General features: G+C 45.6%; 6 protein-coding genes across 6 annotated transcripts in view; 2 read left to right on the top strand and 4 right to left on the bottom strand.

Moving 5' to 3' along the window:
- The window catches only part of CZH14orf93 (chromosome Z C14orf93 homolog), a 16,008-nt gene extending 10,659 nt beyond the window's left edge, over positions 1 to 5,349 (bottom strand). The window contains exon 1 of the mRNA XM_026683052.2: positions 5,243 to 5,349. The gene's annotated coding sequence lies outside the window, so the exon portion shown is untranslated. The remainder of the gene's footprint in view (positions 1 to 5,242) is intronic.
- A 3,297-nt stretch (positions 5,350 to 8,646) lies between these two features.
- Positions 8,647 to 19,272, bottom strand: PSMB5 (proteasome 20S subunit beta 5). The gene is made up of 3 exons (XM_026683053.2): positions 19,053 to 19,272; positions 16,222 to 16,528; positions 8,647 to 9,121 (listed from the first exon to the last, which is right to left on the bottom strand). The coding sequence occupies exons 1-3, from the start codon at positions 19,242 to 19,244 to the stop codon at positions 8,823 to 8,825; spliced, it is 798 nt and encodes a 265-aa protein (XP_026538838.1). The 5' UTR covers positions 19,245 to 19,272; the 3' UTR covers positions 8,647 to 8,822.
- A 5,730-nt stretch (positions 19,273 to 25,002) lies between these two features.
- Positions 25,003 to 25,806, top strand: PSMB11 (proteasome subunit beta 11). Its single transcript, XM_026683094.2, has one exon. It carries the CDS (start codon positions 25,003 to 25,005, stop codon positions 25,804 to 25,806), a length of 804 nt encoding a protein of 267 aa, XP_026538879.2.
- Positions 25,807 to 41,615: 15,809 nt separating this feature from the next.
- CDH24 (cadherin 24) lies at positions 41,616 to 77,193 on the bottom strand. Its single transcript, XM_026683051.2, is given in 13 exon segments — positions 41,616 to 42,104; positions 42,106 to 42,131; positions 44,953 to 45,201; positions 46,016 to 46,130; positions 46,223 to 46,344; positions 48,347 to 48,483; positions 48,628 to 48,881; positions 49,682 to 49,872; positions 53,448 to 53,615; positions 55,508 to 55,627; positions 61,402 to 61,696; positions 64,163 to 64,478; positions 76,991 to 77,193. Coding segments are annotated over 12 exon segments (2,385 nt in total). The 5' UTR covers positions 64,382 to 64,478; positions 76,991 to 77,193.
- Positions 77,194 to 88,176: 10,983 nt separating this feature from the next.
- On the bottom strand, positions 88,177 to 139,769 carry ACIN1 (apoptotic chromatin condensation inducer 1). Its single transcript, XM_087947198.1, is given in 20 exon segments — positions 88,177 to 88,849; positions 90,742 to 90,842; positions 91,866 to 91,939; positions 91,941 to 92,182; positions 92,709 to 92,816; positions 93,608 to 93,715; positions 93,812 to 93,858; positions 93,861 to 93,956; positions 94,727 to 94,889; positions 96,587 to 96,742; positions 96,827 to 96,969; positions 99,058 to 99,103; positions 106,061 to 106,202; positions 110,157 to 110,260; positions 110,397 to 110,615; positions 114,592 to 115,797; positions 118,351 to 118,439; positions 126,093 to 126,204; positions 128,229 to 128,294; positions 139,632 to 139,769. Coding segments are annotated over 20 exon segments (3,660 nt in total). The 3' UTR covers positions 88,177 to 88,549.
- Positions 139,770 to 139,993: 224 nt separating this feature from the next.
- CZH14orf119 (chromosome Z C14orf119 homolog) lies at positions 139,994 to 143,030 on the top strand. Its single transcript, XM_026693289.2, has 2 exons — positions 139,994 to 140,305; positions 142,532 to 143,030. The coding sequence occupies exons 1-2, from the start codon at positions 140,184 to 140,186 to the stop codon at positions 142,878 to 142,880; spliced, it is 471 nt and encodes a 156-aa protein (XP_026549074.1). The 5' UTR covers positions 139,994 to 140,183; the 3' UTR covers positions 142,881 to 143,030.
- The last annotated feature ends 500 nt before the right edge of the window (positions 143,031 to 143,530 follow it).

Here is a 143,530-nt window from a genome sequence, read left to right as displayed (position 1 = left end):
TGTTGTTGTAGGGAAAAATTGGAGAAAGATCCATCCGATATGTTTCACTGCCTTGAGCTACTTGTAAAAATAATAAAATACTAAAAATCAGCCTATAATAAACATTAACAAAGTGGCTGAAGCCACTTCCAGCTTAACACTCGGTTCAGAGGCGCTTCAAAGCCGAAAACACTCCAGAATCCTTCAGATCTCTTGCTTTGCCGTTTCATCTGAATTGTAGTGTCTTCTTGGCTCTTACTCCACAGCATCGGAAATTCTATTAACTCACTGCTGACCTCTTGTAAATTTTATTCATGGCCTCCTGAGTGTCTTGTCAATGGACTCTCGCAATTAACTCAGCGCCGAGAGAGGGAGACAGCGGGGGAACTGCCGTACGATGGGATTTTCAAAAACAAGTATTTTCACCAGTGGCGGGATTCAAATATTTTTACCACCAGTTCTGTGGACGTAGCTTGGTGGGCGCACTTCGCACACATGCAGAGGGTTTGCTACTGGCCTGCTCCTGCAATCCTGCCCTCTCCCTCTGTGTTAAACAGTTGATGGACGGCAATTCACTGTGCTGCCCGAAACAGCTGAGCTTGAAAACCGGGAAATAAAGGTCAGAATAGAGGCGGGGCAGGTGGGCGGGCCCAGCAGCTGATCGTTGGAGCGAACCGGTTCGCTCATAGATGATCCTCAGAGCTACTGGTTCGACCGAACTGGGCCGAACTGGTAGAATACCACCCGATTTTCACAGTTAACAGGATATTTGGCAGCTTCCGGGATTGTCCGAAACTTATCAGAAAACCCGGATAAAGTTTTGATTAAATCTCTGCCATATTGGCACATTTCAGGTAATCGTCAACTAACAACCACCCATTTAGTGACCATTTGCAGTTACTATAGCACTGGGAAAAAAAGGGACTTACGACCATTTCACATTTAATGACTGCTGGTCATGTGATCAAAATTCAAGCGCTTGGCAACCAGCTCGTATTTATGACAGTTGCAGCATCCCAGGGCCACACGATCCCCTTTTGCGACGTTCTGACCAGCAGTCAACGGGGAAAGCCAGATTCACTTAATAACTATGTTCCTCACTTAACAACGGTGGCAAGAAAGGTTGTAAAATGGGGCAAAAGTCATTTAACAATGCTCTTGTTCAGCAATAGAAATGTAGAGGTTCCATAGTGGTCATAAGTCAAGGACTACCTGGATTCTGAATAAATCTGGCTGTCCCAGCTCGATATTAGCATAATTATGGGCATTGTAGTTCAAATATAATACAGGTTGTCCTCAACATACCACCACAATGGAGCCCAAAATGTTATGTTGCAAAGTGAGAAATTTGTTAAGTGAGTTCTGCCCCATTTTATAACCTTTCTTGTCACAGTTGTTAAGGGTATCATTGCAGTTCTTTGGTAATTGGTAATCCGGTTGTTAAGTGAATCTGGTTTCTCCATTGACTTTGCTTCTCGGGTCACAAAAGGAGATCACGTGACCCTGGGACACTGCAACAACCGTCATACACGTGAGTCAGTTGTCAAGCCTCCGAATGTAAATCATGTGACCATGGGGAATGCTGCAACGGTCATCAGCATGAAAAATGTCCCTGTCATTTTTTTCCATTTTTCAACAGTCACTAAGCGAAGTGTTATAATCCGAGGGCTACCTGTACCGTTGGGACATCCTAGAGACTAGTCTTTGATTTACGACCACAACTGAGGCCAAAATTTTGTGACATTTCACACCAGTTGCTAAGGGTGAAAAACAGGCGTAAGTCATGTTTTTTCAGTGCCAGTGGTCGCTAAATGAATGGTTGTAAATTGAGGACTGCCTTTAATGTACCTTCAGGATCACTTTGATCCTTATCTCTTTCTTTCTCCCCTTTCTCTCTCCCCTCGCTCTCTCCTTTCTCTTTACTCCCGTCTTTCTCTCTTTTCCTCTCCTTTCTTTCTCTCTCCCCTTCTCCCTTCCTTTCTCCCTTTTTCTCTTTTCACATTTTTTGTCTTTTTCTTTCCTCTCTTTTTCTCCCCCCTCTCTTTTTCTTTCTCACTTCCCCCTCAGGAAAGATGGCTCTAAAAAAACCACTGAACAGCTTCCGGATGCACAAGAGGTCATGAGAATGCTAGGTCCATCGTGTGTGTGGGGGGAGGAGGGGGGATTAGGGTTCAAATACACAGACTCCAAATCAGATTAGCAGATCTTGGAGGTCATCTAGTCTAACGCACCCACCCACCCACCCACCCCTGCCCAAGCAGACTTTCTGACAAGAGGGCAGACTCTTCTTGAAACCTTCCCGTGATGAAAATCTTCCAAAAAAAAAACAACAACCGCCCCAAAATGTCCGGTTGCCTCCTGAAAAAAAGCACTTTGGGGACAACCGTGATTTTGGATGACTGAGAATCTCTCCAGACTTCCAGCGATGAAGCTTCCCACAGCTTCTAAAGGCAATCTGTGCCGTCCGTTTAGCGTTCGCACTGTCAGGAAAAAAAAAAAATCCGGGTCGACCTGTTCACACAACGCGCGCTCGACCCGTGTCCCGACTTCGAAGGCTGGCAAATGGAACACCACGGCTCAGAACGTTCCATCCCGCGTGCACAGCACAGCGAGAAGCGCGCGCGTGCCAGCCGGCCAGCCGCCGTGTACACAAAGCAAAGGGCTCCTTGCTTCTCCGCCCCTTTTGCTTTCCCATTGGCCGGCGCGGAGGAACCGGACGCGTCTGATTGGCTCCGAGCCCTGGCGCCTTGCTCCCGGAGACGAGAAAGGGGAGTGGGAGGTGGGGAGGAAAAAGGGGGCCGCTTTCGGGAGGTTCTCGCTGGATGCTTTTTATTTTTCAAAGCCGCTTCTGCAATCCAGGGCTCCGACTTCTCTCTGCTGCTTTGAGCCGCCCAGACAGAAGGTTCCAAGCAAAGCGATGAGTTTAAGGCTCAGATGCCTTTCCAAGTCTCCCCCCCACCCGCCTTTTTCCTGCTTGAGAAGGGGGTTGGACTAGAAGACCTCCAAGATCCCTTCCAGTTTTATTCTATTCTGTTCTGTTCTGTTCTTCTATTTTAATCTATTCTATTATTTCTATTCTATTTTATATTATCTTCTGTTATTCTATTCTATTATTTCTATTCTGTTCTATTTTATTCGATTTTATTCGATTATTTCTATTCTATTTTATTCTGTATTCTATACTGTTCTGTATTCTATTCTATATTCTATTCTGTATTCTATTCCAAAGTATCAGAAATAAATCAGACCAGCGTCCTTGCAACATTTCCCCAAATGGCCAAAAAAAAAAAAAAAAAAAAGCTATCATGATCCTTGGTTGTATAAACCGAAGCATAGAATAAAAATAACGAGAAGTATTAGTATCGCTTAGTCAGGCTGCACCTTACAATCCAGTTTTCGTCACTGCATTACAAGAAAGATAATTGAGACTTTTGGAAAAAGTGCAGAGAAGAGCAATTAAGAGGATTAAATGCCTGGAGACAAAAACATACAACAAACGGTTGCAGGAATTGGGTTGGGCTAGTCTAGAGAAAAGATGACCTCCAAGTTCCCTTCTGTTCATTTTCTTTTGTTTTTGCAATCTACCTCAGTGGGTCTTTCCAATCTCTGAAGAGTCCCCGAGGGATACCTATACGTCAAGCAAAGCTTTCAAGCACCTGCAAACTCAATTCACTTATTTTTGGTTTCTGGCTCCAGGCCTCCAATCAGCCCGGTTCCCTCTCACCCCCTTTTTTTCAAACAGAAATCCTGCTGCACAAAATCATACAGACCCTCCTGTCAATCCCGGTGCATCACTCAGGCGCAGCTTCCTATGGCTAAACATTGCCATTCCCCTACAGGTTACCTCCACTTAAAAACATCTTTATTTATTCTTTTTAACGGCAGTGGAAACCAAACCCAGACCAGCTCCGTTAACCAGGCTTCTGGATTTTCGAGTGGCTAGAATAAGCAGCCTGAGAAAGAAACCCTGGTTTGAAGCTTGGTGGCTTTGGGGCTGATGAGTTGGGGATGAAAATGAGAATTATAATCTCTATAGATAAAAGCGAAATACCACTCACGCATCATCACAAAATCTCCAGAACCGTAAAGCCTACAAACGTGACATTTGGCATGTATGTTCCTCTTGGCTTCTAGGTGTTCACTAAGAAAGGATTTTTCAAAATGACCATCAGAGCATTTAGAATATTTCCTATATTATTTATATTATTAACACGCTCTGATGCTAAGGAGTTCCACTCGACTTCCCCACCTGAAAAGAAATCTCTTCCAAATGCAAAACACAAGCAGTAGAGAGGAGTTTCAGTTTCACAAGCACCAAGCAGCTTTAGTACAGAACAGTTGAGCTAAGCCACGCCCAGGCTCCTTGATGTCTCCTTCTTGCTCACACAGCAAATACTCTTTCAGTTTCCAAACATCCCTCAACTCTCACACACTAACAGGATGCTAGCCTGATGAATACCGATGGATGCTGGTTGGCAGAGGCACAATTTCCCACCTTATTTTCCTCCCCAAAAATTAAGTCCAGCCACATAGTTTCGTAGCAAAGCATGAGTATCCAGCTAGTACTGAATAAGCCCCCCACATCGTCTCCCACCAACCCAAGCGAGCCGAAATAAAAACCATAAGGGAGACTTCATGATGTATCGCCTTGAAAATTCCTCATTGTTTTTCTGGGCCTTATTGCCATAATCGCCTTTTCCTCCTGTTTTTCTAGTCTTTGTCCCAAGGCCTGCCCCCTCCCTCCCAACGATCCCATCCCTTCCATTCGGAAGAATCCTTGCACACCCACAAATCTTTGCACACTCAGGAGGAAAGGTTGTGTCGATCCTGATCTCCTGCAAACCCCCCATTTTTAAGAAACCCAACGATGCAATTCAAGTGCCCTCTATCCTGTTGAATGCTTATTTTTCTACCTGTTGCCAGCTTATCGCTTCCAAATCCCCCCTTTGGTTACCTTCCTGTTTTCTCTGTACACGTCAACCTGTCTAGCCATTTTGCAAACATTGTACCATATTTATGGGTGTACACACACCCATGCACACACACGCAAACACACACACATGTACACCTTCCCTGCCAAACTGTTCTCCTGCACTCATTCCGCTTCCTGGTTGTTTGTCTTATAGGCAAGGCCAAAAAAGAAGGGCAGATTGGGGCCCATTCTCCCTCCCACCATCGCCCCCCCCGCCCCCTCCTCCCAGTTTCCCTTAATCCCATCCCCTTTTCCCGTGTGCATGCACACACATCCCTGGCCAAAGGATACGGGAAGGTTGCACAGCTCTTTGTATTCGCCTGCGTGTCCATGTGTGTGCAAAAAAAAGGGGGGGGGAGTTGTGCATCCTGCTGCCAACCGCCACACCAGTTCTCCCCCCCATGCTCTCCCCCCCCCTTCTGCCCTGATTGGCCAGTCTCCTGCACGCACGCACACACAGTTACACACCAGAGCTGCACACGCATTCCTAAGTAGGGCCCCAGCAGGGAACATCTAGCAGAAGTGGGCACTGCCAATTTTTATTTTTCCCTTCTCCTTAGCACAAACATTTCACCTTTACAGATTTACAGATGAACAGAGTTGGAAGGGACCTTGTAGGTCATCTAGTCCAACCTCCCCGTCCAAGCGGGAGACCCTACACAATTTCTGACAAATGGCAGTCCAGTCTCTCTTTGAAAGTCTCAAGCGATGAAGCTCCCATAACTTCCGAATTTCATGCTGGGTGCTTTTTTGATCGCTTCTCTGGCTGGCTCTAACCAGCAGTACTGCAAGTTAATCCTCGATTTCACAACCACAAATCAAGGCCGAAATAGATGTTGCAGAGTGAGACCGTTGTTAAGTGAGTTTTGCCCCATTTTTACAACCTTTTACAAATCCCTGTCATCGTTAAGTCAGTACAGTTGTTCGGTGAACCTGCTTCCTCATGGACTTTGTCGGAAGGTCGCGAAAGGGGAATCCCGTGCCCCGGGAGACACTGCAACCGTCGTAACTATTAGCCGGTTGCCAAATGTCTGACCACATGACCGTGGGAGATGCTTCAATGGCCATAAGTGAAAAAAACAGTCATAAGTCACTTTTTCAGTGCCATTTGTAACTTCAGTCACTAAATGAACAGCTGTAAGCCGAGGACTGTACAGATAGTCCTCGACTTACAACAGTTTGTTTAACAACCGTTCAAAGGTAAAAACGGGACTGGAAAAAGTGACTTCTTTTTCACACTGACTTTTCAGTATCCCGACCATGTGATCAAAATTCAGCTGTTTGGCAACTGCTTCATACTTACGACCGTTGCAGTGTCCCCAAGGTCACGCTATCCCCCTTTTGTGACCTTCCGACCAGCGAAGCCCATGGGGACGCCCGATTCACTGAACAACCGGCTTCCTAACTTATCGACGGCAGTGATTCCCGTAACGACGGTGGCAGGAAAGGTTGTAAGACGGAGGCAAAACTCACCTGATGACAGAAATCTGCCCCCTCCACCTTCATGGCCGTATGTTGAGGACTACCCGTATTTGACAAGGAGCTCTGAACCCAGGGCAAACACCTCACCCCTCATTTCGCGGGTGTCAGCAACCCGCAGCTCTGAAGCCGCATGTGGCTCTTTGGGCCAACTGCTGTGGCTCCCTTTTGGGTGATCCCGCTACTGGCTGGCCCCGCCCCTCACCCTCCCCTCCCTGTCATTCCTAGCCTGGCCTGAGAAGGTACAACATTAAAAAACAGAAATGAGAGGAAGGGGAGGGAGGGAGATACACATTTCCCACAGAAAACACCGGGAGCCACAAAACCTGGCTAGATGTAGCGGGGTGTGTCATGTGACTGGGTGGGAGTGACATGGAGTTGGCCACGCCCACCCAGGTTTTGAGGCTCCCGGTGTTTTGTTTTCTGTAGGAGGGGTCCAAATTGAGTGTTTAAGGTTGCAGATCCTTCTAGCGAGTCTCTCTGCAACGGTGCAAAACTTTTTCACGCTCAACCTATCCTTTGGTGGGGGGGGGGGGTTTGGGCAAACGGTTTCATTCCTTCCTCTTGGTGAGCCGGAACGCCACACTGAAGAAAGACGACGCTTCAAAAGAAGTGGAAAAGACACAACACCTTTTCCGCAAGTGAGGGCCTGCCTCCTCGTCCATTTTATTTCCCGAAGCCGGCAATGACCTTTTCCCTTCCCATTACGGTCTAAGCGTTGAACACACATTATGTCAAGTTGAGAAGGAAGCGTAAAGGAGAGAGGGGAAAGGGTTGGATTGGTACTGCCCGCCATTGGAGAAAGTTGAGAGAAAAGAGAGAGAAAAGATTATTGAAGGTGTGAGCCTGTCCAAAAAAAAAAAAAGATGTTGAGACTTTGGAAAAAGTTCAGAGAGGAGCAACTAAGAGGCCTGGAGACTAAACCATAGGAAGAACAGTTGAAGGATTTGGATATGGCTGGTCTAAATAAAAGGACTTAGGGGAGACATGATAGCAGTATTCCAGTATTTGAGGGGCTGCCCCAAAGAAGGGGGGGTCAAATTATTCTCCAAGGCGCCAGAAGGCAGGACAAGAAGCAATGGGTGGAAACTAATCAAGGAGGGAAGCAACTTAGAACTAAAGAGAAATTTTCTGGCAGTGAGAACAATTAACCTGTGGAACTCCTTGCCCCCAGAAGTTGTGGCTGCTCCAACAGAGAGATTTTATAGAAGAGACTGGACAATCGTTTGTCTGAGATGATATAGGTTCTCCTGCTTGAGCTGGGGGCTGGACTAGAAGACCTCCAAGGTCCCTTCTAACTCTATTCCTATCCTATCCTATTCTATTCTCTCTATTCTATTTTCTCTCTATTCTATTTTCTATTCTATTTATTTTCTATTCTAATCTATCGTAATCTATTGTCACCTGTCAAAAATAGCAGGGAAATTTAACCCACTGGAGTTAAAAAAAATTGAGCTGGGTTTATTCTGCAAGAACACATCCACGCACGATGACCCTTGGGATGCTGTTTGGCTTGAAAATAAAAAGAAAATGCTGCAGAGATTAGTCCTCAACTTACATTCATTTAATGATTGTTACGGAATGATAAAAAGGGACGCAGGGCTGGTTTTCACGGGACCATCGTGGACACGTGATCAGAATTCGGATTCTCAGTGAGTGACTCATATTTATGACAGCAGCAGTGTCCCGGAGCCACGCAATCCCCTTTTGCGAACTTGGGACCACCTAATCGTGTTGCTACCTGAAGAAATGCAAGGATTCACTAATAACTGCGGCAAGAAAGATTGTAAAACGGAGCAAAATTCATTTAAGAGATGCTTCGCTTAGGAACAAAAGTGATTGGGGCTGTATTATAGTTGTAAGTCAACTCTATTTGTCTAACACAGGTGTGGATATGCACACACTCAGTGGGACTGCAATAGGCAAGATTCAACTTGCTTTCCCTTTCTTCCAATCATCATCATTTAATGTCCCCTTAATCCTTTGCAGGATGGAGAATGGGCAACTGAATGGAGCTAGCAGAGCGTTTACTGGCCAGATGCCCTTCCAGTTGCCAATGAGAAGTTTTGTTCAGCAGATATATTCTGTGTCCAGAGAGAGAAATATCTGCCTCTACCTAGGATCAAACTCACAACCTCTTGATTGTGAGGTGAGAGCTCCACCTCTAGGCCACTCCACCACTCACTTTCCCTTTCTTTCAATGAGAACACCAAAAAGCTTGGACAAGTAAGTTTAATTCCGAAGAAACTGGACATTTAATTACATAAATCACTGGTCAGACATCTTCAACAACTTGTGGCCTCTGCTAACAGCTGGAGTTAAAATTTCACCTCTTGACGGTTTGAAAAAACACCCCAGCCTGCTTCCCCCCCGCCCCTTTCAGACTATGATTTCAAGCCACGGCTTTTGCGGACGTGTCGAGGAACAATTCTCGCAGATCGGAGACATCGTCGCTGGAGACGTGGATCCAGCCATCCGAGCGGACGTGGTACAGGTTGACCGAGCCACCCGAGTAAGCATCACGGTACGTGGCTTGATAGATCGCCCGGCGAGCCAGATCGTAGGCGTCTTCCACCGAGAGGTTGTGAGAGTAGCCACGATCCATCACCCCATAGGCGTAGACGGAACCGGAGCCCACTGAGAACACGGTTCCTGAGATGCGGTTCCCTTCGCTGTCCACGTAATACAGACCTGAAAGACAAAGCAAAGAAATCAGGGTTAACGGGAGTCCTCCGTAATTTTTCTAAGATGGCTTTAACCACCATGAAGCACGGGGCATTCTTCTTTTTTTAAAAAAAAGGTTTTAAATAGGACATGCTTTTGGTTGAAATTTGCTGAATGTCAACTCATAACTGTCAACTGTTTTAGAGTTGCCATGAACAGTGAGGGGTGGGGGAGGAGAGAGATTGAAGGAGCAGTGCTGCAGTTTAAAACCAAAAGTGTATTCCATTCTTATCTTGCAAAGATTGTAACTAAGCTACCGGAATTTCTAACTGATGACTCTCAGCTATGAACATGTTTCGGTTGGAGAATATGAATGATGATACACTCAGAGGGGTGGAGGGAAAACAGGGTCATAGGTGATAGTGAATTATGTGTCTCAGAAGCCATGCCTACATGTTCGCTCCTAATAAATCCTTTGAAGTTTTTGAAGCTTGGCTCGAGGCTCATGATTTAATTAAGACAATTGCCAGAATCCTGACCTGAGTTTCTCCAAATGTTACCACCTTAAAATACAGAGAGTCTGGATTAATATTCTTTTTCTCATCTTTCCTACTAGCCATCTCCTTTTCTACTTGTGACCTTAACTTTGTTGCTTGGATCTTTACAATTTACATTGTTTTATTTAAACTAAACAAAACTGCTAGTACGGTTTATGTTGATTGCTTATTTAGTATCTCCCATGACTATCACTTAAGTATTGTTTCTTATGATTTATGATGAATGTATTTTTATGATGATTATGATTATGATTTATCACTCATAGCTTTTATGTACAATAAGATTTTATGCACCGAGGACAAATTCCTTCAATCATACTTGGCCAATAAAGAATTCAATTCAATGCAATTATTTTATTCTACCCTACCCTATTATTATTTTATATTTCATATACTATTCTAATTCTGAATTCTATTCTAACACTCCAAATAAGAGGAGGAGGAAGGGAAAGAGGGGGAAGAGGGAGATGGAGGAGGAAGGAGGAGGAGAAGAAAGGGAAGAAGGAGAAGGGGAGGGGGAGAAGGAGAAAGAAAAAGAAAGGAAAAAACAGCAGGAAGAGGAGGAGAAGGGAAAGAAGAGGGGAGGAGAGAAGGAAAAAGAGAGAGGAAAAAGAACAGGAGGTGGAGAAGAATGGGAGGGGAAGGGAAGAGGAGGACAAGGAAAAAGAAAGCAAAAGGAAAAGAAAAAAAAAGATGAGGAGGAGGGAGGGGAAAAGGGAGGGAGGAGAGAACGGGGAAGAAGAGGAGAAGGAATAGGAATTCTTCAATATTGGTGTCTGGTCTTTTATTCTAAACCTTTGCTAAGAAACCATACTATAGTCGTTGAAACAGCAGAGATTCTGCTGTCTACAGCAGCGGTCGCCAACCGGTGGGCCGTGAGAAAATTTTGGTGGGCCGCAGAGAAATCTCACCCCCAGAACACCCCCCAAAGCAATTAATCCAGGCTGAGCAGAAACACAAGGCTGCACCCCCCACATGGCCCGTGAGAACCCTCCCCGCCCACTCACTCCTTACAGGGCAAACTTGTCTGCTAAGTTGCTATTTTTCCTTTTCCGACCATCATCTGTTCTGCTGCGCCGGAGATTTACATTAGCTAGGAAGCAGGAAATGGTTGGATTTCTTGCTTTCTAGCTAAGCACAGCCAAACCTCCCTTAGGACTGAAGGTTTGCTTGCAAGCAAATTCAGTGCAGATTCACAGCAAGCAAATTTGAGAGACTGAGCTAGCCGATGGCAGATAGATAGATCACTGAATGATTCTGTGAGCAACTCAATCTGCCTGCTTTGCCTGATTTTGGATAAAAGTTGCTTTTTTAAATAAAAAAAATCCAATATTTACATGTATGGTGTGTTGTGAGTTAATTTTGTGTTTCCTTGCTAGCAAATTTTATGAGTTTGTTTGCAAGCAAATTTTGTGTGACAGACTGAGCTAGCCAATGGCAGATAGATAGATTTCTGAATGAATCTGTGATTCTGTGAGCAAGTCAATCTGCCTGCCTGCTTTGCCTGATTTTGGGTAAAAGTTGCTCTTTTTTTTATGAAAAAGTCCCTATTTGTATAAATATTTACAAACAAGCCATGCCCAGCCAGTCACACGACCACCAAGCCACACCCACAAATTAGGCCATGCCCACAGACCCAGTTAGTGGTCCCTGGGATCTAAAATTATGAGTTTGGTGGTCCCTGAGGTCCAAAAGGTTGGTGACCCCTGGTCTACAGGGATAACCACAGTGTAACCTACAGATGGGTAAAACAGGAAAGAGAATCATGGGGTTACTCAAACAAAAATCTACAGAGGGTTCAAATTAGAACAGATTTGTAGAGATTTTGGGCGGGGGAGAGACAGACAGACAGACAGAGACAGACTGTACTGTATTTACAGGGAACCAATGACAGGCTTAGAATAGAACACAGCTGGCTGGGGAATTCTGGAAGTTGAAGTCCACCGTCTTAAAATCGCTGAGGTGGAGAAACACTAGTTTGAAACCACAATTCTACCGCACAGAAGGAGGGGGGGGGGAGAAAGACCACGCATATGATTGATATCCCACTCTAAAATTTATTTGCTTCCTGTTCAGGTACTTCGGCAGAATTTATTCTCCCTGTGTTATTTCTGAACCTTAATGCCATCCACGCACATTTTGTGACATTTTTCTCAAGTACCAGCCAGCTGGATCCCCAGAGTTAATGGAAACGGATCTATTTACACAACGCTCCGAGAATTTCTAGAGGGGCTTCAGGGACCAAAAAAACCTTCAGGCAATGGGCAATTTAAATGAGATTTATAGCCTTTCCCCACTCCTTAGGATGAAACTTGAATCAGCAAAAGAGAACAGAACCACAACTCCAACACAACAGCCAAAGGGGTTTCAGATTTCTGGGTTATCTCTTGTCAAGCTTTGGCACAGCCAAAGAGCAGGGGAAAGAGTCATGTACAGCAGCAAATATCGCATACTTTGCAAAAAATAGCGAGTTGCGTGCCTCAAATTTATAGCATAAGATAAAGATGATTCAATAAATAAACTATGAAGTCTCCATTAACAGTGTTGGCATTCTGCTTTGGAAAAAAATAAAATAAAAGGCAAATTGCAAGATAGAATCAGCCTCAAATCACAGTCGTCTCCCTCTCAGTAACCTTGCGAAAATGCCTATTTGCAATGCTAGGAGTTTCCAATGTCCCTGACTACCGGCAAATTCTTGACTTACGACCACAATTGGGCCTAAAACTTGTCTTTCTAAACGAAACAGTTGTAAAGTGAATTTTGTCCCTTTATATTGGAGGCAGTGATCCTTTGAGAGCTTAAGGCAATGAAATTTCCTTTTAATGTATGCCGATCAGTGTACATTCAAAGTGACAATAAAGTTGTTATTCTATTCTATTCTATTCTATTCTATTCTATTCTATTCCATTCTATTTCCAATTCTATCCTAACAATTCTATTCAAATTCTCCTCTAATAATTCTCCTCTCCTCTATTCCATTCCATTCAATTCTAATTCTCTTCTAATTCTATTCCAATAATTCTATTTTTTCTATTCCAATAATTCTATTCTAATTCTATTATATTATTCTATTCCATTCCAATTCTCTTCTCTAATAATTCTATTGAAATTCTATTTTTATTCAAATTCTATTCAAATTCTATTCAAATTCTATTCAAATTCTCCAATTCTCCTCTAACAATTCTCCAATTCTCCCCTCCCCTCCCCTCCCTTCCATTCCCTTCCAATCTATTCTATTCTAACCTCAATTGAGCCCAAAACCTCTGTTGCTAATTGAGACATTTGTTAAGTGAATTTTGTCCCATTTCTTCCCACCGTGAATCACTGCAGTTAAGTTAGTTGAATGGCTCCTTACGTGAATCTGCCTTCCCTGTTGACTTTGCATGTCAGGTGATCACATGACCCCAGGATGCTGCAATTGTCATAAATGTGAACCAGCTGCCAAGCAGCCGAATTTTGACGTGACTGTTGGGGACACTGCAACGGTTGTTTAAGTGTGAAAAATGGTCATGTCACCTTTTTCGGTGCTGTTGTAACTTGGAATGCTCCCCTAAACGAACTGTTGTAAGTTGAGGACAACCTAAGTGACCTACGGCCGTTTTTGACACTTACGACCGTTCATTTGCAGCATCCCCAAGATCACTTGGTCAAAATTCGGAGTTACTTGGCAACTGACTCATCTTTATGACGGTTGCAGGGTCCCTGAAGATCATGTGATCACCACCTGACGGGCAAAAGTGCATGGGGAAGCCAGACTCACTTAAGTACAGTGTGACTAACTTAACAACTGCAGCGATTCCCTTAGCAACCATGGCAAGAAAGGTCATCACACGGGAGGGGGGAATTCGCTTAACGAATGTCTCGCTCAGCAACAGAAATTTTGGACTCCGTTGAGATCGTAAGTAGAGGACTATCTCTAGCCTCCCATCCCGATCTGATCCAAGTTAGCTGACAGAAACCAGCCAAAGTTCTACAGCTATCCAAAATCAGAATAGAGCTGGAAGATGCTATCCTGTCCCCAACTAGTCCTTCTTTAGACTACTAGCCAAATCCAAATCGGGCAATGGTTCTTTCTATGTTTTAGTTTTCAGGCCTTTGATCATCAATGGCGAAGAGGTGGAGAGGGTTGGTGGTTTTAAATTTCTGGGCACTTCTATCTCGGAGGACTTCTCGTGGACTATAAATGCTAACATGCTTGTGAAGAAGGCACAGAAGAGGCTGCACTTCCTGAGAATGCTCAGGAAGATAAATTAGTATCTACTTCTGTCCTACTACCACAGCACCATTGAGAGTGTCCTGACATAAGGCATTTTTTCATGGGATGGGAGCAGCTCTATAGCGGACAAAAAAAGCTCTACAGAGGATCATTAAAACCACCCAGAATATCACTGGGCTCCAGCTACCAGCCCTGGATGACATCTTCGCATCTCGCTGTTTGAGGAAATTGCACAACATTCTCAGAGACTCTTCCCATCCTGCTTACAATCTTTGTGAACAGAAGATACAGAACAATTCTGGCAGAAGATACAGAACAATTAAAACTCGGACCACACAGTTTTTATCCCAGAGCTATAATTGCACTTCATAATGAACATGGACCACCATCAGTGAGCTGTTGGACAGTATTACTTGGTCTGTTGTGTGGATGCCTCTGTGTTTTAGGGGGTGGGAAATTTTGGCGGATGGGGAAGTGTTTGGGGATTGTCATGTGTATGTACATGTTTGGTCTGGTCTCTGGGTGTTATGTGAATTTCCTTGTATGTATACCGAGTATGTACATACAATGACAATAAAGAATTCAATTCAATTCAATCTTAGTTGCTTTTCCAAAGTCTCAACATCTTTTTTGTAACGTTGGTGACAAATCTGGATGCAGTATTCCAGGTGTGGCCTTACTAAGGCTTTATAAAGGGGTACTAATACTTGATGTGATTTTTGATTCTATGCCTCAGTTTGTACAACCCAGAATTGTATTAGCCTTTTTGGCTGCTGCCACACACGGCTGGCTCCTGTTTCAGTGATCGTCCACTTAGACCCCAGGGTCCCTCTCACAGTTCCTGTTTTTGAGCCAGGTTTCACCTAATCTGTACTTGTACCTTTGGGTTTTTTTTCCAGCCCAGTGTAAAACTTTGCTTTTCTCTACATTAAATTTCATTTTGTTGGCTAGGGCCCACTGTTCAAGTCTGTCCACATTTTTTTTATCTCCTGGAGAAGTTGAAGCTGCATAACTTCGCAAAAAAAAGACACTGGCTATCATTTTTCCCAGGGACCCCTGGACAATTTCGTCTGGCCCAGAAAACTCTTGGCTCATCTTCTAGTAAACATTATACAGGGTACAGATAGTCCTCGACTTACGATCACAATTGAGCCCATTTCTGCTGCTAAATGAACTTTGCCGCCTTTTATGACCTTTCTTGCCACCATTGTTAAGTGAAACACTGCAGTTGCTAAGTTTGCCATACGAATCTGACTTCGGTATTGATTTGTGCCTCACGAGGTCGTAAAATGACCCCAAGGGCACTGCAACTGTCATAAATATAGGCCAGCGGACAATCATTTTGCTCATGTGACCATGGGGATGCTGCAAAGGTGATTAAACGGTCATTGGTCCCTTTTTTCGCTGTGGTTTTAATTTTGAACCATCCCCTAACAGAAAGGTTGTAAGTTGAGGACTATTTCTGTTGTGTAACCAAAAGTACAGCATAACAGAGAGAACAGAAAGAAAGTCAAGAAAACAAACGGAACAACCTACACAGAGCCATTTCATCAAAATTCAGGTGCTTTTTTTTTTTTTTTTTAAATGTATTAGCATGTCGCAAAAGAAGACTTGGAAATCTAGTTTTGAGTAACTCAATTGAAAGCAACTTAACCTTTTGGTTTGGAGATGGGCTCCATGCAAAAGAAAGCACAGAAAAATCTCCAATTCCTGGGAAAAAATGGAATTTCAAACCAGTGGATAAGGAAACATAAATGCAAAACAGGCAATTTGATGCAGTCTTTAAAAGTTGCCTTAGAAACCAGATTAATTTCTTAGTCCTGCCTTAGGCATGAAAACCAGCTGGGCCAGTTGTTCTCTCTCACACCGACCCACCTCACAAGGTTGTTGTGGTGGGGAAAACAGGAGGCAGGATTAAACATGTCCACTCCCTTGAACTGTATCTTTCTCAAAAAAGGATACAAATCCAATAATAGAGTGGTGCGGTGGCCTGGAGGTGGAGCTCTTGCCTCACAATCAGGGGACTGTTTGTTCAATCCTAGGTACAGGCAGATATTTCTCTCTCTCTGGGCACAATGAGAATATATCTGCTGAATATAACTCCGCATTGGCGATAGGAAGGGCATCTGGCCAGTAAACACTCAGCTCCATTCGGTTTGCACAGACGCTAACCCGCAAGGGATTATGGGGTCGTTAAAAGATGATACAAATCCAATCATAAATGAAATGCTCAACGCGTTCAGAGAGCATTCAGACCTTCGCCACTTTTGTTATGTTACAACCTGATTGTTGAAATTCAATTGTTTTTTCCCCTGCTTGTCAACCTACAAAACAAACTTGTTTTGTTTCCTCACCTGGTCCTCTTTTGTCCCAGCCACAGATCATGGTGCCCATGGACAGGCCCATGCCTTTGTACTGGTACACCATATTGGCCAAGAGTTTGGAGGCAGCCGCCACCGAGATCCTCTCCTTGTTGCGGAGTTCGTAAATACGACACTGCCGGGCGAGGAGTCGCTCCCAGAAGCTGCAGTCCGCTGCCCCACCAGCCATGGTGCCCAGCAGGTAAGGGTTAATCTCAATGATTTTTTTGACGGTCTGCGAAGCGACGTAGACGCCAGCCGTCGACCGTGAATCCGCCGCCACTATCACACCGTGCTCAAACTAGAGAAAGAAAGCAAGGGACCACCGAAGATTAAAAGTGCATCCAATCTACAGGCAGACTTTGACTTAATGGCCACAATCGAGCCCCAAACTTCCATCGCTAAATGAAACCGTTGAGCGAGCTTTGTCCCATTTTCCACACACACACACCCTTGCCATCGTTAAGTGAATTACCGCAATTGTTAAGTTGGTAAACTTGGTTAGTAACTTGCTGTTGTTAACCTGGGCAGGCAGTTGTTAAGTGAATCTGGCTTCCCCATTGACTTGGCTTGTCAGAACGTCGCAAAAAGGGATCACGTGACCCTCAGGACATTTCGACCGTCATAAATGTGAGTTGGTTGCCAAGCGTCTGAATTTGGATCAAATGACCACGGGGATGTTGCAAGGGTCGTAAGTGTGAAAAACGGTCGTAAGTCATTTCCAGCACTGTCGTAACTTCAAATTGTCACTAAATGAACTGTTGTAAGTCGGGGACAACCTGTAAAATGTATTACAGATAGTCCTCGTCTTATGACCACAATTGAGCCCAAGATTTCTGTGGCTAAGTGTGACATTTTTAACTGAGTTTCACCCCGTTATATGAACTTTCTTGCTACAGTTGTTAAGTGAATCATTGCGGTTGTTAAATTAGTAACCCGGTCGTTATGCAAATCCGGGTTTCCCTATTGAGTTTGCTGGCCAGATCACAAAAGGGGGGAACATGATGCCCTGGGACAGTGCAACCGTCATAAATAGTAGTCAGTTGCCAAGCGTCTGAATGTTTTTAAAAAATGATCTTCTATTAAATACAATTCTTAGTGCTTTATAAACATTATGTCGGTATTTATTTGCTTTCAAGCGTCTAAATTTTGATCATGTAATCATGGGGATGCTACGTTGTAAGTGTGAAAAATGCTTGTAAGTCACTTTTTCTAGTGCTGTTGTAACTTTGAACAGTTACTAAGTGGGTGTTGTAAGTTGTACAGATATATTTTGGGTCATTTGCGAAAAGAAAAACGGAACTCACAGATTCTGGGTGTTAAGAAGCTGTCAAGTCAACAAAGATGGGTCATAATTTTTTATTTCTTAAAGCAGTTTCTCAACCTGGCACCTCTTAAGGTGTAGGAACTTCAATTCCCAGAATCCCCCCAGCCAGCCAGGAATTCTGGGAGTTGAAATCTTGACTGTCAATTACCTAGTGTCAATTACCTGGACTGTCAATCCAAATAGTTGTGAATTGCCAAGGTTGAGAAACACTGGATTATATCTTCATTAACTCCTTTTAATCAGTGATCTCTTCTCCTATTTTTCTGTGAACCGACGACCCTGCAGAAAAATCTGGGTTAAAAAGAGATTATTCTAAATTCAACCCCGTAGCTGAAGAATTTGGAGGGCACAAATGGCACCTTTTCCAATTAGAGGCAGTCCTCAACTTACAATGGTTCAAAGTTAGCGACTGTTCAAAGTTAGAATGCCCCTGAAAAAAAGTGACTTATGACCATTTTCCCACTTATAACTGCAGCATCACAATGGTCACATGATTAGAATTTGCTCGGCAACTGACTCGTATTTATGACAGTTGCAATGTTCCCAGGGTCACGTGATCCCTTTTTGTGACCTGACCAGGAAAGTCAATGGGGAAACCAGATTCATTTAACAACTGGGTTACTAATTTAACAACCACAATGATTCACTTAACAACTGTGGCAAGAAAGTTCCTATCATGGGGCGAAACTCAGTTAAAAACATCACGCTTAGCCACAGAAATCTTGGGCTCAATTGCGGTCGTAAGTCGAGGACTATCTGTAATACATTTTACAGGTTGTTCCTGACTTACAATAGTTCATTTAGTGACCATTTGAAGTTACAACAGTGCTGAAAATGACATGACCATTTTTCACACTTATGACCCTTGCAACATCCCCGTGGTCATTTCAGATGCTTGGCAACTGACTCACTTTTATGATGGTCGCAGTGTAGCAGAAATCTTAGGCTTAATTGTGGTCATAAGTCGAGGGCTACCTGTATTAAAAGGCACTTGCAAAGTGCAATTGTCCACCGCCCTCCAACCCAGGCTTATACAGGCAGTCCTTGATTTACAACAGTTGATTTAGTGACCGACCTTATGACCGTTTTCCGCACTTACGACCTCTGTAGCATTCCCATGATCGCGTGATCAAAATTCAGACGCCTGGCAACTGCTTCGCACTTATGACCGAGGTCATATTGCAACCTTCTGATCAGCAAAGCCAATGGGGGAAGATGGTGTTACTAACTTAACGACTGCAGGGATTCACATAACAACTTTGGCAGGAAAAGTTGTCGAATGGGGCAAAGACTCACTTGACCACTGTCTCGCTTAATAACAGAAATCTTAGGCTCAATTGTGGTCGTAAATCGAGGACTACCTGTAAAACTAGGGCAAGAGGAATGGATTTTCGGTTTTTAAAAAAACACTTTCCCGTTCTCTGGCAGAGCCCCCACCAGCTCCGTAGAGCCTCCAGCTCCTCTCAAGTCTATCTTGATTCCCCCGTCGTCGGCCTACCTTGAAAGCCAGCGTGGTGGTCCCGTGTTCTAGCTCGATTTTAGCGTCGCCCGCCGTCAGCCCGGCGTAAGGGGCAGCCAACGCCAGGTCCCCCGACATCTTCGCCCCGCCGCGAAAGCTCGGCGCCCCCAGACCGAAAAAGCCGGGCCCATTCGTGGTGAGTTGCGGCTCCAACAAACTAGCCAGCGCCATGTTAAATGAGGGCAACTCACCGTGACTCAGGAAAGCACTTACGGCCTCCGGGCTATATAGACGTCGGGCGCCATGTTGAGTGAGGGCAAAAGACCGCGTCACGTCTCAAAAAAACGCGACTGCGCCGGACAAACATTTGGAGAACAATGGAAACGCCATGTTGGATGAGGGCAACATTTAGCTTCAGCTCCGGATTAGCCGCTTTGGATAACAATGGAGGTCGCCATGTTGGATGAGGGCAAAGATGAGCTTGCCCGGCCGGTTGGCAATGTTGTATGAGAAGAAAAGAGGAGGGCGGACACCTTTGGGGCTGACGTGCTGGGAAGAAGAGAAAAACATGGAATTTATTGTTGAAATTCAAATTTATTCTTCGTTAGGGAAGTAAATAACCCACAAGGAATCAGTTTTGACTTTTGCAGGATGCAATCTGTGCCATGCACAGAAGTTCTCTCGAGGAACTCACTGCCTCTTGATGACACGGAATAAAAACAGATTTTAAAACAGCAAACTGATACTGTAATGTTCACACAAGAGGCAGTTCTGTGTAGTGGTTAAGGCATCAGGCTCCAGATATAGGAGACAAATGAGTTCTTGTTGTGCCTTGGGTACCAAGCCAGCTGGGCGACTTTGGGCCGGTCACTTGCTGAGCCCCACAAAGGCAAGCCACTTTAAAACACTTGGTAAGAAAAAGTGCAAAAACATGTCCAGACAGTCTTCAAGAATCAGACATCATTGAATGGAAATAGACAGACAGACAGACAGACATGACAGATTAGATGATAGATAGACAGACAGACAGACATGACAGATTAGATGATAGATAGATAGATAGATAGATAGATAGATAGATAGATAGATAGATAGATAGATAGATAGATAGATAGATAGATAGATAGATGTAGGTAAGTAGGTAGGTAGACTGAACGGATTAGATAGATGAAATAGATATGACAGATTAGATAGATAGACACAGACAGAGAGATAGATAATGACATTAGAGAGAGAGAGAGAGAGACAGACAGAGAGAGAGAGAGAGAGGACAGATTAAATAGATGACGGATTAGATAGACAGATAGATATGACAAATAGATGACAGGGATTAAATATATAAACACATATAACAGATTAGATAGATGATAGAATAGAATAGAATAGAATAGAATAGAATAGAATAGAATAGAATAGAATAGAATAGAATAGAATAGAATAGAATACTTTCTTGGCCAAGTGTGATTGGACACACAAGGAATTTGTCTTGGTGTAAATACTCAGTATACATAAGGAAAAGGTACATTCGTTAAGAATCAAGAATAATAATGTACAACATTTAATGATAGTCTTGGGTACAATCAACAATCAAATCATACTAGGAAACAGTCAATATAAATCGTAAGGATACAAGCAACAAAGTTACAGTCCTACAGTCACAAGTGGGAGGAGTGATGAGAAGATTAACAGTAATAGTAGTGTACATAGATAGATAGATAGATAGATAGATAGATAGATAGATAGATAGATAGATAGATAGATAGATGTGACAGATTGGATAGATGACAGGGATTAGATAGACAGACAGATAAGATATGACAGATAGATGACAGGGATTAAATATATAAACACATATAACAGATTAGATAGATGATAGATAGATAGATAGATAGATAGATAGATAGATAGATAGATAGATAGATAGATAGATGATAGATAGATAGATAGATAGATAGATAGATAGATAGATAGATAGATAGATAGATAGATAGATATGACAGATTGGATAGATGACAGGGATTAGATATATACATAGATGACATTAGATGATAGATAGATGGATGGATGGATGGATGGATGGATAGATAGATAGATATGACAGATTAGATAGGTGACAGGGATAGATAGATAAATGAATATATGCACATATGCACACTGTTCTTCTATTAATGGTTGTTCTTTTACCCTTGGCTGTGATGCTTTGTATTGCTACAGTACATGCTTTTGTACAGTTTATTTTTGTATTTTTATGTATGTATGTGTTTATTAGTTTATTGTTTTACAAAGCGAAGCCACATCAGGCCAGGTTAGTACTTGCATGGATGGACCCCCTCCAAGGACCACCCCCTAGAACACTTACGTTCTTTCCCGCAGAAAAAGGAAATTCAATTCCAATTTTATATCTGTAGAAAGCTTTAGTACTGTATTAATAGTTTTGCTTCCATGCTGATGTCCTGAACATTCTCCATGGGAAGGTGTCTCTTAAGATTTGTGATCTCTACTCTCTTGACTGAAAATAGCTTTTTTTTTTTTTCATTTTGTTCCTGTTTACTCCCCTGTACCTGGCTTTCGTGCTCCTCTTTAATCTTCTTTAAAAATGATGAAGAAACTGATGACATTTGGCCCACCAATCTTTGCATGGGTTCCCCTTTTGAATACTGTGTAGATAGTCTTTGACTTAAAGAATCACAGAATGTTGGAAGGGACCTTAGAGGTCTTCTAGTCCAACCCCCTGCTCAAGCAGGAGACCCTACCTCATTTCAGACAAATGGCTGTCCAATCTTTAAAACCTCCAGTGATGGAGCACCCACAACTTCTGGTGGCAAGCAGTTCCACTGGTTCATTTAGCAACCGAATCATCACTTTAAAAAAATGACCTACGGCCGTTGTTCACCCTCAAAACCATTGCAGCATCCCCACAGTCTCATGATCCAAATTCAGACTCACATTAGCAACTTGTGACGGTTGAAGTGTCCTGAGATCACATGATTTCCTCCCCTTTGCGACCTTCGGACGAGCAAAATCAATGGGTAAACCCAATTCACTTAACAACCAGGTAGCTAACTTCACAGCTGCCATGATTCTCTTAACAACAATGGCAAGAAAGGTCGTAAAATGGGACCAAACTCACTTAACAAATGTCTTTGCTTAGCAACCGAAATGTTGGGCTCTATTGTGATCGTAAGTCGAGGACTAATAATAACCCAATTTTTTTTTCTTCCAAAAGATGGAACTGGCAGAACTAAAATAGCCACTTCAAGTCTCTCTGCTTCTCTTTCTCTTTGACTCTGAGGGAAGTTTTATATCAAAATATATTTTATTATTTATGCTGTTTCCATCTTCCCTTAAAACATTAATGGAATCCCCAACGGACTGAGAATTAGCTTGATAACTTGATAACGGACAGTCAGGTTAATTAAATAAAATTAGAAAAAAAAACAGAGGAAAATCCTTTTATTCAAACTTTCTCAAATGCCCTAATCCACATATCAAAGGATAAGGTCTGTAAACACAAATAGAGTGAGATGAGATTAGATTAACAGATTTGAAAAGGGACCTTGTAGGTCATCTAGTCCAACCCCTGGCCCAAGCACACCCTACACCATTTTTGACCGATGGCAGTCTAGTCTCTTCTTGAAAGCTTCCAGAGATGAAGCTCCCCAGCAGAACTGCATGTTCACAAGAACAACCACCTATAAACATACATGCAAACACCCCTGAAGTGGTCACCCTAAAATCCACCCATAGACACTTCCACACCCCAGCCAAACTCCCCCTATGAAAATCTGTCGCCATAGGAGTGGGCCGTTACCAGTTTGCCCCAGTTCAAGCGAACCGGAACTGAACAGGTAGCTAATTTTACGGCCTGTTTGGTGAACCGGCAAATCCCATCCCTGTCTGGTCTCGCCCGCCCTGCCCCTCCCAGGAGTTACCACACGGCCCAATTTTGGATCCCAGGTAAGTACAGGGCCCACGTGGAGGCTCGGGGAGGGCAAAAAACGGGCTTCCCAGAAGTTGCTGAAGGCCGGAAATGGGCCTGTTTCTGGCCTCAGGAGCCTGGGGAGGCCATTTTGCCCGCCCAGAGGCTTAAGGAAAAGCCTCTGGAGCCTGGGGAGGGTAAAAATGCCCTCTCCCCGCCCTGGTACAGGAGGCCGACTAGACCACGGCCACCATGGCCATGCCCACCCAGCAACCGGCAGAGAACCGGTTGCTAAAATTTTTGAAGCCCACCTCGGCTGTACCCCATTTCTCTGCAGCTGCCCTTAAAGGCAAACTGTTTGCTTTCGGGAATCAAAATTTCTTCTTTCCTCACAGCTGTTTGGATCTCATTTTTTTATGCTTGCTTGCTCGACTCCCGGCTTGAGTTGGAACCCCAAATTATTCTTCTGACAACCGCAATGTCCAACATCTGGAACAAGCGCCACAAATATTCCCCAAGATCCCAGCCAGGATCTCAGTTCTTGGAATGGTTGCCCTGAAGTTAAAACTGAAAGCTGCTCAAGAAGTAAATTAGAATAAATTTGAGAGAATCTCCACTGGATTTTGGAGTGCAAATGAAGTGTGCAAAGTTTCCCAGCTGTCTCCAGCTATTGGGATGCACACCTCCGGCACATCTGTGGCACGTACCCTTTTTTTTTCTGGCTTGCTCACAGCACTCGTGAGACTCTTCGCTTCCCAACCTCTGGAAGGACACACGGAAAGGGTGGGGTGGAGACTATTCAGCATCCTGGCCCCCCCAGAGGATGCAGATAGGAAAGACTGACAGCTGTTAACAAGATAGCATCATTTGGGGGGAGCAGGAGAGGAAGGGACAAACCAGGAATAACCTTGGAGAGAGAACAAATCGTTTTTAGGTTGGGAACACCGGGTCCCAGCTGTGGGGAAAGTCAAACCTGAATTAAAATGTTCTTATTTTCCAATTATTGTCCTGTCCTTGTATTTCAGGGACAGGTAACCAAATGACACTGAAGGCTTCATGCAGCACAGGGATCTTGGGTATCAAAACACAGCTGCCGGATTGCTCAAGAGAGTTCATCCTAAAAATAGCATCTCCAGAAGTCCCAAGAGTAAAAATCAAGTGGTTTCCCGACCCCTCCCAAGAGAGACCCTCTCAGATCAGCAGTGGGTACCAATCAAAGACACCCTTGGGAAAAAGAGAGATTATTTCCTTGTCTTGTGTTTTGCTCAGCCCCTATGCCAAAGGATTAGGGTTAGGTCAAAATGGTCATGTCGGTTTTTTTTAGTGCTGTCGTAATTTTGCACGGTCACTAAATGAACTGTTTGTGGACTGGTGTGGGGGCATAGAGGTGGAGCTGTTGCCTCACAATCAGGAGGCTGTGAGTTCGATCCTAGGTAGTGGCAAATACTTCTCTTTCTGGGCACCATGAGAATATGCTGGGGGGAAAAACTCCACATTGGTGACAGGAAGGGCATCCGGCCAATCAAACACTCTGTTAGCTGCATTCAGTTGCCCAGACTCCACCCCATAAGGGATTATGCAGTCGTTAAATGATGATGATGATGACGACGATGACTGAATGAATGAACTGTTTGTAAGTAGAAGAGTTTCTGTGCTGGGTTATCACTGAGACGATCCTTTGAGACCAATTCTTATGCCTCTCTTCCCACACCCGCACGCTTTTGTAAGACTGCTTGGAATAGAAGTCCACATTCAAATCCAGAGAAAGGCACACCATACCACTCTTTAGGAAAGCTTGAAGCTGGGGGCTGAGATAGGCTGCGGCATCAAATTCCATCCCCTTTCAGTGAAATTATCTAAACCTTTAGAGAGAGAATTCAGCCCCCGACACAGGCCCAGACCTGCTCTCTGACGCGTGCAACCGAATACTGCCTCTTCTCCCAAACCTTGCTCTGTGTCCCAAGAAACACAATCCTTCCCTCCTCCGCCTCATGCTTCCCTCTTCGCCCCCCAGTTGACCTGGGACCCCTCCTCCCCATCCAAGCGAAGGAGCTCATGCTCATCCTTTAAATGCTCTCCTCCCCTCGCTCTCTATTTTCTTCCCAAATGGCTCTCCAGGATGTTGTTGGCACAAGGGACCCTTCGCAGGTGCCTCCCTGGGTCCAGCTGCAACCCAGTGGGCCCGAGGTGCCCCGTCCCTTCCTGCTGTCCCACGGCACCACCACGCTAGCCTTCCGCTGCAGCCACGGGGTGGTGGTGGCAGCGGACACTCGGTCTTCCTGCGGGGCTCTGGTGTCCGATCCGTCTTCCCGCAAAGTCATCACGCTGCACCGACACCTTCTGGCAACCACGTCAGGGACCTCGGCCGACTGTGCTACCTGGTTGCGTCTCCTGCGTTGTGCGCTCCGCATGAGGCACCTTTCGGAAGGCCGGCAGCCCAGTGTGGCCGGGGCGGCCAAGCTGCTTGCTCTCATGCTGAAGGGATGCGCCCAGAAGGATCTCTGTGTGGCCACATTGCTGTGTGGTTGGGATTGCCACGGACCTGGTTTGCATTACGTCTACAGCGACGGGACCCGTTTCTCCGGGGATGTGTTGGCCGTGGGGTCCGGATCCCCTTACGCCTACGGTGTGCTGGATGGCACCTATCAGTACGATCTGCCCCAGGCGGAGGCATTCTGGCTGGCCCGCCAAGCAGTGGCTCACGCTGCCCACCGAGACGCCTATTCCGGCGGCAACGTGGATCTCTACCACGTCCGGCCTGACGGTTGGGTCTGTGTGTCGCGGGAAGATCTGAGTCAGGTTTATCGTGGCTTGGTGTTCCGCACTGAAGAGGATGGAGACGGCAAAGAGGATGCCCGGGAAGAGTCCAACTAACACCCATCTTTTCTGCTTGGGCAGCAGCTTGGGCTGAAAGTTTTCCGAGGTCCCTCGCAACTGTTATTCAGTAACCCCTTAGAAATCCATCGTTCTATATGATTTTGAGCACAGAGAATGCCCTAGATTGATTGTCAGGTGAGGAAGGGAACCAGGGTGCAAAATAAACCAGCTTGAGCGATATCAGAGGAATTATTGAGTCTGTCACCTGCACCTTTAGAATTGTCTGGTTTGGTTCTGCAACCCAACAGGACAGACACAGAGGATAATTAGACTGCAGAAAAAAACCAATTACTACCCACCTGCCTTCAGTCGAGGACCTGTATACTGCATGAGTCAAAAAGAGGGCTATGAAAATATTTACAGACCCCTCACATCCTGGACGTAAACTGCTTCAACTCCTTTCCTCAAAACGACGCTACCAGAACAACTAGACACAAGGACAGTTTTTCCTGAACACCATCACTCTGCTAAACAAATAATTCCCACAGGACTGTCACTACTTAATACAACACTACTTAGTAAGACTGTATTACTATTCTTCTTCTCATCCTTCCTTATCTCTTCCCACTTATGACTATAAACATGTTGTTTGTATCTTTAAAATTTATATTGTTTTATTTGTTCCCTAGTATTGATTGCTTATTAGGAACCTATGACTATCACTAAGTGTTGTATCTTATGATTCTTTATGAATGTATTTTATTTTTCTTATGTACATTGGGAGCACATGGACCAAAGACAAATTCCTTGTGTGTCCAATCACACTTGGCCAATAAAGAATTCTGTTCTGTTCTGTTCTGTTCTGTTCTATTCTCAGCCTGACCTCTTTTGATCCTTTCAAAATCAATCCATTTTAAGGAATCGCAGCAAAATGAAATAATTAACCAACATGGTGGGGAAAAATCGACACAAGCCACCAACTTGAGCCAATTTAAACCAGCATGGCCTCACTTAAGCTAGACAATATCGGGAAGGAACAGCTGGCCACATCGCATCCATTACAGGAAGCTGATGGCCAGTATAAACCAGGATAGGGCAGGCCACACTGTCTTGCCATGAAGGAAACTGGGGGCAAGATCAGTCAGCCAAACTGCGTTACAGGGCAAGCAACTCAGTTACATCCAAATACTGGTTGGGAGAGGATGGGCTCACACGGGGATCTCACTTTATGTGAATCAGGGATTCTCAGATACCCTCCAAGGACATTGAAGATGCTGGAAGCTGCCAATCCAGACCACCGGATGACCAACCAGCAAGGTTGCCAACCTGGCTGCGTTAGCTACTATAGTTAATTTATTTCTAAAGCTTGCACAAACTCCGATCGAGGGCTTGGTGTATTGCATCCGTCCAGGAATTGTGCAAATGTGACAAAACAGAAGTCAGCCTGCCTGGTCTTTGCTTCTTGGAATGGGGGGGGCAAAGGACCCCCAGTGGGAGGGTCTGTTCTCAGGCCTGGTCTCCAGCGCTGCAAAGAAGGGGGGAAGAGTTGGGAGGAGATAACCTGCCCCCCAGGGGAGGGCATGCCTTAAGCTGGGGAAGAGCAGTGGAAAGAAAAGGATGCTGTCCTCCCTCACCCCACCAGACCCCGTGGTTGTGATGGGCTGGGCTTGGAGAGTGTGAGTGTGTGTGTTGGGTGGGGTGGGGGTCCTAACCGTGCCTGCCTGGAGCTGATTGCTATTCTGGGTGTGCGCTGCATTTCAAGGCTGGCGCGGCCACAGTCTACTGCTATCTTAATTGGCATCTCTCTTGCACAGTCAGGCTGGCTTTTTTTGGAAGGGGTGGTGGCTCACCTGCCAACCTGCCTGCCTTTCTCTCCAGGTGTCCCCTCCCTGTGTCCTGTGCACCCCCTCTGCTTATCCCCAGATGGCTTTGCAGCCCCCTCCCTTTTCTCTTTCTTTCTTTCTTTCTTTCTTTCTTTCTTTCTTTCTTTCTTTCTTTCTTTCTTTCTTTCTTTCTTTCTTTCTTTCTTTCTTTCCTTCCTTCCTTCCTTCCTTCCTTCCTTCCTTTCTTCCATCCTTCCTCTTCCCTTTTCTTTCCTTTCTCTCTCTCTCTCTCTTCCTTTCCTTTCTCTCCCTCCCTCCCGCTCTCTTCTCTCTCTTCCTTCCCTTTCCTTTCCCTCTATTCCCCCTCTCTTCCTTTCCTTTCTCTCTCTCTCTCTTTTTCCTTTCTTCTCCCCTCCTTTCCTTCTATCTTCCTTTCCTCTCCTCTGCTTTGTCTATATTCCTTTCCTTTCCTTTTTCCTTTCCTCTCCTCTGCTTTCCTATTTTTTTTCTTCCTTTCCTTTCCTTTCCTTTTCCTTTCCTTTCCTTTCCTTTCCTTTCCTTTCCTTTCCTTTCCTCTCCTCTCCTCTCCTCTCCTCTCCTCTCCTCTCCTCTCCTCTCCTCTCCCCTTTCCTATTTTTCTTCCTTTCCTTTCCTTTCCTTTCCTTTCCTTTCCTTTCCTTTTCCTTTCCTTTCCTTTCCTTTCCTTTCCTTTCCTTTCCTTTCCTCTCTCTCGGTCTACCTGTGCATCTACGCCTCTGCCAGCCACGGGACAGGGGGTGTATGCGCCAGCCACTGGAACAGTCAATCAATGCCATGGAGCTGTGGGGAGTCAGTCCATTAGCGGATGTGGGTGTGTGCAGGGGGGAGGTAATTATCGGCTTTTTGGACGCTTCACCTGCAGGTGGACAGAAGGGGAGGGAGAGGGAGCATAGAGCAAGTGAGTCCAGGCAGTGGGAGGGAGGGAAGCAGGGCAGAGAAAATGCCAGTTGGCTTTTTTAGGCCAGGGATGGGAGACCATGAGGAGAACCCAGGGATGGAGAAAAGCCTGGACAGAAAAGAAGTGAGCTGGTCGGGCTTTCTTTTTATTTTAAGCCAGGCATGGGAAACCACGAGGAGACCCTAGGGACGTAGGAAAGTCAGGACAGGAAGCAGCCAGCTGGCTGGCCAGGGATGGGAGACCACAAAAAGAGGTAGGAAGATCTGGCAAGCTATCCCCGAACAGCCACACACATACACACACACACCAAAAAAGAAAACCTCCAGTCATCTCATCCAGTATCTCTCAACCATGGTCAGTTCAAGACACATTCCCCCCATCTTTAACTGGGCAAGGTTGAGAAACAGCAATCTAGCCTTCTATTGTCCCACCTGAAAAAAGGAATGGGGCACCACGAGGTGATCTGAAGATCGGTACTCCAGATTGGGAAATGGGAAGAGGGAGGGAGGGAGGGAGGGAGGGAGGCTAGAAAAAAGTGGAATAGATAGCACCACCACCAGATGGATTTGCAACTGGCTGACAAACATACTCAACGAGTACTCCTTAATGGGTCTAAGTCTACATGGAGGGAAGTAAGCAATGGGGTGCCACAAGGTTCCGTCTTAGGCCCAGGACTCTTCAATATCTTCATAAACAACTTAGATGAGGGAATAGAAGGAGAACTTACCAAATTTGCAGATGATACTAAGCTGGCAGGAATAGCCAACTCCCTAGAAGATAGGCTCAAGATCCAGGTGGATCTCGACAGATTAGAACCCTGGGCTGTATCTAACAAAATGAAATTCAACGTAGGGAAAAGTCAAGTCTTACACCTAGGCAAGAAAAATAAAAAATACACATATAGACTGGCTTAATAGCAGTGACTGTGAGAGGGATCTTAGTGGACAACCAGCTAAACATGAGCCAGCAGTATGCAGCAGCAGCCAAAAAAGCCAATGCAATCCTAAATTGTATTAATGGAGGGATACAATCCAGATCAAGGGAGGTACTAATACCAATCTATAAAGCCTTAGTAAGGCCACACCTAGAATACCAGATTTGGTCACCAGATATTTAAAAAAGATGTTGAGACAGAGAAGAGCAACCAGAATGATGGAGACTAAAACATACAGTGAACATTTGCAGGAACTGGGCCTGGCTAGTTTAGGGAAGAGAAGGACCAGGGGAGACAGGATAGCCGTCTTCCAATATTTGAGGGGCTGCCCCAGAGAGGAGGAAGGGGTCAAGCTATTTTCCAAGGCACCTGAAGGCCAGACAAGGAATAATGGATGGAAACTGAACAAGGAGAGATTCAATCTGGAAATAAGGAGGAATTTTCTGACAGTGAGAACCATCAACCCATGGAAGTTGGAGCTTCATCACTTGAGACCTTCAAGAAGAGACTGGACTGCCATTTGTCAGAAATGGTATAGGGTCTCCTGCTTTGGAGTGGGGGTTGGACTAGATGACCTACAAGGTCCCTTTCAACTCTGTGAATCTGTAATTTGTTCCAGCTTGCTCTCCAGAGACCAAGTCTATTCCTGGATCCCAGTCCCTTTCTGATCAGTCCCGAGGCTTACCCGGGCTAGAAGCCAGACGAAACAGATACACCTGGGAATGCGACTCCTTGGACGCCCAACAACAAACCAACCCCCCCCCCGCCCCCGCAGAAAGGGAAAGTCTGCATTAATATGCTGGCAGAGGAGCAGCCCAGCCCTCCTCATTGCATCTAAATTAAAACTCCAGACAAAGCCGCAGCCGCCAGCCATGAGAAGCCATCTCAATGCCAGACTTTCCAATTCCCGCAATCCCTGCATCAGCTCCCGCTGGAGCTGCCTGCGGGGATCCACGTACGGACACGTGTGGCACAGGCTGAGGCCGGACTGAAGCGGAGATTTTTCAGTCCGCGGCAGCCAAAGACGCGCGCGTCGAGCAGCCGAACCGGGAGGACGCTCCCCCATGACCGCCGCCGACGCGTGTCGACTGCCCCCCTGCGAAGCGGCGAAAGCCGGCTGGTCGTCTGAACGGGCGAAGGCAGCGAAGCTTCGTCGCTGGAAGCTTTCAAGGAGAGACTGAAATGCCATCTGTCAGAAATGGTGTAGGGTCTCTTGCTTGGGCGGAGGGGTGATTGGACTAGATGACCTACAAGGTCCCTAACGACTCTGTTTATTCTATCCTATCCTATCCTTTTCTATTTTCTATTCTATTCTTATTCTATTCTATTCTTTTTCTATTCTATTTTCTATTCTATTCTATTCTATTTTCTATTCTATTCTATTCTATTTTTATTCTATTATATTCTATTTTCTACTCTATTTTCTATTCTATTCTATTCTTTTTGATTCTATTTTCTATTCTTATTCTATTCTACTCTTATTCCATTTTCTATTTTACTATTCTTTCTATTCTATTCTTATTCTATTCTATCTTCTATTCTTTTTCGATTCTATTTTCTACTCTATTCTATTCTTTTTCGATTCTATCTTCTACTCTAATCAACTCTACTCTATTCTATTCGATTCTTTTTAAATTCTATTTTCTATTCTTATTCTATTCTACTCTTGTTCCATTTTCTATTCTACTATTCTTTCTATTCTATTCTTATTCTATTCTATCTTCTATTCTTTTTCGATTCTATTTTCTACTCTATTCTATTCTACTCTTTTTCAATTCTATTTTCTACTCTACTCTATTCTTTTTTGATTCTATTTTCTACTCTACTCTACTCTACTCTACTCTACTCTACTCTACTCTATTCTTTTTTGATTCTATTTTCTACTCTATTCTACTCTACTCTACTCTATATAATTCATCCTTGGTTCTCAAGAAGGGATGAATGGGTTTCGGTGGAGAAGTTCGGTCTGGTCCCAGGCAGCACCTAAATTCACATTATAAACCCATGTCCATGTGACAAAGTTACGCTTGTGTCTTGGATGTTCTGACAGTACAGGTAATCCTCGCTTTACACCAGTTCATTTAGTGACTGTTCAAAGCTACAAGGCCACTGAAAAAAATGACAGGATCATTTTTCACACTTACGACCATCACAGTATCCCCAGGGTCACGTGATCAGAATTCAGACGCTTGGAAACTGACTCGTATTTATGACGGTCAACAGCATCCCGGGGTAACTTATCAGCTGCAGGGATTCACTCAGAGACAAGAAACATCGTAAAATGGGGCAAAACTCACTGAACAAATGTCTCACTTCGCAACAGAAATGTTGGGCTTACAATTGTGGTCATAAGTCGAGGACCAGCTGTATAGCCCTCGTCAGGTTTTCCTAGCCTGGGTGATTGGTAGTGAAAGGATGGGTCAATCTTTTGTTTTGCAAGCAAATAACATCTTGGCCAGTAACAGAAACTTAAGAACTATATCATCATCATCATCATCATCATCATCATCATCATCATCATCATCATTTAACAACCCCATAATCTCTTGTGGGGTGGAGTTTGGGCAACTGAATGGAGCTAGCAGAGCGTTTTAATGGCCAGATGCCCTTCCTGTCACCAATGCAGAGTTTTTGTTCAGCAGATATATTCTCATGGTGCCCAGAGAGAGAAATATCTGCCTCTATCTAGGATAGAACTCACAGCCTCCTGATTGTGAGGCGAGAGCTCCACCTCTAGGCCAACACACCACTCTAAAGTTAAGAACTATATCTGGGCTGGAAATTTAGGGATGGAAGACCATGAGGAAATCTCGTGGTTTCAGACTCAACAGGAAAATTGGAACCTCAACATGGAAGGAGGAAATGGTGCATCACTTCCATATAGGTGTTACTCCTTGATTTACAACCCCAATTGAGCGCAAGCGAGACAGCTGTTAATTGAATTCTGCCCCCTTTTATGACTTTTTGTGCCGCAGTTGTTAAGTGAATCTCTGTAGTGGTTAAGTTAGGAACATGGTTGTTAAGTGAATCTGGGCTTCCCCACTGACTTTGCTGATCAGAAGGTGGCCAAAAGGGACACTGCAACCGTCGTAAATGTGAGTCATTTGCCAAGTACCTGAATTTTGATCACATGATAATTGGAAGGCTGCAATGGTCATATGCAGGGGTAGGATTCAGCCAGTTTGGACCAGTTCGTGTGAACCGGATGTTAAATTTATGTCTTATTCGGCGAAGCAATAGTTCTGACGACCGGCTGCCCCCGACCTACCCGACCCCTCCCAGGCGTCCACACATGGTCCATTTTGGATCCCAGGTAAGTACAGGGGGTGTGGAAAATGGGCCTCCCACAGGCTCGTGGAAGGTGAAAACGGGCCTATTTCCAGCCTTCAGACGGTTTCTGGAGCCTGGGGAAGGCCATTTTTGCGAAAACGCTTCCCCCCACTATGGCGCAGGAGGCTGACTAGGCCACGCCCACCATGGCCATGCCCACCCAGCAACTGGGCAGAGAACCGGTTGCTAAAATTTTTGAATCCCACCACTGGTCATACGTGTGAAAACGGTCGTATGTCACTTTTTTCCTTGCCGTTGTAATTACGAATTGTCCCTAAATGAAGTCAAGGTTTTACAGGGTTGTAAGAGATTTTATGTTTAATAGGATGGGGGACTTAAGCGGTCTGTCTGAGGGAATTCTGGGAGTTGAAGTCCAGGCACTTCCTACCTGCCAATAAACTCCCCTCTAGATAATCCCATGTCTGCCAGGTTAGCATTGCCAAGAACCCTGTTAGAGAGGAATTAGGGGAACTCTGCTCATGTGTGAATGTGATGTTTTTGGGTTGATTGTTGTACCGAACAACCGCTGTTGAGATGGCACATGGTTGTGCATTTTTTTCCTGGCTAATCAGCAAGGCTGCACATCACTGAACAAGGCTACGCTCAGCTGTTAAGGGACAGTGGGAGAAATATTTATTTTCTTCCCCCGAAGGGCAGGCTTTTTTCTTATTTTGTTTCTCTCTTGCATGCTCTTTTAGATGCCGTCCCTGTGTGCCAGAGAAAGAGAGAAAGAGAAAGAGAGAGGGAAAGAAGGAAGGGGATGGAAGGAGGGAGGGAGGAGTGGAGGGAGGGAGGAAGGAAGGGAGAATTGAGGAAGGGAAGGAGGGAGGAAGAAGGAAGATTGAGGAAGAGGGGAGGGAGGAAAGAAGGGATTGAGGAAGGAGGGGGGATTGAGGAGGGAAGGAGGGAGGAAAGAAGGGAGGGAGGGAAGGAGGGAGGAAGAAGGAAGAGATTGAGGGAGGGAGGAGGAAGGGAGGAAGGAAAGAGGAAAGAAGGGAGGGATTGAGGAAGGAAGGGGAGGAGGGAGGGAAGATTGAGGAAGGAGGGAGGAAGAAGGAAGAGATTGAGGAAGAAGGGGAGGAGGGAGGGAGGGAGGAGGAAGGAAAGATTGAGGAAAGAAGAGGGAGGGAGGAAAGGAGGGAGTATTGCGCGGAAGAGAGGGAGGAAGAAAGGAAGGGATTGAGGAAGGAGGGAGAAGGGGATTGAGGAAGGGAAGGAGGGAGGGAGGAGGAAAGGAAGGAAGGAAGTGAGGAAGGACGGAAGGAACCCTTATCTCCCACTGCCCATTTTACAAGCCGCTGTTTCTCCCAAGGAGAGAGGCGGAGTGGCTTTCTCCAAAGGCCTCAGGATCGATGTGGTATTAGGCCTTGTCACTCCGCCAACCAGCCAACCATGCTTGAGGTTGTGGGGTCGGGACAGCCGAGTTCAAGGAAGGGCTTTGGATTCTGGCTGGCTTGAAAAACAGGTTTGAACAAACCACGTGGCCGGTTACGGTGGCAGGCTGGGGGTGGGGGTTGAGCAAGGAAATTGAACCATGGCTTCGAATCCCCTCAGAAATAATTTCCCTTTGGATAATGTCCAAATCTTCGTATTTTGGAATATACCCATATATATATATATATGTAAGTACCCTTGAAAACTTAAGAAAACAAATATATATATATATATATATATATATATATATATATATATATATATATATATGTATGTATGTATGTATGTATGTATGTATGTATGTATATATATGTATATGTATATGTATATGTATATGTATATGTATATGTATATGTATATGTATATATGTATTCCTTCATATACAATAATTTCCCATCTTCGTATTTCAGACTCAGCATTTCCCGACGGGACACGTTACAATTACAAACTCCATCATCGAGGAAGGATGGGGCTGACCAGCCTGTCGTATCTGGAAATTGGTTTGGAGCAAGGGGGCTCCAGAGAAATCCACCACCACCTCCTTTTCTCTCCCTGCAATATCTCCCCCAAAAAAAAAACACAACAACAGCTTTTTCTGCAAATCCAGGGAGAATTTCATTTCCTTCCCGGCCTCCATTTAACCCAGCAGTCAGTGGAAAGGGGGATGGGAGAGAAACCTTCCACGTCCCCCCTTTTTATTTGCCAAAATCTAATTCTCTTTCCAAAGCTACTCTGGCCTTCTTGATTTGCAGGCTGCCGAGGTACGGCACGACGATGCAGGCTCCGTGTTCAGGCAAGCGTTTTCCCAGGCTTTCTGTTTAATATTTCATGCTGTTTTTTGGTGGGTTTTTTATTGGGGGGGTGGGTGAGTGAAAAAACAATGATCTGTGTCTTTTCGGTGCCAGATTTGAACCTGTATATGTTGCAATAAAACTCTGGAAGAGATAGGTAGGTGGGTAATAGACAGACGACGATAGATAGATGATAGATAGATAGATAGATAGATAGATAGATAGATTAGATAGATAGATAGATAGATAGATAGATGATAGATAGATAGATAGATGATAGATAGATAGATAGATGATAGATAGATAGATGATAGATATAGATAGATAGATAGATAGATAGATAGATAGATAGATAGATGATAGATAGATAGATAGATAGATAGATAGATAGATAGATAGATGATAGATAGATAGATAGATAGATAGATAGATAGATAGATGGATAGATGATAGATAGATGATAGATAGATAGATAGATAGATAGATAGATAGATAGATAGATAGATAGATAGATAGATAGATGGATGATAGGTAGGTAGGTAGGTAGGTAGGTAGATATAGGTAGGTAGGTAGGTAGATGATAGATAGATAGATAGATGATAGGTAGGTAGGTAGGTAGGTAGATGATAGATAGATAGATAGAGTAGGTAGGTAGATCATGATAGAAGTAGGTAGATAGACAGACAGTGTTACAGACAGACATGATAGATAGATGGATGGATGTATGAAATATAGATGATAGAGATAGCTGATAGGTAGGTAAGTAGATCATGATAGAAGTAGGTAGATAGACAGAGTTACAGACAGACATGATAGATGGATGGATGGATGGATGGATGATATATACATGATAGAGGTAGGTAGGTAGGTAGGTAGGTAGATGATGTACAGATAGATGATAAATGGATAGATAGATGATAGAGATAGAGGTGTGTGTGTGTGTGTGTGTGTGTATGTGTGTGTGTATAAATAACCACATTGCCCCTCCAGGAAACTGGCAAAATTGGCGGGGCAATGTGGTTATTTTTAAACGGCAGGAGAAAGAAATTAAGAATTTGGAGATGCGTATGTGTCCCCGCTTCAGGTCAGGGTGAGCGGGTGAGGGAATAAGAAAAATTTCACGGATGTTTTTGGCAGCTATTTTAGGTGCCCTTGTTTGAAATAGTGCGAGGAAGAACGAAGTAGAAAAATAAAAAGGAGACACAGAAGGCTTTAAAAGCTAAAATAATGCAGGGAGTCCTCGACATATGATCTCAGCTCAGCCCTGCTTTTCTGTTGCTAAGCGAGGCATTTGTGAAGCAAGCTGGGCCCCATTTATACCATCTTTCTTCTTTGCCATGGAAATCATGGCGGTTGTTAAGTTAGTCACGCGGTTGTTAAGCGAAACGGGGCTTCCCCATTTGACTTTGCATACCAGAAGGTCGCAAAAGGGGATCGCATGACTCCCAGGGGGAGACCGCGACCGTCGTAAATAGGAGTCAGTGGCCAAGGGTCTGAATTTTGATCACGTGAGGCTGCAACGGTCGTAATTGTGAAAAATTGACATAAACGGCACTTGTTTGAGTGCCGTTGTAACTTCAAGCGGTCACTAAATGAACTGTTGTGAATTGAGGACTATCTGTACATTCGTGAAAGGGGGCAGGGGGTTGGGCTAGAAGACTTCCAAGGTCTCCTTTCAATGGTGTTTTAACTCAGAAAGATTCACTGATAGGGACAAAGAAGATTTGAAAAAAGAAGCAACATTGGATTAGTCTCCTATTATAGATAATCGCATACTTACATCCATCCATTTAGTGACTGTTCAATGTTACAATGGTACTGGGGAAAAATGACTTATAGGACCATTTTTCACACTTAATGACCATTGCAGCAGGCCTACGGTCAGGAAATCAAATTCGGACACCTGGCAACTGACTCATATTTATGACGGTTATGGTATTCCGAGGTCTTGTGATCCCCTTTTGCAGCCTCTGGATGAGTCACAGTCAACGGGGCAGCCAGATTCACTTAACAGTGGTCTTACTCGCTTAGCAATGCAGGGATTCGCTTCCCAATGATGGCAAGAAAGTTACAAAACAGGGCAAAACACACTTAACAACTTAACAAATGGAAATTTTGGGCTGGATTATGGCTGTAAGTCAAGGACTGCCTGTATTTAACAACCTTTGATCCACAAAGGACAAATATATATACCTCAGAAAACATATATATGTGTGTGTGTGTGTATATATATATATATATATATATATATATATATATGTATATATGTATATATGTATATATGTATAGATGTATAGATGTATAGACACACACACACACACACATACATATATATATATATATATATACACACACACACACACACACATACATACATACACATATGTGTGTGTGTGTGTGTGTGTGTGTGTGTGTATATATATGTATATGTTTTCTTAAGTTTTCGCGGGTACTTACATGTATGGCATTCAGCTTTGTTCAGGTATTTTCCCACGTCATAGTAGTAGATGAGATTCTGCCGAAGCGTCGCTACAACTTTAAAAGCACAACTACTATGACGTGGGAAAATACCCAAACAAAGCTGAATGCCATACATATATGTATATATATGGCATTCAGCTTTGTTCGGGTATTTTCCCACGTCATTATAGTTGTGCTTTTAAAGTTGTAGCAACGTTTCGGCAGAATCTCATCTGACGAACACAATACAGAAGCCTGATGATGGCAGAGGAGATTCTGCCGAAACGTTGCTACAACTTTAAAAGCACAACTATAATGACGTGGGAAAATACCCGAACAAAGCTGAATACCATATATACATATGTATGTATATGTATATTTCATTTTTTTAAAGTCATTTTTTTCTAATTCTTATCCAGATGCTTCTTTTTTTGTCATTGGCTATTTTCAGTGAAGAGTTTTTGGGAAACTGGGCCCATTTGTCTCCCTCCCTTCCTCCTTTCTCTGCGTGGCAAAATAGATTGCTGTGATCCAAGAGATCAAAAAGCCAAGTAGGGCTGGGAACGATGGGAGTTAGCTAAGGGTGATTCCTTAGTATAAATAGAACAAAATACAGGTACTTCTCCACTTACAACCATTCAAAAACTTTGAACGCGACTTTTCAAAGTTGGAGTGGCACCGAAAAAAGTGATATGCAACCAGTCCTCACACTTACGACTCTCTTAGCCTCCCCACAGTGATGTACAACGTCTTTAGGATGTTTGCAAACGCCCTGGGATCACGTGATCTACATTTATGATCTACTCAGCGGGTTTCTGGCCAGCGAAGTTAATGGGGAAAGCAAGATTCATTTAGTGACCGTGTGATTCACTCAAACACTGGTTTGATTCGCTTAACAGGCGAGGCAAATAAAACCGTTAAAATCAGGCAGGTTGGAGTTAAATGCCTCGCTTTACGATGGAAATTCTGGTTCCAACTGTGGCAGTTAAGTCGAGGACTTGCCCGTATTGGGGGCTACGGAAGATTTTTTGCTTTAAACCAAATTCGGAAGCTTTGAGTGGAAAAGTTCTTTCCATTTCAACATCTTTAAAAAAAAGTTTTTTTCCCCTCTTGCCTATCCATTTTAATCCATTGCTTCTGCTTGCAATTATAAAGGTCCTTGAGGGACCAGTATATTAGAAACCACTTATGTCCACTTTCTGGGAATTTCTGCAGCCTAATCAAATAAAAATCTTTCCTCCAATTAGTTATGTCAGTGACAGATAGCGGGGATCTCCAGAAAACCCAGCCAACTGGAATTTTGAATATGCAGCTCTGTTTTGGTAATAACCCCTTCTTCTTAAAAGAGAAGAAAAAGATTTTATTCCACGTCTATAAATCAGAAGGAGAGGTTTAAATTTAATGAGCTGATTGTAGTTAGCTGGATTTTTATTGGTGTGATATCTACATAATTGAAAGGAAGCAAGCTGCCGTGTACTTTTGGGTTCCAGGTTTGTAAAGTGGCTTTGAAAAATAAAGATTTGTTTTTTCTCTCTCCTTTCTATATAAAATGCTTGAGTAATTTTTAAAGTTTGTAAACTATTATCAAAAGTGAACTTTAAAGGATGTCTGCTAAGAGGAAGTTTAAAAAAAAGCAAAGTTAAAAAAAGATGTATTAGAAATTGATTTTAGAAAGTTGGTTTTAAAATTTAGGAAAAGCGATGTGTTTTTTTCCTTTTAGGGTTAAACAATTTGAAAGAATGTAGTGTATTTTATTAATATAAATTATGAGAGTGTATAAAGATGAATGAGTAAACAAAAATATGTATTATTTCCCACAGCAAGGAAAAGCAGAGATTGTTAAGTCGATTCCTTTATCTAAAGAAGAGAATATATTTAATTTTGTTTCTCTTTGGAAATCACTTCTGGATTTTTTGCTTGTGATTAGGGGGAGGGGAGGAAATTTTGATTATTTTTGTTGTTGATTAGATAGGTTTGTTGTTATAGAAATGGCTAGTATATACTATTGTATAAGAGTAAAAAAAATAAACCAATCAAAATAGAGCTGGAAGGGACCTTGGAGGTCTTCTAGTCCAGCCCTCTGCTCATCCCTAGTCCATTTCAGACAAGTGACTGTCTAGTCTCTTCTTAAAAACTTCCAGTGATGAAGGGCCCACAACTTCTGGTGGTGAGCTGTTCCATTGGTTAATTGTCCTCCCTGTTAAGAAGTTTCTCCTTAATTCCAGGTTGCTTCTCTCCTTGATTGTGTTGTAATATTATTATGATGTTAAATATAATATTATCTTCTACCGTGCCAAAGACAGTTGGAAGCCATTGCCCCTCCTTTTCCCCTTTCTACCCAACATTTCCTCTTCTTTCCTTTCCCCTTCCCCTACTTTTCCATTCATTACAGGTAGTCCTTGACTTACGACCGCAATTGAGTCCAACGTTTATGCTGCTAAGTGAGACCTTTGTTTTGAACGAGTCCTGCCCCAAGTTACGACTTTTCCCACCACATCGGTGAGGTGAATCCCAGCGGTTCTTTCAATTAGTCACACGGTCGTTAAGTGAATCCGGCTTGTCAGAAGGTCGCCAAAAAAGGAACCACACGACCCCGGGAAACACTGTGACCATCATAAATAGGAGTCGATTGTCCCGCGTCCGAATGTAAATCACGAGGCCACGGGGACACGATGACGAGAGAGATGCGGCTAGAGACTTATGATTTGAATGGGGGTGGATTTGTCGGAGCCCTGACAATGGTCATTATGTGAAGTGTGGTAAGTTGAGGGCTACCTGGACTTTTTATTTTCCTTTCTGTCTTATATTTTGAAAAATTAATTGATAAAATTTGAAAACCGGGAATAAAAATTAAGCTAGTACAAGACCCGGCTTTCTGGCTCGCGCACACAACTCACCCTGGCCTTTGGGTTTTTTTTTTTGCTTTTTTTTTTGCTTTTTTTTTTTTTAGAAAATAAATTTGTTTATTACGAAATTATAACATGAATGTTCCCACCCGACACTGATTTCGCCTGAATTCCCCTAGATTGTAGAACGATAGTCTGGAGATGCAGCATTTTCGCCCCCCCGCCTTTGGTGTCAGAAAGGAGGAGGGCGCCCCCCCCCCAAAATCCACGTTTTTTTTAGTCCTTCCGCGGGGGCCTTCAAACACCACCGATGGAATTGAAGAGACTCGACGGTCACCCCAAGTGTGGGTTTGGCTCTGCTGTCAGGGCTTGGGAGATGCACTTTGAATGATAGAGGTCAATCCATGCTGGCAAGACTGGATAAGTATAGGATCCAGGAAGGAGGAGGGAATCTGGAGCCAAGGGATTTTGGGAGTGGGGAAAGATGAATGCATAGAATATTTTAGATAGGAATTTGGAGGGGGGGAGGAAGGAAACGTAAGAAACACAGCACCAATCATGTCAAAAATTAAAAAGTAGACGGGACGAAAGGTAGTCGAGACAGCCAGGAGAGGGGGCGAAGAGGATACGAGCAATTGAAAAGAGGAAGACAAGACAAGGAAACAAGAATTAAGGGGACGGTGGACAGAGAAAGATGAGAACCCTGAATGATAAAGGAAAGAAAGGAAAAGAAAAGAGAAAAGAGAGAAGGAAAGGGATAGGAAAGGAAGGAAAAGAAAGGGGAAAGGAAAGGAAGATAGAAAAAGGAAAGGAAGGGAAGGGAAGGAAAAGAAAGAAAGGAAAGGAAAGGAAGGAGAGGAAAAGAACGGAGAAGGGAAACGAAAGGGAGATAGAAAAAGGAAAGGAAAAGAAAAGAAAGGAAGGAAAAGAAAGGAGAAAGGAAAAATAAAGAAAGGAAAGGAAGATAGAAAAAGAAAAGGAAGGAAGGGAAGGAAATAAGGAGAAAGGAAAGAAGGGAAGGAAAGGATAGGATAGGAAAAGTAAGGACAGGAAAACAAAAAGAAAAAAAAGGAAAAGGATATACAGACATAAGAAATGGAAAGAAAAGCATTGGTGGTTGACAAACACAGCAAAACAAGAGGAGGTCAACAGGAAGGATTTGGGAATCCATGAGATGATGGAACTTGTCATGGACAAATCCGAAACTGAGAACAAGGAAGCAGGTGGACAGAACAGGGAACGAGCAACTGAAAACAGAGGAAGGGGTTCGAGGTCCATGCTCTTCTATGGAGGCATCAGGCCCACAAGGGCTCAGGTTGGAGGAGGACCCTCTGGTGCCCCGTACAGCTCAGCTAGCGTTCGGAAGAGGGGCCCCCATTCTTCCAGATACTCGTACCCACCGGTGTCGCTGTCCCCAGCACAGGAAGAGCCGGGGGAGCTGAGAGACCCGGCGGAGGAGCCCTGGCCTTCGTAGCCATACACCTGGATGGAGTCGTACGGAGGCATGGAAGGATCAGCATCCACCTCGCTCAAGCGGGCTGTCAGAAAACTGGCCACATCATGGGGTTGCGGTGGCACTCGGGTGGACAGGGATGGTGGGAAGTGTGGACGGGGCAGGACGTCCCGCCGGAGGAGGCGCCGTTGTTGTGAGGGCGCAGGGGCAGCATCCGGGTTCTGCAGGGCGGCCATGTCGAAGGCCTCAGTGTCTTCCTCTCCACCACCTTCATCGTCGTAAGTGATGATGTTCTCACGGACATCTTCCTCTTCAAAGGGCAGCAACGCAGCCTGTTTCTGCCTCCGGGAGGGCGACAAAGAGCAGCACCAGGGCTAGAGGCGAGCGGGAAGTTGATGCATTGGTGAAGTCGGATGGACCAACGGGAGGAGAAGGTGAGATATTAATCACGATAACAACCTATTGCAAATACCCTGTGTTGCTTCTTTCTATATGTAATGGTAGGTGGGAATGGCCTTGGGAGACAGAGAGAAGAGACGCAACTGAGGGAACAATTGGATAAAAGGTAGTTGTGCCTGCAGCTGTATAGTGGGCAGGACAATCGTCTCAGAAGACTCCCTAGTTTCATGGGCTGTCAAGGCGACAGGAAAGAAATGTACTTTCAGACTTATAAGATGATGTTGTGAGGTAAACCAGATAGGAAGTACAACAAACTAGCGAATTCTACTTTATTGTAAGGTTATATTAACAGAGGGCAACAGTGACTCAGTGGTAAGATACTGGACTTGTTGGCTGGAAAGCCAGCAGCCCAGGTTCGAAACCCAACCTCCATGAGACTGGGTGAGTTCCCGTCCTCACCCCACCTCCTGCAACCTAGCAACTCGAAAGCACACAAATGCAAATAGATAAATAGGTACCACTTTGTTGGGAAGGTAACAGTACTCCGCCATGTCATGCTGGCCACATGATGTCTTGAACAGCCCTGACTCAATGGTCTTGAAACGGAGATGTAAAACTGCCCCCTAGTTGGCAACAACTAACGTAGTAAACTCCGCAGGGACTCTTTTATCTACTTTACCTAGAACACTGCAAGTCTGAAGAGACATTTCTCCCACCCTCTTGTCCCTTTTACAGCCCATGAAACTTGGGAGGGGGCCCTCCTGAGATGCTTCCCTGGTCGGCATTCCTTCAGGAAACTCAGCTGCCTCTTATCCTGCCTCTTGTCTAGTTTGCAGCTCTTCCTCCTGTTTCCCAGGGTCATTTGCACATACCATTACACTGTTGTTCTGACCCAGCTCCCCACATACGACAAACCCCCTGAGGTAAACTCAAAAGATTCCTTTATTAGGAATGCCTGCAGCCTCCCACAGGCTAACAAGTCCATCCGGCTGGAAGATGAATAGCTGTCTGCCACACCTACCCATCGCCCCCTGCCTTTTATCCCCAGAGCTAGATTTGGGCCTCGCTAGCAGCGGTAGCTCTTCTTTCCCCAGGAACAGCCCATAGATTTCCACTGCTCTCCTCTCCTCTGCCTTCTGTGCATCCATGCATCAGGCACTGGACCCAGCTTTTCCTCCTTTTCCTCACCAGCCAGTTCCAGACCTGGGGCTGTTGAATCTCCATCTGAGGGCTGACGGATGGCCCAGGCTACGCCTCTCTCTCTCTGTCAACTCCATTCTCTCTTCCCCCTCGGAGCTCCCAGGTTGCCCTGATGCTGACCCTGACTCCCACACCTTCTCCAATTCAGCTAGTGGAGGATCCAGCGGCCAACAGGCTACACCCTCCTGGAGAAACCCTGCACAACTATCCAAACATTCCCCGAGTTTCAGTGACCTTTCTCCACATTGCAATGTTGATCCCTCACCTTATATTGTCGAGTCACTTCAGGTGTCTTATCTTCTACATGAGAAGTTCTCCATAGAGCCTTACTAGGATAAGTAGCCTCAAACTGGCTGAAATTCCCACAATACAGGTAGTCCTTGACTTACAACCTTTCATTTAGTGACCGCTCAAAGTTGCCACTTCACCGAAAAAAAATGACTTCTGACTGGTTTTCATGCGACTGTTGTATCCTCTGCATGGTCACGTGATCAGTATTCAGGCAATAGCAATAGCACTTAGACTTATACACCGCTTCACAGTGCTTTATAGCCCTCTCAGTGGTTTTACAGAATCAGCCTATTGCCCTCAACAATCTGGGTCCTCGTTTTACCGATCCCGGAAGGATGGAAGCCTGAGTCAACCTTGAACTAGTGAGAATCGAACTGCTGAACTGCTGCCTGCCAGCAGTCAGTGGAAGTAGCCTGCAACACTGCATTCTAACCACTGCGCTACCTCAGCTCTTGACAACTGGCATGTATTTATGAGAGTGGCACTGTCCTGGGGTCATGTGATCACTTTTTGTAACCTTCCCACCTGCCTTCCGACAAGCAAAGTCAACAGGGGAAGTCAGATTCACTTAAAAACCACATGATTCAGTTAACAAGTGCTGCGATTTGTTCTGGCCCAGCTCCCCAAACACAACAAACCCTCTGCAGTGAACTCAAAAGATTCCTTGATTAGGAGTGCTAGCAGCCCCGGCAAAAAAACTTCTCTCTCAATGCAGGCTAATAAGTCCATCCAGTTGGAAGATCTGCTACATCTATTCATCTCCATCCCCTGCCTTTGATCCCCAGAGCTAGATTTGGGCCTCGCTAGCAGCGGTGGCTGTTCCTTCCCCAGGACCGGCCCATAGATTTCCACTGCTCTCCTCTCCTCTGCCTTCTGTGCATCCATGCATCAGGCACTGGGCCCAGCTGTTCCTCCTCTTCCACATCAGCCACCTCTAGACCTGGGAGCTGTTGACTCTCCCTCTGAGGGCTGATGGATGGCCTAGTCTCCGCCTCTGTTTTTCTCTCTCCAAGCTCCATTCCCTCTTCCCCCTCGGAGCTCCCAGGTTGCCTTAATGCTGACCCGGACTCCCATGCCTCCTCCTCCTCCTCCCCTGATTTGGCTGTGAGAGGGGCTGGCGGCCAACAGGCCACAACACAACTTGTGGCAAAAAAAAGTTCGCAAAATAGGGCAAACTCACTTAGTCACTGCCTAGCACAACAGTGGAAATTTTGGGCCCCACTGTGGTCGTAAGTAAAGAGCCACCTGTACTGTCCTCCTTTCTCTGCCCACCCATGCCACCAGCATACAAACTCAAAGTCTCACCAAGTAGGGTACCAATGCAGGCGAGGATGGCCAGCAAAGCCCCGGTGCTGAGGCCAGAAGGAGATCCATGGGCCTCAGGACCACAAGTTTGCAAGGCCCCGTCTCGCCGACACCGGCAGATGCTGACTGTCAGAGTTGGGGAGCCCGTGCGAGTGGGGGAACCACCATCTACTAGTTCCAGGGGCACAAGCAGAAATCCACCTTGGGGAGGCAGACGGGTAGCCCGGAGCAACAAGGAGGCCGAATTGTCTGGAGATGAGAAGATTTGAAGGAGAAAAGTGGATGGAGGTCTGTTATATTTTTGAAATTGTTTCCTTGTAGGTAGTAATAACCCAAGACTTACATCAGGATTGTCCAACTCAAAGCCGAGGGGCCAGATCTGGCCTGCAGGGTACTTAGATCTAGCCCGCGTGGCTGCCCTGGAAATAGCGAAAGTCTGGCCCGCGATGCCTCTGCCAGTGAAAATGGAGCTCGGGCCCTCCTGAGCTCCATTTTCACTGGCAGAGGGTTGCAGGAGGCCGTCACAGCCAAAAACAGAGCTCGGGAACCCATTTTCGCTGGCAGGGCGCTTGGGCCACCACAGGCGCTCCTGACATGAGTGACATCGAGCTGGCTATGCCCTCCCCTGGCCACGCCCCCCCCCAAGGTCAAACACAACCCTGATGCAGCACTCAATGAAATTGAGTTTGACATCCCTGCCTTACATTGTAGGTCTAAAACTATCTTAAAGGGGACATATAATGTTGATTAATACAGAGTTTTTTTGTATAGATTTCTGAATGACAAGATCAGTGTTTCTCAACCTTGGAAACTTTAAGAGGTCCGGATTTCGACTCTCAGAATCCCCCAGCCTGCATTGCCAATTCTGGGAGCCGAAGTCCAGGACCTCTTAAAGTCGCTAAAATTGAGAAGGACCGCTATACATTCTGTACACTGCCCGCGACCTATTCTTGAAAATGTCTACTCTTCTTTTATCAACCGTGCAAGTTCATAGTCCATAAGGAACATTCCGAAAGGGAGGCAGATTCTTTTCTACATTTTAGGACAGGCGTGCGTGTCTCACCCTTGTTATCCCGCACAGTGACGTTTGGTTCTTTGATCCCGGGCGGAGAACGGATGATGATCCGGCTCGTGTTACCATCCTCATCTTGGTCGACCGCTCGGATCAACTGCACCAGCTGGAAAAAAAAAAAAAAAAGAGGTGAAAATTCTTCTCAATCAGTGCCTTTCTCTCCCACCCACCCTACCCCATCAATGTCCCTTACTTTACCTGGCCTGGGATGGCGTTATCACAGGCGAAAGGCTCGTAGCTCTGTTCCAGCTGGGGTGAGTTATCGTTGACATCCAGGATTTGAACGGCCACATGAATCTGGGAACCTTGTGTGGGACTGTCTGAGAGTAAGAGCAACATGGAACCACACAATGGGATTTGCAGGGGGATCCAGTCGGAAAATGGGGTAGGCGGGAAGATAACACCAAGAACATCCCAACGAGTAAGTTGACCGATAATGATACACCAACCAAATGGGACAAATGATTCAGCCATGCGAGAAAGCCATACAGGTCATCCGTGGGGAGCCAATGCGATCCATGGTCCCAAATTCGGTAGGGTTGGGTTGGATCCCATTCATAACACCCCCACCCCCGCCCCCCAAAGAGTCCATCGTTGTACCACCGAAAGAACCAGACAGGCAAGAATCACGTCAAGAGGTTGAAAGACGTGGGCAGACGTGTAGAGTTAAGGGGACGGAAGCGAGCAACGGTGCATGATGAAGCACATTTGCGCATGGGTGGGCAAACATAAATGTCCAACGTGACCAACAAGTGAAATAACAGGCCGCCGATATAAAGCCATCCAACCGACACAGGCAATCAATCAATCAATCAATCACAGGGTAACACGCAGAAAGCGCAGCCCCACTCCGCGATGTCGGAGTGCAAAAAATGCACCGTTCCGCATGTTTGGCACGCACGACAAAAACACCATTCCAAGAGAGCAGCAAACAGACACGGGGATGCAGAAAGGAAGAAGGAAAAGAAAGGGAGAAGAAAATTAATAAACAATTGCCATTGCTTTTTTTAATTACAGATAAGTCCTCAATGTACGATCACAATCAGGGCCAAATTTTCCATTGCTAAACAAGGCGGTTTTTCCAAACAAGTCCTGCCTGATTTTACCATCTTTTTTGCCACAACGGTTAAGCAAATCGCTGCCATTATTAAGTAAATCACATGGTCATTAAGCGAATCCAGTTTCCCTCATTGATTTCACTTGTCAGAAGTCAGCAGGGAAGGTCACAAATGGGGATCACTTGACCTCAGGACACTACAACTGTCGTAAATACATGACCAGTTGCCAAACACCTGAATTTTGATCATATGACAGAGGGGAATGCTGCAACAGTCATAAGTCTGAGGACCGGTCGTAAGTCACTTATTTCAGTGCTGTTGCAATTTTGAGCAGTCATTAAACAAATGGTTGCAAGTGTAGAACTACAGGTAATCCTCAACTTATGACCATGTTTGAGCCCAAAATTTGTTTGTTTGTTTGTTAAGTGAGTTTTGCCCCATTTTACGACTTGTCTTGCTACATTTGTTAAGTGAATCGCTGCAGTGGTTAAAATAGTAACACGTTTGTGAAGTGAATCTGGCTTCCCCATTGACTTTCTTTGTCAGAAGGTCGTAGAAAGGGAATCGCATTATCCCGGGACACTGCAACTGTCATAAATAGGAACCAAGCATATAAATTAGACGAACATGGGGATGCTGCGGTGGTCATTAAGTATGAAAAATGCTCCTAAGTCACTTTTTTCAGTGCCATTGTAACTTCGGTCATTGAATGAACTGTTGTATGCTTTATATCAGGGGTGTTAAACTGGATTTCTTGGAGGGCCGGATCAGCCTTGTAGTTCTCCTCCATGGGCTGGGCAGGGAGAGGGTGGCGTGTGGCCCACTCTGCCCCGTTTTCGGCCTGAACAGCCTCCTGCAGCACTTTACCAGCCCAAACTGCACACCTCAGTTTTTGACCCCCGTGGCCTCCTGCAGCATTCTGCCAGCCGGAAACGGGCTGAAAATGAGCCTCCACGGCCCAGGTGGGCCCCCCGCATGGCCCGTTTTAACTGGCAGAGACACTGAGAGTGGTCCTTTGATATTTCCAGGCTGGCACCATGGGCCAGATTTAAACACCCCGTGGGCCAGATCCGGCCCACAGGACTTGAGTTTGACACCCTTGCTTTATATGTTTCATTCCAAACATATAGTTTTCATATCTGTACTGTCCCGATGAATCAAAATACTACAAAATACTACCCCGTGCTTGCAGTGAAAAACTTTCACTACCTTGGAGCCTCCTGGACTCCCACCCACCGTATCAAACGATCCACCCAGCCCTTACCAAGTTCCGTTGCCAGTACGGTCATATTGTGCCAGGCCAAAACTTCTCGGTCGAGTGGCACCGAGGTCAGAATCGCGCCATCCTGCGGGTTGATGCTGAAATAGCGCTCAGGGTCCGTATGCTGCAGGATGGAGTATCTGGAAGATGGAGGGTGGGCACCTGGGGTATCAGGTTGTCACGGCAACGAGGTATAAATGGAGTAACTGAAACTTCACACACACACAAAGACAACAAACACCGGTTTCCCACCCTGCAGCATCGATGTTGTCCCCAGCCATTACCGGATGACACTGCTGGGCGTATCCAGGTCCACTGCCATGACTTTTCCCACCAGGGTCCCAGGTGGGCCGTTCTCATAAACGGCCAGATGGTATTCAGGACGGGAGAAGACCGGAGGTTCATCAGCATCTTCTACCGTCACCCGGACAGTGGCCACGTCCTTGAAGGGGCCCTTCCGGATGTACTGAGGGTCGATCTGCGTGTTGGTGGCCTCGACTCGGAAGGTGTAAGAGTGGCGGGACTCGAAATCCAGAGGCTGCCCCGCCCACCCAAGCCGAGAGGAACGACAACAAGAGAAAAACTCATGATTGGAATTGAGCAAAGGGCAGGCGGTTCGACGAGTGGGTGAAGGATGGGCAAACCACCAAAGAATGGTGGGTGAGGTGTCTAAGATCCTGTGTCATCCGACAAAAGAAAATGAAAGTCAGTTTGGTCTAGTGGTTAAAGCACCAAGTTAGAAAGCCGAAGACGGTGAGTTCTAGTCCTGTTTTAAGCATGAAAGATGGCTGGAGGACTTTGGGTCAATCACCAAGAGACAGTGAGTTCTAGTCCTACCTTGGGCATGAAAGCCAGCTGGGGGATTTTGTCCCACTCACTTTTTCCAGCCCAACCCACCTCACAGGGTTGTGGGGAAAAGAGGTGGAGGAGACTCTGATGGCCATTTTCGCTGCCTTAAGTTATTCATAAAAATACAAGTCCTATAACAACAGTTGAGGAAGGAAGGGACGGAGGGAGGGAGAAGAAAATGGAAGGAAGGAACAGAAAGAGAAAGAAGGAAGGAAGGGTAGGAGAAAGGAAGGAAAGAAAGAAAGGGAGGGAGAAAGAAGGAAGAGAGAAAGAAAGAAAAAGAAGGAAGAAAAAGAAAAAGAAAGACAAAAGAAAGACAAAAAAGAAAAGGAAGGAAGGAAGGAAGGAAGGAAGGAAGGAAGGAAGGAAGGAAGGAAGGAAGGAAGGAAGGAAGGAAAGACAATGGCTCCCACATCAAAGCTCTTACACCAAAGTTCCAGGAAGGAAGAGAGACAGGAGAAGCTCATAATTCTGAGGTGCTTCACCCACCTTTTTCAAAGTAATGATCCCATCCTGTCCCAACATGTCCGTGTGAATGGCAAAGGCCTCGCCTCCATCTCCTCCATCCAGGATGCTGTAGGCAAGCAGGGCGTTCTCCCCTTCATCAGGATCGTGTGCACGCAGTCTCCCCACTGCGGACCCAGGAGGTGCTGTTTCCACCACGGAAAACTGGTAGGAACCTAGAGAGAAATGGGGTTGAAAGACAAGCAAGTTTCTACAGCCTTTGGAACTTGGCCTCCTCCAGGTGCATTGGACTACAAGTCCCATCCTACTCAGGCACAATGTCAGCCATAAACCAGACAGGAAACACAAATGGATGAGCTAATTCTACATTATCGCAAGGCTAATTGACAGAATCTTGCAAGTCTGAAAGTACAAGTCTCGTGCTGTCTGTTTTAGAGTCTGAGGAACTAAGGAAGGTTTGTTTTGAGCGTTTCCCCCCCTCACTTTCCCATTATGCAGCTCTGGGCTTGGTTTGTTCTTATCTGACCATTCCCTAGGTAGCATTTCTTTGCCCCGTTGCCCATAGTCTTCCTCACATTTAGACATGCTCTGGTGACAGAATAGGACAACACACTGGGGAACCATGGGACAATCCAACAATTCAATCTACAGGTAGTCCTTGACTTAACAACAATTGATTTAGTGACCGAAGTTACAGCAGCACTGAAAAAAAGTGACAGGATCATTTTTTACACTTATGCCCATTGCAGCATCCTCAACACAATGCTGATGATCAAACATGATCAAAAATTAGACACTTGTCCACTGACTCGTACTTTCAACAGTCGCAGTGTCCCACAATTATATCTTCAGCTTTTGCGAACTCCTAATCAGCAAAGTCAACAGGAGAAGCCAGATTCGCTTAACAACCATATTACTAATCTAACAGCTGCAGTGATTCACTTAACAACTGTGGCGAGAAAGGTCGTAGGATGGGCCAAAATTCACTTAGGAAACGTCTCACTCAGCAACAAAAATTTGGGGGCTCTGTTGCGGTCATAAGTTGAGAACTACTTGTAATTATTTAAAATAAAAAAAATATTTTAATGTTTGCCATTCACATTTCATGTTGTCCCTTCTTTTACATCCTTTCTTTACTGATTCTCTTTCATCATTTCTTCAATTTTTAGCGTAAGTCTTGTCCTGCAATGAGTTGGCTGTGGCCAGTTGGCCGTGGTGAGTTGGCCATAGCAAGCCTGTGGGCTGGATTCAGCTCACGATGTGGACAGACCCGGCCCACGGGGCCGTCCTGGTCTACCCAGTGGGAAGAGGAAAGATAAGGTCAATGTAGCTTCAGCCCAGTCTACCCAGTGGGATCAGGCCAGCGTGGAGTCGGCCTGGTCTACCCAATGCGAAGAGGAGCAGTTTGGGGAGTGGCATCGAACTGGCCCTGCCCACCAAGCCAGCAATGCCTGCCCGCCCCCTGTGATCAACCACAGACCTGATGCAGCCCTCAATAAAATCAAGTTTGACATCCCTGCCCTAGACCCTTCTGGTGAGAAATGCTTTAATGACTATGATTGGAGCGACTTCAAATCCATATTCTTCCTTTGCTATTATCTGCCCTGCTGCAAGGCTGGACGGTTTCCAGGGCATTGTTTACTGGGCATAATTATTCCAGATGTTGGGTTACTTCCTCTGATCGTTAGTTCCTACCTCTCTGGCCAATCAATTTCACAGTCGTGAAGATGAACCTGTCAGGTAGCTGTTAAAATTGATGGATGGCTTGGCTGGCTGGCCTGCTGCCTGAAAATATTTATAGGTGTCCCCCCGCCACCTCCCCCTTCTGCTTTCCAGATCGTCTGTTGATGGGTTGCAAGCCATAAGGACAACCCCGCGATGTAAATATCTATAAGCGGCAGCGCAGTAACCCCGAGAGACACACGTCTGAGGGACAACAGACACATGGACACCGTGTCCCAGATACGAGAACGAAAAAGCCAAGCGTTGAAAGGCAAGACGAATATCATGCTTGATATGCCTTGACATCCAAGGAAAGGACAAGGCAGAATCTGTTCACTTCCATGCTCAGCGCATCTCTTGAGTTATGCACTCCAGGAGTCCTCGGCCCTTGTACATCAGGAGATACCAGAAGGTCCTTTAATTCAGGTCGTTGAGCTTAAGGACATACCTTCATATTTGGGGTCCAAGCTACCCTATTTCCCTGAAAATACGACCTACCCTGAAAGTAAGCCCTAGCTTGATTTTGACATGTGTGCCCAAAATAAGCCCTACCCCCCAAAATAAGCCCTAATTAAGATCCCACCCACTCCAGAGTGCACGGGTAAAAGTTAAGATAGGGTGGGGATGGTGGGTGGTGGAGCTGACCTACTACTTACCTTTGGACAGTTGTAGCCAGGCCTCGCACACCCCGACACCTGCCTGGGTGGCCCATTTCTTCTGAAGCCGGCAAGGCTGGCAAGACTTTCCTGAAGGCCTCCGGAGCTGATATGAAAGCTCTGGATCGATCCAGAGCTCCATTATGGGATGCAGAGGCCTTCAGGAGAAGCCTTGCTGGCTGCAGAAGAAGAAGCTCCTGAAGGCCTCTGACCGCGAAAAGGAGGCCAGAGGCGACATGCACAAGTAAATAAACCTATTTGTACCTAATTCCTGTATTCTTAATCATGTTTATACTTATACCTACTATCTTGTAAGTGATTGACAAATAAAATAAGATAAAGTAAGTAAATAAGACCTGGTGCCTTTTTGGGTGGCAATAATAATAATAATAATAAGACAGGGTCTTATTTTTGGGTAAACACAGGTATTAAGAACCTTGGATGTTGTTGCTTAAACCAGCATGTTCAACTTTAGCAACTTTAAAATGGGTGGACTTGAATGGCTTGGTGGCTGGGAGAATTCTGGGAGTTGCAGTCCACCCATCTTAAAAGTAACTGAGGTTTGAGAAACATTGGCTTAAACCTTGGGAAATGTTGGCTTAAACCTTGAAACCTTGTGAAACGTTGGTTTAAATCTTGAAGTCCAGAAGATATGGACCGTTAGGGCGATTCATTTAGAGGTGGTGCTATGTGGTCATAGAATCATAGAGCTGGAAGGGACCTTAGAGGTCTTCTAGTCCAACCCTCTGTCCAAAGTCTCTGAAGGATGTGTAGAATAGATATGGGGGTCATATCTTGCACCAGTTACAGATTTTGAGTCATCACGGGGGGTAGAACACCTTGGAAGATGTGAGACATTTCATTACCCAAACGAGGTAACATCATCAGTGCTCTCTCGTCGGCACTGATGATGTTCCTTAGTTGGGTCATGAAATGTCTGCAAAAAAACTATCAAGCTCAGACAGCACCAAGGACCCTTCAGTCATTCTCCCCTCCTCCTCCTCCTCCTCCTCCTCCCTCCACAAACCCTCCTCCCTTCTAGCACTGATGATGTTCCCTAGTTGGGTTATGAAACATCTGCAAGAAAACTACCAAGGCTCAGAGAGCACCAAGGACCCCACAGTTCAACCCTGAGCTGCAAATTTTCTGCTTTATTGGTACAACTGGGAAGTTACTGGAACATGGGTCATAGGTCAGCCTAGGCACAGCTTCCTATGGGTACTCAGGGCCATCAATGGTCATTAAGAACACACTAACAGTGGGCTCCCAAATCACCCCCTACAGACATGGTTGTCTTCTTTTCATGTTTGGGTGGCTGATGTTTCCACATCTCCACGTCTTTGGGTCTACAAATATTGCCATCTCTTTCTCCACCACTCTGCCCTTGTTCTAAGCAGCTCTATCTCACTTACTCTGTGGGAAGCGGGGAGGGTTATCGTTGACATCGCTAAGGGTGACTGTGACAGTCGTGCTTCCCGAAAGTCCGCCAGTATGGCCTCCCATGTCCTTGGCCTGCACCACGACAAGAAATTCCTGTTGAGTTTCCCGGTCCATGTTGGGGGTGGCTGTTCGAATCACACCTAAGATCACGTGGAGAAGGAAGCAAGAAGAGAATCAGAGAAGTACAGAAGGAGAATTGGTTGATAGGTCAGGTAGGAAAGACATTTGGGTTTCAGAGCCCCATCTCATGATGGAGAAATGGAGGAAACCAAAATTGTGGACAACCCAAGACACGGCTGAGCACATCACATGCACATCTCAGTTGTATGGAGGAACATGGGCAGGTGAACCAAAACTTTCACTGGTCTCTAGGCTCAGGTGATGAGTAGGATGGATGGGAGAAATGGACAGAAGGATGGAAAGAATGGATGGATGGATGGATGGAAGGAAGGAAGGAAGGAAGGAAGAAGGAAGGAAGGAAGGAAGGAAGGAAGGAAGGAAGGAAGGATGAATGGATGAATGGATGAATGGATGGGAAGAATGGAGAGATGGGAAGGATGAATGGAGGGATGGGAAGAATGGAGGGAAGGAAGAATGGGAAGAATGGGAAGAATGGATAGATGGAAAGATGGATGAATGGAGGGGTGGAAGGATGGAAGAATGGTGTGTTGGGAAGAATGGATATATAGATAGATGATAGATATAAATACAGAAAGACATGGATGGATGCACGGATGGAGGAAGGAAGAGAGGGAGGGATGGGAAGAATGGATAGATGAAAAGATGGATGAATGGAAGGGTGGAAGGATGGATTGGGAAGGATGGATGGATTGTTAGATAGATAGATAGATAGATAGATAGATGGGAAGAATGGATAGAAAGATAGATGGACAGAAGTGGATAGAATGGTCGGAAACATGGATGGATGGAAGGATGGATCGATAGATGGCTGGGAGTGGATGGATCGATGAATGGAAGGATGAAAAGATGGAAGGACGGATGGATCAGGTGGAAAGCTGATTGAATGAAATTAGCTGCAGATGGATGAATGTTCCAAAAAGGAGCTTCTGTTTTAACTATGTCAACAGTTCCAACAGAGAAGAGAAGAAGGCATCTTCTCCAACCAGTGGCATCTACCCAGCAACCCATAGGAGCTCTACTAAACCCTGATCTCAAAAGATCAGGAGATGTGTACCCAGAGCTAAGAAAGCAAAGAGTGTAAGACCATCGCCTTCAGGGCCAAGTGAGATATCTCTTAAAGGCGTTGCCGGCTCCTTTGACATCTGTAAAGTTCAGAGTATCTGCTGTCCCACCCGGCCATCCGCACCAACTAGTTCCCCTAGACACCTGCTATTCTGACCTAGGCTCCTCCCAAAAAGCACTAAGCAGATTTTTTCTGTCCCGGCAAAACCCCTTTTATTAAACAAAGGTGAATTTCTTGCCTTCACTTTCAGCCAAAGGCCTGGCAAAGGGTCTAATGAGGAGCACACACCTTATCTAGCCTGGGGAGCTACCAAGTAACTATTTCCAAACGCAGTGCTGACAAGGAAGGGCTCAGCACGGAGTCTCTAAGATGCACAGATAGATCTTCACACTGCTGCAACAAACGAATTGTTTCCTGAAAAAGCCCCCTCCCCTTTTGCTCATCTTTTAATACCTGTGGCCTTACTCCCACGTCAACCTTTAGTTCGTAATTGTTCTTTTTTATTGGCAGCTCTGCGTATGCGCAGGCTGGAAACCGGCTCCAGCTGCTCCCCTGCCTCACTGCTCTCCGACTCCGAAGGCAGCTGCTGACTGCCAGCCTGCCCGACCCCACTCTGCCTCCGATGCAGAGCCCTTGTCCAAGCCTTCCCCCGCCTCCAGGACTGACCCATGTTCCTCCCCAACCTCCTCACTGTCTGACTCTGCTGCCAGCTCTGCTAACCGCAGGCGGGCCATAACACCTGCTTTTTCTCCCCCTACGATGGGGGGTGGGTGACATTTGTAGCCCTACATCCTTCCCCAAAGCTATCGCCCCCTCCCCATTGTGTACCCGTCTGGGGGTCGACGGAGAAGAACGGCAAGCCCTCGAGTACCGTATAGACCAGCTTGGCGCTGTTCCCATAGGTCGGATCGTCAGCATCGTGGGCCGTCACCTGGATCACGGACGTACCTGGGGGAACAAAGTGGGTGAAGGAGAAGAAGGGAGCTGGTTGTGTGAAGGGCAGCAGGAAGGAGAGTCCAGGATCATTCAGAGCTAGCTAGCTCATGATCTACATAAGACTCACGCTGAAATAGGTTAGTTTGGGGCTCAATCCAGAAAGCCAAGCAGTGGTCTTAGCAGGTTGTGTGAACTAGACCACGGAGGTATCAGAATATAGCAGAATCACAGAGTTGGAAGGGACCTTGGAGGTCTTCTAGTCCAACCCCTGCCCAAGCAAGAAACCTGATATCATTTCAGACAAATGGTTGTCCAATCTCTTCTTGCAGCACCTAAAACTTCTGGTGGCAAGTTGTTCCACTGATTAACTGTTCTAACTCTCAGGAATTTTCTCCTTAGTTCTAGGTTGCTTGTCTCCTTGATAAGTTTCCATCTGTTGCTTCTTGTCCTGCCTTCAGATGCTTTGGAGAATAGGTGGACCCCCTCTTCTTTGGGGCAGCCCCTCAAATATTGGAAGACTGCCATCAAGTCATCCCTGGTCCTTCTTTTCCTTAAATGAGACCTATCCAATTCCTGCAGCCGTTCTTCATATGTTTTAGCCTCCAGCCTCCAGCCTCCTAATCATCTTTATTGCTCTGCACCCTTTCCAGAATCTCAACATCTTTTTTATATCTTGGCAATCAAAATTGGATGCAACATTCCAAGTGTGGTCTTACACACTTAGAATATAGAATAGAATAATATAGAAAATAATAATAGAATAGAATAATAGAAAAGAACAGAATAATATAGAATAAGAATAAGGAAAGAATAGAATAGAATAGAATAGAATAGAATAGAATAGAACAGAATAGAATAGGGATGAAACCTGAAAGTTATAGTAAAGAAAAATCTTAATTATCCATGTATTAACTGCAGCTAGAATAGTATTTGCTGAAAACTGGAAAAGTGAAAAGATTCCGATAGAAGAATGTGATTAGGAAAATATTAGTATGTGCAGACATGAATAGATTAACACTGGCAATTAAAGGAAAAGAACAATCTGAATATTATATCATATGGGAATTACTTTATCAATGGTTGGAAAAGAAAAATGGAAATTAGAAATTAAATACATGAACAGAATATAGATATAGATATAGATATAGATATAGATATAGATATATATTTTTCTTAAGTTTTCGTGTGGTACTTACATGTATGGTATTCAGCTTTGTTCAGCTATTTTCCCATCGTCCATTATAGTTGTGCTTTTAAGTTAGAGCAACATTTCAGCAGAATCTCATCACTGCCATCATCAGGCTTCTGTATTGTGTTCGCCTGTGAGTCAGACTTTCAGACTTTTGTCTGACTCACAGACGAACACAACACAGAAGCCTGATAATAGCAGATGAGATTCTACTGAAACGTTGCTACAACTTTAAAAGCACAACTATAATGACGTGGACAAGACATTTGTACCCAGATGACACACTGTATAAAGAAAAGATGGAATGTTTGTAAAATAAAATAAAAACAGTTTATATATATAAAAGAAATAGAATAGAATAGAAGCTGGAAGGGACCTTGGAGGTCTTCTAGTCCAACCCCTGCCCAAGCAGGAAACCCCATCCCATTTCAGACAAATGGCTCTCCAATCTCTTCTTAAAAACCTCCAGTGATGGAACACCCACAACTTCTAGTGGCAAGCTGTTCCACTGGTTAATTGTCCTCACTGTTAGGAAGTTTCGCCTTAATTCCAGGTTGCTTCCATGGTGTTCAGTAGTTTCTTGCATTCAGCAGATGCTAGGAGTGCACAATACAGGTTCCTGTGAAAATCCAGCAGCTCCCTCACAAAAGTGCATGGTGGAAAGGAACCTGAGAGGTCACCTAGTCTAAGCCTTTCCCAGCCAGGAATCCACAGCACCTCTTAAGCAAATTCAAGAGCCAACCTTTGCATTTGAATGTCCTTTAGACGTCGAGGGGAAAAAAAAAAAAACCAGCACCAACAAAACGAAAGATTTCACCCACTCAGGAAAAACTGAAAATCCGCTCTTAAATCTGTTAACTCCATTAGGGAATGACCGATTTACTTTCCTTTTTTTATTTTTTTTTTGCAACCTGTGGCCAGCCTGTGCTCTATTATTTCTAGGGAGAGTTGAGTTCTTTAAAAATGTAACACCTGGTCTGCCCAGAGGCTTACAACAGAAAAACAGTTCAAAAAGAGCTCCCATAGCAACATAGATCAAACCCTCCAGAAACAACCAAATGTGCAACAATCTCAGTTTAAAAGAAGCCGAGAACAGTTAGATCTACAAACAGAAGGCTGGGGAGGGAGTTGAGGCCTTCCCCAACTCAATGCAAGTGGTGCCCAGTTTACCAAACAAATGTAAAATAAATTGATTTTAGATCAGCGTTTCTCAAACATTGGACAGTTTAAGATCGGTGGACTTCAACTCCCAGAATTCCCCAGCCAGCATGTATGGACTTCAACTCCCAGAATTCCCCAGCCAGCATGTGTGGACTTCAACTCCCAGATTCCCCAGCCAGCATGTGTGGACTTCAACTCCCAGACTTCCCCAGCCGGCATGTGTGGACTTCAACTCCCAGACTTCCCCAGCCGGCATGTGTGGACTTCAACTCCCAGACTTCCCCAGCCGGCATGTGGTGGACTTCAACTCCCAGAATTCCCCAGCCGGCATGTGAGGCCTTCAACCCCCAGAATTCCCCAGCCGGCATGTGGGACTGAACAGAATACCTTGAAACTGCTGGCTGGGGAATTCTAGGAATTGAAGTCCATACTTGCCAGCTGGGGAATTCTAGGAATTGAAGTCCACACATGCTACCCGGGGAATTCTGGGAGTTGAAGTCTATATTTGCCAGCTAGGGAATTCTGGGAATTGAAGTCCATACATGCTGGCTAAGGAATTCTGGGAACTGAAGTTCACAAATGCTGACTTAGGGAATCCTGGGAGTCAAAATCCACACATTCTATCTAGGGAATTATGGGAGTTAAAAGTCCCCACATGCTACCTGGAGAATTCTGGGAGTTGGAGTTAACATATGCTGGCTGGTGAATTCTGGGAACTGAAGTCCACATATCTTCAGGTTACCAAGTGTGAAAAACAATGGACTAAGCCAACATTTTGAGCTGTTCAAAATCCTTGTGCATTCTTCAATTATAATTCAGGAAGGAAACCCATTCCGGCTCAATAATATCATAATGTTGACAGATAATGTCAACACGCCTCACTTTAAATTGGCTTTTTAAATTAAGTTTCCGTTCACACAATATATTTAAGGGGGTGGCAGAATTAGCCTCTAAGCTGGGTATCAAAGCATACCTTAACCAGAAATAATGCAACTGGCTAGATTGGATCCCACTTTTAGAGCAGAAAAATCAAAATACGAGTAGTCCTCAATTTACAACAATTCATTTAGTGACCATTTGAAAACAACACTGAAAAAAAGTGACTTATGACCGTTTTTTACATTTATAACCATTGCAGAATTCCTGACCATGTGATCAAAATTCGGGTACTTGGCAACTCGTACCGTGTTTCTCATATAATAAGGCCGGGTCTTATTTTTTTTTGAGCCCCCCAAAAATGGCTAGGCCGTCTTTTCGGGGGTGACTTAATTCCCCCCCTTGCATCTTCGGGCGGGTGGCGATGGCTTGGATGTTGACCTTGGCATTGGTGGGGCACTTCGTATCAGGGTCAACGCAGGCAGCACCATATCTGGGTGTGCAACAAAAGTACTTCCTAACGGCAAGCCCCCCCACCATTCCCCCCATTTCGCATGTTTTAATATAGGCCTTAATTTGGGGGGAGGGGCTTAATTTCATTTCATGCCTATAAAATATGCTGGGACTTCCTATTGGGCGAGGCCGTATTGTTGGAGAAACGGTATTTATGACGGTTGCAATGTCTCGGGGGTCCCTTTTTGCAACCTCCTGGCAAGCCAGTTTCACTTAACGACCATGTTCCCAACATAACTACCACGGTGATTTACTTAATAACTGTGGCAAGACAGGTCTTTTCTGGGTTCTAGAATATCTCAAAGACTTCATATGGACGCCCAACATCCAGAACGTCATCAAAAAAAGCACGAAAGAGAATGTTCTTCCTGCGCCAGCTCAGAAAGCTCAGACTGCCCAAAGAGGTGGTGATAACAGTTCAACGGAGGGATGATTGAGTTTGTTATTTGTAGCTCTGTAACCATCTGGTTTGGCACAGCAACCAAACAGGACAGACACAGACTTCGACGGATGATTACCAGCCTGCCTTCCGTTGAGGACCTGTATATTCTGTGGGTCAGAAAGAGGGCTGAAAAAATATCCCCTCTTGGACATAAACTGTGACAACTTTTTCCCTCGAGATGACGCTGTGGGGCATTGCACGCCAAAAACAACTAGACAGAAGAACAGGTTTTTTTCCCCTGTGTCATCACCCTGCTAGACAACTCATTCCCACAACACTGAGTAATACTTAGTAGGGCTGTGTTACTATTGTCGTTCTCTTCTTTCCTATGACCTATTTTCTTCTCTTCTTATGATTATAACTTTGTTGGTTGTAGCTTAGGATTTCTATGAATTGTTTTATTGAGTATCCTAGTATGATTTGTGTTGATTGCTTATTTGGTATTCTATGACTATTAGCAGTTATGATTGTGATAAATGTCTTTTATGATGATTATGATCACTATTTATCACTTGTTGCTTGTACTACACTAAGAGCGTATGCACCAGGGACAAATTCCTTCTGTGTCTGATCACACTTGGCAAATAAAGAATTCTCTTCTCTTCTCTTCTGTATTCTATATTCTATTCTATTCTATTCTGTTCTGTTCTGTTCTGTTCTGTTCTATTCTGTATTCTACTCTATTCTGTATTCCATATTCTATTCTACATTCTATTCTTCTACATTCTGTTTTATTCTATATTCTACTTCACTCTATTCTATTCTGTTCTATTCTATATTCTATTCTATATTCTACTCTATTCTATTTTCTAATATATTCTCTTCTGTTATGTATTGTATATTCTATTCTATATTGTGTATTCTATTCTATTTGATATTCTATTCTATTCTGTTCTATTTTATATTCTACAGATAACAAATAATCAGAGTTGGAAGGGATCTTCTAATTTATCTTCTTTTTTAATTTATATTCCATTCCATTCCATTCCTTCTTATGACTATAACTTTGTTGCCTGTATCTTACAATTTATATTACAGGTAGTTCGTAGCTTACAACAGTTCATATAGTGACCGTTCAAAGTTACAACGGCCTTGGAAACAGGACCATTTTTCAAGCTTATGACCGTTGCAGCATCCTCATGATTATGTGATTTATATGGTTATGAGACTTGACAACTGATTCATATTTATGACAGTTGTAGTGTCCTGGAGTCACGTGATCCCCTTTTGCGACCTTATGACAAGCCAAGTCAATGGTGAAACCAGGTTCACTTAACAAACCATGTTACTCATTTAAGAACTGCAGCAATTCACTTAACAAACATTATAAGAAAAGTCGTAAAAATGGAGCAAACTCACTGAATGCATTTTTCATTTAACCACAGACATTTTGGGCTCAGTTGTGGTAAGCTGAGGTCTATCTTTAATTATTTTATGGAGTATCCTAGTTTGATTGATACTGGTTGCTTATTTAGCACCTATGAGTATTTTAAATTAAAAATTAAATTAAAAATTAGAGCTCCTTTCCTGTGGGAGCTCAAGAGGGTCAGGAATTCCACAGATCATCTGAAGATCTTCTCCTAATTTTCCTCACAACCAACTCACCGACATTGCTCATCTCCGGCACGGTGGCATGATAGGGGCCCTGAAGGAAGACAGGTGGATTGTCATTAATGTCCTGGACTTTGATAATGAACTCAGAGGGGGGCTCCAGAGGCCGGTTGGACGCCCGATCTACCGCTTGGGCCAGTAACGTGTACTGTGCCTTCTCCTCTCGGTCCAACGTCTTGGTGACATGGATGTTGCCTGTCTTCTCGTCGATGACGAAGACCGTGCCAGCCCCTTCTCCAGTCAAGACATACTTGATGCGGCCTTCCCCATGATCCACGTCCGTGTGCAACTGCCAAAGAGAAGGAAGACATACAAGTATGGAGGTTGGCCAACAGGATCTGCAGAGTAAGATCAGGTGGGCCAATCTTCTTGAGATCATCATCTTCTTCTTTTAACGACCCCATAATCCCTTGCGGGATGGAGTCTGGGCAACTGAATGGAGCTAGCAGAGTGTTTTAATGGCCAGATGCCCTTCCTGTCTCCAATGCGGAGTTTTGTTCAGCAGATATATTCTCAGTGTGCCTAGAGAGAGAAACATCTGCTTTTACCTAGGATCAAACTCACAGCTTCCTGACTGTGAGGCAAGAGCTCCACCCCAGGCCACCGCACTACTCGGCCAATCTTCTTGAGATGAACATAGAATAATAGGGTTGGAAGAGACCTTGGTGGTCTTCTAGTCCAATTCGCTGCTCAAGCAGGAGAAACCTATACCACTATGGACAAATGGCTGACCAATCACTTCTTGAAAACCGCCACTGACGGAGCACCCACAACTTCTGAAGGCAACCTGTTCCACTAATTAATTGTTCTCATAGTAAGGAAATTTCTCCTTAGTTCTAGGTTGGATCTCCAGTCCTCTCAGGCTGTGGACTTCCTATGACTTGAAGATGAGTGAGTTACAATGGACCACATACAAGATTTTCCAGACCCAAGGTAGAAGAACCAGTTGGTCCTCAAGAGAGGTAGAATCAGGGTTGTGAAGTGTTAGTATTACTTTATAATGGCTGGATAAGACCACCCTTGGAATATTGCATCCAGTTTTGGTTGCCACGATATAAAAAAGATGTTGAGACTCTAGAAAGAGTGCAGAGAAGAGCAACCAACATGATTAGGGGACTGGAGGTTAAACATATAAAGAATGGTTGCAGGAATTGGGTGTGTCTCGTTTGATGAAAAGAACGTTTTCTAAACCTTTAGAAAACCTTTATAAAATGTTTTACCATTGGCATCTAGCACCAGCAAGACTGGCTAAAATATACCCTAACATAGACCCAGAATGCTGGAAATGTAAAAATAAGCAAGGTACCTTATTTCACATGTGGTGGTCCTGCCCTAAAGAAAAAAAATATTGGAATTAAAATGAGGAAATGGTTGCAAGAAATTACCAGTCTCCAAATAGAACCTAGGCCTGAAATGTTTTTTTTAGGGATAATCAGAGGGGCATTTAAGAAAGAAATTAAATATATCATAATACATGTACTAACAGCGGCAAGAATAACTTACGCACAAAGTTGGAAACTGGATAGTATCCCCACAGATAGAATGATAATAAAGAAAATAATGGATTGTGCAGAAATGGTCAAACCCACACTAGAATTACAGGATAGAGAAGACATGGAATACTATATGGTATGGGGAAAATGGTACAATTGGTTAGACTGTAGAAATAAAAAATAATGTAAATATGTATATAGCAACTTACATGGAAATGTTGGTGTCACATCACTGCAAAGACTGTAAATACGTTGTTTTTATATGTGTTGTTGTTTTATGTGGGTTTTTTTTTAATGTGAAAAGGTTCAATAAAATTATTTTTTAAAAAAAGAAAAGAAAAGAAGGACTAGGGTGACTTGCTAGCAGTCTTCCAGTATCTTGGGGCTACCCCAAAGAAGAGGGGGTCAACTTATTATCCAAAGCACCTCAAGGCAGAACAAGAAACAACGGATGGAAACTCATCAAGGAGAGAAGCAACCTAGAACTAAGGAGAGGAATTTCCTAACAGTGAGAAGAATTAATCAGTGGAACTCCTTGCCACCAGAAGTTGCGGATGCTCCAACACTGGAGGTTTTAAAGAAGAAATTGGACGACCCTTTATCTGAAATAGTAGAAGGTTTCCTGCTTAAGCAGGGGGCTGGACTAGAAGACCTCCAAGGTCCCTTCCAACTCTGTTATTCTGTTAAGAGATTAGGTGTAAGTGTATTGTTTTGCAGTTATTCTGCCTGCCACCCTTGGCCAATCATTGTTCAGTATTAAATTGCCTATGAAGGCCGACAACTGCCTTGTTGTAATGAGTTCACAGCTCAAGCAAGATCTGACCTCACGATTTCTTGACCAAGAACTAGTTTGAATTAATACTGTCTATTTTTTTTTTTCCTGTATTCAGCTCCAATTAGCGGACTGTTTATTGACTCTGAGCTGGCCTTTGATTGACTACGGAATTTTAAATATTTCTCCCCCTCCCTAGGAAGATAATTCCAGGGAGATAATACCACGACCACAAGAAGTTTGAGAAAGTTTGCATTCATTTCTAAAATGCACAGATTTGAGGCCATTGGTAGAATTGACCGGGGAGAATTTGAGAGAAGGAAAGATCAAGAAGGAAGAATCTCCAAGAAGAAGAAACTCCCTGAAGGGCTTGAATCCAGAACCCTGAAAGAGGGAATCCAACCTGGGGGGAAATTTTCCAGAAAACGAGGATACCTCAAAACTACAAATTCCATCTCTCCCCCTCAACCAAGGAGGATTCAGGACTCACCCTTCCGATAAGGACAGGTTCGGGACCAGAATATTCTTCAATGACGAAGAACTGGTTCCACACCCAACTGCGACGGCTTCTGAAGAGAGGTCGTTCCCAACGTTGAGACAGGTTTCCCCGGAAGGATCCGGTCTTGTCTCCCTGGTTGGGGGGCATCAGACGGCCGGCACAACCACACCCTCCCAGCCAAGCGAGGAGAAGCTGCAGGAAGCTGACCATGGCTTGTCCTCTCAGGTTCAGACTTCTCGCAACGGGACACTTAGTTCTTCTGCATGGCCCATGAGGACCAGTTACCCCATCCAGTGGGAGTGGAGATCTGGACACAAGGGAGAAGGTTGGAGATCAAACACGGCTCTCAACCATGATCAATTCTCGGAAGAACCCACCAGCAGAACATCTGGGCAGCTTGGGGTTCCATGTCTCCAGCTCTACATGCCTTGTGGTCAGATCATTTGAAAGACTGTCTTTAATTGATGATATCTGGCCATGTTTCCTCGAAAATAAGACCCTGTCTTATATATTTTTTTGCCACCAAAAAAGGCACCAGGTCTTATTTTCGGGGGATGTCATCCACTGACTAACCTCACTTATTAGTCAGCCTTGGTAGCACAGTGGTTAGAGTACAGTACTGCAAACTACTTCTGCTAACAGCCAGCTGCATGCAATTTGGCAGATCGAATCCCACCAGGCTCAAGATTGACTCAGCCTTCCATCCTTCCAGGGTGGGTAAAATGAGGACCCAGATTGTTGGGGGTAAGACGCTGACTCTGTAAACTGCTCAGAGAGGGCTGTAAAGCACTGTAAAGTGGCACATAAGTCTAAGTGCTATTGCTATTGTGCGTGTCCTGTCCCCCGGCCTCCTTTTCACTGTCAGAGGCCTTCGGGAACTTCTTCTGTGGCCAGCAAGGCTTTCCTGAGGCCTCTGCAGTGGGTAACGGAGCTCTGGATCAATCCAGAGCTCCAGAGGCCTTCAGGAAAGCCTTGCCAGCCTTGCCGGCTGCCAGAGAAATGGGCTAGCAAGGCAGGTGTCAGGGTGTGCGAGGCCTGGCTACAACTGCCCAAAGGTAAGTAGTAGGGCAGCCTCATCCTCCTATCCCCACCCTAGCTTAATTTTTACCTGTGCACTCTGGAGTGGATGGGGTCTTATAGGGCTTATTTTGGGGAGTAGGGCTTATATTGGGCACACGTGTAAAAACCAAGCTAGGACTTACTTTCAGGGTAGGTCGTATTTTCAGGGAAACAGTGTAATCTGACCCACCAGAGCAGGGAAGCAGTTGACGTTATGGGTCCTTCTAAGGAAGTCCCTCCAGGGAAGAGGTCTCGGCAACTTTAAACTTCGTGGACTTCAACTCCCAGGATTCCTCCGGCTGGGGAATTCTGGGAGTCAAAGTCCACCAAAACCTGGCAACAGGTTTGGAGAGGGCCTGCTCTAGTGGTAACCAAGGAAAAGGGCCTTCTCTGTGTGTTTCCCTGGGGAACATCAACCTTGCAGAAATAAGACTGGCTCCCATCTGGATATTCTTTGAATGGTCCCGAAGATCTGGTTTTGCCCATGGGCCTGGAGACCCCAAGTGGTATGGAGCCCACCAAGATGTTGGTTTGTTTGTTGTCACCAAAGAGGTGGGTATTTATTGGGGTTTATATTGGGGTTTTATTTCTGTAAGCCGCCTGGAGTCGCCCTGAATGAGCTTGGGCAGCCCTGTACATTTTCTACAGAAATAAATATTTGCCTGGGAAATGGACGAAGCAATTAAAACCATCTTTGGATTCTATGGTTAGTGTGAACCACAAGATCACATCCCAGAGCCAAGCGTGTCTCTCTCTCTCCACATATGTGTTTCTACTCAGTGCCTGAACTCCCCTCTGACTGCAACCGTGGGGCTCAGCTGCTTCTCCTAAAATGAGGTGCCCCGGTGAGGTAATTTCCAGCAAGATTGATTTCCCAGAAGTTGGCTCTCCTCTGGCCAGATGGATCCCTGAACATTTCCCCTGTGTTTCTTTTCCAACTGAGGACGGGGTCCCTGTTCTCTCTCCAAAAGGTTGCAGCCTTTGGTTCTGGATTAGCATCTCCCTACGTCCAGCAAGGTTCTGGTTGCCCAGTAGAAAAATAGAACGGAGATAGATAGATGATACATGAGAGATGACAGATGACAGAGAGAGAGAGGGAGGGAGATAGAGAGGGAGAGGGAGGGGGGAAAGGCAGGCAGATGATAGATTGGATGGATGGATAGATGGATGGATATATACATACTGTATATAGAAAGAGAGACAGAAAACATGGATGAAGATAGATGATTGGATGGATGGATCAATGGATATATACATACTGTATAGAATGAGAAAGAGACAGAAAGAGAATGCATGAAGATAGATACAAACAGACAGATGATATAGATGATAGACAGATAAATAGGATCATTGGATGGATATGAGGATGTGGATGTATGGATATATATGTGGGTGTGGGGGGGGGAGAGAGAGAGATCGGTAGATGATAGATACACATGGATGGATGGAGATAGAGAGAGAGAATGAAGAGAAATAATGGATAGATGGGTAGATGGATGGATGAAGATAGATAGATAGAGATAGATAAATAGATAGAATAGACATAGAGATAGAAAGTTACAATGGATGGATGGATACATAGAGAGAGAGAATGAAAAGAAATAATGGATAGATGGGTAGATGGATGGATGAAGATAGATAGATAGATAAATAAATAATTAGAATAGACATAGAGATAGAAACTTACAATAGATGGATGAATGGATGCAGATAGATGATAGACAGATTTAATTGTGATTAGAATAGATAGGTATAATGGCTGAATATCAGAATTACTGGATAGGGGGGAAACGGGGAGTGATGTCATTTGAATGTGTCTGAAATGCCAATTTAATCCATATATAAATCCCTGGTTGAGGGATTTGTAAGCATCCAGCCCTAATCCTCCGATGCATGTCGATATTTTGTGCCCGTCTTGAAACATCTGTGTGAACCAACCAGCCCATCAAATTAAGCCATGGCGACTTTAAGCCGTGTGGACTCCATCTCCCAGAATGCCCCAGCCAGCATGCTCCCAAGCACAGAAGCCCCTCCCTGTGCCCCAAAGCACGCTGACCGGGGGAATTCTGGGAGCTGAAGTCCACGCACCTTATTATATACATTTCAGGCATCGCTGGCTAGGTGAACTCAACACTCCCTCATCTTCCACTAGAAGTCTCTAATTCTGCCTCCTTTCCAATGCCCAACTTAAACCACCCAAGGACAAGGCTACCAGTCCTCATTGAGGCCCTGCCTTGCAACCCCTTCCCCAGCTGGCCCGAATCCTGACCATCACAGCTTCTGACCCTCCCCGGATCTCAGTCCAAAGCCTCCCTGAACCTTTTCTTTCCTAGTTTCTCCTCCTCCTCTTCCTCCCCCCTCCCTGCACACACATTCCTCTTTTTTTTCTTCAACACCCAACTTGTGCGCCCACCTCCGGTGCCCCTCGCTTTGTGCACCAGTCCATCAGCTGTCCGTCCACCGAGGCCCCTTTCGCTATTCATTGGAGCAGCCATCTGCCCACCTGCCCATCCATCCATCCATCCATCCATCCATCCGTGAGGATTATTTATCTCCCCCTCCGTCTCTCCCACCCCCATCCTCACCTTGCCACCCCCCCACAACCCATCCTCACTGCCTGCCACCCTCCTTGCCTGCCCATGCATTCATCGCATTCGCCCAGCTGTCCTGCAGACAAGGAAGGAGAGAAAAATAAAATAAAATGATGGATGGATGGATGGACAGAGAGAGGGACTGAAATCACCAGAGGCCTGTGCGAGGAGAATGACAAATGAGGGGAGAAAGCACCCTCAAATCTCCCCCCTGGGAACCATTGCCAAAACACACACACACACACACACACACACACACACACACACACAGTGTGAAATTTGCAGCTTGCAACCTGGTTTAAAGTCTTGTAAAAGAGCCTCTGGCAATGATTGGTGAGTTGGTCAGCAACTGGTTTTTTTTTAGGATGCTTGGCATCTCTGACGGTTGGTTAACAGCTGGCTGAAGCAGCAGTTTTTTAGAATACGTACATACATACATACATATATGGTATTCAGCTTAAACTTAACACACACACACACACACACACATATTCTGCACTAAAACAGGTGTCATGCATCAAATAGGATTGAAACCATCTTTCCTGTAAATGGGAAGCCATATTGGCTGGCTTTGATCTGGTTTGCAGGAAAAGAAAGGGACTTGGAGGGGTTAGCCAGGGAATGTTGGCTTGTTTCTGGCTGAACAGCCGGGTTTCATACAACTATGTTAGATTGGGATTATGTGGGTTGGGTATCTGGGCTTTGGCATCTCGTGAGGATGTAGGGATTTAGTTTGCCTTGACAACACAGTGTTTCTCAACTGGGACAACTGTAAGATGGGTGGACTTCAACTCCCAGAATTCCCCTTAATCCCAGGAGAACTGGGATTAAGCCTGCTGGACATCCAGTTGTCCTGGGATTAAGGGTTATTATCACCCTTTTTGAACCAAACTCAGTTCCTGTCGAGTTCATTGACACTTTCCTGTTGTTTCTTTGGTTGTAATGGCCAGAAGGTTTGCAAATGTCTTTTTCTGGAACAATACTTTGATTTCGCAGAATATCCTATGATCCTGAGCTGTCCTAGTGGTCTCCTATCCAAGGACTAAACCAGAAATCCAGCCTTGTTGGCCAAGTGCTGCCCCCTGGCGGGGCCGCCTAAGCAGTGCAAACCTTCCTTCTCTCTCTCCTTCCCATTGACATTCCCTTCCTTTCCCTCTTCTTTCCACCCTCCTTTCTATCTTTTCCTTCCACCCTCCCCATCTTTTCCTTCCTTCCTTCCTTCCTTCCCTTCCTTCCTTCCTTCCTTCCTTCCTTCCTTCCCTCCCTCCCTCCCTTCTCCTTTTCACCTCCCTCCCACCCTTTCACCTTCTTTCCTTTTCCTCCCTCCTCCCTCCCTCTCTCCCTTCCTCTTTCCCTTTTCTTTCTTTCCTCCCTCCCACTCCCCTCCCCTTAACCCCTCCGCCCCTCCCGCCTTCCCCTTGCCCCTTTCCCTGCCTCTCTCTCCCCTCTTCCCCCAATCACCACCCTCTGAGCCCCTCAACCCTCCGCCCTTCTCTGCCCTCTCAGCCTTTGCGCAGCTGTTCAGGAGTGCCAGAGTCGCCCCCTCCCCTCCTCTCTCCCTCTCCCTCCCTCCGGGTTCCCCCTCAGCCGGCCCTCCCCCTCCTCCTCCTCCTCCACGGCTCGTAATCACCGCCATTCATTCCGGGCGACGGAGGAGTACCTCACTTGGCTTCCTTTCTATCGATCGGGATGGAAGATAAACAGCGGGGAAATGAGTAAAAAAGGGGGATTTCTATTTTGGACCCCTTTCTCTGCCTGGCTGTGCATCCCTCAAAATCAGTGGGGGTGGGACTCTCCTGCCCCCCCAAAAAACCATTCCTTGCACCCCAAATGAGGTGCCTCAGAGCCTGTGCAGAGTGCCTTCTCCTCACCCAAGTGCCTGGCTTGGCCCCAGCCTTTTTTTGAGAGGGGGTGGGGGGCTGGGGCCAAGCCAGGCACTTGGGTGAGGAGAAGGCACTCTGCGCAGGCTCTGAGGCACCTCATTTGGGCACCAGGCTGACAGCTGGTCCTCCACTTACGACCGTAAGGGAGCCAAGCCTGCCCGTTCCAGTACGGACGGTCACAAAATATAGGCATCACCTGGTTTTACAAATCTTACCCCCACACACATACAGTTGTTAAGTGAAACACCCCAATGGGTAAGCGAATCTCACGGTCATTAAGTGAATCCAATCCCCCACCCAATTGACACTGCTTGTGGGGGAGCCAGCTGAGCACAAATGGGGAAGGTCACCATATCCCAGGATGTGACCAAGGTCATAAATACGTGTCCATTGCCAAATGTCCAAATTCTGATCATGGGACGCTGATGGTTGTAAGTGTGAGGAATGGTTCTTTTTTCAGTGCCGTTGTAACTTGGAACGACTGCTAAACGAATAGTAGTAAGTCAAGGACGAGATGGGTTTGGGCTACCTGAGCTAGTAAAGCATTTGTGCAAAGCAAGGGTCCAGTCAGAAAGACTGCCATTTGCCCCCCCAAAAAAAAAAAAAAACAGGTAGTCCTCGACTTACAACCCACAAGGGAGCTCCAAATTTCTATGGTTAAGCAAGAGCTGTTAAGGGAACTTTGCTTCATTTTATGACCTTCCTTGCCACGATGGTTAAAGGAATCACTTCGGTTGAGTTAGTAACACAGTTGTTAAGTGAATCGGCTTCCCCCCCCATTGACTTTGCTTGTCAGACGGTCGCAAAAGGGGATGGCGTGGCCCCCGGGACACTGCAACCATCACAAATACATGCCAGTTTCCAAGCATCCAAATTTTGAACACGTGATCATGAATATTCTACGGCAGTTGTAAGTGTAAAAAACGGTCCCAAGTAAAAAAAAAATTCAGTGCCGTTGTAACTTTGAACAGTCACTAAATGAATGGTTAATTCAGCCTTAATGACCCCTGGCAGGCCACTAACCCAGATTGGAATCAACCATGGGAAACAGAAGATAGAGAGGAAGCTATAAATTCTAACCCAGAGATTGGGAATGATGGCCTCCTTATGACTTGCGGACTTCAACTCCCAGAATTCCTCAGCCAGCACGGGGATCTATGGAGTCTTTATGACTTGTGGACTTCAACTCCCAGAATTCCTCAGCTAGCATGGAGAACTATGGCCTCCTTTTGGCTTGTGGACTTCAATTCCCAGAATTCCTGAGCCAGCATGGGGATCTATGGAGTCTTTATGACTTGTGGACTTCAACTCCCAGAATTCCTCAGCTAGCATGGAGAACTATGGCCTCCTTTTGGCTTGTGGACTTCAATTCCCAGAATTCCTGAGCCAGTCATGCTGGCTCAGGAATTCTGGGAGTTGAAGTCCACAACTCATGAAAGGGGCCTTAATTCTGCATCCCTATTCTAACCCATCTTTGTGAGAAGAAGCTGTTAAATAAAAAGGAGAATATTCTAGATTTGCATTTCAAGAATATCTGAAAGCCATCTTAACATTGCTAGTGGAAAAGCCAGAAAGTTTGTCTGTCTGTGTGTCCGTATGTCTCTCTCTCTCTTGTGTGTCTCTGTCTGTGTGAAAGCTCTAAGACACAGAAAGATGTTACAGGACCAAGATTTTCAAGCACCACAAAGGTGTGTGTATGTGTGTGTTTGTGCGTAAGCTCTGAGGCTTTCCTTCATGGACCACAAAGAGGTCTGTGTGTATATGTGTGTGTGTGTGTTTGTGTGTAACCTTTGAGACTCAAGAGTGCAGCCATGAGGAGAACATTTCCATTCATGGACCACAAAGCTTGTACAGATTACAGATTAACAGAGTTGGAAGGGACCTTGTAGGTCATCTAGTCCAACCCCAATGCCCAAACAGACCCTACACTGTATGTGTGTGTTTGTGTTTGTATGTAAGCGCTGAGACTCAAGTGATGCTTGAATGCCAAGATTTTCATTCATAGATCCCAAAGGTGTGTGTTTGTGTGTGTGTTTGCATATTTGTGTGTAAGCTCTGAGGTAAGTAGTCCTTGACTTACAACCGTTTCTTTAGTGACCATTCGAAGCTATATCAGCACTGAAAAGAGTGGCTTACGACGTTTTTCACACTTACAATCATTGCAGCATCCCTGTTGTCCCGTGATCCAAATTCAGACATTTGGCAACTGACTCGTATTTATGATGGTCTCAGTGTCCCTGGGATTGCGTGATCTCCCTTTTGTGACCTTCCAACCAGCAAAAGTGAAAAGGGGAAGCCAGATTCACTTAATGACTATGTCCCTAACTGAACAACTGCAGTGATTCCCTTAACAATGGTGACAAGAAAAGCCGTCCAATGGGACGAAACTCGCTGAAACAAATGTCTCGCTTAGCAACAGAAATCCAGGGCTCAATTGTGGCTATAAGTCAAGGACTAGCGGTATCTAAATCCCTCAGAGTCAGCCTCAAATATTTGGGTTTTGCTAGAAAGTTGAGGAAGGGTTGCAAAACTTGCATTTTTAAGACCTTTTTCCCTCAAAAATAATAAATAAAATAAAACAGAATTAAAAAAAGTAAAATAAGATAAAGTAAAATAAAAAAGTAAAACATAGCAAAATAATAAAGTAAAATAACATAAAATAATAATAAAGAAAAATAAAACAAAACAAAACAATATAATAAAGTGGTTAGAAGCCCCTACAGTGAATAATAAAATAAAATAATAAAATTAAAATAAAGTAATAAAATATAAAATAAAATAAAAATAAAAAATAAAAATAAAATAATTAGGGGTTAGAAGCACCCTAATTATTTATTTTATTTTTTATTATTTTATTATTTTCCCTATTATTTATTACTCATTACAGTGAGTAATAAAATAATATAAGAAAGATTAAAATAAAGTAATAAAGTAAAATAAAATAAATAATAATAATAATAATAATAAAATAAAGTGGTTAGCAGCCCCCTCTACAGCGTAATAAAATAAAATAATAAAATTAAAGTAAACTAATAAAAAAATAAAATAAAACAATAAAGAGGTTAGAAGCCCCCTCTACAGGGACCTAAGATTTCTTGCCTGAAGGAAGAATTTCCCTTATGCCAGGGATGCACCTTGAACCATGACGGTTATAATGGAGAAAATTAATTTGAGGATAAATCTCTCCGGGAGTTCTGGAGGGCAGAAGCACCAACCTTTTTTTAATCCGCACGTGATTATTTATTTTTTTAATCTAATGATTTGTTTTCTCTCCTCAGTAATGTCTGAGTGCTATATAATGGAAAAAATTAATTTGAGAGTAAAATCTCTTTGGGAGTTTTGGAGGGCAGACTTTTTTTTTTTTTTTTGCTGCCTTTTTTCTTTTTTGGAAGCTCCTGTTTGTGTGATTTCCCCCTCCCCTAGTTATTTCTTTTTCTAGTGCTTTTGGCAATGGAGAGAGAGAGGGCACTGGACCCATTCCCTATTTTATATTTTATTTTTTAATTTTCTTTTAAAAGAGGGGAACCCGGCAGGATTATATCTGGCAGGGAGCTCCCAATTTCTCCTCTTTTGGTCTCAGTTGCAATCCGAAGGCTTTCATCTGCCAGCGCTTTTAAAGCTTGTGTGTGTTGCTGTTGTTGTTTCTTTTTTTTCTTTTGGGACATCACAGCCCTAGGAGTAGCCAATTATTTTATTTAGCTTTTAAGGAAAGATACACTGCTTAGGTGGAAGGCTTACATGCCGATGCTTCCGAGTAAGCGCAAACCGATTTAAGAAATAAATGCTGCTTTTGATGAAAGGGGGCTTTTTTCCCCCCTAGTGGATAATAACAGCAGCTTTGAGATGGGATTGGAGGAGACAAGGGGATGGAACCTGAGGTAAAACTTCTTTCCTTTCTCCCTTCCTTTTTTCCTTTCTGCTTTTCCCCCTTCCCCTTCCTCTTCCCCTTCCTTCCTTCACCTCTTCCTTCCTCTCCTTCCCTTTTCTTTCTGCTTTTCTCCCTTCCTCTTCCCTTCCTTCCTTCCTTCATTTCTTCCTTTCTTTTTCTTTCCGCTTGTCTCCCTTCCCGTTCCTCTTCTCCTTCCTTCCTTCCTTCCTTCCTTCCTTCCTTCCTTCCTTCCTTCCTTCCTTCCTTCCTTCCCCCTTTCCCTTGTCTTGCATTTCCTTTCCTCCGTTCCTGGTTTTCTCCCTTCCTCTTTCTCATCCCCTTCCTTCTGTTCCTTCTCTCCCTTCCCTTCTTCCATCTTTCTTGTCTTCCTTCCTTTTCCTTTCTTCCTTCTCTGCTTTCTTCAGTCACATTCTTCCTTCCTTCCATTCGTTCCCCTTTCTTCCCTTTTCTGCTTTTCTCCCTTCCTTCATTTCTCCCTATCTTCCTTCTTTTTCTTTCCGCTTGTCTCCTTTCCCATTCCTCTTCCCCTTCCTTCCATCCTTCCCCCTTTCTTGTCTTGCCTTTCCTCACTTCCTGCTTTTCTCCCTTCCTTTTTCTCTTCCTCTTCTCCTTCTTTGGATTCCTTCTCTCCCTTCCCTTCTTCCATCATTCTTGTCTTCCATCCTTTTCCTTCCTTCCTTCCTTCCTTCCTTCCTTCCTTCTCTGCCTTCTTCAGTCACATTCTTCTTTCCTTCCTGCCTTCCTTCCTTCCCTTTTCTGCTTTTCTCCCTTCCTCTTCCCTTCCTTCTGTTCCTTCTCTTCTTCTCTTCTTCCACCCTTCTTGCCTTCCACCCTTTCTTTTCCTTCCTTCTCTTCCTTCTGACCTCCCTCCTTCATCCCCTCCCTCCCTCATTCCCAATTCTTTTACCACAGACCCAGTCAATGTTCAGGACCTGGTTAAAGGGACTTCTGGTCTGTTTGTAGCCCTGTGATTGTTGAAGCTCCTTTTTTTTCCTGTTACCCCAGAGCGATTGTGTCCCTCAAACTCACAATCTCAATGAAGCCCGTTTTGACATGGCCTCTCTCCCTATTGCGACCCTCCCTTCTTCCCATTTCACCTGCAAAGGGGTACCCACAGCTGTCCCTGTCACTTTTACCTCAGCCCCCCAAACCGGGCTAAGCAAAGCTTTCTCTGGCCTGGAAGTCAAGAGATGGGAGAACAATATATATATAATATATGTTATATTTCTTCATTTATTTCGGACTGAACCAGAAGCAACCTCCTGAAACCCCAGGCCCAAATTCTTCTAATTTCTCCCTCCATCCTTCATTTTATCCCCCACCCCTCGACTCAAAAGAGCCTTTCTTGTGTGTGTGTGTGTGTGTGTGTGTGTGTGTGTTGTATGAGCTGCCAATTTCATTTTCCTCCGTAAACAGATATTTTGGCACGTCCCCTCCGGGCAGGTGAACAGGCACCCCAATTTCCAAATATTACATTTAACCCTCCGCAGGTCTTGTTTGTTTTAATTAATTCCTCCCCCCTCCCCCACTTTCCTTCTCTCTGCCTGGCAGCTTTCTACTCCCCTTTCGCTTTGCCCAAATCTAAGCGGATTGTTTAGGATTAGTTATTCCCAGATGCAGATCGGGGGTGTTAGAAAAAATAATAATAATAATAATAACCCAGAGAACAAAACCCAAACAAATCTTATTTTGCCTCGTCAGAAAATTGACTCCAGAAGAATCGGGTGGAAAAGGGGAAGGTGTGTTGAAGGAGGCAGCGGAAAAAGTGTGTGCCGTTTTCCTTGGGGAGGGAGGAAAACTGGCCATCCCAGAGGGATAAAATGGGGGGGAGGAGGCTGCCTGTTGGAGTTGTGCATTGGACTGGACTGCTGAGGCTGAAAAGGGTTGTTTTTTTTTTGGGGGCAGATTGGACTCTCCTGGTTTCCTTAGCTCTTCTGCCCCCATCACAGAGATGTCAAATGGGGGAGGGGGGCAGGCAGCAGAAAAGGGGGAATAGATGGGGAGAGGGCTGTTTGATGGAGTTGTGTGGTAGCCTGAAAGGGATATTTTTTTGAGATGGAGGAGGGGGAGATTTAGACCCCCTTGGTTCCCCTTGTCTCTTCTACCCCCATCAGGGGGGAATGATGTCCCAATTGGGGGGCTGGCATAGGGAAGAGTGGGGAGGGGGCTGCTGGGTTGCAGGCAGGGTGCGACAGGCCAGTCTTGGGGGTCCCCCAAGAGCCGGCGGCCCCTCCCCAAAGAAAAATCCTCATGGGGAGGGGGAGGCAAAAGCAGGCTGAGGGGCAAAGGTGGGGGTAAGGATATAGCCAGAGAGGGATTGTTGGGGAGGGGGCACCAGGAGGTCGGGATGCAACCCAGAAGGGGAGAGGTTATTGGGGGTGTTAGATGTTGAAAAGAGAGAAGAGGGGGTTATAGATCTGGCTTGGGGGCAGAGGGGTCTCTCCCGCAAGAGGAGACGAGGGGGTCTTGGGAGGAAGGGGCTGCGAGAAACGAGAGACAGCAACGTGACCCAGGCGCGCTCCCTCCCTGCCTCTGTCTCGCCCAGCCTCCCCTCGGGGACGCTGGGCTGGAGGGGCGAGGGGACCCCCGCGGACCCCTCCCCTCCCGCCGTCCCGCCGTCCGGGGTCTCCCCGAGCACCCCCTTCCTCCCCGAGCCACCCACCCCCGCCGCCTCCCCCCGCGTTGCAGTCTTAAGACTCCCGGGGTAGATTTACAATCCGGAGCTGCGTGCTTGCAATCCTTAATCAGGAGCTTCGCGAACCGGGGGAGGGATGGGGAGTGGAAGCAGCTGAGCCTGGAGGTGTTGGGGCGGAGGGGAGAGACCCTATGGGTGGCAGGGGAAGGGAGGATTGGGAAAGAAAGACGCCCCCCCGGCCCCACTAAATCCCACCCCACCCGCCCGAAGGGGAATCCCTCCAGAACCCAGCCCTGGGAATTCTCTCCGGACTTGGAAAGAGGGAAGGAGAAAGCGCGGCGGGTGGAGGAGGGAAGGCGGTTGGGGACCCCCAAGTCCCTCTCCTCTCCCCAATCCAACTTCGAGCCCTTTCCCTCCCCCCCCCCCCAGACAGGGATGGAGAGCTGGGGGCGAGACAGAAGGAAGGAGCCGGAGAAAGAGGGGCGCCCACCTGCAGCGGGGGAAAAGCGCGGGGGGGAGGAGAAAGTGGGAGGGACGGAGAAAAGCAGGACCTGAGCGACCCCTCCTTTCCCCACCACCCCAAATTTGCCTACTTTGTCCTGTGCCCCCAATTTCCCCCCAACTCAAGATTGCGCAGATCACGTCGTCTCCCACCCCCCCAACGACCCAGGAGGCTGGTTGCCCCCCCAAAACCCATCCAAAATAAACCTCTTTGTGGGGGGGGGGATTCCACTTTCTCCCGAGAAGGGACACGGGACCTACCTGGGTCGCTGGGAGTCAGGATGGAGGAGGAAGAGGAGGAGGAGGAAGAAGAAGAGGAAGGAGGAGAAGACGAGGGAAGAGGGGGAGCCGGCGGGACGGCAAAGGGCAGAAGGAGGAAGAAGGGAGCGCGGCAGGAGCGGCGACGGAGGGATGCGGGGCTGCCCGTCTTCTGCGGCGATGCTCGTCTGAGGCTCCCACCTCCCTCCGTTCGTCTTGCTTGGCTACTACGCGCTCCCCCTCCCCCCCTCCTCTCCCCTCTATTCTGTCGGGCGGGGAGGGGGAGTACATAGAGGTGCCTGAGCCAAAATTCAGGCGGGGGGAGGAGGAAAGAGAGCAACCGACACCCCCCCAATGTCTGGCACTGCGACAAGATTTCTCCCCCAACCGACCCTGGTTTAGCCCCCTCTTCACACTTCTACTGGAGTCTCCAGATTGGGCAGCCCCCTCCTCACATTCCCTGGGAATCTCCTCTGCTTCTCTCCCCCCGCCAGGAATCTCCTTCCAGAAGTCTGCCCCCTCCCCTTTTCTCTCATGGGACCCCCCCTCCCCAAATTGTCAGGGTCTCCCCTTGCACCCCCAAAACTTAAGCCCTTCTAGGTTGACCACTTGGGAGGGAGGGGGGTCCTAGCTTCAACCCTGACCTCTATCTTGACCCCCTCCCACACCTTGGTAGTCTGGATCCCCAGATCTGACCCACTGAGCCCCCTCACAAACCCTTTTTTCTCTTTCCTACGAACAGACATACCCTATCTCTCCCCTTCTTTCTCTCCCTCTGGAGGGGGTCGTAGGGCCATCTCCCCCCCTGAAAATATATCCTCCCCAAACCAAAGGAGCCACTCCTTAAACCCAGATCCTTTCCTCCAGGGTTGAAACCCCCTCCCTTAAAATGGCCCCCTCCCTCCTCAATCACAAATCTTTCCTAAGATTTTTCCCTGGAGCCAAACTGACTTCTGGAAGGATTTTACGGAGCAATGCAAACAAAGAGAGGAAACCCCCCTCCCGCCCCTCCAAAACTGGAAAGCGAGGGCACCTCTGAACATGTACAGAGGGCCCAGCAACACCCTCCTTCCTATCTCCCCAAGATGAAATGAGGTGGGGTTTCCTTGCAGGGAAAAAAAAGACCCGATTTTAAAAACCCGAATGGAGAGAAAATATCCTTTAAAAAAAAAAATTAAATCGAAGGGGGATCCAATTTTCTCAACTCTTTTTGGTCCCCCCTCCTTCCTCCAACACTCTACTCCCCAAATACTCCATGTGAGTAAACAGCCCCCCCTAAAAAAATAGTTTAACTGCAATTGCATTTTAATGAATTTTTTTAAAAAATGAGAAGGCAGGAATTTGGCCTGTCTGCAATTTGGGGTGTCAGCTCAGAAAGGGGAGAAGTGGAGGGGATCCAAGGCCAATCTCCCCCTCTCTCCCCCCCCCCTTGAATTTGGAAGAGGGGGGGACACACGTCCTCCCCAGAGCCTCCCCCCCCCCTTCTCTCCCTCCTGCTCATCCTAATATGCCCGGTTTGTTTTGTTCCACGGATTTATTCTCCAGGGGAGACTTTGTGAATTTCTAACAAGGGTTCACTTTAAAAAATTAATAGGGGGAGTTTAGAGGCAGAACAAAATAAGGGTTGCATTTTCTTTTATCGTTTGGGGAGGGGGGGGGAGCAGAGAAGGGAGGGGCAGCAGGTTAAGGGGGAGGGGGCCGACCAAGGACCCACAATTTCAAAGAAAAAAATAAGGGTGCAGGTAGTTCTCGACTTGTTCATTTAGTGACCGTTTCAAAATGTAATTATTTATTTATAAAATTTATAGAGCTGCCAATTCGCTCCCAGCTTACAAGCAAAACAAAAACAAAAAACAGTATAGAAAAAAAGATTAAAAAACAATAAATCCCCCTTCCTATAATCCACAGAAAAATAAGCCATTAGTAATAGCAAAGGCACCAAACAAGGGACTTATGACCAGGTTTTCATACTTACGACCGTTGTAGCATCCATCCCCGTGGTCAAGTGACTCAAAAATTTGGCTGGGCCACTGCTTCGTATTTATGATGGTTGCAGTGTCCCCTGGGGCCAAGGGGACCCCTTTTGCGACCGTCAGACGAGCGAGAGTCCGCAGGGAAGCCGGATTCACTGAACAACCGTTGTACTCGCTTAAGGACTGTGAGGATTCGCTTAATGTCGGTGGTCAGAAAGGGCGTAAAATGGGGAGGGGGAAAAATGCACTAAAAGCACGCCTGTCTCACTTAGCCACGGGAATTCGGGGCTCCACGGTAGCCATAAGGCGAGGACTTACCCGTATGGGCCTTCACGCATGAGGCGTTTTGAGAATTCACCTGCGAAGGAAAATGAAAAGCGGGGGGGAAATATTGGAAAAGAAAAAGGGAATTTTTACGGTATGTTAGGAAACTGAGGAAGGGTCTGAAATGAGGCAGAAGATGGGGCCCTTAGGGGTCAAAGGTCAGGCAGTCCCCCCTGATGCTGATTTGGGGGCGGTGTTAACCAGGATTGCGGGGGCATTAGGAGAGCCTATGAGTCACCCCCATCTCACGCCCTCCCAGCGAGGCGGCTGGAATATTCATTATTGGGCTGCTTTTAACGATCGATTGAGGTTTAATTAACTGGTTGCGATTATTTGAGGGAATTTAAATAGTGTAATTAACCTGCCAGGTTGGGAGGGGGCGGGGGAAATTGGGCTCTGGAAGAGACGAGAGGCAGGACAATCTGGAAATAGGGGAGATGTTGGGGGTCTCAACGGGCGGGGGGAGCATTAACTCATTTCCTGGAGAGAGCTACAAGGAGTTTTCTCCATTTTTAACCTCTGGGAAGTTCAAGATGGGGGTTTGATTGGGGGAGGGGTCTGAGCGGGCCACTGAGTGGAGAGGAAAGCCTGCTCAGAGCCCCCCTTCCCAAATCAAACACTCCATCCTGAAGTCCCCCCCCCCATGGGAAAAGGAGCAGAGGAGGAGGCCAGGGAGGGGACAAAATCGAGCAGAAAATCCCATCCCAAACCACCCAATTTTTGAGGATGTTTGAGATGGTCAAGAAAAAAGAATAAGAGTGTAATAGAGTTGGAAGGGACCTTGGAGGTCTTCTAGTCCAACCCCTGCTCAAGCAGGGGACCCTCGACCATTTCAGACAAATGGCTGTACACTCTTCTTTAAAAGGAGGAGGAGGATAACAGAATTGGAAGGGGCCTTGGAGGTCTTCTAGCCCAGCTCAACCAGGAAACCCTATGTGCCATTTCAGACAAGTGGCTGTCCAATGTCTTCCAGTGATGAAGCAAATATAACTTCTGGTGGCGAGCTGTTCCACTGGTGAATTGTCCTCACCGTTAGAAAATTTCTCCTTAATTCCAGGTTGCTTCTCTACTTGATTACATTCCACCTGTTGCTTCTTCCTCCCCCCCTCCAACTTGATAATATTTAGTTTGTTTGAGAAAAAATTAATTAAAAATTAAAATACAAAACACCAAAATAGTAAGAGAGAAAAAAGAAAAGAAAAAAACCCACAACAAACAAGACTTTTTTTAAAAAAGTCTTAAAAAAAAGATTAAGTCATTGACGCCATGATGCAAATATGAGTTAATCTACTGGTTGCTTCTTTTTAAAAAAAAAAAAAGTTTTATTGTTTTTTTTAAGACAAACATGAACAAACACAACATAAAAACATCAAACCATCTTCCAAATATGTACATACAGCATATCAGTTGGTTTACAACTTGTTTTGTGCTTCTACTTTGAAGTCTTCAATTAGAATTACATTGTATATGTTCTCATATTGTCAATCAAATATTCCTAAATACATTAATATCATTGCTAATCAATCATTTGACTATACTATTATTCATTCATGTTTTACAAAATAATCCATATTTTACTTAATTTATTTTATGACAGTTCATATTTCCATCTCAAATCTATCCTATAATCATTTTGTAGATATAATAAAAAATACATCTTTATATATTCATTATGTTCTAAAAATCTACATATTTCATTACCATTTTTAATTGTCTAACCATTAATAGATCCCAAATTTTATAAAATTGTTTATCTTGTTCTCTGATTTCAAATGTCAATCTACTCATTTCAGCACATTCCATTATTTTCTTAATAACTTCCTCCTGTGTTTGTATTTTCTCATTTTTCCAGTTTTTAGCAAATACGATCCTAGCCACTGTTAATACATTTACAATCAAATATTTCAATTCTTTACTATATATTTCAGGTAAAATTCCCAATAAAAATATCTCTGGTTTCAAGTCTATATGCTTTTTTGTCATTTTTTCCAACCATGTGTGGATTTTAGTCCAATATTTTTTGGCATCCGCGCACGTTCACCACATATGGTAATATGAGCCAGGTATCTGATGACATTTCCAACATTTTTCAGACTTGTTCTTGAATATTCTTGCTATTCTTGTCGGGGGGAAATGCCACCTGTAAAACATCTTATACAAATTTTCTTTATATGCTGTTGACATTGTCATTTTATAATTTTGAGACCACAATTTTTGCCATTTCTCTAAATCAATCCCATATCCAAAATTCTTCCCCCAAGCAATCACTGTTTCTTTAACTTGTTCTTCTTCTAATTTAATTTCTAATAAATATCCATACAGTTTTTTAATCACCTTTTCATCAGTACCTGTCAAAATCTTATCTAAATCAGTCAACTTATCATAGAAACCTTCTGTTTTAGAATCTTTATCATGCCTAGAATGTATTTGCGCATATGAAAACCAATTCATCTTTATACCTTGTTCCTCTAATTTTTGCACAGATTTAAGTTCACCCTTTTCATTCAATATTTCATCATATCTAACTGTTTGTTCCTTTTTGTATATTATAGGTTAGGAAAATGCTTCAATAGTCGATAGCCAGACCGGAATTTTCAAATAACATTGCCTTTTAATCTTCTCCCAACTTAACCACAGAGACTCCCGTATATAATGTCTTCTAAAATACCCCTGTGTTTTAGTTCCTTTATACCATAAAAAAGCATGCCACCCCAACAACAGATCATGTCCTTCTAGTGTCAACAATCTAGCATTTCTTAATGTTATCCATTCCTTGACCCACATCAAATTTGTAGCTTGGTAATACAACTCCCAGTTAGGCAAACCAAATCCTCCTCTTATTCTAGCATCTTGCAAAAGTTTTAATTTTATTCTCGCTTTCTTACCTTGCCATATATATTTCAACACAATTTTATTTAAATCTTCAAAATAGTCTTTTCCAAGCCTAATTGGAATTGTTTGGAACAAATATAAAAATCTGGGTAATATATTCATCTTGATTGTTGATATTCTCTCTATTAATGACAGTTGTAAATTTTCCCATTTCGCCAAATCTAGCGCTATCTGCTGCTTAAGTTTAATATAGTTATTCTCTTTTAGTGTACTACATCTTGCTGTTAAATGTATCCCCAAGTACTTGATCTTATTTGTGACCTGGATTTTCAATACATCCGCCAATTCTTCCTTTTGTCTTGATAACATATTCTTTGTCTTTATTTTGTTTTGTCTTTATTTATTTTCAAACCAGTCACCTTCCCATATACCTCTATCTTTTCTATCAATTTTAATGCTGTTTCTAGTGGGTCTTCTAAAATGAAAACCAGATCATCTGCGAATGCTTGCAACTTAAATTCTTCCTTTTTAATTTTCATCCCTTTTATATCCTTTTCTTCTCTAATATTTCTGTTTAGCACTTCCAAGGTTAACACAAACAACAGAGGCGATAGTGGGCACCCTTGTCTTGTTCTTTTTCTTATATCAATAGAGTCTGTCAGTTCTCCCTCTATCATATTGACCTCACCCCTTTCCTAAGAGGTCTGTAGGGGGCATGCATAAGCGCACCAACGTGCCTACCGTCCCTGTCCTATTATTTCTCTTATTCTTTTATTTTTCTTATATGTACCCATTTCATGTATTCACAACTATGTATACATTTATACTTATTATCTTGTAAACAATTGGCAAATCAAATAAATAAAAATAAATAAAATAAATAAAAATAAAGAAAAGGAGAAATAGAAGGGAAGGTTTTTTTGGGGGGGAGAAGAGGTCAAAGGTCATGCCAGGGCTGGGTCCTTTGCCAGAAGCAGCCCTCTTCTTGGGGTGTCCACTCAGCACATTTCCTAAGCAATTTTTTCTCCAGGAAGAGGTGAAGGGGAACAAAGGAAGCCGTGGAGAAGGATAAAAATAGACCAGACCTGTCGGAGAAAAGAAAAAAAATGTGGGAAAATTCTCTGCCGCATGCAAAGACACCGCGCCCCCCCCCCCCCGCACACACACCCCAGCAAAAGAGGGGGCCATTTTCTCAGCCATCTTCCTCTTCCTCCCCCTTTGCTGCCCCGCGCGTGATCCTCGCAGGAGCAGCTGGAATAACCTCTCCACCAGAGCCAGCTGTGGCTGGGAAGGATGGAGGGCAGTCAGGCCCCTCTATCGTTGGGTGCAGGAAAGGGCGAGAGCCAAACAGGAGGGACCCAGAGGGCCTCTTCCAGGCCAAATCCTTGCCCAAATGGTGAGTTGAACCCAATAGTTGGTGGGATGACCCAGGACATGGTACGAAAGCAACACAGCCAGAGAACAAGTCTTAATTCCCCTTTTTATTGCTCCAATTTTGCTCCCAAACATCCCCACGTTTACTACAAGTCCTGGAGTAAAGCTCTCACACACGTTACACACAAACACATACATACAGTGTAGGGTCTGCACACATACAGTGTAGGGACTAGATAACCACTGTCTCGCCTAGTGACAGAAATATTGCGCTCAATTGTGGCCGTAAGTTGAGGGCTATCTGTAACAAACCACATCCCAACTCACAGAAAGAATCCAAGTTTTAATACTTTGGTGCTTGCAGCCAAAATAGCTGGCCTTCAAGTTCAGTCGGGACCAAGCACCCAATTTTTCCTGGACCCCCCACCCAAACCACGGGGTCTCTCCCAGAGAAGCAAGCCGGAGGAGGGGATAGAAGGCACCAGATGTTGGGATCTGCAGAGGAAAGCCATGGATGGGGGAATGTATAGATTGGTGTCAAACTCAGCCCGCAGGGCCGGCCTGGAAGTAGCAAAGGGCCAGTCCACAGGGCCTCTAGCAGCCAAAACAGGGCATGGGGGCGTGCAAGCCCCCCGTTTTTGGCCTGGGCAGCCTCCTGCAGTACCCTGCTGGCCAAAATGGTGTAGGAAGTAAGCACCCACCCCTCTCCTAGAAAATTGAAATAGCCTAGGAAATATTAAAAGGCAGAATATTTCCCCTAAAAAGAGTAGAAACTCAGAAGCAGAAACTCACCTCAGAAGCAGAAACTCGCCCCCACCTTTGTTTATGGGTGGGCCATTAAGGCCTGGGCCGGAATACTTTACATAACAAAGATCTCCAGGTAAAACTATAGCAATTGCTCAAAAGCCCTTCCAGTGCATCATCATCCAGCAAGGCTCAACCAAGTCTGGAACTCAGGACAGCCTACAGGGGTGGGGTGGTGGGTGGTGAAAGATGGATTGGGGCCTTAAAGCCTTGCAAAATGTGCTTCCTTTGGTTCACACACACACACACACACACACACACACACACACACACACACACGAGCCCCAACGCCAAACGTTGGCATCCGAAAAACAGAGATCGAGGATCTAGGAGGCAGGAACAAAGAAAAATTGGATGACAATTCTCATTCTCCAAAGCCTTGCCCAGGGAGGAAGAAAAATAAGAGCAGGATTGGGGAGGGGAAATTCGGGGAGTGTGGGTGGGTGGGGTGTTGTGTGAAGGATGAAAAGAAAGAAGACACGGCAAGGGAGCGAAAGCAAAACAGATGTCTGGAAGCAGGGAAAAAAAAGACAGGGTCACAGCTGCAGATATTCCTTGGGGGCCAGTCGAGAGTCTTGTGGTTCTGGAGCAAGTGGAAGGGGGGACCACAAACCAAGATCTTAGTGGGGGTGGGGAGGTTAGAAAATGAAAGAGACCAGGATCTTAGAGGAGAAATATTATCCGTTCTTGCTCAGCCCCTTTCCTTTGTACAATTTGCCCCCTTGGCCTGCAGTTTGTGTTTTTTTGTGTATCTAAGAGTAGTGAACTGCCTCCATCCTTTGACCAGGTTATGTGGAAGACCGGCGCCATCTATCTGCCAAGAAGGGAACAACCACATCGGATCAATCCTGGCGAAGGTCTTTTTTTATTTCCATTCGGGGGAAGAGAAACCTTCCGTAAATCATCATCTGTCATTGTGGTGTTAGGCCAGATTGTGCGTGTGCAAATCCTAGCCGGAAAGCTCTGTCATGTGCATCAATCACACCTCTCGGTTCTTTGTAAGAGCAGAGCGGGAAAAGAGACGCAGATGCCCCCACAAAAGCTCTTTTAAGAAGGGAGAAAATAGAAGTTAAAAAAGGAAAAAGGGTTTATTTATTTAACTTGGAGAAGAAAAAAAAAAGGGAATGTTTGCAAGCTAATTCCAAGCCCAGCGCAAATCTTTTCAGTTTAGCCCTTGCGTTAAGACATTCAGCTATATTTGGATCTTATTGGAACATTAAAGATAATCGTGTTTATGTAAGTTTCTAAACAGTCTTAAGACATCAAGCCAGTTTTCCAGCTAAGGTTTTTGAAGCCTATTTTTCCACCGCTACAGAGTCTTTATTAACGCTGTGGCCTAATTTTAAGAGTCCTGATTTTAAAATTCCCTTTTCTTTTCAGATATTTTTTCCGGCCTTTAATTTCCTTTGCAGGTGAATTCTCAAAAGTCTCACGAAAGGCAGCAAATATAGGCAGTCCTTGACTTACAATGGAGCCCAACGTTTCTGTTGTTAAGAGTTTTGCCGCATTTTACGACCAAAGAGGATCACATAACATTGGGACACAACCACGGTCGTATGAACCAGTTGCCAAGCATCTGAATTTTGATCACACGAACATGGGGAGGTTGCAAAGGTCGTAACAGTGAAAAACGGTCATTAAGTCACATTTTTCAGCACCGTTGTAACTTTGAAGTCACTAAACGAACCATTGTTAAGTCGAAGACTCCCTATATTTATATGGTGCCTGTTGTGTGGGGTTTCTTTTTTAGTTGCTGAGTGGGTGTTGAAGACTGTTTGTTTGTTGCGGATCCTAAGTATAAGCCGGTTGGTGGACAAAGGGCCGTTTCCAACGCTTCAATTGTTTCCCTGGCTGTTTTTGTCCCTGCTCGGCCAACAATCTAAGCAGCTTCGAAACAGAATAGCCCAAAGCACACTGCTAGAGCGAAGTTCCCAAGGATGGGCCAGGACGGATCCGAAAGCTGAGAAGACTAAACCTCTGGTCCCGATGAACGATTCAGATTGGATCCCGAAAGTCTTATTTCTTCTGCTTTGCTTAATGTTGGTTTCGCTGAAAATAGGATGGGTAGGTATAGTTGTATCTGCTGAATTCTGTACTCTGTATTTCGGTGAACAAACTAAACTCTGGAATTCGTGACAGTTAAATCAGCCGGTGGAATCACAAAGACGCTTTTTTCAAGAGGAAATTGGTGTTTTTTTTAAAAAAAGATGTTTCGCTTCTCCTCCAAGAAGCTTCTTCAGCTCTGACTGGATGGCAGAGAATGAAAAGATTTTTATTCCTTGCAGACAATCCTTCCATCCCCCACTATCCAATCAGAGCCGAAGAAGCTTCTTGGAGGAGAAGTGAAATGTCTCCAAGGAAAAACCAGAAAGTCCAGTTGCCGCTTGAAAAAAAAGCACCTTTGGGACACTTGGATGGCTGAGAATCTCCATAAGACATTCAGCTGGTGGAGCTATTTTGCAGTTAAAAAAAGGGCCTGATGAAGGAAGATGCTCTCATTTGGTGGGTTGGTTCTCAGACCTCAACAGGAAAACAGAAGAAAAACGTTTTGATCCATTTTGTTTTGCAGTTTTAATATTTTATAGGTTGTTTTAACTTTGGATTGGGAGCCGCCCAGAGTTGGTTAGAAGAGGGGCGGCTTTAGAAATGTTTTAAATAAATATATGAAATATAATAAATAGAAATTCCGTTGCTCCTTGCAATCAATGTTCTTTCTAAAGGGCCTTTTTCTGCATTAATACCAGCCATTCAATTGGGGTCCTGGGTGCTCTCTGAGCTTGGTCGGTTTCCTGCAGACATTTCGTGACCCAACTAGGTAACATCATCAGTTCTAGAAGAGAATGGGGTTTGCTCTCCGTTTATATGCTAGTAGCTTGCCCTGTTAGTGTTAGAGGGTGTTCTTGGTGGCTCCTTGATTAGGCTTGATTGTTTACTCTTTGACTGTTTGTGTGAGTTGGTAGTTCCTCGATTGGGATTTTATCAAACCCCACTCCCTGATGGTGTTACCTAGGCGGGTCACAAAACATCTGCAAGAAAACCTGCAATCTCAAAGAGCACGGAAGACCCCCATAATCCTCCTCCTCCTCAACTTTGCAAACCTCATTCCCTTCCTAGAACTGATGATGTTTCCCGAGTCATGAAACGTCTCCAAGAAAACCACCAAACTCAGGGAGCATCACGGACCCCACATTCCTCCTCCATTCCTCACACCCCAGTCTCTTCGCTGATTATGTTACCTAGTTTGGTAATGAAACATCTGCAGGAAAAACACCAAGTTCAGAGAGCACCGAGGACCCCACACTCATTCTCCTCCTCCTCTTCCACTCCACATACCTCACTCCCTTCTAGCACTGATGATGTTACCTAGCTGGGTTACAAAATGCCTCCAAGAAAACAACCCAGTTCAGGGAGCCTCAAGGACCCCACAGTTCTCCAACCCCACATCCTCCACTCCACACACCCGTCTCTTCTAGCACTGATGTTGCCTAGTTTGGAAATGAAACATCTGCAGGAAAACCACCAAGCTCAGAATGCACCAAGGACCCCTCAGGTCAACCCTGATCACAAATATTCTATGGGTACACCATTTGTTCCTATGGAATAGTTGTTCCTATGGAATATTTGTAGTTCACGGCTGAACTGTGGGGTTCTTGGTGCTCTTTCAGCTCGGTGGTTTTTCTGCTGGCTTGGGAACAAATTCTACCACCACAAGTTGCTAAGGGGGGTGTCTCCCTTCCCCTTTGGGCAAACGCACAAGAGCCCTACGCACCAGGGCAGGATTCAAGCATCTTTGCAAGAGGATAGCAAACTATTTTCCCCACAATGGCGGGGGGGCGCCTCACCATTTTTCGCACACTCCCCAAAAAGAAGCAGGACAGCAGCTTTAAAACTAACACCATCTCTTTTATTATGCTCTCTTTCCTGTATTATCAGCAGAATAAAAAAAAAAATTTCCCAAAATAAAATACAAATCAACGGGAAGGACACTGGCTCCAGAAGAGGGGAGCAGGAGGGGTTGGAAATCAAACTTACCCCCACGTTTGGGGGAGGGAGGGGGGAGAGCCCTACCACTTCGGCCACCCTCCAGCCACGCTGGACCCCCCTCTCGGCCTTTCCAGTGGTGGGCAAAGAAACTCCATGCCCCCCCCCCTTGTTCCTCCTTGACTGCAAAATTCATGAGCTCGATTCAGGGAAAGTGCCCCACCACCAACTCCTTCCCCTGCCCCGAAGGTCAAAAGAAAGGCTGAGGAATAGCTCAGTGGCGCCCCCCTCTGTCCTGTACAGGCGTGCTCCGACTCCGACTCCGGCTGTGGCGGCTTTTGGCTTCACGCCGTTCGCGGTCTCCTCGGCCGCTCCTTTCGCCCGCTCGACTGGCCCCACCGCCGCTGGTGGCATTGGGGCGCTCGCGTTCTCGCTCTCTGCTGTGTTCCCGCCGCTTATCCCGCTCAGCTTGACGGTTGCGTTCCCGCTGACGGGCTTCCTCAGCTTCCAGTTCTTTGCGCCGGCGTTCCCGTTCACGCGCGCGAGCCGCTCGCTCGGCCTGTTTCTGGACACACTGAGAGGAGAGAAGCAGGAGGGGAAGAGCAACTGTTGAAGCATGGCTGCATCACGGACAGTTTTTCATGGGCAAGTGACTTCAACATTTCGGTTGCTAAGTGAGACAGTTGTTAAGTGAATCGCTGCAGGGAGTCCTTGATTTAAAACTGTTCATTTAATGAAGCTATAATGATTGGCCTAGAGGTGGAGCTCTTGCCTCCCAATCAGGAGGCTGTGAGTTTGATCCTAGGTAGAGGCGGATATGTCTCTCTCTGGGCACAATGCTGAACAAAAACTCCACATTGGTGACAGGAAGGGCATCCAGCCAGTAAACACTCAGCTCCAAGAGATTATGGGGTCGTTAAAATATGATTTAATGAAGCTATAACACAACTGAAAAAAGTGACTTGTGACCGCTTTGCACACCTATGACCGTTATAGCATGCCCCGCAGTCACGTGATCAAAATTCAGCTGCTTGGCAACTGACTCATATTTATGACAGCTGCAGTGTCCTGGAGTTATATGATCCCCTTTTGTTAAAGGGGAAGCCAGATTCACTCAACAACTGGGTTAACAACTGCAGTGATTCATTTAACAGCTCTGGCAAAGGAGGTCATAGAATGGAGCAAAACTCACCTAACAGCTGTCTCGTTTAGCCACAGAAATTTTGGGCTCAAGTGTGCCTGTAAGTTGAGGACTACCTATAACACAGTTGTTAAGCAAATCTGGCTTCCCCATTGATTTTGTTCATCGGAAGGTCGCAAAAGGAGATGGACCCCAGGACATTGTAAATGCAAGTCAGTTGCCAAGGGTCTGAATTTTGATCACACGACCATGCTGCAGTAGTCGCTATGTATGAAAAATGGTCGTAAGTCACATTTTTCAGTGCCGTTGTAACTTCAAATGCTGACTAAATGAATGTGTTGTAAGCAGAGAACTAATTATGCATGAAATACTACTCCAAATATTGGAAGTTTCTGGGTCAGGCAAAAAAAATGCCCAGTCATCAAATCTGCTTTCTTCTTCCTCGTAGTGACTGGAAATCAGGAAGAATCTGGGACCATTTTCATTAAATTGCCGCTTGCAAAAGAGCTTCTAAAGTGTCTTTTGTCGGAATATGCGCTCTGAGACGCCTTCTGCTTTTTTATAACCATCGACAATCATAATTTTCTTCTCTCAAAATCCTGTGACGAGAAATACAGGCGGTCCTCGACATACAACAGTTCACTTAATGGCCACTGGAAGTTACGACGGCACTGAAAAAAGTGACTTACGACCCGTTTTCCACACTTACGACCACTGCAGCATCCCCGCACGGGATCAAAATTCAGACGTTTGGCAACTGACTCATATTTATGACTGTTGCGGTGTCTCGGGGGTCGTGCGATCCCCTTTTGCGACACTCTGACAAACAAAGTCAACGGGGAAACCTGATTCACTGAACAACCAGGTTCCTAACTGAACTGCTGCAGTGACTGACTTAATACGGCGGCAAGACAGGTCGGATAAATTGGGCACGATTCAGTTAAAAAGCCGTCTCACTTAGCAACGAAAGCTCAATGGTGGCCGTAAGTCGACAACTGTATTTTGAGTGTACCTTCTCATCCTCAGGGCTAAAGAAACCAAGAAACCACATCTTCAGACAACCACGTTACCCCGGCTGCTGAATCAATGGTGGTATTCTACCGGTTTGGCCGGACCGGTTGCTCTGACGATCAGCTGCCGGGCCCTCCCATCCACCCCTGCTCTAGATGGACCATTATTTCCTGCTTTTCAACCTCAGCTGCTTCGCGCAGCACACCCGATTGCCATGCATCCGCAGTTTTACACAGAGCGCTTGCAGCAGAAGGTGAGTTGCAAACGCTGCACACCGAACCGGTAGGAGAAAGTTTTGAAAACCCGCTACTGACCTGAATGTCCGTGAGGGGTAACCAATAAATGCACGGGGCTGCCTTGGTTTTGCGGAACAGATCGTCCAGAAGTTTAGCCGGAGGTTCCTCCTGGGCCTTTTCTGTGGGGGAGGAAAGTAAGAAGGTTGGTTGTTACCTGAAAAGCATAATCCTTGGTTAAACGGGGCTGGTTAAACCTATATGAGACCCCCCAGCAATATTATCCCTACATTCATAGCAGAAGTCCCCCCAAAGTGCTTTTCCAAAAAGCAACAGGACTTTTCTTGGGGTTTGGTTCTTTCTGGAAAACATTTCGCTTCGACTACAAGAGGCAGCTTTCTGAAGAACTGAAGAATCTTCTGGAAGGAGAAGCGAAACGTTTTCAAGAGGGGGGAAAAAAACAAAAAAACAAAAGCAAGGACGTTGGGTTGTCGTTTGGAAAAGCAGCTCTGGGACAACCATGGCCTGGGTAATGGAGAATCTCTATGGACATTCGTGGCGGAAAGGCCATGTTGAAATAAAACTGGGCTTCAAACTTAAAAGCTGAAACTCCAACTAGGTGACCATGTTCTCTAGGGATGGGGTAGGGTGGGTGAATGCCCAAACTTCCCTCCAGCTGGGAACAGGCAAATTTGTTTTACTTGTTTAGATTCTGTCTTTATTATTTTTACAAACAACTCCAGGTGGCAAATATATTTAACACTGCTTCCTTTTCCTGTTTTCCCAACAACCCTGTGACATGGGTTGGGCTGAGAGGGAAGAACTGGCCCAAAGACATCCTGCCAGCTTTCATGGACCAGAAGGCGGGACTAGAACTCCCAGTCTCCTTGTGATTGGCCCAAAGTCACCCAGCTGAGTTATCATGCCTCAGGCGGGACTAGAATTCCCACTCTCCTGGTGATTGGACAAAAGTCACCCAGCTGGCTTTCATGCCCGAGACGGTGCAAGAATTCCCATCGCCATTGATTGGCTCAAAGTCTCCCAGCTGGCTTTCATGCCTAAGGCGGGACTAGAACTCACCGTCTCCTGGTGATTGGCCCAAGGTTACCCAGTCAGCATTCATAGCTAAGGTGAGATTAGAACTCACGGTTGCCCAGTTTTTTACTCTTGCGCCTTAACCACTAGACCAAGCTCTCTCTCATTACCTTTCTTCTCTGCTTTCTTCTCCTTTGATTTGGGCCGCTCCTTGCGGCGTCTCTCTCGGGACCGGGAGCGCGAACGGGCCCTCGCGCACCTTGTCCCGATCCCACTCCCGCTCCGCCAGGGTCCTCTCCCGGCGCTCCATCTCTCGCTCCCGCTCGGCCCACTGCTCCCGCACGGCCGCCTCCCGCTCCCGTGCCTCCGAGCGCCGGGACAGCTCCCGTTCCCCCCGCGTGGTTGGGCCCACCCCAGGGAAGGTGGGCGCTTCATCGGCCTTGGCCTCGGCGGGACGATCAACCAGAAGACCGCGATGGAAATCCAGCTAAGGAAGAGAAAGGAACAGCCTCAGGTAAGCAGGTGGAAGCTCTGTGGGATACAAAATCTCGTGAGAAAGCTAAGAGACATTATCTTGTGGCATCATTTTACAGGTAGTCCTCGATTTATGACCAATAAGTGAATCTGGTTTTCCCCCCCCTTGACTTTGTTCGTCAGAAGGTCTCAAAAGGGTATCACATGACCACCAGGACCTGCAACCGTCATAAATGTGAGTCAGTTGCCAAACCCCCGAATGTAAATCATGCAACCGTGGGTTGCTACAACGGTCATAAGCGTGAAAAAGTGGTCACTGTCACTTTTCTTCAGTGCCGTTGTTTTGAATGGTCACTAAATGTAAGTCGAGGACTACCTGTATTGCTAACAGCCAGAGAGAAGCGTCTCCTGAAAAAACATATACCATTTTTGGAGCAAGTATTCCTGTTTCACTTTCTTGCACCAAACTCTGGGTGCACGGGGGCAGAGATCCCCCCCCCTACCCATCCCACGTCTTTCTTCCCCGTTGGGCTCCGTACCTCATCCTGCTCCACAAAATCAGCGGATAAAAACTTGGGGTTAGACTGCGGCCACTTGACCCCGTGGAGGGCGTTTCGCGTCGCGACGGCTTCTTCCACTGTTGAATACTGAAAGGCAATATTGGCGGAAGAGAGAGAAAAGAGGAGAGAAAAAGGAGACAAAGAGACAGGAGAGAAAAAGAGAGAGAGAGAGAGAGATGGAGAGGAGAAAGAGAAGGGAGAAAGAGAGGGGGAGAGAAAAACAGGGCCAAAGAGAGGAGAAAGAGAAAGGGGAGAAAGAGAGTAAAAGAGGGGGAGAGAGAGAAACAGAGGAGAGAGATGGGGAGAAAAAGAGGAGAGAGGAGAAAGAGGGGAAAGAGAGAAGGGAGAAAAAGAGAAAGAGGGGAGAAAAAGAGAGGAGAGAGAAAGGGAGGAGACAGAAAGAGAGTGGGGAGAGAAAGAGAGAGGAGAGAGAGATGTGTTTCCAGCTATTTCTTCCCCCTGCTTTCTAAATCCTGAAGGTGTTCCTCTCAAACTGAACTAAAGAAGCTTCTTGGATGAGAAACAAAACATTTTGAAGGGGGAAAATCCCCCCAGGAAAACTCCAGCTGCCTTTTGAAAAAAAGCACCTTTGGGACAACCATTACCTGGGTGATGGAGAATCCCTGTAGACATTCCGGTTAAAATTCCCCCCAAAGCAAAACTTGTTTTAAAACACTCTCTAAATTCCCTTTAAAAAAACCCAGACAGCATTTGGCATTGAGCAAACAAATCCAGATAATCTGGGATCCTCAGCATAGCGTAACTTTCCCCCTTTTAAAAGCACTCCTGAACCGAGTTGGTTGGATGCGAAATGCCGATGATATTTTTCTGGAAAGGAGAATTTCTGGAGAAGGAGGTAGAAACCCTCAAAGACTCACTGTGACATAGCAGTGTGATTTGATCTTGTCGATCCAAAAAGACTCCTCCACCAGGGTGCCCGTCCGGCCCAGCAGCTCCTTCAGCTGCCCAAGGGTGAAGGGCCTCACCTATGCACACGAACAAACATCTGGGCGTTAAGAAAGGCCCCCGGTGCCCCCCCAAAAAAACCTCTAAAATAGTTACAGCAACCCAAAAACACTCACCAGGTTGCAGATGTGAACGATACAGCTGACCTTGCCCCGTGGCGGGATGGGACCTGGGCCGTGCGGACGGGATCGTCGATGGTGATGGAGACCCCGGAACGTTGCTGGCTGATGGACCGCCGGGTGAGCGTATCGCTCAGCGTGACTGTGGGGCAAAGGGAGACAGAAACCCACACAGGTGAGTCTTACCTGTCGGGGGTCAATCGCTCCCCGTCTTCTTCTTTAAAAAAAATATTTTTATTCATAAACATTTTTTGAATACAGCATTTTGTCTGGGTATATTATTTACACACACACACACACACACACACACAAAACATAGCTAATACTGTGAAAAATATTGTCCTATTTACTACTAATAATAATATAATAACACACAAATTAACAACGCTAATAATACTATGGTAGTTCCCATACAGTAAAATTCCCATTCTTTGTGTTTCATATTTTTAGTACCTACAGTGATTATAGTTATATGCCACCCCTGTTTTTAGTAAGATAGTTCATCTCAACACATTCTAGGATTTTCCTGATTGCCTCATCTGGTGGGGTATTCACATTTTTCCAGAATTTTACATGTCTAATCCTTGCTGCTGTCAATGTATGTTAAACTAAACATGCAGTTCCTTTATCATAATCCTCTGGGAATATGCCCAGCAAATATACTTCTGTTTTCCAGTCTATCTTCTGTATGGTTATTTTTTCCAGCCAGCTCTCTATTTTCTCCCAAAATTGCTTTGCTTTGGTGCAAGTCCACCACATGTGATAGTAAGTCCCTGGATTATGATTGCATTTCCAACGTTTTGCGGACAAATTACTGAACATTTTTGCCAATCTTGCCGGTGGTAAGTGCTACCTATAAAACATTTTGCTCCCCATCCTCTGACGGTTGCGCCCCCTGTCCTCCTCGGGTACCTTTTTTGACTTCGTGCTCTACCGGGGGAGGCAGAACCACGGTCTCTACAGCGATAACGGGCTCCAACTCCGGCTGTTCTTCCTCGTGGACCTTCTCCTCTTCCTCCTCCTCTTCCTCCTCCTCCTCCCCTTGGCCATTCTCCTGCCCTTCGACGGGGACCACCTGGGAGGGAAGAAGGGTGGGACAGGTTTCTCAGCTGGAAGGGACCAGGCTGGACTTGATAAAATGGTGGTTTTTACAGGATGAGAAATAGGGGGCTTGGGGGTCCTTGGGACTCTCTAAGCTCGGTTGTTTTCTTTTTTTTAAAAAAAATCTCAACTTATTATTTTATTCAGAAGATTAAAATAAAATTAAATCCAAAAGAAAAAATGAACAGAGAGAAAAAAAGCTAGATAACATTTTTTTAAAAAGGTGAATTAAAAAGATAAAAGACCAAAACACGAATTATACCCCCAAGTTGATCACTGATGAATCTATTCCAACGAGAATAGTTTTCTCCCTATAATATACTTTCCTCTTTTGAGGAAAATTATTCTTTCTCCAACGGGCATTTAACAGAATAACAGAGCTGGAAGGGACCTTGGAGGTCTTCTAGTCCAACCCCTTGCTTGAGCAGGAGATACCATTTCAGACCAATGGTTATCCAGTCTCTTATTAAGAGATTTACCTGGAACTAAGAAATTTCCTGATAGTGAGAACAGTGAACCAGTAGAACAACTTGCCTCCAGAAGTTGTGAATGCTCCAAAACTCTTTTAAGTTTTTTAAAAAAAGATTGGACAACCATTTGTCTGAGATGGTGTAAGGTTTCTTGCCTAACAGGGGATTAGACTAGAAGACCTCCAAGGTCCCTTCTAACTCTGTATTCCTATTCCATCTGTTCCACTGATTGTCCTCACTGTCAGAAAATTCCTCCTTAATTCCAAGTTGCTTCTCTCCTTGATTATGACTGTAACGTTGTTGCTTTTTTTGTTTGTATCTGTACGATTTATATTGACTGCTTCCTAGTATGATTTGATTGTTTATTTGTACTCCATGACTATCATTGTGTTGTACCTTGTGGTTCTTGATGAATGTATCTTTTCTTTTTATGTACACTAAGAGCATAGGCACCAAGACAAATCCCTGGTGTGTCTAATCACACTTGGACAATAAATAATTCATTCATTCATTCGTTCGTTCGTTCATTGATCAGTTTCCATCCATGGCTTCTTGTCCTGCCTTCAGGGGCTCTGGAGAATAGGTGGACACCCTCCTTTTTATATAGATTTATCAATTGATTCAGTGGCAAATCCACAGAATAAATCTCATATTCTGCGGCATTCCTAAGCTTGGATACAGACGTCTCATTACCAATTCAGGTAACATCATCAGTGATCCTGGCAAGCTGAATTCCGTCTACACAGGGAGAGGGAGGCGACAGTGGCTCCTCTCCCTCTTGCCTCGCTGGGCAAAGGCCAGAGATCTTTGGTAGCCAAACACGTTTTGCAAGAATAATTTTGGGCAGGATCTCCCTGCAGATAAAAGAATCTGGCAGCTACACGAGATCCTTGGCTCAGGTTTTAGGATATTTTTGTTTTTGTTTTTCCCGGCATCTAAATCAGAGCACTGCAATTAGCATCTGCCTTTAAAAAAACAACAACAGTGTTGCAATTAATGATCTCATTTACGAGAGATTGGCTGTGCACCATTCCCAAACCGATGGGAGACGAGAGAGCAGTAAAAACGACGGAGCTGAATAAATCGGCCGTCCAGCTTGCGCGCAGCTTCGTGGCTCGCAGGGTTTTGCAGTCCGTGCGCTGCTTCCACCCTGGGGACTGATTGGGAGCCATCGTTCTCCCCCGCCCCCCCAAGCACCAACCTGTGTGACGGTACGGCAGATCTTGAGCGCTTTCTCGTGAGCTGGCTCTTCCAAGTGGCGCTCGGCTTCGTCTTCAGAGATGCGGGAGTCATCAGCATGAAGGTCCACCACGGCTTCCTGGCCTCCCGGCGGCGGCTTAATCTCTGGGATCAGGCTCTGGAAGAAGAGGAAGGAGGAAAACACATCAAGGTCTGATCTTGGCTGTCCCCGAGTCGACTTTTGTCACGGCTAGCTGGTTACCTTGAGGGACTCGGTGGTGATGCTGATTGAAGGTTTCTTCTGGGTCGTGGCGGTGCTGGCGCCCCAGCGCCGTTTGCGGCCCGCTGGCTGGCTTCCTTCAGTGTCGCTGTTCGTGGCAATGGGCCCTTTGGCCACGGAGGATGCTAAAAGCGAGGGAGGGAGGAAAGGAGTTAAAAACCGGAGCAGTTTCTCCAGAACATGGTTGAGACAGCTTTGCTCTTGAGGTGGCTTGTATGAGCGAGTCAGTTCACGTCCTGCTTTCCCTAACCCTCATGTCTTTTTCTGCATGATCTGACAATACAGGTAGTCCTCAACTTGCAACCACAGTGGAGCCCAAAATTTTCTATAGCTAAGTGAGACAATGAAGTTTTGCTTCATTTTACGCCCTTCCTTGACACAATTGGGGTAGCTTGGTTTGTAGGCTGGCTCGAGTAAGCGAGCCAGTTCACACCCACCCGTTTTCCCTAAGCCGCAATCCCATTTCTGCATGATCCACATTCCCACTTCTGCATGCCAGTACACATAGTCCGCAACTTATGACCACAACTGTGCCCAAAATTTCTGTTGCTATAAGTGAGGCAACAGATTTTTGCTCCATTTTACGACCTTTCTTGCTACAACCATTAAGTGAATCTGGCTTCCCCCATTGACTTTATTAGTCAGGTCACAAACAAGGGATCACATGACCCCAGGACGCTGTGACCGTCATAAATATGAACCGGTGGCCAAGTGCCAAGTATTGAGGCTGCTGCAACAACCGTGTGAAAAATGGTTGTCAGAAAAATGGTCATGTGTCACTTTTTTTGAATGCTGCTGTAACTTCAAATAGTTACTAAATGAATGGTTGTAAGCTTAGGGCTATATATTGGGATAAAAAAGAATCTAGCTCAGTTTTTTTCAACCTCCGTCTCTTTAAGATGGGTGGACTTCAACTCCCAGAATTCCCCAGCCAGCATAGCATAGAATTCTGGGAGTTGAAGTCTGCCCATCTTAAAGGGGCGGAGGTTGAGAAACACTTGAGCTAGCCCTTTCCTGGTAAAATCCCAGCTGCCTTCACTACTACAGGCATTAAATGAACTATGTTCCTGCTACCCCAATGCTACGTATAGTAAGCTGGCCATTTGGTGCCAAGGATAATACCACTGAAAAAATAAAAATATTTTACCAGGTGTATCTTTTAAAACTAAAGAAATATGCATCCCATCCCATCAAACGCATTCAGGGAATTCTGGAATTACAACCACAACTGAGTCCAGAATTAAGTCTTAAGTCGCCGTTAAAAGCAAGTCTCTATGTGATTGTGCCACTTTTTTATTTTTTATTTTGCAAACGGTTGTTAAAATGAAGCCATTATACCCAATGGGGAATTTTTTTTTTAGCTGGAAATCGGAAACACTAGAAACCTGTCAAAAACGGGTCGTGTGACTGCTGGAGGCTACAAACAGGAATAAATGCGAGCTGGTAGCCAAATGCCCAAAAATGCAGTTTGCAGCTCTTGGAAGAACCAGTTGGGTGTGGTGGGTAAGGTGTTGACTCTGAAACCAGGAGTTCTAGTCCCACCTTAGGCATGAAAACCAGCTGGATGACTTTGGGCCAATCAGCAGGAGACTGGGAGTTCTAGTGCTGCCTTAGGAGGCATAAAAGCTGGCTGGGTGACTTTGCCCCAGTCCCTTTTCCCCAGCCCGACCCACCTCACAGGGTTGTTGTTGTGGAAAAAACAGGAGGAAGAAGGAGAATCGGGTACGTTCCTCACTTTTTACTTATAAAAGTGGGCTGAAAAATTTTAACAAAGCAAACACCTTCTGGGAAGGTCAGTTGTAACTTCAGCTGGTCATTCGGAGATGAGTCATTAAGTGAGGACTACCTATATTTCAGGGAATACAATCCCTTGCATTCTGCTCCAGAGAGTGACCTTGTCTCTCCTGGGGAATGTCCACCCTTCCTCCATCCCAGCAGCCAAGCAGAAGGCATGTGCTCTCCCACTCCTTAAAGCAAGGCTGTCTCTCCAACCTTGGTAACTTGTGGACTTCAACTCCCAGAATTCCTCAGCCGGCAATGCTGAGGTGAGGAATTCTGGAAATTGAAGTCCCCAAGTTGCCCTGGCTGGAGACCTCAACTTTCAGGAGTGGGAGGTGGGACCCCTGAGCATCCCCAACCCTCCTCAGAAGTCTCACCAGCTGGTCAAGGGACGGTTGAGCTCAAAGGGTGGACAACCTGCCCCTTTTACTTACAGACGACGGAGATCTTCCTCTTGAAGGCCTTGGGCTGAGCCGAACCCTGTGGAGAAAGGGAAGGAAGAAAGGAAGGGCAAGAGAGAGAGAGAGAGAGAGAGGGAGAAATGGGAGAAGGACAGACAAAGAAAGAAAACCCCGTGTAGAGGGGGAAGTCAAGTCAGTATTGGGGATTTGGAAAGCGGCCGTCGCATCTGAGGGACATCTAGGGGTGGGGGTGGGGGTGGAGAGAGAAGGCCTAAATAATGGAGGGGCCCAGATGAAGTAGGGACGGGGACCGACTGCTGCCTTGGCAATGAAGTGGAGAAGGGAGAATCCTGCCTCCCTAACTTTGCAAGGCCACGAAATCTGGTCAAGTTTATTTGCACATGGGCTCCTGCCGTCTAGGGATGTCCACAATTGGAGTGGCATCCCCGGAAGCGGCCCTCACAAGGACTAGAAACTGTTAGAACTCTCCCCCAGTATTCTGGCCTTTCAGGAGGTCAAACAGGAAAAAAAAATGTTAAAAAAGGGTTTCTGGTCCTCACTGGTAGGAGAAATCGAAACGGTTCTGTGGGGTGGGGTTGTTTCCTTGCCAATCTAGGTAACGTCATCAGTGTTAGAAAGGAAGGAGGTGTTTGTAGCAGTTCAACCCTGAGCTATAAATATTCTCTTTGATAGGTGTAAATGTTTCCAGAACTAAAACTACTCCAGGGATAGGAAATGTTATTAAGGAATAACGACACACCTTCATCTGTCTAAGACTGAAGTCCACATCCCACTAGTGACCAGTGGGCAAAACACACAGGGCCTTGTTAGTTGTGGCACCAAATTATGGAACAATTACCACTTCTACTCAGATTCCTTTTTTATTCAGAAACAGGCAGCTGACTTTCATGATTTTAGCAATATTTTTTAACAGGCAAACTATTGTTTTCATGCGTTTGCTCCAGAAAGGTTTTAATTAAAAAAAGGATTCTATGGTTATATTTCTTGCTTTTAATATTTTCTCCTCAATGTTTATTTCTGTATTATGGAAATAAGACTGGATGCTTTTAATTAAAAAAATTAGGAAGCCACAGTGACAGCAAAGGCTGAAGCCGCTGAAGCCCAAATCCTTGGGTCTCAGCTGCATGGGATTACAGGTACCATTATCCCCAGCCAGCCTACCTTTCCTGCCCTGACTGGAAAGGATGGGAATTCAAAACCCACACAAATGTAGGGGAAACCCACCACTAGCAATTCTTTAGCATATCCTGTTTCTTTTTTTAAATTGAACTATTTCTGCCTGCATTTGTATCTTTATCTGTATCTCTCTCAATCAATCAGTAAAAAAAATCCAGAAAATGGACAAAAATATTTCATTTTTAAAAAAAGAAACAGGATATATTGCTAACGGTGAGTTTCCCTTACATTTATATATAAAAAAAAACCTTTCAAATCCGGCTTATCCGTTTTGAAACAAGGACTCTAACGATGACGTCAGATTATTTTAAAATCCTCAGTGTCCTGCCAATGGATATATTAAGTCGACACAGGCCAGTAGGCAAATAATATCCTACTTTGATGGTTGACAAGTTCACTAAGACAGACCCAGCTTGTGGTTTGGGGGGCGGGGGAGGAGGAAGGAAAATAATAAGAATAGAGAATAATGTAGAAGCACTTATGAATTTTAGCCATTGGAGTAGGTTCAACAGAATGGACAAGTTTTAAAACTCCCTCTGGTATTTTGGAGAGATTTTACTCAGCTGCAACATTTATTCAGCTACAGGAGATTCTTCAAGTAACCCTAATTATGTCTTTCTGAGGTGGGGAACTATGGCCCCTTTATGACTTGTGGACTTCAACTCCCAGAATTCCTCAGCCAGAATGGAAAACTATGACCCTTTTATGACTGGAGGACTTCAACTCCCAGAATTCCTGAGATAGCATAGGAAACCATGGCCCTTTTATGACTGGCGGACTTCAACTCCCAGAATTCCTGAGATAGCATAGGAAACCATGGCCCTTTTATGACTGGCGGACTTCAACTCCCAGAATTCCTGAGATAGCATAGGAAACCATGGCCCTTTTATGACTGGTGGACTTCAACTCCCAGAATTCCTGAGACAGCATGGCTGACTCAGGAATTTTGGGAGCTGAACTCTGCCAGTCATAAAAGGACCATAGTTCCCCACCCCAGAGTACAGGTAGTCCTCGACTTATGACAGTTTGCTTAGTGACCGTTCGAGGTTACAACGGCACTGAAAAAAGTGATTTAGGACCGTTTTTCATACTTATAACCATTATAGTATTCCCCATGGTCATGTGACCTACATTCATAGGCTCGGCTACTAACTCATACGATGGTTGTAGTGTCGGGGGAAACGGACATATGACCCCCTTTGCGACCTTCTGATGACCAAAATCAATGGGGAAACCAGATTCATTTAACATCCGTGGAACTAACTTAACCACGGCAATGATTCTCTTAAAAACTGTGGCAAATCGTGACACAGGGCAAAACTCAATAAATTTTCAGCGACACAAATTTTGAGCTCTGTTGTGGTCGTAAGTTGAGGACTAACCATAGTTGAAGGAGATACTTCCTGACACTTCCTGATACTTGTAGCTCAGGGTGATTTATTGCAGTATAGATAGTTTCGAGCCCAACATTTATGTGGTTGAGACATGTGTGAAGTGAGTTTTACCCTTTTTACGTCCTTTCTTGCTATAGTTGTAAAGGGAAGCCATGGTGGATTTAAATCAAGTTGATTTAAATCACAATTTAAATCACTAATAAAAAGGCCTTGATTGAAATCAACTCGATTTAAACCATAACTTTTAAAGAGCAACTGTCACTTCTGCTGCAAATTGGGTGAATACATCAATGCAGCACAAAGTTGTATCAGCTTGTGGAGCTTGGATTCGTGGAATGATATTTACCCAAAAATGCAAATATTGCAGAATATCTACAGTCTCATGCTCCATCACTAAGCTCCATTTCACGCCGAACAAACTCAATTTTGAATGTATCTCAAATAGGAAACTATCCTTCGATAGATTTTTATTCCAAAAGCATTTTATTAATTAAAATAAATTTGATTTAAAAAAATCTGATTTAAATTAAAAAATAATCTGATTTAAGTAAAAAAATCTGATTTTAAAAAAACATTTAAAAAAATAATCCATTTTTATCCACCCTGAGGGAATCACTTCAGTGGTTTAACTTACTATTGTGGTTTAACTCACTTCAGTGGTTTAACAGTTGTGAAGTGAATTTGGTTTTCCCGTGTCAGAAAGTCACAAAAGGAGATCAAATGACCTTGGTCACACATATGAATCGGTTGCCACGCATCTGAATTATGACGTGATTTATGGGGCTGCTGCAAAGGTCGTAACTGTGAAAAACGGACATAAGTCACCTTTTTTCGGTGCTGTAGTAACTTTGACAGGTCATTCAACAGACTGATGAGGTTACCTAATTGGGGTAAGGAAACACCTGGAAGAAAACAACCAAGCTCAGAGACGGCACCCAGGCTAAACTCTGGCAACATATACAACAACAAAAGATTTGTTGCCCATGAGGCTTTTGACAAATCTATGTCACCTGTGATCCCACAGCAGCTGCCGAGACCCAGGTATTTTCATTCCTATGAAAAAAAATATGTATTTTTGCTCGTTCCTCGCTTTGTGAGTCTTCTCCTTTTTCTGACCCTCTTTTATTTAGGCCAGCCCCCTTCCCCCCCCCCCACGAGCAGTGGGGTTGGACTAGAAGACCTCCAAGGTCCCTTCCAACTCTGCTTTTCTCCACTTCATGGCTGAACAGCAGGTGTCCCTGGAATGGGGCAGGTGAATGGAAACCAGGTACCACCCCAATGGTCACCACAGGGGTCACTTTGAGTAAGGGTTTTGGGGACGGGGGGGGGGGGAGAGAAACCCAACTGAGCTGACACACCTCCTAAGCTAATTCCCAATGACTCCCCATCATTTAAGGAACAAAGAAAGCTGGGGGGAAGAGAGGAAACCCCTCCATTTTAAATCATAAAGGGACCCATCCATCCGCCCCCACACCCGCAAGCTGTTCCAATTCTCCCTTTCTCTCTCTATATATTTTTCTATTTAAATTAAGAACACGAAACAAGAAAAAAAAACGTAAAAAAATAAAAAATAAAATAAAATTAGGACAAGCGCTCCAGGTACCCTCTCACACCTGGGGCAAGGTCTTCTGTTCAGCCAATCACACCTCAGTGTGTGTGCGCTGTATCTAGGCAACGGCTGGTCCAATCGGAACGAGCCCTCCCTGGCCTGAAAGGTGCGTGGCTTGGTTGGGCTGGGTGACAAGAGAGGTGCTGATTGGTTGGCCGGTAGGTAGGAACCTAGCGCTTGATTGGCTGGTGGTCGGAGGTCAAAGTGTCCCGGAAGAGAGAGGGCGAGACAGAAGTCGCCCCCCACACACACAAGGGCGGAAGTGGGGGAGCCATCACGAGGGTCAAGGCATTGGTCAGTTCTCGGCAGGCAGACCGCTGGGACAGCGGGATATGGCACTGTCCCGTTTCGTGGCGGGGACTCTTATTTTTAAGTGAAAAGAGTCAAAATTCACAACGGGACAGACATCCTGACGACTGGCGAAACAGGTTAACCGGAACAGACAGTCCTTTTGGTTTTTTTTTTTTTTTTTTTGGACGAAATAACACATGGCATGGATGTCCTCCAGGATCTGTGGGACACTCCGCGCACCAAGTCCTCTTAGGCGACCCTCGGCGCCTACCAGAAAAAGGCCACAAACAGGTCCTTCGCAGCGCTGGTGGGGAGAAAGCAGGACTCGCACGAGAGACGGCGTGCAGGAGGTCGGCGAAACGGGTTGAAGACCTCTACGTATCCGCAGTGTTACGGAGGACAGAGGAGCTTCTCCCCAAATTCTGGAGCCCAATCTTAGGATCAGCAGATGGATGGCGATCTGGCATCAACCTGGTTCCTAGGGATTTGGAGACTGGCAATCCAGGCAGGTGGGACAACAGACTCCCCCCCTTGGCGGATGGAAAAGTCACTCGGGTGCCGAAACTTCCCCAAAATCAGGGAGAATGGCGGGATCTAGGAGCGACGGGATCGGTGACCATATCCGGGAGAATTTGGATAGCTCTTCTCAGGGCGGGAATTCATCTCGCGTCCACGGAAGCCTTCCTTGGGACGGTGAAGGAGATGTGGCCTCAGACTTCCCCAGGGATGCGATGGAACAGGTTGACGTGTTGTGTGACATCTTTGGGGCACATCGTTCTGAAGGCCGGCCGAATTTTGACCAGGTGGCCTTCCAAGAGCAGCAGCTGCAGCTTTCACGGATGGTGGAGACGAACAAGGAACCAGTTGAGGTGCACCATCAAATTTTTGGATCCACAAAGGAAGACTCCCAGAGCAGGTGGGACTCCGAGAGGCATGTTTTCTCTGCGCAGCTACGGATGTCAAGAGGACTTTCCCACCGAACGGAGGCAGAAAACAGTTCCAACAAAGGCCAAGGAAGACCATCTCCAAAATCTCTCTTTTTTTTTTTTGGTTTTTTTTTTTTTTTTGCCCTGTCCAACCTCCACGGATGCCCGGATGCGGCCTGCTCAAACGTGTCCACGCTCTCTCTCTCTCCGGTTCTCTCTCTCTCTCACTCTCTCTCTCTTTCGCATTCCCAGGAGATTGATGCCTCTTTAAAACGGGATTCAGAACAAACGAGTCCAGAGGAGAATGTCAACGGGGGGAGAGGGATTGTGCGGGGTAGCTATCTTTAGGGTGAGGGGAGAAGCAAGGCCTGTCCCCACCCACCCCTCTTCCTCAGCAGCACGGAAAAGCCAGGATCTGAGTTGTGAGTGCAAATATGTACGTGGGGACGCACAAATGTATTCAATCCCTTCCCCCTTCCCCAGACCTCCCAGCGCCCTCCTATCACAAAACCCACCTGCCCACCTCTTTATACAACGAGAGGCCAATTCTTTACACTGGCTCGCAAGTGGAAAGGGGAGGGGGAGGCAAAATATCAGAAATGGCCAAAAGGTAAACCAAATCTTTGCAATGGATCTAGTTTAGTAAACAACCACCACCACACACAAGAAAAATTAAGCATGCCAAAATGTGCTTGAGGGCAGGAATCCTGGTTAAGGGCTGGGTGGGGGGTTATTTCAATGCTTTGAAAAAACTCAAACCAGTCTTGGCATAAGGCAGGGCGAATGGAAGAAGCACCAGGCTGAGAATGTAGGTTCTGCCTTCCGGACTGGACCAAAAAAAATAAAAAAATAAAAACACCCCTGGGATTCTGAATATCCATGTCAACATTCCATATTTTCTCTTACTTGGGTACAATTTGTCACTAAATTGGGACATGAATGCAGGTATTTGCTAGTCAAGAAAAATTTAAAAAGGCAAGAAGTGGTCGTTTCTCTCTGCTAGCCATTGGTAGGTACAGTGTTTGTCCATTGTGGCCACTTTTGGGAAGTGAGGACTTCAAATCCCAGAATTCCTCAGCTGGCATGCTTTAAGGCGGGTGGATTTCGACTTGCTGGCTGGGAAATTCTGGGAGTTAAAGTCCACGCCTCTTAAAGGGACTATGGTTGAAAAACACAGCCCGGAAGGCTTATTTCACATTTCTGCTCGTTCTCAGCCTGATAGGCCTAACCTATTTTCAAACAGCAGTGGTTTATTTTGTAAAATTAAAGGGCAGGGAGAAATACCATTTCCCCCCAAGCACACCCAAGTGAAAATTCTCAGGGAGCAGATTTGTACACTCTGGAGGAAAAAAAAAAAGCTGGTGAATTGTGGTGCATCGATACTCCTCTGCCTTCAAGATCTCCTTGTGGGGAATTTGGGGCATCAAGTCCCTCGTGCAAATATTTTGCTAGGGAACTTAGATCCTCCCCAGGCCTTCCCTCTCTTCCCATTGCACCCCGCTCTCCAGGGTAGTGCTGGACGGCCCTTCATTTACCCCAAGAAAGCCCCACCCTCCTCAGCCACTCATATGGATGGGGCCCCCTGCCTCTATGCTGAAGAGTGCCTCCCAACACGCTACCTCTTTCTTCTCCTCGTCTTCGGGACTTGCTTCGGGGCCCGAGGGGTCTGCGGAGGGCTGATCCTCGGGGCCACCGGGCTCCAGGGCCTCGTTCTCCGGTTGGGGCTCCGACAGCTCCATTGGCACTGTCTGCTTCTCCTCGCTGCATGGAAAGAGGGAGAGGCCATCACTGGGGGGGGCGGGGGCAGGGGAACTGGGGGGTCACTAGGAGACAAGGAGTGCCTCGCTTTTATTGGGAAGGGCAGCAGCCTTTACAAAGAGGTCCCGGGGAGCCTCTGCCCCATATAGCAGGGCCCACCATCCCAAGAAACCCCTGCCCCATTCATTTCTCCTTCCTTCCCTGCGGCCTTCCCTTCATTACAGCCATCTAAAGGTCACTTCTCCATCCCTGAGCATCCTTGGAGTATTGTTCCCCCAACTCCAGAGGAATACCTCCCCCCCACACACACACAGAGTACAAGAGAAGGGCCTTTCTTTCAGCCCCACGTCCAAACAAGGGGAGGAATCAGAATACGAAGTGGGGGGGGGGGGGTGGCAGGCACACGGACCAGAGCCCCAAATGGCCCCTTTTCCCAAACCACCCACCTGAACCTCCTTTCATGTCGCATATTCCATCCCCCGTCAATTACACCACTGCCTCCCCATCTCAGAGCCACCCCCTCATTCATCCCTGGGGGCCCAGACTGCCTCGTCCCAGCCTCCCCCCACTGTTGCTCGGGCAAGGGGAGGGCGGGCGAAGGGCCAGGAGTAGAAAAGCAGCAGCCAGAGAGGCGGAAAAGAGGGGAAAGAAGAGCAGGCAAGAAGGCAGACACGTGGGGGATGAAAAGAGGGAGGGAGGGGGAGGAGGAGGAGAAGAAAAAATCTCTGCAGAGAAAAAGGGCAGGCGGTGAAAAGGAAAAAAAAAGGGGGAGGGGGATAGAGAAGGATGGGTGGCTGATCCCTGGGGTGGGGAGGAGGAAAATCCAGGTGGAGGAAGCAGCTGGGAGGCAGGCAGAGGACCTGGACTCCTGGAGGGGGAGGGCAGAGCGGTAGATAGATAGATAGATAGATAGATAGATAGATAGATAGGGGAGAGAGGGTGGGGGAAGGAAGGCAGGCAAAGGACCTGGACTCCTGGGAGGGGTGGATGGATGGATAGACAGACAGGCAGACAGATAGACGGGAAGGAAGGGGGCAGAGAAGGAAGCAGCAGGAAGGCAAGCAGTGGACTGTGCTGGGAGGAGATAGAGATTGATGGGTGATTGGGAAGGGAGGGGTGCAAAGGAGGAAGCAGCTGGGAGGCAGGCAGAGGACCCCGACTGGGAGGTGGGGAAGAGAGAGAGAGAGAGGGGGGGAGGGACTGAAGAAAAGGGGAACAGCCAGCCAGCCAAGCAAAAGTGGGGGGAAACCCGCAGTGAAAAGTGAGACCTCCTGGGAAGAAAGGGAGGCGCGCAGGAGGGGGCACCCTGTCAAAGGGAAGGGCCGATGCGCTGGGGAGGGGGTCTGGCTGGAGGGAAGAGAGAAAATGGAGGGCAGGAGGAGGAGGAAAAAGGAGGGGGAGAGAGAGCCCAGGAGGGCGCGAGGCAGAGAAAAAGGGGGGAGGGGCCGCAGGAAGGGAATGAATGAATGGAGGAGGGGGGGAGGGAGAGAGAGAGAATGGCGCAGGAGAGGAAGGAAGGAGGGATTGGGGAGGGGGCTGCGGAGGCAGCCGAGGCCGGCCGGGCCCTCCCGGTCTCACCCTCCCTTGCTCTCGGAGAGCAGCATGGCCGGGGTCGGGGCGGCTTCCTGGGGCTCCGCCTCTTTAGCAGGACCGCGGGCGCCTCGGCAGCGGCTCGGTAGGGGGGGCAGCGGCGGCGAGCGGCCGCGGCAACGGCGGGACCAGCCCCGGCGCAAGAGCGGAGCCGCGGACAGGCGGCGGGGCCATCTTGCCGGCGCCGAGGCTTTCCCGGCAGCCCCCGGGAGGAGGAGGAGGAGGAGGAAAAGATAAAGGAGGGGGGAGAGAGAGAGAGAAGGGGGAGGGGGCTGAAGGGACCCCCGAGGGGGCGGGGCCGGGCAGAGCTGCGAGGGCGAGGAGGGAGCCTGGATTAACTCCCGACCCCCCACCCCGCGCTTTTGGGATACCCCCTCCCCCAATACGGCATGGGGACGGGTACTGCAGGAGTGTCCCCCCTTCTAAAGGCCGGACCCCCCCAAATCCAACCCACCGGTCAAGCGCAGAGCCGGGGCTCCCACCCAACCGGTCAAGCGCGCAGAAACTTACATTAGAGGCTGCAGGAGCCATCCCTTCTAAAGGCCAGACCCCCACCCACCCCCACCCCAATCCAACTGGTCAAGCACATAGGAACCTTTCCTTAGACTACCGGCTGCAGGAGCCCTCCTTTTTAAAGGCCAGGCCCCTATCCAACCGGTCAAGCGTGCAGGATCCCATCCCACCGGTCAAGCCCACAGCAGGAACCTTCTTCCCTTGGATTAGAAGCTGCAGGAGCCTTCCCTTTTAAAGGCCAGGGCTCCCACACAACAGGTCAAGCACACAGGTACGTTAGAGGCTGCAGCAGCCATCCCAGCCCCTCCACCCAACCGGTCAAGCGTGCAGGAACCTTTGTCTCCAACCTTGGCAACTTTAAGACTTGTGGACTTCAACTCCCAGAATTCTCCAGCCAGCTGGCTGGAGAATTCTGGGAGTTGAAGTCCACAAGTCTTAAAGTTGCCAAGGTTGGAGACCTCTGTTTTAGGACGCTGCAGGATCCATTCCGCCCCCCGCCCCAGCATATAGGAACCTTAGACTAGAGGCTGCAGGATCCATGCCTTTTAAAGACCAGCCACCATCCAACCAGTCAAGCGCTCACAAACCTTCCCTTAGAAGGGCTGCAGGATCCATCTCCCCTCCCCCAAATCCAACCGGTCAAACGTACAGGAACCTTCTCTTAGAGCCGTGATGTCGAACCTATGGCATGCTATTACTGCTGGCCTGCGAGCCCTCGCCCAGAGCAAGTCTACTGTGCATGCACTGCCCGACCGCCAGCTGATGGTCGGGTAACTGGCAGGCGCTCGCGGGGGATGTGCACGCCTGAAGAGACGCATGGCGTACGCAGGGGGGTCTCACATGCATGCGCAGATGCATGGCACACGGGAAGGATCGTGCATTCATGCAGAGACGCACACCGGAGGGGGGGGGTTGAAGTGCATGCACAGGAGGCATGGGGAGAGGTGCCCCACATGCATGGCCTTCTGGGTGCTGACACACACGATTTTCTGGCACAGGAACCCACAAGGTTAGCCACCACTGCCTTAGAGACTGCAGGATCCCTCTCTTAAGAGGCCAGTCCCCCATTCAACTGGCCAAGTCTGTCTGTCTGTCTGTCTGTCTGTCTGTCTATCTATCTATCTATCTATCTATCTATCTATCTATCTATCTATCTATCTATCTATCTATCTATCTAATCTAGTCTAGTCTAGTCTAATCTAATCTATATCTAATTTATATCTATCTAATCTATATCTATCTATCTAATCTATTTAATCTATCTATCTAATCTAATCTATATCTAATTTATATCTATCTAATCTATATCTATCTATCTATCTATCTAATCTATTTAATCTATCTATCTAATCTATTTAATCTATATCTAATTTATATCTTATCTATCTAATCTATATCTATATCTATCTATCTAATCTATTTAATCTATATCTAATTTATATCTCTTATCTATCTATCTATCTATCTATCTATCTATCTATCTATCTATCTATCTATCTATCTATCTCCTTTCTTGAATTGCAACCCTGGGATGTGAGAAAGGACTGAGAGTCACCCGTACAAGACCCTGGTTTAAAGAGACCAAGGTTGACTCCACCCCACTGGAATGGGCTACGGTCCGGTCAGTTTCTCAGCGATATCAGGTCTTGAACCTCTGCTCTTTCCTGCAGCCGTTCTGTTTAGGATTGGTGAGGGACTGCACCGTGCTTGGTATGTGCTGAGCCACAGAGAGCCTAGTGCTGTCTCCTGTGCTTTTTGGGGTGCCCCGCTCCCCCCCAATGCATCAACCGTCCCAAGTCGGGCACTCTACATGAGCTAACCCATCCTGGCTCAGGGCCCCCCCCCGATACTCACATTTTGCTGCGCGGCGGCTCAATCGGACGCTGCAGCTCTGAGACGAGGCCCCCGATGTCTAGGCCAGACCCCTCCTCCGTGGGAAAGAGGGGCGCTGGGCTGCCCTGTGGGGGAAAGGGTTAATTTAGCAGGAAGGGGCCATAGGGACGGGTCTCCTGACTGCCACCCCCCAAATTCTAAGCTGAAGCAGAGCTGGGAACCCCAAGGAGGAGACACCCCACCCCCGGAATGCCCCCGTACTCGTTCTGGAAACGTGGTCTCGGCCTGCATGCTGCATGCTGGTGGTTGCTGTTGTGGGGTGTGGCTGTGTGGCCTCGGAGGAGGGGAGAGGGTGCTTCTTTCTTTGTCCCTGGAGCTGGAGAGAATCTCTTGGGGCTGGGCCTTGGGGCTGTGGGGTGGGGAGGGCTCTTTGGTGGGGGGAAAACTGGTGCTGTCCCGTGAAGCTTCACGGCTGCGGGACTGGAAAAGAAAAAGAAAAACAGAATTTTTTGCACTTCTTGGTTCTCCCAGTGTTCTCCAAAAAGGCTTGTTAAGGTGAAATATAGGTCTTTCTTTCTTTCTCTCTTTTTCCTTCTTTTCCTTTTCCTTTTCTTTCTCCTTTCTTTCTCTTCTTCCCCTTTCTCTCCTTCATTCCTTTCTCTCCTTCTTCTCCCTTTCTTCCTACCTCCCTTCCTTTCTCTCCTTCATTCCTTTCTCTTCTTCCTTCTTCCTCTCCCTCGTTTCTTCCTCCCCTTCCTTCCTACCTCCTTTCCTTTCTCTCCTGTCTTCCATCCTCCCCATCCTTCCTTTATCTCCTCCTCCCTTCTTTTATCTTCATTCCTTTCTCCCCTCCTCCCTTCCTTCCACTCTCTCTTCTCCCTCCTTTCTTCATTCATTCATTCATTCATTCATTCATTCATTCATTCATTCATTTCCTATAGAAGAATTCAGGTAGCCTTCAACCTACAACAGTTCATTTAGTGAACGTTCAAAGTTACAATGGCCCTGAAAAAAAGTGACTCAGGACCATTTTTCACATGTACGACCATTGCAACGTCCCCACGATCAAAATTCAGACGCTTGACAACTGACTCATATTTCTGATGGTTCGTGTGATCTCTTTGCGACCTTCTGGGGGAAACCAGATTGGCCTAGTTAACAGTGTTGCTAAGAACTGCAATGATTCACACTTAACAACCGTGGCAAGAAAAGCCGTAAAATGGGGCACAATTCACTTAACAGCTGTCTCACTTAGTGATGGAAATTTTGGGCTCAGTTGTGGTCGCATGTCAAGGACTACCTGTGTTATGTAGCTCAGGGGTGAACGGTGGGGGTCCCTGGTAGTCTCTGAGCTGGGTGGTTTTCTTGCAGACGTTTCATAACCAAACTAGGTAACATCCTCAGTGCCAGGACTAACATCATGTCAACACGGACAGGGTGGACTTGATTTAAATCACGATTTAAATCACTAGTAAAAAGGCTCGATTTAAATCAACACAATTTAAAACATAATTTTTTGTCATCCCTGCTGTGAAATTGTGTGAATGCATCAACGTAGTGCCTGTTAGCTTGTAGAGCTTGGACTTGTGGAATGAGTTTACCAAAAATATAAATATTGCAGACTATATACAGCCTCATGTTATATCACTATTGCATGATGAACAAGCTCAATTATGAATGTATCTATCTTTAGATAGCTTTTTATTCCAAAAGCATTTTATTAAAATAAATTCGATAAAAATCCGATTTAAATTTTAAAAAACTGATTTAAATTTTTAAAAAATCAATTTTTTTTAAAAAAGTCAATTTTTATCCACCCTGAGCCTTGATGATGCTACCTAGTTTGGTCATGAAACCACCACGCTAAGAGAGCAGCAGGGATCTCCCAGAATATAGGATTAATTCTATGAATTTCCCCATAGAAAAGGACCCCATAGTCATCCTCCTCATTTTCTAAAACCCCACTCCCTTCTAGCATTGATGATGTTACCTAGTTGGGTCATGAAACGTCTGCAAGAAAACCACCAAACTCAGACAGCAACAGGGACCTCACAAACTATAGGATTAATTCTATGGATTTGCCACTGAAAATCTACATACTGTGTTTCCCCAAAAATAAGGCAGGGTTTTATATTAATTTTTGCTCCAAAGGACACTTTAGGTCTTATTTTCTACTTCTAGGTCTTATTTTCAGGGAAATATAGTTCTAAATGTGTTTCTCTGACTGACAATCTTAACTGGGGCTTATTTTTAGGGTTGGGCTTATATCACGAGCATCCTGAAGGCTTATTTTCCATTTGGGTCTTATTTTCAAGGAAACATCAGAGAAAGAATTGTTGTTTTCAAGGAGGAAAATGTACATTTTTAAATGTTTTCATCGAATTTATACAGTTTCCGCTGCCTGACCAAACACTTTTCACACAGAAGACATATCCTATAAAGACCTCTGCAGTTTCTTTACTTTCAAAAGATCGAGTGATGCCAAGCAATTAAATGAAGATGCCTTTTAAAAAAAGAAGTTGCTGGATTTTATAAATTCTGGATATATTTATAGTCTTTTTATGAAATTCGTTGGCTTTGAAGACACTTGTGGACAAACAACTGGAGGGATAGCATCTCTCAAATTGTATAACAATACACTGAAAAAAATTGGTGTTTGTTTTTTTTTTAAAAAAGCATCCTGAAGTGCTTTAAACCAAGCTCCCTGCCTCGTTTCCCTTTTATTTTGGCAAGCTTTGAAATGTATCTTTTTTTTTTAAAGATACAAAACTTGAAAACGCTTGTCTAGAAACAAGCAGGAAGGTGCCTAAAATCTGATTTCTTTACACCAAGTGTTCTCATTATCCCCTGAAAAAAATCAACTTATTCTGAGCTGGAAATACATGTATTTATTTTCAGAAAACGTTTGACACAGCCTTGCTCAGGTGGCAACGTCCCACAAGGCTCCTGCAGTTCTGATTTAAAAGCCCCTAGCTCTAGGCACTGGGTTCAAAACAGGCCATTGCTAGCAAACAGCTACGCTTATACAGCTCATCCTTGACTTAATGACCATAACTGGGTACCAAATTTCTGTCCACTGAGTGTATGCACGGTATATAGCATGTCTACACCGGTAGTCCTCGACTTACGACCATAACTGAGCCCCAAATTTTATGTCGAGTGAAAGATTTGCTAAGTGAGTTTTGACCCATTTTTCGACCTTTCCTGCCACATTTGTTAATTGAATCCTTGCAGTTATTTAACTAGTAACCCGGTCGTTAAGTGTATCAGGCTTTCCCCATTGACTTCACTCATCAGAAGTTCGCAAAACGGGAATCCCGTGACCCCGGTCACTAAGCAAACCATTGTAAGTCGAGGACTAGCTGTAAAGCTATGGAAAACTTGGAAAAACACCTGTAAGCAATATATAGCAAGCTGAAAAACAACCTGAATGCATGGGAAAAGATCATGTGTTATATGATATACGTATTTGTGTAGTTTTGTATTTATTTATTTATTCTGTCATGTTTATAAGGTGTATATTGGAGGTGGTGATCCTTTGAGAGCTGGATGCATAAAAATTTCATTTTAATGTATGCCGATTAGTGGATATTCAAAGTGACAATAAAGTTATTCTATCTATGGATGAGAAGGTGATTAGGAAAATTTTAGAATGTGCAGAGATGAATAGGCTAACGCTTGTAATTGAAGAGAAAGAACAAAATGAATACTATTTAATATGGGAATCTTTTTATCGATAGTTGCAGAATAAATATGGGAGTTAGAAATTTTTAAAGATGACTAAAGTATAGAAAATATGTTAATAGAGTTAAAATGTTACAATAGGGAGGATTATTACAATCAGATGTATTATGTATATCAGTATTAAGTAAGAATAGAGAATTAATACCAATACAATGAATATATGTAAACTGTAATTGTTCTTGTACAAGAAATTTGTACCCAGGTGACACACTGTTTAAATGGAAGATGGATTGTATGCTTTAAAATAAAATAAAATAAAATAAAATAAAAAAACATTTGGGGGAAAAGTTATTCAATCTATCTGTACGTATCATCTAATCTATCTATCTATCTATCTATCTATCTATCTATCTATCTATCTATCTATCTATCTATCTATCTATCTTATCATCTATCATCCAACTATCTATCATCTATCTACCTATTTATCATCTCTTATCATCTATCATCTAATTATCTATCTATCTATCTATCTATCTATCTATCTATCTATCTATCTATCTATCTATCCATCCATCCATCCATCCATCCATCCATTATCCATCCATTAACATCCATGGGGATGTTGCAATGGTGTGAAAAACTATCATGAGTCACTTTTTTTCAGGGCTGTTAACTCTGAACAGTCACTAACGGAACTGTTGTAAGTCGAGGACAACCTGTTAAATTTCCCAACTTGGTTTGTAAAGACACCACTGCCGAACCCACTCACCTTGCTGCTGCTGCTGCCTCTGCTGCTGGAACGGGACTGGGAGCCCGAACTGCTACGCCGCTCTGAGTTGGAGCGGGATCGTAATTCTAAAGCTGGCCGTTTCCGAGCAGGTGATTCGGAGGAAGCGGAGCGGGTCCTCCTAGCCCGGGAGCGTAGTGGTGAGCTGCCCCGGGAGCGGGAACGAGAGGAGCTGGAGGACGAGGAGGAGGAGGAGCGGGAGCTGCCGGGCCGTAAGGGCTGGTGTGGCGGGAGCGCCAAGGGGGATGACGAGGTTCCGAGGCTGGCTGCAGCCGGTGCTTCCTGAGCGGGGGGAGATGGCTGAGAGAGCTGAGGAGGGGCTTCGTCTTCCGCGGGAGCGAGTCCCGCGGGGGCTTCCTTGGTCAGGAGTGGCAGAGGCAGCTCATCCCCCCGGGGATCCTGTTGCGACTGTTGTGCTTCGATCAGCTGCGGGGGAGACGGAGAGGCCTGTACTAGCGCTGCGGCGACAGCAGATGCCTCTTCCTCTAGGCTGCGCAGCGCCTGGGTTGCCACTGCTTCTGGGGTCCCCTTGTTCTGGGGTTCTCCCTCCTTCTGTAAGACAACAGCCGCTGGAGTCTCACCCTGCTCCATCATCTCCTCCTCCTTCTCCTGGAGAGTTTCGGTCAACTTCGGCTCCTTCAGAAGGCCTGGGTCTTCTTCGGACTCCATTTTTAAGGCTTCGGGTAACTGGGGTGCAACCTCCTTTGGGGTATCTGGGAGGGGATCCTTTTCCATGGGGGATTCCCCTGGGGCTAGAGTTGCCTGTTGCTTTTCCCCGGGGTCTGTTGCCCAGGGCTGAGCCTCCTCGTCTTCTGATCTCTGCAAGTGTGCGAGGACTGGCATGGCGGCTTCGCCGCTTGGGCTGTCTGGCATCTGAGAGCGAGCCTCCGTTTGCTGGGCTTGCAGGACGAAGGGCAGGGAAGCTTGGAACATGCCCGTCTCTTGGGGAGCTGGCATGCCCGGCTCCTCAGGCCTCATGGGCGTCTGGCCGACCAGCAAAGGGGGCGCATCTTCCTCCTCCTCCTCCTCTTCTTCCTCCTCCTCCTCCTCCTCCTCTTCTTCCTCCTCCTCCTCTTCCTCCTCCTCTTTGACAGGCACCCGCTGAGCAGCTCTCCGACTTCGAAGGGAAGTTTCCCGCTCTTCGCTCACCAGCGCATGGCCGCCTCCTGCGGTCTTCACCGCTCTGGCCTAAAGGAGAAGGGTAGAATAGATTACTTTATGGCAGGGTCCCCAACCATGAGGCCATGGCCCGCTACTGAGCATGAGACTGTTTGCAAGTGGGCCGCAGAAACGTCGGGCCATCCCCACCTGCGTGACCTGTGCACGAGCAGTGGCTGTTCGCATCTTTGATGCTTGCAAAAATGGATCTGCATGAGTGCGCTTGCTGGCCGCTCAAGTGGACCCATCCCTTCTCCCGCCAATCTGGAAAGGTTTGGGAAACCCCTTGTGTCTAATCCTACTTGCCCAATAAAGCAGTATTAATTGCCCAAGTGTGATTAGACATAACGAGGGATTTGTCTCGGATGCAAAAGCTCTCAACATACGACCACAATCAAGCCCCAAATTTCTGTGGCCAAGTGAGTTTTGCCCTGTTTTACGGCTTTGCCGGCCGCAGGGATTAAGCGAATCCTTGCGGTTGGTAAATTAGTAACGCAGTTAGTTGTTAAATGAATTGGGCTTCCCCACTGACTTTGCTCGGATGGAGGTCGCAAAAGGGAACCGTGTGACACCCACCCCACCCCCGGCGCTGCGACCGTCATAAATATGAGTCAGTTGCCAAGCGTCTGCATTTTGATCATGGTGACCGTGGGGAATGCTGCAATGGTTGTAAGTTTGAAAAGTGTCCCTAAGTCGCTTTTGGCAGTGATGTTGTAACTTTGAACCGTCACTAAATGAACTGTTGTAAGTCGAGGACTAACCTGTATATGCAAAGCGGCAGAGTAACAACAATCATAATAATGATTCCGATACAGAGGGGTAGTAGAGAAGATGAGAAGGATAATACTTCTACTACAACCATACAGCATGGCTAAATATATAGGTAGTCCTTGACTTACAACAAGGGATGCGGCAAAGATCCTAAGTGTGAAAAAGGCTCACAAATCCCCTTTTTTTTCAGTAGCATTGTAATTTTCAACGGTCACTAAATGAAGTGTTGTTAAGTTGATGACTACCTGTAATATAAATTGTAAGCTATAAATCATAAGCTATATAAATCGTAAGCTATAAATCATAGCCCTAAGAAGATAAGGAAACAGGTCGTAGGAAATAGGAGAAAGATAATAGTAACGCAGCCCTACTAAGTATTCCTCAGCTTGTCTAGCGGAGTGATGGCATGGGGGAAAAACTGTCCTTGTGTCTAGTTGTTTTTGGTGTGCAATACCCCACAGTGTCATCTCGAGGGAATAAGTTGGGACACTTTATGCCCAAGATATGACGGGATATTTTCTCAGCCCTCTTTCTGACGTATAGAATATATAGATTCTCAATGGAAGGCAGGCTGGTTGCAATTTGTTTTTTTTCTGCAGTCCTAACTATCAGTTGAAGTCTTTGTCTGTCCTGTTTGGTCGCAGAGCCAAACCAGACAGTTACAGAGGTGCAAATGACAGACTCAATCATTCCCCTGTACAATGACAGATGTTGAGACTCTAGAAAGAGTGCAGAGAAGAGCAACCAAGATGATCAGGGGGCTGGAGGCTAAACATATAAAGGTTGCTGGAACTGGGGATGTCTAGTTTGATGAAAAGAAGGACTAGGGGAGACATGATACCACCTTCCAATATTTGAGGGGCTGCCACAAAGACGAGGGGTGGGTGGGGGTCAACCTATCTCCAAAGCACCTGAAGCAGCAGATGGAAACCAATCAAGGAGAGAAGCAACCTAGAACTAAGGAGAAATTTCCTGATAGTTAGAACAATTTAATCAGTGGAACAACTTGCCTCAAGAAGTTGTGAATACTCCAACGCTGGAAGTTTTTAAGAAGAGAACCATTTGTCTGAAGTGGTATCGGGTTTCCTGCCTAAGCAGGGGGTTGGACTAGAAGACCTCCAAGATCCCTCCCAACTCTGCTGTTCTGTTCTGTTCTGTTCTATTCTATTCCTATTCTATTCTATTCTTTGTTTTATTCTATTCTATCTTCTCTCCTATCTTCTCTTCTGTTCTATATTCTCTTCTCTTCTATTTTTTATTATTTTCTATTCTATGCTATATTTTCTATTATTTTCTATTCTATGCTACGATGCGTCAAAGGGACCATTTATAAAGCTTCTTTTAGCAGCCAACAATCCCCCTGCAGCCCAAACCGCCAATACCCAGCAGCCAGCCAGCCAGCCGCCCACCCCGAATAATAAGCGGTACCAATTGTCACCTATATTCAAAGAGGAATTAAGGGAAAACAAGTGCGTTAAGCTGCTGTTCTTGGCTTGTAGAAAAGCACAAAAGGATGAAAATAATAATAATAATAATAATTAATAATAATTTAATAATAATAATAATAATAATAATAATAATAATAATAATAATAATAATAATAATAATAATAATAATAATAATAATAATAATGGGGAAATCACTCGACGGCTTCCCAAATGTGCCCAGAAAAACGTTTATTTAAACATGGGGAGCCCCGCCCCCTTGTCTGTTCCTTCCGATCACCTCGCCCATCGGCCCCTTCCACCTCCCTCTCCAGAGGCACATGGGTGTCTGCCATGGCTGAACCCTCCCGTCCCACCTGTCATTTACCTGCCTGACCCGAGAGAGATGCTCTTCCGGTTTCCGGGTTTCCTCTTCATCCGATTCATCCCTCTTGCGCGAGATGACACAGCTTTTGCCTGGTGAAAGAACAAAACACTCGTTTACTATTATTATTTTATATAAAATTTACTGGCTGCTCATCTTACTACGAGGCAACTCGGGGGAGGGGGGAACTTACACATAAAATATAGGTAATCTTCGACTTGTGACCATGATGGTTGCTAAATGAACCGTTGCACGTCGAGGATTACCTGTACCTTACAGGTAATCCTCGACTTACGACCAGGATTGAGCCCAATATTTTTGTTGCTGAGTGAGACATTTGTAAAACAAGTTTTGCCCCGTTTGACACCTTTTCTCGCCACAGCTGTTAAGTGAATCACGGCGGCTGATGAGTTTGTAACCTGGTCGTTAAGCGAGTATGGGCTTCCCCGTTGGCTTGGCTCACCACGAAGATCGCCAGAGGGGATCGCAAAAAAATTATTTCGGTTCAGGCCATGTTTGGTTTACAACAGTCCGTTTAGTGACTGTGCGAAGTTGCAATGGCACTGGAAAAAAGCTGTTTTTCACATTTAACGACGGTTGCTGCATTCCCCATGGTCACATGATCAAAATTCAGCTGTTTGGTAAACCAGTTCATATTTATGACGCTCGCTGTGTCCCGGAGGTCACGTGATCCTCTTTTGCGACCTTCCGATGAGTGAAGTCAACGAGGAAGCCGGATTCAATTAGCAACCATGCTACTGAATTACCAGTTTCCCGAAAGTAAGACCTACCCTGAACATAAGTCCTAGCTTGTGCCCAATATAAGCCCTACCCCTCAAAATAAGCCCTAATTAATATCCCGCCCACTTCAGAGTGGACGGGTAAACATTAAGCTAGGGTGGGGATAGAGATGGTGGAGCTGACCTACTACTTACCTTTGGACAGTTGTAGCCAGGCCTCGCACACCCCCGACACCTGCCTTGCCGGCCCGTTTCTTCGGCAGCCGGCAAGGCTTTCAAGGCTTTTCTGAAGGCCTCTGGAGCTCACACCAAAGCTCAGGATCGATCCAAGCTCTGTTATCGGTTGCAGAGTCCTTCAGGAAAGCCTTGCTGGTGGCAGAAGAAGTTCCTGAAGGCCTCTGACAGCAAGAAGGAGGCCAGGGGGCGACGCGCGCAAGTGAGGTTGGTCAGTGGATGACATGCCCCCAAAATAAGACCTGGTGCCTTTTTGGGTGGCAAATAATAAAAATAATAATCATCATTATCAATATATCAGCTTATATCCTCTGACGCTACCTGAACAGTTCCTAGGTCCTTAGTTCGGACTCAAGTTGTTAAGCTACCAACCAGCCCCAAAGGCTGTGAATCTCACCAAAGATTAAATAATAATAATAATAATAATAATAATAATAATAATAATAATAATAATAATAATAATAATAATAATAATAATAATAATGATTATGTGATACGAAACCCAGCATAGTCATCTCATTTGCTGTGTACGCTGTTGTTTTTGTGTATAATAATAATAATAATAAGGAGAAGCAGAAGAAGACAAGGTCTTATTTTCGGGGAAACAAGGTATCAGCTGTAGCGATTCGCTTAACGTGGGGAAGAAAGGGTGTATAATAGGACAAATATCTCGCTTAGCAACAGAAATCTGGCCCTCAATTGTGGTCATAAGTTGAGGACAACCTGTTTTTCTTCCTCCTCTTTTCTCAATGTACTTAATACCTAGATCTTTTACCAAGTTCTTTTAATTTCCCCCAAGCTAAATGTGTTCGTTTTTTTAAAAAAAATATTTTATTTTAGGAAATTTATATGGCCGCCTATTCACAAATGGCAACTCAAAAGGCAGCTTACAGAAATATAAAAACCTCATCAATAAAACAATAAAACTAATGAGGGAGAATAATCACATAATAGTTTATGGTTAGTCTTTCAGGACAAACAACTTTTATCAGCGGTTTTAGGACTTAATTATAGGCGGTCCTCTACTTACGATGGTTTATTCACTGAGTACTCAAAGTTACAGCGGCAGTGAAAAAGGGACTTAGGACTGCTTTTCACATTTACGACCATTAGAGCATTCCCCACAGCACGGGGGTCAAGCTTCAGACAAGCTTGGCAACTGAGTCACATTTATGACGGTCGCAGTGTCCCAGGGTCACATGATCCCCTTTTGCGATCTCCTGACGAGTGAAGTCAAGAGCGAAGCTGGATTCACTTCACACAACCGTGTTACTTCACAACTGCGGGGATTCACTTAACAACGGTGGCAAGAAAGGTCGTAAAATGGGGCAAAACTCCATCACGGTCCCTTCTATGATGTTACCTAGTTGGGTAACAAAACAGAAGCTTTGGGCTCAATTGTGGTCGGAAGTCAAGGACTGAGGGGTCCTCGGTGCTCTCTGAGCTTACTTGTTTTCTTGCAGACGTTTCATGACCTAACTAGGTAACATCATCAGTGCTAGAGGGACAGAGGTATGTGGAGAGGAGGAGGAGTGTGGGGTCCTTGGTGCTCTCTGAGCCTGATGGTTTTCTTGCAGACGTTTCATTACCAAACTAGGGAACATCATCAGTGCTAGAAGGGAATGGGATTTGCTCATCCTTTGTATATTGGTGGCTTGTCCTGGCAGTGTTGGTGGTCAAGCCACTAGTATATAAACGGACAAGAGGTAGAGAAGGAGGAGACCAATGGGGTCCTTGGTGATCTCTGAGCTTGGTGGTTTTCTTAGGGACGTTTCATGACCCAACTAGGTAACCTCATCAGTGTTAGAAGGGAGTGAGGTATTTGGAGAGGAAGTGGTGGTGGAGGAAGAGGAGTCCTCTGAGCTTGCTTGTTGTCTTGCAGACATTTCATGACCCAACTAGGTTACATCATTAGTGCTAGCCAAGGACTACATGTATTATATTTTTAAAAAGACAACACAATAAAAACTGCAAAAACAACAACCCTGCTTAGGACAAGAAGAAAAGCAGGAGAACAGGCAACAAATTTCTCTCTGCCACCTTTTTTTTTTTTTTTGGGGGATCAATTATTTTTGCTTTCCTTCTCTGTTTTTTTCAACCAACGAAAAAGCACGACTTTTTTGGAGAACCGTTTCTTCACAATTTTCTGGATCAAAATTACCATCACTCAAAATCTCAAATCTTTTATTTTCCTGGTTTAATTGACCCAGCATCATTGCTTCTTAGAATAAACCCTTGAAAATATTGCCAATATTTTTCTCTTTCTTTGTGAAAGGACCCAATGGCTTTGGATGAAGTACAGATGGTTCTAAACTTACATCCAGTTCCTTTTCTGACCGTTTAAAAGTTACCACAGCATTGAAAATGAGGGACTTAGGAGTGTTTTTCACACTTATGACCGCTGCACCACCCCCATGGCCGCGGGATCAAAATCCAGGCGCTTGGCATCCGAGTCACATTTATGACGGTTGCAGCATCCTCGGCGGCCACGCGATCCTCTTTTGCGACTGTCTGACAAGCAGAGTCAATGGGGAAGCCAGATTCACTTTAACGACCGGGTAACTTAACTGAACAACTGCAGGGATTCTCTTAACAACAGTGGCGAGAAAGGTCATAAAATGGGTCAAAATTCACTTAATGGTCTCGCTTAGCAACAGATCTTTTGGGACACAATTGTGGTCATTAAGCTGAGGGCTGCCTGAGGTTTGAAGGACCAGCTTTTCCCAGGCATTATCTGCCCAACCCATCTGAGTGGGAAGGGGATTTTACGCTTCCCTCCCCTCTCCGAAGAGAGTCAATTTAGTGCAGGGGTGTCAAACACAATCCCGTTGTGGGCCGTGTTGGGATTTTGTTTGCCCTTGAGGTGCCGGGATGGGCATGGCCAGGCCCGGGGCAGCAGGGGACGGTCCCTCGCCATTTCCAGGACGGCCACACGGGGGCCACTTTGGGACCTATTGCGGGCCCTGTCTTTGACAGACCTGATCTAGCGGGACCAAGAAGGGCCTTCTTAGTGGTGGCTCCTTCTCTGAAGAACATCATCCTTGTAGAGAGAAGATTGCCCACCCCTCCATCCACCCCCACTTTGACGGTACTTTTGCAAAGTCCTGAAGAGGTGGTTCTGCCAGCATGCAGCAGTTTAAAACCAGAAGTACTTTCCACCCTTATCTTAAAAAGATTTTAGCTAGGCTACCAGATCTTCTGGTATTGATAATCCTTAATTGGAGAATGTGATTGAGGACACCCGGCCCGAAAGTGCTTCGTTGGAGAATCTGATTTATGACAAACCGGGGAAAGGGAAGAAACAGGGTCACAGGTGACTGTGAATTACTTATTCCAGAGTTAGCTTCATTTAGGTTAATGTCGGCATGTTGCTCCTAATAAATCTTTTGGATTCGTTTGAAGCTTGCCTTAGAGGCTCACGATTTAATTAGGGCAATTGCCGGAACCCTGACATTATGGAGATTCTCAGTCATCCAAGTCATGGTTGTCCCAAAGGTGCTTTTTTCAAGAGGCAACTGGACTGTCAGCCAAGGAAGCCATATTTTACTTAGAAGTTTCGAGGCTGCCACATTTCCCCCTCTCCCGGGAAATTGGGAGGGGGGATTTCATAGAGAGGTAGAAGATTAGACACAACATTCTTCTCTATAAGTCAAGGACAAGTTACTCTGCACCTGGAAAGGAGTGGCTCAAGGAATGCCTCCAGGTGGGAGGTGTTTCATTGGACCATGTGATGGACTGGTGGGTGCAGGGGTTGGATCTTTGACTTTCTATTGGGAAGGGAGAACCCAGAACTCTCGGATTTGGGTTTTCCCAGATGTGCCAATATGACAACTCCAATAAAAGGGAACTTCAAGAAAATGTTTGCCTTGGAGTTTGATATTTGGAATGCTGACATTTCTGGATTTTGTTTGAAGACATTTCGCTTCTCATGCAAGAAGCTTCTTCAGCTCTGACTGGATGGTGATCCTTCTTTTCCCCACTCTCCAGTCAGAGCTGAAGAAGTTTCTTGGATGAGAAACGAAACGTCTTCAAAGAAAATCCAGAAAGTCCAGTTGCCTCTTGAAAAAAGCACTTTTGGGATAACCTTTACTGTTGTTTTTTTTTACTCTGGGTACACTGGCACACATTAAAAATGAAATTCTGTTGTCCGCTCTCAAAAGTGTACACTTACCTAACACACATATAGGTAATTGACTTGCAACAGTTCATTTAGTGACTGTGCAAAAGTTACCATGACACTGGAAAAAAATGTGACTTAGAACCGTTTTTCAGAGTTACCAACCTTTGCAGCATCCCCACCATCACATGATCAAAATTCAGGTGCTTGTCAACGGATTCAGACTTATAACACGTTACTGTGTCCCGAGATCATGTCAATGCCCGTTTGTGACAACTAAAGTAAACGGGGAAGCCAGGTTCACTTGACCAGATTACGAACTTATTGACTGCAATGATTCACTTTAACAACGGTGGCAAAATGGGGCAAAACTCACTTAACAAATTTCTCACTTAACAACAGAAATTTCGGCCTCGGTTGTGGTTGTAAGTAGAGGATTACCCATGTAGATATGCTATACATACATACATACATACATACATACACAGAGACACACACAGAGAGAAAGAGAAAGAGAGAGACAGAGAGAGAGAGAGACAGAGAGGGAGAGAGAGAGAGAGAGAGAGACGAGATGAGAGAAAGAGAGGGGGGCAGAGAGAAAGGGAGACAGAGAGAGAGAGAGAGACAGAGAGGGAGAGAGAGAGAGAGAGAGAGAGAAATAGACAGAGAGGAAGAGGGAGAGAGAGAGAGACGAGATGAGAGAAAGAGAGGGGGGCAGAGAGAAAGGGAGACGGAGAGAGAGAGAGAGACAGAGAGGGAGATAGAGATAGACAGAATGGGAGATAGAGATAGACAGAGAGAGAGAAATAGACAGAGGGAGAGAGAGAGAGAGACACGAGACGAGAGGGGGCAGAGAGAAATGGAGAGAGAGAGAAAGAAAGAGACAGAGACGGAGATAGAGATAGACACAGAGAGAGAAATAGACAGAGAGGAAGAAGGAGAGAGAGAGAGACACGAGACGAGGGGGGGCAGAGAGAAAGGGAGAGAGAGAGAGAGAGACAGAGAGGTAAACATATATACACATATACAGACATAGACATATATACATATTATATTCCTAGACCCACACATATAAATGTTAATCACTATCTATTTTGAATACATAGACAAAAGGAGAAGCTGGAGTCGGAGAGAGTTGGGCGTTCACATACATTTTCTTAATAAATAATCTCTCAGCTTAAGGATGATTCTCATCAGCTGTTTTAATGCTAACACAGGATTTGCAACTAGTGAGAACGTTATCCTTCGGACTCTCCAAGGAAGAATTGGGGCAGGCGGTCCTCGGCTTACGACGCCAGTTGAGACCAGCATGTCTGCTTCTAAGCCAGAATGTTTTGTCAAGTGAGTTGTGTCCCATTTTACAACCTTTCTTGCCATGGCTGTTAACCAAGCCGCTATAGTTAAGTGGACCACGCAGTCGTTAAGGGGAATATTTTGCTTCCCCCCCCCTCCCCGGTTGACTTTGCTTATTGGGAGTCGAGTGGGAAGGTCACAAATGGTGCTCAGAGGATGGCGGGGTGCTGCAACAGTCACAAACACCACGTGCCGAGTGCCCGGATTTTTATCACGTGATCCTGGGGATGCTATAAGGGTTGGAAGTGTGAAGACCATTTTTTCACTTGGAATGGTTTTGAATGGAATGCTAAAGGAATGATTATTAAATCTAGGTATAGGTAGTGGTGAAGGTATTGTACTAGCACTGGGGAGATCCAAGGTCCAGACCTCCCTTAGCCACAGAGACTTTCACAGTGCCTTTCGGTCAGTCCTCCCTTAGCCCAATCTGACAAAAAGGAAAGAAAAGGAAGGGAAGGTGAAAGGAAACAAAAGAAAAGAAAAAAGAAAAGAAAAGAGAGAAAAAGGGCAAGACAAGACAAAGAAAAAGAAAAGAAAAACGAAGAGCCAGTTTGGTCTAGTGGTTAAGGCACTGGGCTAGAAAACAGGAGATTATAAATTCTCGTTCTTCTTTAGGCATGAAAGCTGGCCGGCCAATCACAAAGAGACTTTGGGTTCTAGTCCCACCTTGGTGTGAAAGCCGATTGGGTGACTTTGACCCAATCACCAGGAGAGTGGGAGTTCTAGTCCCACCTTAGGCATGGAAGCCAACTGGGTGACTTTGACCCAATCCCCAGGGGAGTGGGAGTTCTAGTCCCGCCTTAGGCATCAAAACCAGCTGGGTAACTGGCCCAATTGCCAAGAGACCAAGTTCTAGTCCTGCCTTGGAATGAAAGCTGGCTGGGTGACTTTGGGTCAACCACCAGGAGAGTGGGAGTCCTGCTTTAAGCAACAAAACCAGCTGGGTGTCTTTGGGCCTGTCCCTCTCTCGCAGCCCAACCCACCTCACAGGGTTGCTGTTGTGAGGAAAAAGGAAGGAGGAAGGTGTGTTGGATATGTTGGCCGCCTTATTTGTAAAAATAATAAAAGGTGAGATACAAATCAATCGATCGATGGTACACAACGTCTGTTTTGTTGCAAGGCAATTTTTGCACGTTCAGCTGCTGAAGAGATTTCTTCTTCATCGGACAGAGCTCAGAAGGGAGCTTGAAGCAGAAGAAGCTTGAAGATGCGTTTGGTTCAAAAACAAGCTGGGTTCCCCCCCATGAATTATGGCTTAAGGGAAGGAGGGGAGGGAGGACATGGGGGCAAACTCCACTTACTTTCTAGGTCAGCGGCCTCCCGAGCTTCCCGTTCCAGACGCTGCCTCAGCAGCTCCTGCTGTTTTTCCAGGTATTGCTTGATGATGGTGTTCTGGCTCATCTCCTCTCCAATCTGGTTGGACGCGGGAGACAAAACAAGGTTCAGGAGAACACCCTGCCTTAGATCCAACCCTTAGGATTCATCGCTCGGCCTTAAAAACATTTTTTAAGATGAGCGGACGTCAACTCCCGGAATATCTGGCGAGTTGAAGTCTATGCGTTTTAAAAATGCCAATAAAGTTAACGGTTCCCCTCCTTTCACATACAGTATGTGCTAGTCATTTCTGGCTCTAGGGGGCGGTGTGGTCATCTCCGTGACAAAGCCGAAGAGCCAGCGCTGTCCGAAGACGTCTCCGTGGTCATGTGGCCGGCATGACTAAACGCTGAAGGCACACGGAACGCTGTTCCCTTCCCACCAAAAAGCGGTCCCTATTTTTCTACTTGCCTTTTTTTAACGTGCTTTCGAAGTGCTAGGTTGGCAGAAGCCGGGAGAAGTAACGGGAGCTCACTCCGTTACGTGGCGCTAGGGATTCGAACCGCCGAATTTTCTGATTGGCAAGCTGAGCGTCTTAACCACTGAGCCACCACGCCAATAGAAGAGAATAATTGTGATCAGGGTTGACCTGAGGGATCCTTGGTGCTCTGAGCCTGGTGGTTTTCCTTGCAAGACCAAACTAGGTAACATTATCAGGGCAAGAAGGGAGTGGGGCTTGAGGAGGAGGACGACGACTGTGGAGTCCTTGGTGTTCTCTGAGTTTGATGTTTTCTCGACCCAACTAGGTAACATCATCAGTGCTGAAGGAGGTGGAGGAGGAGGAGGGGTGTGGGATCCTTGGTGTTCTCTATGAGATTGGTTTTCTTGCAGACCTTTCATTACCAAACTAGGTGACAGTATCAGTGCAGGAAGGGAGGGGGGCTTGAGAGGAGGGGGGGGAGGAAGAGGAAGAGGAGGGGGGAATCCTTGGTGCTCTTTGAGATTGGTGGTTGCAGAAGTTTCATGACCCCAACTAGGGAACATAATTAGTGCTAGAAAGGGGGAAGTTTTGTGAAGTGGCAGGAGGAGGAGGAGGAGAAGGGGAGTAGCTCTTGGTGCTCTATGCTTGGTTAATTTCTTGCAGACGTTTCATGACCCAACCAGGTAACCTTATCATTTATATATTAATGGCTTGTCCTATCAGTCTTGCCTCTTGTCTCTTAAACTGACAAGAGGAGGAGGAGGAGGAGAGCTATGGGGTCCTTGGTGATCTCTTGAGCTTGGCTGTTTTCTTACAGACATTTCATAACCCAACTAGATAATATCGTCAGTCCTAGAAGGAAGTAGGGTTTACTCCTTGTTTATGTAGTGGCTTACCCCCTAAGCGTTGCTGGGAATGTTCTTGGTGGTTTATTGGTTGGGCTGCTTCCCGTTAACTTGTTTCTCTCAAGCGCGTAGTAGTTCCTTTATTGGGGTATTGTTTACTTCTGGATTGTTGGTCTAGTGTTAAGCGACTTGCATATAAACAGAGCAATCTCCACTCCCTTCTACCACTGACGATGTAATCTAGTCAGGTAATGAAACGTCTGCAAGAAAGCAACTCAGCTCAGAGAGCACCAAGAACCCGACAGTCATCCTCCTTCCCTCCCCGCTCTCCCCAAACCCCACTCCCTTCTAGCACTGATGATGTTACCTAGTTGGGTCATGAAACGTCTGCAAGAAAGCATCCAAGCTCAGAGAACGCCAAGGACCCCACACAACTTAAAAAAATGATTACGGTTGGGAAATACCGACCTGGAGCAGGGGTCTCCAAACCTGGCAACTTTTCAGACTTGTGCACTTTGGCTCCCAGAATTCCTCAGCCAGCCATGCTGTGGAATTATGGGAGTTGAATTCCATAAGTCCTACAGTTGCCAAATTTGGAGAACAGATCTAGAGTAAGGTCTGACACACTACTCAGGCACAGAAGCCACAGAAGGAGGGAGATAACTGGTAATTAAATCTTCTATTTGGGACCACAAGGAGGCCTAGAATTCATTTCCATGTCAACTGGAAAAGAAAAGGGAGGGGGAAAAAAGGGAAGTAGGTAAACCACAGACAAAGGATGGGCTGGCACACCTTACCTGGGAATTGGGTTGGAAGGTGGTATGTGGGGTTGAATGCTTCTGGAGGTTTTCGAGCATCAGGGCCTACAAACGAAAGAGATGTGATGAGATTAAAGACGGTCTCTAAATCCTGAACTCATTTTCCACTTACAGAATTTCTTATACAATAAAGTTGGCTTCCGGTTTGTCGGCTTCGGCAGCGGCAGGGATTCGCGATCCTGCGCGATCCCTGTTGCGCTAGCCGTCTTGGTGCCTCCGATCCGGACGGGTTTGGAGGCTAAGGTTGCCCGTAGAGGCAGCCGAAGATAGGAGGGATCCGGACAGGGGGTTGGGGTTTTCGCAGACCCCTTCCCCACCCGGCTTAACCCTCTTTTCTTAAGGCGGTGGAGCGGCGGTCAGCAATGGCCGCCACAAAGAAGCTGGCAGCTGGATAAGATTGTGCTGGAGGAAGAAGGAGAAAGTTCTGAAGCGAAAGTTTTTTGGCTGAACTGGGACTATAAGATACAAGTAATATCCTGAAAATCCTGATTTTTGAAAGATACTTTGTTTCCAGAAGAGATTTACAAGCGGTGAGTGAAAGTGCTTAAAGAGAAAGTTTACTCTCCTTCCACATGGATTTAACAAATGGATATTGAAAATCCTGCTATTTTACAGAAGGTAAAAATTTAAAGCTTTCTGTTATAAGTGGGAAGGGAGAGGACAAAAGGAAAATTTTTATTAAGATTTTGTTGGAGGAGATGCCTGGAAGATTTTGAGATTGGAAGTTAATTGCAATAAGACTTTAAAATACAGATTGGGGTTTTTTTTCCCTTGCCAATTGATATTACCCCAGGAAGAAAAAGTGTGAAGGGAAGAATTTTGTGCTCTGTTTGGACTGTTTGATGACTTTGGAACTTTGGGAATTGTTTTAAGCCTTGAATTATCTTGGTTGTTTTAAGAAGAAAAAGAAGGGAAAAAGGAAGAAAAAAAAAGATTTATAATGACTTTATCTGTTGATGAACTGAGAGAGGAATATGGCAAAATAAAGAAAGAAGGAAAAGACACTGTGAGAGAAATTTTTCGCTTTTTAGAAATGGCGCTTGCTACTTATCAGAAAACACAACAATTGATGGAGGAAGCAGAAGAAGAAGAAGCCATCTTTAATGAATCTACAAAGTTGATTAAGAAAGGAAGGAGAAAGAGAGGAAGGAAAAAGGACACAAGACTTAAAAAAACATCCAAGAAAATGAAAAATAAGATGCAAAATCAATACAATGTTAGAAAGCAAAAGAAAAGAGAAATACTGGAAAAAGGTTTAAACATGTAATGGATAATGATGATTTGTGTGTTTTGAAAATTAATAAAACTTGTTTTAAAAAAAAAAGAAAAGAAAAATACAACAGAGAGGGGAAGTTAAGGGGGTAAAAAGACCAGATGGGATAAGATAGGGAGGAAGAAGGGGGGGGGAAAGCCATAAAGGTATGAAACAAGATGTGCAAAAGAAATTTCTTTTTAGGGATAAAGGGTAATATAACTTTGTTTTAGGATTCTGCAAGGTACACAATATAGTATTGTAGTATCTGTATTAGAAATAGAAAATTAGAATCTTATAAGACTTGAGTAAAGATTAAAACATTAAAGGTTTAATAACTTAATAAAATATTAAAAGGGATGTTTAAAATATTTAGTTTAAGTATAGAGTTCAATTGACTATTGTGTGGATGTTAGTATGAATATATTATTGTAGTATTTGTTTTTGAGATAGATAATTGGAATGTTATGTGATTTAATGTTTAACTATATATTTAATTACTTTGTGGATTTATTATTTTCTTTCTCTAAGTAGTATGTACTAAGCAGAATCAGATAGGGAACTAGGTGTTACCTTAAATGTTAATTTAGGGGTGCGATGGAAAGGCATCATACTTCGATAAGTGATTTCAGGAGAAATCTTTTTTTCTTTTCTTACTATAGGGAATGAGATAAATAGATAATTGGAAAAGAATGGACAAAAGATACAAATATAATGATTTAAACTAAAGTGTAATAAATAAAATAGAATTAAGAAGAGTAGAAAGCGGGGAGAAGTTATAATGAAGATATAGAATGGTAAACAAGATAGGTAATGACATATAAGATGAACATGAATTTAATTGAAGTCCATACAAAGAGAGGTAATCCGGGGCCAAGCTACTTTTTTGAAAAAGAAGTTTTATTTTTTGTGTTTTGTGTGTGTATGTTTACTTGAGATTTAATGGAGGAAAGCGAGAGGAGAATAATTGCAAACAAGACAGAGGGAAATATGAATAGGATGACTAAGTGTAAAGAGAAGTAATGAGAGATTTGCTAAAAGATATTTAAGTGGAAATGGGATATATTAGAATCGTATTGTATAAAACAATGTTTTATTTGCCTTGTAAAAATTTGTAATGGAAAGAGGTTTAATGTCTACAAGGTTTAATAATATTTTGTTTGTCTTTTAAAAATTAATAAAATTTGTTTCAAAAAAAAATAATAAAAAAATAAAGTTGGAGGTCTTCTAATCCAACCTCCCTCCTGCCTGCGCTCAAGCAGGAGACCCTGCATCATTCCAGACAACCGACTGTCCAATCTCCTCTTAAAAACCTCTAGCGTTGGAGTGCCCGCCCACTTCTGGTGGCAAGCTGTTCCACTGGTTAACTGTTCTCACTGCTACGAAGTTTCTCCTTAATTCCAGGTTGCTTCTCTCTTTGATTAGTTTCCAACCACTGTTTCTCGTTTTGCCCTTCTGTTGCTTTGGAAAGTAAGTGGACCCCTTCTTCTTTGGGGCAGCCCCTTAAATACTGAAATACTGCTATCATGTCTCCCTCTAAGTCCTTCTTTCTAGACTGGCCAAACCCAAATCCTGCAACCATTCGTATGTTTAAGTCTCCAGGCCCTCAGTCATCTTAGCTGCTCTACTCTGCACTCTTGTTGGGAAACCTACCCTGAAGCTTATCAAGCAAGGCCTCCCATCTCTTGACCCACTAGGACAGGGGTGTCAAACTCGATTTCATTGAGGGCCACATCAGGGCTGTGTTTGACCTCAGGTGGGAGGGTGTGGCCAGAGTGGGCGTGGCCAGCTTGACATCACTCATATCGGGAGGGGGGTGTGTGCCTGTGTTGGCCTTAGTGCTCTGCCAGCGAAAATGGGCTCCCAAGCTCAGTTTTCGACTGCAGCGGCCTCCTGCAACAATGGTCTCCCAAGCTCAGTTTTCAGCTGCTCCGGCCTCCTGCAACCCTCTGCCAGAGAAAACATACCTTGGGAGGGCCAGTCCTTTGCTGTTTCCAGGGCAATCCCGCAGGCCAGAACTAAGCATCCCGCGGGCGAAATCTGGCCTGCCGGCTGACCCCTGCATTAGAAGGCGGAGTGACATTAGCCGTGCGATTCTCAGCCCTCAAGGCAGAACCATCATCAAACAAACTTCTCCTTTTAATCTCCATTCAATTCGCAGTGAGGAGCTCACTTAATCGGCCTCTTTAGTAAAACTCTGATTGCTTTACTCCAGGTTACCTGATCTACCGGGTTCCTCTGCCAACCAGGAACGGGCACTCCAAAGTTTCTGCTTTGTTTATTTATTTCTGCTAATATTTCATCACCTTGTCCTAAACACCTCGCCTTACAACCAGAATGGAGCCCGAAATTCCTGTTGCTGAGCGAGACATTTGTCGAGTGAATTTTTGCCCCATTTTACCACCTTTCTCGCTGCAGTTGATAACTGAATTGAATTTTTTATTGTCATTGTATGTATATACACAGTATGCATACAATGAAATGATTAAGTGAAACCACAGCTGTGAATCTGGTTTTCCCTCCCCACTGACTTTGCTTGTCAGAAAGTCGCAAAAGGGGATTGCATGACCCCAGGACATTGCAACCGTCATAACTATGAGTCAGTTGCCAAGCACCTGAATTTTGATCATGGGACCGTAGGGATGTTGCAACGTAAGTGTGAAAAATGATCAGAAGTCCCTTTTTTCAGTGCCATTGTAACTTTGAATGGTCACTAAATGAACTGTTGGAGGTCAAGGACTAGCAAACCAAATTTGAAGACATAAACTTGATCAGAACCGATTCTGTTTGGGAGAAATTGGGTACATCCCATCCCTCCATCTTTCACACAACCGATCTTGATCTAAACTTCTCACTTGTGGTCTTAAGAGGGAAGCTCCATGGCAAAGCCGCTGACAGAATGGACCAGATCACCATGGCCATCTTGCCACAACCAGCTCACCACAGCCAACTCTCTGCAGGACAACTCGCCAAGACCAATTCACCACAACCAACTCACCATGGCCAACTTGCTATAGGACAACTCACTCCAGGACAACTCACCACGGACAACTCACTGCAGGACAACTCACCACAACCAATTCTCCATGGCCAATTCACCACAACCAACTCGCCACAGCCAACTTGCTATAGGACAACTCACTCCAGGACAACTCACCACGGACAACTCGCTGCAGGACAACTCTCTGCAGGACAACTCGCCAAGACCAATTCACCACAACCAACTCACCATGGCCAACTTGCTATAGGACAACTCACTCCAGGACAACTCACCACAGACAACTCGCTGCAGGACAACTCACCACGGACAACTCACTGCAGGACAACTCTCTGCAGGACAACTCGCCAAGACCAACTCACCACAACCAACTCACCACGGCCAACTTGCTATAGGACAACTCACTCCAGGACAACTCTCTGCAGGACAACTCGCCAAGACAACCAATTCTCCATGGCCAATTCACCATAACCAACTCACCACAGCCAACTTGCCGCAAGACAATTCACTATGGCCAACTTCCCACAGCCAACTCTCTGCAGGACAACTCGCCACAACCTATTCTCCTATGGCCAATTCACCACAACCAATTCACCTCGGCCAACTCACTGCAGGACAACTCACCACGACCAACTCACCACGGCCAATTCACCACAACCAATTCACCACAGCCAACTCACTGCAGGACAACTCACCACAACCAACTCACCACGGCCAATTCACCACAACCAATTCACCACAGCCAACTCACTGCAGGACAACTCACCACAACCAACTCACCACGGCCAATTCACCACAACCAATTCACCACAGCCAACTCACTGCAGGACAACTCACCACAACCAACTCACCACGGCCAATTCACCACAACCAATTCACCACAGCCAACTCACTGCAGGACAACTCACCACAACCAACTCACCATGGCCAATTCACCACAGCCAACTCGCTGCAGGACAACTCACCATGACCAACTCATCACGGCCAACTCACCACAACCAATTCACCATGGCCAATTCACCACAACCAATTCACCTCGGCCAAGTCACTGCAGGACAACTCACCACAGCCAACTTGCCACAGCCAACTCGTCGCTATTTTCCCAATTTCTATTTTCTACTTCTTTTTTCTAACACTTCATAAAATAACCACCATGTTAAAAAAATATTCTACAGCTATCCATCATCTCTTGCCCTTCTTAGAATTTCAACTCTTATTAACTTTTTGGTGAATTGTTCAAAGCAGGGACACATTTAATGGGTTCACATGCTTGCTTACGCCATTGGTAATTGATACCAAAACAACAAAAGACACAGGCCAATATCAAATAAACCAGGCTACACCATATCCACCAGGCTAAAAGAGCGAAGGGTTAAAAGAGAAATTGAAAGATCCATATTTTTTTCCCAGTCTGCAAGCCCATTAAATAATCCTCAAGCATACATACTTTATATCCTCCATATACCTAACTTAAGAGCATTTTTGTGAGGATAAAAGATTGTGGAGCAAAGCTGTAGAAAAATGCAGTAAAATCTGATTTGGAACATTTTTTGAACGGCTACGATTTCTGTACATTGTCATTGCTTTCAAAATATTTAATACCCTTCCTTGGCTGAAGATCAGCAGCATTGGAATATGAAAAATGCCATGGAACCACAGAGAGTACAGGCAGTCGACTTACAATGGTTCATTTAGTGACCGTTCAAAGTTACAATGGTGCTGAAAGAAGAGACTTGTTTTTCACAGTTACGAGAGATGAAAAATTCAGATGCTTCTACAAGTTTCCCATCTGCACACCTGAAATTAGATTTGCCCTATTGGCCACAAATGTAGCTAAACACCCCTGTCCAAAATAATTCTCAATCAAATTGCATACAGGGAATCCTCGACTTACGACCACAGTTGACCCTCCCCCCAACACACACACAAATTTCTGTGACTGAGCAAGACAGTAGCTGTTGAGTGAGCTTCATCCTGTTTTTTGATCTCTCTTGCCACAATTGCTCAGGGGAATCGCTGAGGTTTACGATTGTTAGGTGAGAAATCTGGCTTCCCTGTTGGCTTGGCTTGCCAGAAGGTTGTAAAAAAAATGTCCTGACCCTTGAACACTGCAACTGCCATAATTACATGCTGGTTGCTAAGTGTTTGAATTTTGATCCTGTGATCATCGGATGCTGCCAAAGTCCTAAGGGTGAAAAATCCCCCTAAATCAATTTTTTTCAGCACCGTCGTAACTACGAAAGTTCACTAAATTGTAAGTCGAGGACTACTTGTATACAAAATCTAACTTCTCGCTGGGAGATGTGGGGCTGATTGTTGTCTCTGACACACTGCACCTTTTTTTCATGACCCACCAAGCACTTCAAGGCCTAACGTGTTCCCCCCCAAATATGACTGTGTCTTATATTCTTTTTGCCACCCAAAAAGGCACCAGGCCTTATTTTCGGGGGTGTCATCCGCTGACTAACCTCACTTGCATCCGTCACCTCCGACTTCCTTTTCGCTGTTATCAGAGGCCTTCAGGAACTTCTTCTTCTGCAGCCAGCAAGGTTTTCCTGAAGGCCTTTGCAGCCGATAACAGAGCTTTGTTATTAGCTCCAGAGGCCTTCAAGAAAGTCTTGCCAGCCTTGCCAACTGCAGAAGAAATGGGCAGGCAAGGCAGGTCTCGGGCTGTGCGAGGCCTGGCTACAATGTCCAAAGGTAAGTAGTAGGGCATCTCCACCACCATCCCATCCTCACCCTAGCTTAATTTTTGGGTGGGATCTTAATTAGGGCTTATTTTGCAGGTAGGGCTTATATTGGGCGCACATGTAAAAATCAAGCTAGGACTTACTTCCAGGGTAGGTCGTATTTTCGGGAAAACAGGATAACACCTGATAAATCATGATTTAAATCAAGCCCGTTTTTCTCCAATTGAAGGCAAAAGAGCAGCTGTGCTAAAAACTATGAGACGGAGTTCCACCTTCCCTGATCCACCTGAATTCCTCCAAGCAAAAAAAAGCCAGGGAGTCCTCGATTTACAACAGTTCATTTAGTGACTGTTCCAAAGTTACAACGGCACTGAACAAAAGAAAAGGACTTGTGACCATTTTTCAAACTTACATTTGCAACATCCCCTCGGTCATGTGATCAAAATTCTTACGCTTGGAAACTGACTCGTATTTATGACAGAGTGTCCCGGGGTCACAGGATCAAATTTTTGAGACTTTCCAATGAGCAAAAAAAATCAACGGGAAAACCAAATTATCAACTATATGACCAACTTAACGAGTGCCATGATTCACTTAACCACCGTGGCAAGCAAGATCGTAATACGGGGCAAAACTCACTTAACAAATGTCTCAACAGCAGAAACTCTGGGCTCAATGGTGGTCTTAAGTCGAGGACCACTTGTACTTATTTCTTAATCTTTCTATTTATTTCTCCAAGAGTTCTTAGGCTAAAGCATGTAGCCCTTCCTGGGTCATTTTATTTTCCAACAATGTTGTGGGGCAGGAAATGCTAAGGAAAATAAATTTATTTGGCCCCTGGGTGAGTAATGAACCGAATCAGAGTCACCTGCCTCAGTGCAGGCTCTAACCACTGTACTATGCTGCCCTAGGGTCCAAATCAGTTTTCTTCCAAAAGATTAAAAATGAATTAAAACTGAGTACAATCCCCCTAGAACACAACCTTAATATTTTCAGAATTGCATTATAAGCAGATTCACAAACAAGGCACCAAATATTTTAAGTTCTGCATTCAAATCCCACCCTAACGCGGGTAGTCCTTGATTTATTAACAGTTCTTTAGTGACCAAAGTTACAACGCAGCTACATCATAATCAGGTGATCAAAATGTGATGCTTGGCCACTGACTCATATTTATGACAGTCACAATGTCCCAGGGTCAGGTGATCAGATTTTGCGACCTCCTGACAAGCAAAGTCAATGGGGGAAGCCAGATTCACTTAACAACTGTGTGACTCACTTAACAACTGCAGCAATTCACTTAACAACGGTGACAAGGAAGGTTGTAAAATGGGGGCCAAACTCCCTTCGCAAATGTCTCACTTAGCCAACAGAAATTTGGGGCTCCATTGTGGCCATAAGTTGAGGACTTCTTGTACAAAAAAGTATCCTTTGGAGAGAAACTGTCTAGGCACAAAGTTCAGTTCTGCCACCATCTGTGTGAAACCACACCGACTAGGATGCTACATTGACTGGTTCAATTCCATCATGAAGTTTGATTATTATCATATTTAATATTGATCATCCCAAGCCGTACTATTCCCGAGGAGTGAAAATGACAGCCCCAGGCAAGAACGGGAGTTCATTGCCAAAAAATCTGGTTATAAAACAGGGAGGTAACAACAGGTTTGAGCCAATTTGGGACTAGTGGTTAAGGCACTAACAGGCTAAAAAGCAGGAGATGGTGAGTTCAAGTCCCATCTTAAGTCATGAGGCTGGATGGGTGACTTTGCACCAATCACAGGAGACGGTGAGTCCTAGTCCCGCCTTAGCCATGAAAGACAATACGGTGACTTTGGGTCAATTACCAGGAGACAAAGAGTTCTAATCTCACCTTAGACATGAAAGATAATTGGTTGACTTTGGCCAATCAGTAGCAGACGGGGAGTTCTAGTCCCTTAGCCGTGAAAGCTGACTGAGTGACTTTGGGCCAATCACCAGGAGACGGAGAGTTCTAGTCCCTCCTTAGACATGAAAGCCAGCTGGGTGGCTTTGAGCCAATCACCAGGGGATGGTGAGTTCTAGTTCCACCTTAGACAAAAAAGACCATTGGGTAATTTTAGGAATGAAAGACAATTGGGTGACTTTGGGCCAATCGCAGGAGATGGGGAGTTCTAGTACCGCCTTAACCATGAAAACCAGCTACCGTAGGTGATCTTGGGCCGGTCAAAATCTCTCAGCCCAATCTACCTCATAGGGTTGTTGTTGTGGGGAAAACAGGAGGAGGAAAGGTGCATTGGGTAGATTTGTCACCTTGAGTTTTTTGTAAAAGTAATAAAAGTGACATACAAACAAACTTTTTTGGGACCCATTTTTCCTCTTTCTAACTCCACCCATCAAGAACAAGAATGAAAAACCTCTCAAAAGCCACAGCGTGGCCCACACCACCTGCAAATCGTCATCAGAGGTAGTCCTCAATTTATGACCTCATTTGATGCCCAAATTTCCATAGCTGAGCAAGTCCCTTGTTCTGTGAATTTTGCCCCATTTTATCACCTTTCTTGGCACTGTATTTAAGTGAATCACTGCCGTTCTTAAGCTAGTCACACAGTTGTTAAGTAAATCTGGCTTCCCCATTAACTTTGTTGGCCAGAAGGTTGCAAAAGGGGATCCCATGAGCCCAAGACACTGCCACCGTCATATATGCGAACTGGTTGCCAAGCGCCTGAATTTTGATCCCATGATCACAGGGATGCTGCAACGGTCTTAAGGGTGAAAAATGGTCGTAAGTCTGTTTTTTCTGTAACTTTAAATGGCCACTATTGTAAGTCAAGGACTATACATACCCCACTTTTGGGCCCTTCCTGCCATGAAGTTTGTTGCATGATCTGGGCTACAAAGCACCTTCTACACAGCCATGCCAGCTCAATCAATCAATCAGAATAGAGCTGGAAGGGACCCTTGGAGGTCTTCTAGTCCAACCCCCTGCTCTGGCAGGAGACCCTGCACCATTTCAGAGACAAGTGACTATCCAGTCTCTTCTTAAAAACCTCCAGTCATAGAGCGCCCACAACTTCTGGTGGCAAGCCATTCCAGTGATTAAGTGTTCCACTGTTAGGAAGTTTCTCCTTAGTTCCAGATCGGGATATCAATCAATCAGAGGTAGAGATAGAAGGGACCCTGAGAGGTCTTCTAATCCAGCCCCCTGGTCAGGCAGGAAGGCCTATACCATTTCAGACAAAAGTTTGTCCAATCTCTTCTTAAAAACCTCCAGTGTTGGAGCATCCACAACTTCTGGTGGCAAGCTGTTCCCCAGCCCACAACTGTTTCAAAACCCTAAATCCTTCAAAGGCAGGATCTTTATTCTAAATCTGAATCCATCCACCCTCCTTATCCTAAAAAAAACACCCCAACAACTATACAGGTAATCCTCAACGTACGACCACAACGGAGCCCAAAATTTAAGTTGTTAAGAGAGAAATTTGCTCAGCGCGTTTTGCTCTCTTATTACGACTTTTCTGGCCACATTTGCTACTAAGCGAATCGCTCCGGTCCTTAAATTGGCCACACACAGTTGTTAAGCGAATTTCCCCCGTTGGCTTTTACCTTTTCCAAAAATGGCAAAAAAAAAGGGGGGGGGGAGGAAATCGTCACAACTGCGAGTCGAGTGCCCACCTGCCAATCCCGCCGTGACCGTCGAGGGGAAACACTGCAACAGTCATTTAAAGTGTGGGAAAACGCTCCCAGGCTCCTTTCTTTCCAGGGCCATTGTTGTCGCTCCGAATGGTCATTAAGCGAACCGTTGTAAGGGCGAGGACCTACCTGACCCCAGGTGAAAACTTTGAACCTGAATTAAAATCTGAATTAAATAGGCAGGGATAAGAGCGGAGCCCTGCTGGCTATCTCATTGCAGGAACATCTGCTAGGAAAACTTATGGGGCTGGGAGGGGGCTTTTAGAAAATGAATGGAGACCCTCCCCACCCCCAAAATGTGGGTCAAAGGCAAGTTGCAAAACTGGCAAGGGGGAGAGGATTAGGCTGCTATGGGGCGCCCCCATAGTTCTCCCCCACTGGTGGGGGCCAGGAAGTGCCCATTCCCCCCCATCAGCAACAGGCTGTTAAAACTTCTGCAAGGGTTTCCCCAACTCACTTAAAAGGGGATTCCCCTCCCCATTCCTATGGGGCAACCCCAAAGTGATGTCAAGGCTTCTCCCGCCAATAGGACTTCCTCCCCCTCTTTTTTTTCTTCCTATAGCCGACGGGGATCCCTTCCTCACCCCCTCCGCTTGGTGGCAGTAGTGGGCTATTGCCCCCGCGCATGTGCAGCAGCGGCGGCACCCCAAGTCCAGGGGTCCGCGTTGCTTAGATGCCAAAAAAAAAAAAAAACCTGCCCGTCTTGGTTACGCATGCGCGAGAGCAACCCGGGCCCCCGGGCCCCTTCCCGTCGGGCCCTTTTTCCTTACCCCACGGAGCCGCTTAATCAAGGCGTTCTTCTGCCCGCTCTTAGGCAGGCCCCGCTGCTCCAAAGCCGCCTTCAGGTCGGCGACTCTCAACGCCTGAAGCGGCCTCCCGTCCAGAGTAACCTCCTCCCCGTCCGCCATCTTGTGTGGCGCTGCTGCCTGCCCTCCCCGGAGCTTCGGGGGCGTTCGGGAAGTTCCCGAGACGGCCTCGGCGCTCGGAGGCGACCTCCGACCCGGAGCTCGCGACGTCTCGTGGACGTCCGGCTGCCCTTCGTCAAGCGCCGTCTGGTTTCGAGACTTCCGTTCGGCGTTCGAAAGGAGGGGCGGAGGGGCCGCTGTCGCTCGGGCGACTCTTTCCGGGCTATCTCGGGCATTTCCGGGTCTTTCGAGGAGGCTTCTCAATTTGAGAGTTTTGAGAAGGACTCGGGAACTTCCGGATATCTTCGGCCTCCGAGGGGGGCGGACACGGAAACCCTCGGCAACTTCCGCCCAGCGCCATAGAAAGCGCCTTCGAACGGAAGCCTGACGGCTGAGTTCGTCTTCGGGTGTTTCCGGATGACTTCGCCGACTTCCACCGACCCGCCCGAGGCTCTTCCTCCTGCCGAAAGCGGAGTAGACGAAAATGCCCCGAGTTTCTTTCGCAGCGATGGGAAAAACCTGGATCTGAGCCAAAGCAGGTGAGAAAAAGGCAATGCTGGCTTGTCTTCGGCTCCAGGGACCGGCCGTGCAAGGAAAGGGATTGCGAAAGCCGCGCCTGCATGGCTGGGTTTGGCGTGGTGCAATCGTTTGCACGGTGGACTACAAGTCCCATCGTGCTGAATAAACCTAGGGCACGTGTCTCGGGCGGGGGGTTTGCATTCCGACAGTGGGCGAGACCCAGGACGGGGAGTGGCTGCCCTACCTGCCTGGAATTCTGCTTTGCGAGCAGCCAGGTGCAAACTGGGTTTGTGCAGGGCTGGCCAACATTGTGGGTTTGTACGAGCTGAGTTCCGTTCAAGCTGGCTTGTTGGAGTCTTTATACTCAACGTATGTGCTGCTCCATTGAAAGAAAGCCTTCCTGTTGCTTTCAAACGGCTTTCCAACCGTAGTAACTTTTAAGATGTGTGCGCTTAATTCCCAACATTAAAGCCAAGGAAGGAAGGAAGGAAGGGAGAGGGAGAAAGTTATTAAGAAAGAAGAGGGAGGAAAGAAGAGGGAGGAAGGGAGAAAGGAAAGAAGGAAGAACAGAAGGGAAGGAAGGAGAGGGAGGACTGAAGGAGAGGAAGGAAGGAAGGAAGGAAAGGGACAAAAGGAAGGAAGGAAGGACAGAAGGAGAGAGGGAGCAAGTTATTAAGAAAGAAGAGGGAGGAAGGAGGAAAGGGAGGAGGGAAGGAAGAACGGAAGAGGGAGGGAAGGTGGATAGGGATGGAATGATGGAAGGAGAGGGAGAAAGTTATTTATTAAGGAAGAAGAGGAAGGAAAGGGAGAAAGGAAGGAAGAATGGAAGGGAAGGAGGGAGGACAGAAGGAATGGGATGGAAAGAGATGGAGAAAGAGGGAGAAGGGAGGGAGGGGAGAAAGAGGAAGGAAGAAAGGACTTCTAACCCTTCTTTCCTCCATCTCTCCCTTTGTTTCCCTCCCTTTCTTGCCTTCCTTTCTTCCCTTTCTCTTCCCTTGCTTTTCCCCCTCCATTTCTCCCTCTTCCTCTAACCCTTCCTTTCTTCATCATTCCTTCCTTGCCTATCTTTTTTTCTTGCCTTCTTCCTTCTCTGTGCACCTCCCTCTTTCCTGCTTTCCTGTCTTTTCCTTTCTTCCCCTTCTCCCTTCTCTCCCTGCCTTTCTTGTCTTCTCTTCCTCCCCTTAATTCCTTTTCTCCCTCCCTACCCCCTTTTTTCCTTCCTTCCTAATTCTGGGAGCTGAAATCTACTCATCTTAAAGTTGCAAAATTTAAAAACACTTTATGCAAGTTTTTCTTTCTCCTGAAGGAATTTTAATTTTACTTTTGTGGCTGCCATGGCCATTTCCTACAAGTTTGTTTCCTTCCTTTCCTCTGAAAATATTTTCTATCCCTTTGGATGTGTAAATTTTAGCTTTATGCAATATTTATAATACCATGCAGTTTTTGGGGAACAAGAAGGAAGAAATTGTTAGAAAGAGTTCAGCTATTTAACTGGGGAAAATAAGAGTTGAGACTGCCTGAAATGCTGCAGCGGCCCTTTTAATACAATTTACATGTTATTTTTAAACCTTTTTGGTTATTTAGCTATGCTAATTGTATCCTTAGGATGCTTGTTGGTGCTTTACATTGTAAATTCACAGCTGGTTTAATCTTCCAAGCTCTTGATAATATTTCCTGGATAAAAACAATCTTTGAGAAATGCGGTGTGCCGATAAACTGTTTATTTTCAGTACAAATGTTAACTGTGATATGTAGTTATGACCCTGGTCCTATAGGTAGGATAGGATTTTGCCTAAATTTTTGCTCCCTAATCTAGTTTTTCTTGTGTCTGCCCCTTCAGTGTTTTCTCATTCCATTGGCTCTTTAATTTTGTTTTCCAAAGATATTCAATATATATACACACGACTTGAGTGCTGCCCACTTGGAAGGATGAATGAAGAAGGGAAGAAGAAAAAGCAGAAATGAAGGAGAGGGAGGAAGTAGAGGGAAGGAGAGAAGAAAGTGGGAAGGAGGGAGGAAGGAAGAAAAGAAGGAGAGATGGAAGGGAGGGAGGGAAATTAATATATAATTTAAAATAGATACTATTTGAGTGCTGCCTGCTTGGAAGGATGAAGGGAAGAAGAGAAAGACGGAAGGAGAAGGAAGGAAAGGGAGGAGGAAGGAAAGATGGAAGGGAGGGAAATAGTGTCATAAGTCGAGGACTGGTTGAAATCCCTCCACCCCCGCTTCTCTGCTCTCCCCTGCAGGATGACGGAGCCGCTACCCTTGTCCTACGTGACGGCCCAAGAGATGCGTTGCCTCCTGCACTGGCTGTCCATCTGGACTCCCGCCCAACGGGAGTGTTTCCTCCAAGACCTGGTGGACAAGGCCGTCCCTTGGAAGCTGTTCCCCCTGCTGGAGAGCCTTTCGGGACTCCGGGTGGAATTTGGGAAGCCCCCGTCCATCTACCAGTGCCAGATGCGCCTCTGGAACCAGTGGTTCCGCAGCTGGTCGGAAGCCGAGCGCAACGAGTTTGTCCGGCAGATGGAAGAGGAGATGCCAGATTTGGCGGGACGGTTTTACCGAAAAGTGGTGGCCACAGCCCGACAAGACTGAGGCAGACCGTGGCGCACTCTCCCTTCTGTCCCCTACCCTCTTTTTGGGGGTGGGGGAGTGATTTCTCTGGATGTCTTCCCACCAGCTGCTGTCAAGGCCTTTCCATAACCCCGAATAATATGAAAATAAAATATTGTTTAGCAAATGCAATGGATTAAATGTTGGGTTGTGTGCTGAAATATGGGGGAGGGACTGATATTTTCCTTCCTTTTTTCCCCTATTCCTTCCCTTCCTCTCTCTCTCTGCCCCATTTCCTTTCTTCTTTCTTCCCTTCCCTCATTGTTTCTTTCCTTCCCTCCCTTCTTCCTTCCTAACTCTGTTTCTTTCCCTCTATTTCTTCCCTCCCTCTTTTTCTCCCTCTGCTCCTATTTCCTTTCCTCTTCCCTCATTGTTTCTTTCCTTCCTTCCCTCCCTTCTTCCTTCCTAACTCTGTTTCCTTACTTCTTTCCTTCTATTCCTTCTCTGCCTCTTTTTCCCTCTGCCCCATTTCCTTTCCTCTTCTCTCATTTCCTTTCCTTCCTTTGCTCCCTGTTTCCTTTCTTCCCTCTCTTCTTCCTTCCTAACTCTGTTTCCTTCCTTCATTCCCTGCCCCAGTCTCTTCATCTGTTCCTTCCTTTCCTCCCTCCCTATGTCCCTCCCACCTTGTTACC

This window comes from Notechis scutatus, chromosome Z (assembly GCF_049901735.1).
Source record: "Notechis scutatus isolate UNSWTSFEM ecotype Mainland chromosome Z, rNotScu1.2, whole genome shotgun sequence".
Classification (NCBI taxonomy): Eukaryota; Metazoa; Chordata; class Lepidosauria; order Squamata; family Elapidae; genus Notechis; species Notechis scutatus.
This window is presented reverse-complemented; position numbering and strand designations above follow the sequence as displayed.

Excerpts from the sequence above, each read along its gene's own strand:
- PSMB5 (XM_026683053.2), bottom strand. The coding sequence starts at position 19,244 with ATGGCGCTGGCTAGTTTGTTGGAGCCGCAACTCACCACGAATGGGCCC. Across the intron at positions 16,529-19,052 it reads CCACCACGCTGGCTTTCAAG|TTTGAGCACGGTGTGATAGT; the intron begins GTAGGCCGACGA and ends TTCTTTCTCTAG. Across the intron at positions 9,122-16,221 it reads CTGGGACAAAAGAGGACCAG|GTCTGTATTACGTGGACAGC; the intron begins GTGAGGAAACAA and ends TTTGTCTTTCAG.
- PSMB11 (XM_026683094.2), top strand. The coding sequence starts at position 25,003 with ATGCTCTCCTCCCCTCGCTCTCTATTTTCTTCCCAAATGGCTCTCCAG.
- CZH14orf119 (XM_026693289.2), top strand. The coding sequence starts at position 140,184 with ATGACTTCGCCGACTTCCACCGACCCGCCCGAGGCTCTTCCTCCTGCC. Across the intron at positions 140,306-142,531 it reads CTGGATCTGAGCCAAAGCAG|GATGACGGAGCCGCTACCCT; the intron begins GTGAGAAAAAGG and ends TCTCCCCTGCAG.